General features: G+C 44.4%; 2 protein-coding genes across 2 annotated transcripts; one reads left to right on the forward strand and one right to left on the reverse strand.

Annotated features, from left to right (window-relative positions):
* Positions 1-25,168: 25,168 nt before the first annotated feature.
* On the reverse strand, positions 25,169-55,163 carry QRSL1 (glutaminyl-tRNA amidotransferase subunit QRSL1). Its single transcript, XM_002714875.5, has 11 exons — positions 54,988-55,163; positions 47,767-47,926; positions 47,341-47,439; positions 45,510-45,606; positions 43,536-43,709; positions 37,803-37,978; positions 37,606-37,718; positions 36,244-36,436; positions 35,073-35,190; positions 30,113-30,318; positions 25,169-25,449 (listed from the first exon to the last, which is right to left on the reverse strand). Exons 1-11 carry the CDS (start codon positions 55,009-55,011, stop codon positions 25,226-25,228), a joined length of 1,584 nt encoding a protein of 527 aa, XP_002714921.2. The 5' UTR covers positions 55,012-55,163; the 3' UTR covers positions 25,169-25,225.
* Positions 55,164-55,189: 26 nt separating this feature from the next.
* On the forward strand, positions 55,190-120,957 carry RTN4IP1 (reticulon 4 interacting protein 1). Its single transcript, XM_002714873.5, has 9 exons — positions 55,190-55,929; positions 64,329-64,480; positions 65,889-65,957; positions 67,158-67,282; positions 86,818-86,866; positions 95,203-95,339; positions 97,516-97,699; positions 109,424-109,516; positions 120,830-120,957. The coding sequence occupies exons 1-9, from the start codon at positions 55,656-55,658 to the stop codon at positions 120,935-120,937; spliced, it is 1,191 nt and encodes a 396-aa protein (XP_002714919.2). The 5' UTR covers positions 55,190-55,655; the 3' UTR covers positions 120,938-120,957.
* Positions 120,958-121,896: the final 939 nt, after the last annotated feature.

Genomic DNA, 121,896 nt, shown 5'->3' on the forward strand with positions numbered 1-121,896 from the left:
CTAACATGCCCCGTGGGAGTGGATATTGGCACATGGAACTCACAGGATGACAGGTTCATCCTTGTGGGGGGCATGGAGCCCTGGAGCACAGTCATCTCCATTTGGTATTTTGTAGTCTTAATTATTTGGAAACCTCTTTATGGATGGCTTAGTGGGCTTCTGTGTTAAGATCCAAAGTCCATGCAGGCAGTGCTGTGTGATCTGTCTGTGGTTCAAGCAAATGCCAGCATGTACGACAGCTGATGAGTGCTAACACCTCTGTGAAGAGTGAATTTAACCTCTAACCTGTGCAGGAGTGGGAGAATGGGCCAATGCCCATCACAGACATTTTGGTCAGCTCCTACAAAGACTCAAACATATTTCTGCATTTCAACGGATAAGGTGTACTTATTGTCATCCGTAGCTTTTGTTTGTGTGTTCTTAAAAAAGGAGCTCACCTTTTAATTCAGTTTTCACTGAACTTTGTGAAATAATTATTTGAGGCAGGGGAGGGAGAGGGAGAGGGAAGAAAAGAAAGAGAAGAGGGAGAGGGTAGGAGAGGAGAGAAGATCTTCCATTTGCTACCTTCACTCTCTACAATGCATGAAATAGCAAGGCTGGGCCAGGCCAAACCAAGGAGCCTCCAACTCCATCTGGGAATCCCACATAGGTGGCAGGGACCCAAGTACCTAGGCCAGTACTAGCGGCCTTCCGGGATGCTCATTAGCAGAAAGATGGATTGGAAGTGGAGGAGTCAAGACTGACACCAGGCTCTCGGATATATGTGGGGACCCCAAGTAGCAACTTCATTGCTGCACCAAATGCCCACCCCTGCATTTTTTAAATTAAAAAAAAAGTGACCCCCCTCGGAACAGCCGTACAAAGTCTAATGTGAGACACAAAGTCCGTTTCTAGCTGATTCCACATGCATTCTGCTTCACTCTTTGGTTTACACATTCTTCCTAACATTAAACATTCATCTACGCCAATGTTTGAGGCAGGAATTGAAATATTTTCAACAAATATAAATTCAAATGCCACCATATGAGTTCTGGTTAAATGTGCCAATTAAATAATTGCATTTGCTCCCTCTGGAAATAACTCTTAAATGACAGTAAGGGTTTTAAAAGGTGTAAAATCGCAAAAACAGAATGGAAGAAAAATAATGAGGCAGCACCGAAAAACTGGAAGCTGGAAGTATTTGCGCTAAATGCTCTCGGGTGAGATTTGTCAACCTTAGCACTGCTGATGGTTTTGACCTTGTAATATTTTTTTGCCACAGTGGCTGTTCTGTGTGTCATTCCCAACCTCTACTCATCAGATGCCAGGAGCGCCCTGTTCCCTGCTGTGACAACCGAACATGTCTCCAGCTATTGTCAAATGTTCCGTGACCCTAAAACCCCAAAGTCAAATCTGTCAGTCAATGATCACTCTCTCTTCTCTACCCACATCTTTTTAAAATTTTTAAAATTTTTATTTATTTATTTATAAGAGGCAGAATTACAGAGAGAGGGAGAGACAGAGAGAGAGGTCTTCCATCCACTGGTTCACTTCCCAAATTGCCACAAAGGCCGGAGATGGGCTGATCCGAAGGCAAGAGCCAGGAGCCAGGAGCTTCTTCTAGGTCTACCACGTGGGTGCAGGGGCCCAAGGACTTGGGCCATCTTCTACTGCTTTCCCAGGCCACAGCAGAGAGCTGGATCGAAAGAGGAGCAGCCGGGACTAGAACCGGTGCCCATATGGGATGCCAGTGCTGCAGGTAGAGGCTCAGTCTCCAACACCACCCAGCTACCCACATCTTCCCATCAGAGGCTTGCAGGGCCTCACATGCTGCCAGCCAGCCATGGGGGCCACGCATCTGAAGAAAGCTTCTCATGCAAAAGAGAAAAGAAAGAAACAAGGAATTTAGGAAAACAGAAATATTATTGGAAGCAGTTGAAAACTTCAAAAAAGTTTTAAGGGAAGCTTCCCTTCCCCGCCCCATTTCCCAGTGGGCTGAGGGCAGAGAAACATCCTTTGGACATGGGCATGGCAAAGACCAAAAGAACTGGCATGAATGGCTGTCCCTGGCCAAACTGAGCATAAAAATAAACAACAAGAAAACAGGGTTGAAACCCTTGGTTAAAATAGAGATCCAGGCCGGCGCCGCGGCTCACTAGGCTAATCCTCCGCCTAGCGGCGCCGGCACACCGGGTTCTAGTCCCGGTCGGGGCGCCGGATTCTGTCCTGGTTGCCCCTCTTCCAGGCCAGCCCTCTGCTGTGGCCAGGGAGTGCAGTGGAGGATGGCCCAGGTGCTTGGGCCCTGCACCCCATGGGAGACCAGGAAAAGCACCTGGCTCCTGGCTCCTGCCATCGGATCAGCACGGTGTGCCGGCCGCAGCGCGGCGGCCATTGGAGGGTGAACCAACGGCAAAGGAAGACCTTTCTCTCTGTCTCTCTCTCTCACTGTCCACTCTGCCTGTCAAAAAAAAAAAAAAAAAAATAGAGATCCATGAATCCATAGTGGCATAAGCAAAACAAAAGGAAAGCCCTTCTTTCTAGTAGGATGTCAGCTAATAATTGTAGAAGGGATAATGGACAACGATAATCACCATCTGGCCATCTCCTCCCCAGCAGCTGCTGCAGGCAGGGTGATGGATGGATGCGAAGGCTGGTGAGTGGAGGTTTGGTGAGGAGCAAGTACTGGCACTTTCCGGTAGTGTTTCTGTACAAAATGCCAGTCAAATGAAAAAGTAGAATTGGTGGCTTTAGGGACCAGTGCTGTGGCATAGTAGGCTGAGCCTCTGCCTGTGGTGCAGGCATCCCATGTGGACCTTGGATCAAGTCCCAGTTGCTCCACTTCTGATCCAGCTCCCTACTAATAACCTGGGAAAGTGGTGAAAGATGGCCAAGTGCTTGGGCCCCTGCACCTGCGTGGGAGACCCGGAAGAAACTCCTGACTTCTGGCTTCGGGTCGGCCCAGCTCCGGCCATTGCGGCCATCTGGGGAGTGAACCAGTAGATGGAAGACCTTTCTCTCTCTCTTTCCCTGTCTCTCCTCTTTCTCTGTAACTCTGCCTCTCCAACAAATAAATACATCTGAAAAAAAGTTACAGGGGAGAAAAGTGCAGAAACCAACTGACAAGTGATCGGCGCTGGAAGCACCAGTGGTGGGAAGGGTTTGTGTTGTACACCTGATGTGACGCACCAGGAAAGAGCATGGCATTATGGAAGTATTACTTGGCACAGCCTATGGCTCTTGTCTGGTGATGGGGTAGGGAGACACTGGACACACCCGGATGGATGATCATTTACCAAATGAAAGGCCTGTACTCTTCTGATGTAAGAGATAGGAAGTACAAGAGAATTGTTCTAGATGGACCCATAAATGCAAGGTGTGTTTCCACATGGAATTCCTAGACCTTCAATTAAAAAGCGACATTGTTTGGGCAGTTGGTGCAATTTAAATGAGGTTTAGCAAAGCTCCCACTTCTTGCAAAACAGCTGTAAACAGGGTTTCTTCTTGATTAATTAACATTTCCATTCTCAAACATTAAGAAGGGTTAGCATTAACACTTAGTAATTGTACATATTTATGGGGTTCAGTGTGTATTGCAGTAAGTGTACACATTGTATACTGATCAAATCAAGTGATTAATGTTTCTAGCTCCTTATCATTACTTTATGTTTGGCGATCTCAAGCTCCTGTCTTCGACATGTTCATAAGCTTTATAATAGACTATTGTGAACTACGGTCACCCCACTGTGCTGTGGAACCCTAGAGAAACTTATTCCTTCTGTCTAACTGTGTTTTGGTACTGGCTTTCCAGTTACCCTCCATCTCCTCTACCTTTCCCAGCCTCTAATAACCTCTATTTCATGCTCAGAGCAACTGTTTTAATGTCGTAACTTCCACATTTGAAAAGAACGTGCAATGTTTGTCTTTCTGTGTCTGACTTACTTCACTTAACATAATGTCCTCCAGTTCTATGTATTTTGCTGCCAATGATAGGGTATCATTCTATTTATGGCTGGGCATTTTCCCATTATGTATATAACTGCATTTTCTTTATCCATTCATCCATTGGTGGACATTTAGGTTGATGCCATATCTCAGCTACCATGAATAATCTTACAGCAATAAATGTGGGACTGCTGAGTTCGCTTTGAGATGTTGATGTCATTCCCTTCCGACGTATATTCAGAAGTGGGAGAGCTGGATCATATCAAAGACCTATTTATATTTATTTGAGGAAATTCCATATTGTTCTTCATAATGGCTGTACCCACTTACTTCCCACCGACAAAGTGTAAGAATTCCTGTTTTTCTATATCCTACCAGCATTTGTTATTTTTTGTCTTTTTTGTGCAGCCATTCTAACTGGGGTAAGATGATATTGTGGTTTTGGTTTGCATATCCCTGCCAGCAATGTTGCTCACTGTGTTTTCATAAATTTATTGGCATTTGAATTTCTACTTTTGAGACATATCTGTTCATATAATTTACCTTTTTAAAAATATTTATTTATTTTAAAGGCAAATTTACAGGGAGAGACACAGAGAGAAAGAGAGGTCTCCCATCCATTAGTTCATTTGGCTGGAGCTGGGCCAGTCTGAAACCAGGAGCCAGGAACTTCTTCTGGATCTCCCACGTGGGTGCAGATCCCAAGCACTTGGACCATCCTCCACTGCTTTCCCAGGCACATTAGCAGAGAGCTGGATCAGAAGTGGAGCAGCTGGGACATGAACTGGAGCCCATATGGGATGCCGGCACTGCAGGCAGTGGCTTTACCCACTACACCACACCATCGGCCACTCATTTGCCATTTTTAAATGAGATTTTGTTGTTATTGAGTTTGATTTCTTATAAACATATATTCTGGATATTACGTATTGTGAATAGTTTGCAATCCTTTTCTCCCATTCTGTTGGTTGTTTCTTCATTCGGTTGGTTTCTTTTGCTATATAGAAACTTCTTAGTTTGACACAATCCCAGTTGTCTTGGTTTTGGTATATCATTCTAAAAACTTGCTGCCTGTAGTGATGTCCTCAAGTGTTTTCCCTGTGTTTTCTTCTAATATCTACAGATGTTATGTTTGGGTCTTTGACCCATTTTGAGTTCATTTCGTACATGGTGAGAGATGGAGGGAGGGTGGGAAATAGGATCTATTCTTCAGCATATGGGTTATCAATTTCCCCAGCACCATTGACTGAGAATGCTGTACTTTCTCTGAAGTGTGCTCTTGGCACCTTTGTCCAAGATCAGTTGACTCGAGATAGGTGGGTTTACTTCTCTATTCTGTTCCATTGGTTTATGTTCCTTGGAAACACTAAATTTGATCCAACCAAAAAATGATGCTGTCATTAGGAGAAATGTGTTTATGTGTATATGTAGACGAGGCTGAGGAGTATAAAAATGAAAACCCTCTTTTTACATGATAGGAAGCCAAGAGAGTAAATCCAAACTTTTGTTTCAAAATTAAAAAAAAAAATCTATGACATGGGGCCAGCATTGCAGTCTAGCAGATAAAGCTGCCACCTGTGATGCCAGCATCCCATAAGGGTGCCAGTTTGAGTCCCGGCTGTTCCACTTCCAATCCAGCTCCCTGCTAGTGTTCCTAGGAAAGCAGTGGGAGATGATCCAAGTTCTTGGGCCTCTGCACCCACGTGGGAGACCCAGAGGAAGCTCTTGGCTTCTGACTGGCCTACCCCTGGCTATTGCCACAACCTGGGGAGTTAACCAGTGGATGGAAGATGTCTCTCTGTCCGCCTCTCTCTGTAACTCTACCTTTCAAATAAATAAATAAATCTTAAAAAAAAATCTACAAGATAGACTGCATCTATGGTGTAATTTACTCAGCTACCCAGTCTTCTCCTTATTAAAGGGTACCACCACTCTCTCTATGCACCAGGAGATGTTATATATTTATAATTTTTTCCAACATTTTTTAATCATAAAGGCATCTTACGTCTAATTTTTACATTTCCATTTTCCTAGACAGGAAGTTAAGCTACTGATTTAGTGCTGCAAACTTGGCAACTTTAAAGTTAGAGGAAACAAAGATTTAAACAAATCTGATAGATTTAGAAAGAACCGATTATCTCTTTCCTTAAGTTAAGGAATGGGAATGGTCAACTTGAGATTGTATGAAATCTTTCATATTGTTTTGTTTTTTAAGAAAATATTTATTTATTTGAAAGAGATACAGAGAGAGAAGGAGATAGAGCGAGGTCTTCCATCCGCTGGTTCACTCCCCAAATGGCCGGAGCTGGGCCAATCCGAAGCCAGGAACCAGCAGCTTCATCCGGGTTTCCCGCGTGGGTGCAGGGGCCCAAGCACTTGGGCCATCTTCTGCGGCTTTCCCAGGCACATTACCAGGGAGCTGGATCGGAAGTGGGGCAGCTGGGACTCAAACTGGCAACCTCATGGAACGCTGGCTCTGCAGGCAGAGGCTTAGCCCACTACACCACAGCATCGGCCCTTCCATTTTGTTTTCACACAGTAATTCTTCAGGGTCAGGAGAGCAGATGTTATTATCCCCATTTGATGGATGAGGAAACTGAGTCTCACAGGGGCTGTGTTTTACCAGTGAAATCTAAATGTAAATAGTGAACAGTACATTTAATTATCAATAGATTTCCTTTATTTTCCATTGAGTTGTCTGGAATTTTAAAGCAGCTGCTGATATAAAGAAATTGTTAAACATGGCAGATAGCATTTCTGGGGTAGTCTTTGCCTGTTAATGAGCTTGTTCCAGAATAATTTCTGCAGGTTTCAAGAACATCCTGTCAAGACCCAGAAAAACTCACTGTACCTTTAAAAGATCTAAATGGTGTGACCCATCAAACAGTGAATTGTGGAATGAGACGTATTCCCTGCCTGTTGGCAAGTGGGATATACCGTATGATGGAGATTGCTGGGTGTATATTTAGAAACTTGAAAGTATGACAGAGAATGTGGGTAGTGGAGGAGGCCGTCGAGGCTTAGCAGAATCTTCACAGTGGTAGCTGCATATAATGCCATATACACTTGTCTCTCCATATCCGTGCGGGATTGGTTCAGGACTCTGCTGATACCAGAACCCGCGTATGGGGCCAGCTTTGTGGCACAGTGGGTTAAGCCACTGCTTGGGATGCCCACATCCCATATGGGAGCTCCAGTTTGAGTCCTGATTGCTCCGCTTCTGATCCAGCTTTCTGCTAAGGCACCTGGGAAAGCAGATGGCCCATGTGCTTAGGTCCCTGCCACCCATGTGGGAGGCCCTGGTAGAATTACTAGCTCCTGGCTTTGGTCTGGCCCAGCCCTGGCTTTATAGGCATTTGGGAAGTGAACCAGCAGATGGAAGATCTCTCTCTGCCCCTCTGCCTTTCAAATAAATAAATCCTTTTTTTAAAGTATAGTCTTGAGCCGGCGCCGCTGCTCACTAGGCTAATCCTCCGCCTCGCGGCGCCGGCACACCAGGTTCTAGTCCCGGTCGGGGCGCCGGATTCTGTCCCGGTTGCCCCTCTTCCAGGCCAGCTCTCTGCTGTGGCCAGGGAGTGCAGTGGAGGATGGCCCAAGTGCTTGGGTCCTGCACCCGCATGGGAGACCAGGAGAAGCACCTGGCTCCTGCCATCGGATCAGTGCGGTGCGCCGGCCGCAGCATGCCGGCCATGGCGGCCATTGGAGGGTGAACCAATGGCAAAAGGAAGACCTTTCTTTCTGTCTCTCTCTCTCACTGTCCACTCTGCCTGTCAAAAAAAAAAAAAAAAAAAAAAGTATAGTCTTAAAAATCTCAAATGCTCGACTCCCTTATGTAAAATATCATATTTGTGTAAAACTTACACATATTCTCTAGTATATTTTAAATCATCTCTAGATTATGTATGATATCTAAGACAGTGTAAATGCTGTGCACACACACACACACACACACCAATATATATATGTAATTATAGTGTATTGTTTAGGGAATAAGGACAAGAAACAGAGCCTGTCCGTGTTCAATACAGAAGCAAGTTTTACTTTAATATTGCCAGTCTGGACTGGTTGAATCCACAGATGTGGAAACCATGAACACCGATGGCCAGCTGTTTACCAGAGCACCGGGGAGGGTACTGGCAATTTCAGTTCCACTAGGTGAAGCACTCTTCTAGTGAGAATTCTCCAGACTCATTCAGCATTTTATCATTTAGCCCATCTGGATGTGTACAGGCAATGTCTACGGACCACTTTGGTCCTTCGATTTTGCTATAAAACAAGCCACTTACTTTTGGTGGCTTTTTTTTTTTTTGACAGGCAGAGTGGACAGTTAGAGAGAGAGAGACAGAGAGAAAGGTCTTCCTTTTGCCATTGGTTTACCCTCCAATGGCTGCCGCAGCCGGTGTGCTGCAGCCGGCACACCGCACTGATCCGATGGCAGGAGCCAGGTACTTCTCCTGGTCTCCCATGGGGTGCAGGGCCCAAGGACTTGGGCCATTCTCCACTGCACTCCCTGGCCACAGCAGAGAGCTGGCTTGGAAGAGGGGCAACCGGGACAGAATCTGGCGCCCCAACTGGGACTAGAACCCTGTGTGCCGGCACCGCAAGGCAGAGGTTTAGCCTAGTGAGCTGCGGCGCCAGCTGTGGCTTGCTTTTTAAACTTGTCTTTACCTAATATAAAGTTACACCTGAGATATACTGAGTACATTAATGTCAGGTCTCCATTACATGCTAAATACTTATCTAGTAGATGGCCAAATTCAAACCTGCTCTACTGAAGTCTGAAATAGCTACCTGTAGACTTTCTGCAGCTCTTGTATAAGAAGTTACAATAAACTTGGAGCACAGTATACTGTTAGCTAGGGGGGAGATGCAATATTTATATAAACTTTAGGCTTTAATTTTTATAATTAATTAACTTATTTTTAAAAATAACAAATTCAGACATTGTACAAATTCAATAGTACAGAAATGCCTAGTTTTCCTCTTCAGAGGAAGCTAATTTCTTGTGTTGCCTGTCTATACTCTGTATGCACACAAAACCATAGCACATTGAATCAACACCAATGGTAGATTACAATATACTCTTCTACCTCCCCATATCAGGGCATAGTAACAGTGCGAATTTTCTTTCAATGGTTGCATCCTGTTAAATGGAATGGATATATCATAATATATTTAATCTTTTCTGTTGTTTCCAGTCTTTGATTATTACAAGTAATGCTGTAATAAAACTTTCTCTTATGTTTACATTTTGTTGATACATTGGAATTTATTTTGGAGGAAGGAATGAAGTAGGGAAACAAAGCTGTTTCTTCCTAGATGACTACTCAGGCATCCTAACATGATTTATGGGATAATTCATCCAATACTGACTTTATAAGAAAAAAATCTTACAGATGTTGAAATACATTTTTGTCATTTTGTTTATGTGTGTGTGCAAACATCTTATTATCTAGTCAGATAATGTGTTTTAATATCCGGATATTTCCCATTGCTATTTTTATTCTTTTCCAGAATTTTCTTAGCTTTTACTGCATTTTTTTTCATATAGTCTATAGAAAATGTTTCTAGATTATCTTTCTTCCCCAAGTTTTAAAAATTTCTTTTTATTTCTTTGAAGGGGGAGCAGGTGGGGGGGAAGGGGAGAGAGAGAGAGAGAGAGAGAGCGAGAGATTGATCCCACTGAAATAGGAAATGACCCCTAAAATCTATATGAAAATGTGGCCCCTTAAAGTTCCCCAGAAGTGCTATCTGGGATGCCACATATGCTACCAGAATTTGGGGTGCCATACGATTTCACCATATGCTTATTAATAAATCCCCAATATTAATAAGCCCAAGAGGGTTCTTGCCTAATATTTAGAGAAGAATTCTAAATAACGGCACAGATAAATGAAGCAGCATGGTACATTTTAAGCCCTTATTTAGTGAGAAAGATGCATAGAAAAGTGAGAGCTTTATTAAGAGAGAGGGGTAAATCTGGGTTCATACCAAGTACCAGGAACCAGGCACGTGGAGGAGCATCTAGGCCAGGAAGCCTAGGACAGGTAACCTGAAGGCCTCGTACCCTGGAGGCACAGGGGTACAGCAAGCCCCCTCTTGGCAAGAAGCCATGGAAAAGAGAAGGGCGGATACACTGTGTCCCAGGCTTTTAACCCACTTCCAAAGGGGAGTGGTTAATTAACCTGATTGGCTGTTGGGCACCCAGGTATGGCCAGGTAGGGGCATGAGGTCACACAGGGGCGTGGTGAAGGCGTGGTCTTCCAGCCCACAGACCTAATTGATTTTAACCTATATGCCTGCCTACTTCACCACCTGGTGGTTCACTCCCTGAATGCCTACAATGGCTGGGACTGGGCCAGGTTGAAGACAGCAGCTGGAAATGCAATCCACGTCTTCCATGTGGGTGGCAGGGACCCAAATGCTTGAGCTCTTACCTGCTGCCTCCCAGGGTGCACAGCAGCAGAGTGTTGGAATCCAGAGAAGAACCTGGACTTGAATCCAAACACTCCAGTGTGGGCTTTCCCCACCCCCAGTGGTGGCGTCACAACTGCTGCACCAAATGCCCACTCTTCTGAATGTAAACAACCCCTGGGGACATAGAAAACATGGCTGATGTCACTAATGAGCCAAGCTGTAGACTTTAGTCCATTTTAACTAATATAAAAAAAAAAAAAAAATTGCCACTTGAGATACCCACATCTCAGAGTGGAGTAGCTGGTTTCAGCCCCATTTCTGCCTTCTAGTCCAGCTTGCTGCTAATACACACCCTGGGAGATAGTAGATGATGGCTCAAGTTCTTGAGTCCCTGCCACCTGAAGGGAGACCCAGAAGAGGCTCCTGGCTCCTGGCTTTGGACTGACCCATCCCCAGTCCAGGGGCCATCTTGGTGGCCCCTGCCACCCATACTGGGGCCCTAGAGTGAACCAGCAAATGGAAGATAGCTCGCTCGCTTACTCTCTCTCTCTCTCTCTTGTTCTCTCTCTCTGTAACTGCCTTTCAAATAAATAAAAAGTAAATCTTTAAAGAAACTTAATAAGCTTCAAAAATGCATGATCCTTTCCTAGTGAAAGTACTCTCACACCAGGAGGTTTTATATTCCAGACAGTGCCAAAGGAATAAACTTAAATTTCCTTTAAAATGGTTTGCTAAATTGTTTCTTGTAGAAATGTTGAAATTCTAATTAATCATCATGTAGAAAAAAACCGGCGTGCATGCAAGCTCTTTGATGATGCTAACGCTGTGTCTTCCTTTAAGACCATCTGGGTCATGATTGCAAAGCTTCAGTGTTACAGAAAAGCTCTAGCTCAAGACAGCAACTTGCCAGATGATGAATTTGTCAAATTATGTATACACCTACTTAAAAATATTATTACTATAACATTTATAGCAATTTGCTGAGGTCATAAATCTGCTGAGGCCTCAAAGTTCAGTTATTTGGGAAATGGAAAGAACATGAATGCAAGAATGTCGAGAGTTTTTTTTTTTTTTTTTTTTAATGTCTGCTAAATGCAGGCAAAAAAGACCATGGAAAAGATTGAAAATGGTATCTATCAAATTTGGTGAATTCACCTTGTATCTCTTTATAGCGATCCTTGTGGGCTGTGTTGAAGGCTTTGTCTCCTACTGAAAGTCGTTTCTTATTCAATGTAATTGTTACCTAGCCAATGTAACTAAATCAGTGTTTCTTTTACTTATGAAGGAAATGTCCGTTTTCCAGGCATTTCACTGTTGAGAGAGAGGCTGGAGCATATCTGGTACGCTCAGCTTCTATTTACAAGTGGTAGGCTTCCCTTAAAATGTAGCTAAACTTGTTATGGGTATGGAGAGAGTGAGGATGCTGAGCCAAACTTACTTCCTGACCCAGTTTTTTCAAGCCCTACCTGAACTCCTTCCCTTATTCCCCATTCAGGAAAGCAGGACATGGGGATAGGGGGTTGTCATCATTTGAGACACCCAGTTCCGTTATCAGAGTGCACTGTTCAAGTCCTGGCTACTCATCTTCCACTTCAGCTTCCTGCTAATGCACACCCTGGGATGCAGCAGGTGTTGGCTCAAGTGCTTCAGTCCTGACCACCCATATGGGAGACCCAGATTGAGTTCCTGACCCTTAGCTTTGACCTGGCTCATCCCCAGCTATCACAGGCACTTGGGGAGTAAACCTGTAGATGGAAGATCTTTCTCTGCCTGTCTCTCTCTCTGCCTTTCAAAAAATGATGCAAATAAATTAAAAACTTAAAAAGCAGACTAGTGAACTAAAAGCAGTAGAAAGGACAGACATTATTATATAGGTCATGTGTTCCACTACCACTCCTCCCCAAATTTCAGTCACTTAGGACAACAAAAATGAAAAAGTTTTATTTCCTGTTCATGCAGTTCACCCACTGGGTTAACTAAGGAGCTCTGTGAACCTTTGTCACGCAGAGCTGTGGGCTGATAGAGCAGCCACTACTAAAGGGAAAAAGGAAACTCCAGAGGGTGAAACCCTAACAAAGTGACCCAGGGCCATGAGACCTTCCCTCACAATGCCTCCACTAGACTCAGGCACGGGATCCCACTGGACCACAAGAGGGTCTGACAGTGGAGAGAACTAGAAATATTTGACAAACAAAACTCATGATTACCACGGTTGTATTGATAGCGTGTTGAAAGAGAAATTTTGGCAACAGCAGAGATGACCTCAGCAGAAATGGGAACAATGTGAACAAGGCTGGATCCCAGAGTTGGCTATTTCATGATTGTTCACATTTTTCCTCACTGAAGCTGCCAATCCTGTCCGATCCAACCCAATGCAATCAACGTGTACCAAATGCTTTAGAGAGCAAGCTATCTGGTTATACAAAGGTGGGACTAAAGCAAAATTAGGTATCACTGTTTCTTTTGAATGTGTTCCTCAGCTGCTTTGAGGATCTCCATCACAAAAATCAACAAAGCTTCAACAATGGTCTCAAATGAGCCATAAGTATATACAAGAAAGAGTATAGACAGCTATGGGTTAATTTTTTAAGTTAGATTCCTTCCTATCTCGCATCATTTACTAACATATGTTATAGATAGGTTTGACATATGGTACCAAAGGCAAAGACTACAAAAGCAAAAATGGATAAATTAGACCTCATCAAAAACACTATTACTTCTAAAAAAAAAAATTTGTGAAAGTGAAAAGACCACCCACAGAATGGGAGAAGATAATCACAAACAATACTCATAACCTGATGAGTTCATGCCCTAATAATGTAGTGAGGACTTTGTTTAAAATACACATACCTATTTCAAAACCCACTAAACTCAACAATAGAAAGAAATCATCCAATTTTTTAAAAAAGCAGAAGCAGTAGGGATTTAACATAGTGGTTAAAATGCCTCTTAAGACACCCACATTTCACAGTGGAACACTTGGCCTTGATTCCTGGCTCTGGTTCTCGACTCCAGCTTCCTGCTAAATGCGGACCCTGGCTGCAGTGATGATTCAAGGAGTGGGTCCTTGCCACCCATTTGGGAGATCTGGATTGAGTTCCCAGCCCCTGGTTTCAGCTCTGGCCCCTCCTCAGCTTTTGCAGGGCGTTTGGAAAGTGAACTGTCAGATGGAAGCTCTATTTGTCTCTTTGTCTTTCTACCTTACAAATAAAGCTTTTTAAAAGAAAAGAATTTGAGGGCCAGCGCTGTGGCATAGTGGGTAAAGCCACTGCTGGCATCCCATACAGGCAGTGGTTCAAGTCCCAGCTGTTCCACTTCTGATCCAGCTCTCTGCTATGGCCTGGGAAAGCAGTAGAAGATGGCCCAAGTGCTTGGGCCCCTGTACCCATGTGGGAGACCCAGAAAAAACTCCTGGCTCCTGGCTTCAGATTGACACAGCTCTAACCATTGCAGCCAACTGGGGAGTGAACCAGTGGATAGAAGACCTTTCTCTCTCTCTCTCTCTCTGCCCCTCCTTCTCTGTCTCTGTAACTCTTTTTTTTTTTTTTTTTTTTTTTTTTTTTTGACAGGCAGAGTGGATAGTGAGAGAGAGAGACAGAGAGAAAGGTTTTCCTTTTGCCATTGGTTCACCCTCCAATGGCCGCCACAGCTGGCGTGCTGCAGCCGGCGCACTGCACTGATCCTAAGGCAGGAGCCAGGTGCTTCTCCTGGTCTCCCATGGGGTGCAGGACCCAAGCACTTGAGCCATCCTCCACTGCCTTCCCAGGCCACAGCAGAGAGCTGGCCTGGAAGAGGGGCAACCAGGACAGAATCCAGCGCCCTGACTGGGACTAGAACCCGGTGTGCCGGCTCCGCAAGGTGGAGGATTAGCCTATTGAGCCGCGGCGCTGGCCCTCTGTAACTCTTTCAAATAAATAAATAAATAAATAAATATTTTAAGATAAATAAATAAAAATAAAAGCAAAGGATTTGAATAGATATTTCCCTAAAGAAAATACAAGGAGTCTTCAAGTTCATGGACAATTCACATTATGAGAAAACATGGATTTCAAACAAATTTTCACCAAAATAAACTCATACAAACTTGTTGTGACACATCTGAATGGGATCCCATTTGAGGCAGTAAGAAGGATAAGATAGTAAATTGAAAAGAGCTCTGTCAGAACGTGAATCCTGATAAAATTGGAGCAAGAAAAGACATTAAACTGATAGGGAAGCTTAGGTGGAAGAATGGTGATATTACTGGTATTTACAAAAGTTTTATGGGGACAGTGTCCTAAAGAAATAAGCTTACAAATGGGTAGCTTGCTTCAACAAGGGGCAGGAGAATATTAACATCCACTTGTGAGGAAAAAATCCTGTTCATGCCCCAATAACAGAGGGCCAATGAGTCAGAGAAAATAGCCAAAAATCACAAACATCTCAAGTGCTGTCTGAAAAGAGCAGACATCCCACGTGAAGGGTGCCAAAACTCTTGCAGCCAGCTCAGCTGCAGACAAAATCAGAGTTTTCAGTGGAAATTTTAAACAAGTGGAGTCCAGTTCCTGAAAGATTTCTTCCAAGAATTCTAACAGGAGATAAAACATAACTTTACCAGGGTGATCCTGAAGACAAAACACAATCGAAACAGTGGCTACCAAGAGGTGGAAGTGGTCCAGTGACAGCAAAACAGAGTGGTCAAGAGCAACAGTAATGGCGAAAGTTCTGGGGATGCTCACGGCATTTTGCTTAGCAACTTTCTGGAAGGCTGACGAATGAGAACATCTGCTCATGAGGAGAGTGTTTGGAGAAACTGAGTCAAAGCTTAGCCAAAAACTCCCCAGGAAAGCTTCACCTGAGAGTTCTTCTCTAGTGTGACAATGCTACTTCTCATTTCCCTCATCAAACCAGTGCAATTCTGATAACAGTTTCCATGGGAAAACAGGAAATATCCACCTTCTGATGCTAATTTGGCATCTGACATCTTTGTTTCCTACACTTAAAAAATCTTTAAAAGACACTCGCTTTCTTCCAGTTGACCATGACAAAAGACCCTATTGGTTAAACTCCCAGGACCCCCAGTTCTTTAAGGGATAGACTAGTTGGCATTATCACTTAGAAAAGTACTTTGACCTTGATGGAACTCGAGTTGACAAACACATTTTATGCTTTTTTTTTATCTTTTAATTCTGCTTTCCAACACATGTTTTGAAGTCTCCTCACATATAAATGGCTAGTGAGCACATGAAAAGGTGCTCAACATCATTAGTCATTACAGGAATGCAAATCAAAACCAGAAAGAGATACTACTTCACACCCACTGAATGACTCTAACAAAGACAACAAAAAGTCTTGGGAAGAATTTGAAGAAACTACAACCCTCAGATGTTATTAGGAATGTAAAAATGGTACAGCCACTTTGGAAAACAATTTGACAGTTTCTCCAAAAGTTAAATACAAAGCTACCATATGAAACAGTGATCCATACCTATATACATTGAAGCAAAATGAAAATATGCTCACAGATAACTTGTATACCAGTGTTCAAATGGCATTATTCATAAAAGGAAATAAGTGGAAACAAATACAAATGTCTATCAATTAATGATGAATAAACAAATACATGATGGATATTACTCAGATATGGAAAACAATGAGATATTGTTATATGCCACAACATAGATGGACTAGACAATGTTAAATGAAAGAAGCCAGAAGACATAAAGGGTCACATAATGTATGATTCCATTTGTATTTAGTGTCCAGAATAGGCTCTATAAAGACAGAAAGTAAATTAGTGGTTGCCAGGTGATTAGAGGGAGTGGGATGTAGAGTTTCTTTGCAGGCTAATGAAAAAGTTCTGGAATTTTCACAACTTTGTCAAATGTCATACCAATTTTATTAATAAATTACATATGTATATACATATTGTTAAGGCAAAATAAGTAGGAGGCCATTAACATGGCATTGTTTCTGTGCCCAGCATCATCAGGTAAAGCACATAAGAACTCAGTTTAGAAACATTTCTTGTAACTGATTTGACCAAAAGAATAAAAAGAGTTTCAGCCAACCACAAAGAGCCAATCAGCAATTGGTTATACAACCACAGGAGCCCGTCAATGTCAATCAGGCCATACCCAAATAAGGCCCTCCTCATCACACCACAGCTAGCTGTAGCCAACTGAGTGATTTCTCTGCTTTGCTTCCACATTCCTGCTACATCTCATGTTCCTGGTGTTACGTTCTCTGAACCTCTTTCTGGTTCCAAGTGCTGCTGACTCATGAATCATTCATTGCTCAAATGGGCTGTCCAATTTAGTATGTCTTGAGTTTTAATATACTGGATGATGAGATAACAAGTGATTTTTTATTTTGTTATGTTTTTTTCTTCTTACTTTTCTTACCTCTGTATTGAGAAAAACAAAACTTGTTAAAATCATTGCAGTTGAAGTTCAAAAGTTGAGGTTATGCATTTCACTCATAATCTTTTAAGTGATTCAGTGCAGATCACATTCATAAGAAACTCTAGAATAAGCAAAACGAAGTTGAGCTGGGGAAGAAAACCTAAGTGGTAGGAGAGGCCAGCGATAGACTAGGAAAGGGCATAAGGAAATTTTCTGGGATGACAGAAATGATGGTAGTGTTATGGGAAAATGGTGGCAGAGAAATTATTATTACCTTTACCTCAGTTCTTTGTCTCACATGGAAGAAGAATTTCCAAGGGGACAAGCAGAGAGATTTAAAAAGATTTATTAGAATCAAAGACCTCCAGCCAGAGTAGCATGATGCAGGGCTTCCAAGAGAGAAAAAGCTCAAAGGGGCTGGTGGCAGCAGAGTTTTAAAGTACAGTTTTGAAGAAAAAAACTTGACAATGAGATTGGCATTCAGTTACCAGGCGGGGATAAAAACCGTCAAAAGACCTGATTTACAGTTCTCCATCCTGTCTGGCCTGCTCCTGATAAAACAAAAGACCATCCAGAAGGGTGGGATAGGTAACTTGTTTTCACAATAAGCTGTGAGCTCAGGAAGAGCTCCCTTTCTATTCTTGTGGTAAATCTGGAGATTCTGAAGGAAGGAGGGCGGCCTTTTTGTTCTTGCTAAAGACAATGTTTTAGGGGAGGAAGAAAATATTTTACGCCCCAAATTCTAATGGGACCATCCTGACTACCTATTAATCCATCTGACTCCTCACATCAGCAGTCCATGTGTTGATGGTGGTTTGGCTGCATAGATGAAAGCATTTGTCAAAATCAGAACATTTCACTTAAGATTTGTGCATTTCATTATATGCAAAGTTTACCCAAAAAATCATAAATATTTAATTCAATAACTGCCATAATGTACTCATTAGGGGAAGTGAACTTCAATACACAAATTTTAACATAAGGTTGACTAATGCATGGCTAGAGGTGAAGGATGGGGCATGACATGATAAACAAATGGATGACGCAGCAATGACAGGATATAGGTGCTAGGTATGTGGGGGTTCCCTGCTTAATGTTTGCTTTTTTCACAATAGAATGACAGAAAAAAAGGAGCCTAATCTACAAACATGTCTATCCTCCGACTCCCCACACCCATCTTACTTAACTGTCTCTCTTCCCACTGACTGTGCATTTCCTTCTGTTTGTAGAATTCATCTTCAGTCCCTACAAATTATTGTTGCCTTCCATTTATTTATTTATTTTTAAAATATTTTATTTATTTGAGAGGCAGAATTACAGAGAGAGGGAGAGACAGAAAGAGTGGTCTTGCATCTGCTGATTCACTCCTCAGATGACTGCAATGGCCTGAGGTGTGCCCATCAGAGTCAAGAGCCAGGAGTTTCTTCCCCATTTCTCCCATGAGTGCAGGGGCCCAAGCACTTGGAAGAGGAGCAGCTAGGACTCTAACTGGCGCCCATATGGGATGCCGGCACCGCGGGTGGAGGCTTAGGCCACTATGCCACAGCACCGGCCCCACTTTCCCTTTTTATTAATAACACCATCCTTTCCGGTTGTGAACATTTCTCAGGACAAAAATAAGTTTTCTTTCCTTGCTTTCTCCCCTACTCTCTAATCCAATTAAACTCTAAATTCTTCTAGTTTCTACTTTATAATGTCTCATTTCTTTTACCATTAGTACCATCTTGACTCTGCTCCAATTACCTGCATCCTGAGGGCCATTTCCATGGAAATAAAGTGGTACCCTAAGAAAATAATTTGCATGTACTTAAAAAGATATAGATCTTTTCCCATGCTTGTCTTTCTGAGTGGTTCTGAGCCAGTACTGTATTAGAATATCTTGGTTATTGTAAGTCTTCAAACTCTGAATTCCAGCCCCACTTCCTATTAGTCTGTAGATTAATGACTCAAAATGAGTTTTGACTAATTGAGGTGCAAATGTCCCTGTCACAGAAACAGAAAGATAAGTATTCTATACTGTGATGGCCTCTATAAAGAACCTTTCCTGCTAAGTGAATTATGCTAAAATTATCACTTATCATTTTGGCAGTTATCTGCCATGAATCCTGTCATATCATTCATGCATCTGCAGGTCCATTTTGCAACTAACTCACCTTGGAAGACTCACCATGGAGTGAAATTTCTGCCCCCCCCCCCCACCTCTCTCAACCACAAGAAACTTTTATGCTTAGTGAATGTTCTGGGGACACTCAGAGTAAGAAGAGTGACTTAAGACTTGGGGTTCCTGACACTGGTGGGTGACCCCAGCAATTTTATTATTGTCCCTGACACTCGGGCTCCTCATCTGTAAGGTGGGGCTGGTAATTGCACACATTTCATTATGGAGGTTAAATACATTAATGCAATGGTCTGGAGAAGTCTTGACCCTCAAGCCATAGGACAGGGCCAAGGAACCAAAGACTTCTTTTTCTTCTCCTCTCTGAGGAACTCCAAGTGACCAGGGGACTGCTTCCTGGGGCTCGGGCCCCCAACGTGACCTTGGTTCTAGATGCTCCTTGGCCAGGGTGCTATGACTCTTTTTCCCTCCTTTCCCTTCCCCTCCCCCTGCTCCTCCTCCAAGGACAGCAGCCACGAAATGAGTGTCATTGTTTAGAACTGAATATTGAGTTAACTTCTTTTCCTTGATGGATATATTAGCTAGCAAGCTGTTGGTAACATATACCTTAAACTTTCCCCGTGTTGAGATGGGTACTGTGGCTTAGCAGGTAAAGCAGCCAATTCCAGCATCCCATAGCAGTACTGGTTTGAGTCCCAGCTGCTCCACTTCTGATCCAGCCCCCTTATAATGTGCCTGAGAAATCAGCAGAAGATAGCCCAATGTGTTTGGGCCCCTGCACACATGTGGGAGACCCACAAAGCCTCCTGGCTCCTGGCTTCGGCCTGGCCCACTGCTGGTACTTGTGGCCATCTGGGGAATGAACCAGTAGATGGAAGCTTGCTCTCTGCCTCTTCCCACCTCTCTCTGTAACTCTTTCAAATAAATAAGACTTAAAAGAAATCTCACATTACAGTAATGGCAGTAAGAGACAGTATTTGGGGGCCTTAAATATCTATCTGTGTATATGTTGAAATGAAACTGATTTTTATGAAGAAGGATTTGGCTCTGTGGAGAATGTTTTCTCCACAGCTATGTGGGGTTACCATTTTGGGGGTGCCTTCATTTGGCTGGCCATGAATAAGGGCCTTTGAAGACCCCCAAGTTTTTGAACCATGTGGTAGCCAATTCTGCATCAAAGCTTAACAAAACTGCTTTAAAAATATGCAGCCCAGGGCATGGTGGTGTAGATGAAGCTGCCACCTGCAACACCAACATCTCATAGAGTGATGGCTGGCATCCCAGATATTCTGCTTCTGAGACAGTTCCCCGCCATTGTGTCTGCAAAGGCAGTGGAACTGCCACCCACAGGAGAGACCTGCATGGAGCTCTTGGCTCCTGGGTTGGCCTGGCCCAGCCCTGCTGTGGTGGCCGCTTTGGGGAGTGAACCAGCAGATGGAGGATCTCTTCTCCATCTCTCCCTCTGACATTCTTCCCAATAAATAAATAAATCTTAAAAATAAATTCTTGGGGTCCTCCCCTGCCCTAGGGAATCAGAAACTCTTAGAGTAGGGGAGGTCCCAAAATCTGTTTCAAAAATAGAGAGCCCACCATTCTTCCTGATATTCTCACCTTTATTTCAGAGGAAGCCAGATCATCAAGGAGGTATATAAGTGGTCCTTAGTGCAATCATTCAATTAAATTGGCTAAATGCCGTTAGTCTGCCATGAGGTCTGTGTAAGAAAAATCACTCCACAATTGTGAGCATCTACTTATGTCTCCAAGCTACCGCGTTCTTGTACGTCAGGCCTCATGCGAGGCGCTCTCAGTGCACCACTGAAATTCAATCCCGCCCCATGAGGGACAGTGTTCCTACTTCATAGATCAGGATACTGAAGCCTAGGCAAGTTTCACAGCTTGTAAATGACAGTAATAGATTCAAACCCAGGTCTGTGTGATTTTTAAAGCTGGTGGCCTTACCCCACTGGGAAGGCAACTGGGGATTTCCCACTGTGCACACGCTGTCTAGCCTTAGCATCTGCTTTTAATCTGAGTCTGGTTTAGCCTTATTCCCCTCTTTCATTTTCACTTGACCGATTTCCACAGGCATTTACTTTTATGCCATTGTAATAATATATTTTTAATAAACTGCCTAAAATCCTTTTTGGATTTATATTCCATTGTGGTATAAAGGGAAATAAAAAAGCTCTTTGAAATCCTGTAGTGGTTACTTAATGTTGGCTGGGTTTTCCCTCGTGTTATTTGCCTCTGTTGAATTTTCAGGTTTACGTTCTAGTGTACATACTGCTTGAGTTATGAACTAGCCAGGGAAGCTCTTCTGTTCTCAACTGTGTCTGCAGTGTCTAATTAAACACAACAGGTAAGTTATTCGGGACCTGGTGTCACACGGCCATCCAGAGGGTACAGTGCACCTCCCTGCTTTCAGGTGACACTCATGGTATTGCTTAGTGTGGGCCAACAGGACGTGGTTTCCCCGCGTCCTCCTTTGGGTCTGTGTGGTGTCAGGGTGCCAAGTTTTGTGATCTCATCACTTTTTTCCCCTACTCCAGCAAGCTTTTGTTGTTGTTTCTAACTTTTGCTTACTGTCTTGCTGGGTTATAGTAGAAGATGGCCCAAGTGCACGTGTGTGGGAGACCCAGAGGAAGCTCCTGGCTCCTGGCTTCGGATGGGCGCAGCTTGGCCCGTTGCGGCCAACTGGGGAGTGAACCATCGCATGGAAGACCTCTCTCTCTCTCTCTCCACCTCTCCTCTATCTGTAGCTCTGAATTTCAAATAAATAAATAAATCTTTTTTTTTTTTAAAAAAAGCTCATCAACACCTGTGGCCCTTCAGAAGCCCCTGTTGCTAACACTTTCAGAGGTTTAATTAGCTGAGACACAGAAATGGTCACATTCCCAGGCAGACCTGGCAAAAGGTGATCTCTTAGAGTGACGAGAAAGATGGAGGAGAAAGAAAAACAAATTAAGTATCATTTCATGTGAGTTGGGTGTTACTATGTAAGAATGATACATCTTTCACTTCTCTATTTGTAGATTCCAACAGTTAGTGCAGCTCAAGTAGGTATAAGCACAAGTTAACAAATATTCTTTGAAAATTCTTCCTTTCAAATTATACATAGATAAAAAGACCAGGGCAAAGATTTATTTGTTGGCTTTGTACATCATATTAGTGCCTTCACTGAAGATGGTATCCTTTTAGTATAAGTAATGCAATTCTCTTGAGGATTTCTTCTCTTCAGAGTTCAGTCAAAATTGATACAAACATCAGTGAGTCTGGCACATAACAAAACTTTTTAAAGATTTATTTATTTGTAAGGCAGAGCTAGAGAGAGACACAGAGAAAGACTGAGATGGAGACATATATATCAATTACAGGGAGGGCCAGTCCAGGCCAAAGCCAGGAACTGGGAACTCCATCTGGGTCTCCCAAGGTAGGTGGCAGGGGTCCAAGTATGTGGGCCATCTTCTGCTTTCCCAGGTGCATTAGCTGGGAGCTGGATCAGACGTGGAGCAACTGGGACTCAAACCGATGCTCATATGGGATGCTGGGGGTCACGGGAAGTGGCTTAACACACTGCACCAAATGCCAGCCCTCACATAAAGCTTTTAAAGTTGATCAGATTATTTGGGAATGGGCACAACCCAGGGCAGAGAAAAAAATTTGAATTCAAAGTAACAGGTAACAGGTTTTAATTCCTCCAGTGGCACATGCCAGCCTGCTGATTTTTTTATGTACCTCATATTTAGAAAATAATTTTTACTTACTAACCAATGTGAACTTATTAAAGCTGGCTTTCTACTTTCATTTATCAACAATTTTTTTTTTTTTTTTTTTTTTTTTTTGACAGGCAGAGTGGACAGTGAGAGAGAGAGACAGAGAGAGAAAGGTCTTCCTTTTGCCGTTGGTTCACCCTCCAATGGCCGCCGCTGCAGCCGGCGCACCGCGCTGATCCGATGGCAGGAGCCAGGATCCAGGTGCTTTTCCTGGTCTCCCATGGGGTGCAGGGCCCAAGCACCTGGGCCATCCTCCACTGCACTCCCTGGCCATAGCAGAGAGCTGGCCTGGAAGAGGGGCAACCGGGACAGAATCCGGCGCCCCGACCGGGACTAGAACCCGGTGTGCCGGCGCCGCAAGGTGGAGGATTAGCCTATTGAGCCACGGCGCCGGCTTCATTTATCAACAATTTTTAAGTGCCTGTTGCAACACCTGGTCAGAATGACAAAGTGTTTCTAGCAATGACAAAGAAACCCAATGATGGATCCTCACAGTGAGGAAGTGTATGACTTTCAGTATATTTTGTCAAATATTAAGCACAGACTCCCTTCAATATCTCTTCGGTCTTATGGGGCCCAAATAGGGGCCAGCATTGTGGAATAGCATGTTAAGCCTCCGCCTGCAACACCCACAATCCCATATGGGAGGCGATAGGAGACCCAGCTGCTTCACTTTTTTTTTTTTTTAAATATTTATTTATTTATTTATTTCAGAGCGTGAGAGAGAAAGAGAGAAAAGTCTTTCATCTGCTGGTTCATTCTCCAATGGCCGCAACAGCCAGAGCTGCGCCAATCTGAAACCAGGAGCCAGCAGCTTCCTCTGGGTCTCCCATGCAGCTGCTGGGGCCCAAGGACTTGGGCCATCTTCTACTGCTTTCCCAGGCCACAGCAGAGAGCTGGATTGGAAGTGGAGCAGCCGGGACATGAACTGGTGCCCATATGGGATGCGGATGGTGGCTTCACCCGCTATGCCACAGTGCCGGCCCCGCTCCACTTCTGATTCAGCTCCCTGCTAATGCGTCTGGGAACGCAGCGGAGGATGGGCCAAGTGCGTGGATCCCTGGCACCCATGTGGTAGGAGACCCAAAAGAAGCTCCAGGATCCTGGCCTAGGCCTGACCCTGCCCTAACTGTTGCGGTCACTTGGGGAGTGAACTAGCAGATGGAAGATCTCTCTTTCCTCCTCTCTGTAACTCTGGCTTTCAAATAAAAAAGGGGATGGGGGGGCCAAATAGAGGACACTTCTAAGAATCAGGAGAGTAAGGAAAGCTTAAGGAACAGAGAATCTGGGGTCAGAGGATCCTGCATGGGCTACCTCTCTTTGGCAGCTTCACCAAATTATCTGCAAGTTTTTCATACCGTATACTACTTGTATATTTTTAACCATTCTCACCAAAATCACCCTCCACTGTCTACCAAGTTTCAGTCTAGTATGGTCTGCTAGGTTACAACAAATGTTTGTGAGACCTCAGTGAGCTCATTTGTGATTGGTAATGGGAGAATGAATGGAGTGGGAGAACTGTTCTGGCTTCTGGGCAGGAACAGAAGTAAAAACTTTAACCCTGAGGAGGAAAGGAAACAAGTGTTCAGTCACTTCAGCTCTGGGTTTTTGTTTGTTTGTTTGTTTTTGTTTTTGTTTTGTTTTGTTTTTTTTTTTTTTTTTTTTTTTTTGACAGGCAGAGTGGACAGTGAGAGAGAGAGACAGAGAGAAAGGTCTTCCTTTGCCGTTGGTTCACCCTCCAATGGCCGCCGCGGCCGGCGCGCTGCGGCCGGCGCACCGCGCTGATCCGATGGCAGGAGCCAGGGGCCAGGTACTTCTCCTGGTCTCCCATGGGGTGCAGGGCCCAAGCACTTGGGCCATCCTCCACTGCACTCCCTGGCCACAGCAGAGAGCTGGCCTGGAAGAGGGGCAACCGGGACAGAATCCGGCGCCCCGACCGGGACTAGAACCCGGCACGAACCCGGTGTGCCGGCGCCGCAAGGCAGAGGATTAGCCTAGTGAGCCGCGGCGCCGGCCTTCAGCTCTGTTTTTAGATAAACAACAGCAGGGCCTGCAGCCGGGGACCCCCCAACCCGCATGACTCAGGTGCCGGCAGGTGGCGTTGCCACCGGCACACACAACCCCTCTGCCGCCCGCTCTGCTCAGCCCTCGGAAGCCAGGACTACTCCTGCCTGATTGTTTAGTGTGCCTCTTTAACATCCCCTGAGGCAGCTTCACCACACAATGAGCTGCTGCCTGGGCTCTCCAGTTACCTCTGGAGATACAATTACTGCTTCTATTGGTGCTTGAGTTACCAGGATGCGCAACTTCTGAGAAGTTTATCCCTAACTTTGCTGTAAGCATTCTTTACAATCAACATTTTGCAGGACGCACTGTTTGTTATGAACATGCTATCTTGTGTTATAATAGAAATCCTGCATTTTACGCTTAGTGGATGTTTAATAAGTGCTGACAGATTATTTATAATTAATTAACTACATCACAGGAATTCTAAAAAGTGATTCTAGGGAATGACTGTGTTGATAATGAACCTAATTACAAGAACCCAGCCAAGATCATTTGACTCTCCAGGGTAGAGAATCTCTGAAAGTCATTTTAATTTCATTACGTATTCATCACTGCTGTTTTAGAGACACAGAAGCTAACTTTTCATTGGCAAGGACTGAAGAACAATCATCCATGAGTTCTTCAAGTTGAATAACAGGAAACTGTACTTGTTGTTCAAACCATTTGGCAACTGTAAGAAGCTGCTGATCGCAGAATGCAGGTCCAATAAACTGTAATCCTATTGGCAGCCCTTGGCGTGAGAGGGCCACTGGGATATTCACTGCCGGCAGTCCTGAGGGAAAGAAAGAAACCGTGAGTGGATGAGCTCGCCGTTACAAGCAGAGACCTCTTCTACCTTTCAGTACCAGCAGGGCCCAGACCATGTAAGCTTTAAAAAGGCAACAAAAAATTTTATCCTGTGGATATGCTTTTGTCTCATGCTTTATTCACTTAACAGTGGAGCTTGAAAATCACTCTTGTATCAGTTCAGAGACTTTTATTCTTTTTTTATAGCTGTACAATACTCCATGACAAAGTTTTACAATAATTTATTCAATTAGTTCTCTATGGCTCGGTATTTAGGTTGTTTGTAATATCTGACCATGTCATGCAGTGTCACAAGGAATTACCTTATGTACATGTTTTTTAGTATCCTTCAAAGTTTGTCAGATAAAGAGAGATTGCTGCATCAAAGGATCAACACATCTATAATTAGATATTGCCAAATTCCCCTGTAATAGTTATATTATTTTGAATTCTCACCAGCAAAATGAGTGCTTTTCTTTTGTTTTTAAGATATTATTTATTTCTTTGAGAGGTAGAGTTACAGAGAGGACAGACAGAAAGGTCTTCCATCTGCTGGTTCCCTCCCCAAATGCATGCAACAGCTGGAGCTGGGCTGATCCAAAGCCAGGAGCTTCATCCGGGTCTCCCACGTGGATGTAGGGGCCTAAGCACCTGGGTCATCCTCCACTGCTTCCCCAGGCTATAACAGAGAGCTGGATTTTTTTTTTTTTAAAGATTTATTGATTTATCTGAAAGAGTTACACACAGAGAGAAGGAGGAGCAGAGAGAGAGGTCTTCCATCTGTTGGTTCACTCCCCAGTTGGTTGCAAAGGCCGAAGCTTCGTCGATCCAAAGGCAGGAGCCAGGAGCAGCCAGGACTTGAACTGGTGCCCATATAGGATGCTGGCGCCACAGGCGGAGGCTTTACCCACTGTGCCACAGCGCTTGCCCAGAGTGCTGCTTTTCTGACAGGTTTGTCAACACAGCATGTTGCTGGGCTTTTGAATTTTTGCTAATCTATTAAATGGGAAGTTAGCGCACAGTAGTTTAATTCCAGGTTTTAGATCGATTAACGCAGGGTAGTTTTAATTCCAGCACCAGGACAGAGAAAGTACAAGATCCTGAGATTTCTTGTTATGCCATAGAACAAGGAAGTTTTCCGAGGCTGGCGCTGTGGTGCAGCGGGTTAATGCCCTGGCCTGAAGCACCGGCATCCCATATGGGTGCCGGTTCTAGTCCCGGCTGCTCCTCTTCCAATCCAGCTCTCTGCTATGGCCTGGGAAAGCAATAGAAGATGGCCCAAGTCCTTGGGCCTCTGCACCCGCATGGGAGACCTGGAAGAAGCTCCTGGCTCCTGGCTTTAGATCGGCGCAGCTCCGGCCATTGTGGCCATCTGGGGAGTGAACCAGCAGATAGAAGACCTCCCTCCCCCTCTCCCTCTCCCTTTTCCTCTCCCTCTCCTCTCTCTCTGACTTTCAAATAAATAAATATTTTTTTTAAAGAACAAGGAAGTTTTCCAAAATTAATGAGGATAGGTCTAGAGGATGCATACAACTTGATGCAATTTGGCTCCAACTGGCCAAATTGAGCATGATTTAACTATCAAAAATAATGATTACAGTAATTCCTTTTAATACATCGTATAGAAACAAAGAGAAAAGCTCCTCTTTGGAGAAGTCTTCTAACTAATACCAATAGGAATGACAGAATTAGAGATGTCGGCATTTGGTAATTCTTTAGACAGTGATTTAATTCAGGTCAGAATGATCAGTGGCTGCTAGAACTGGATTCAAAATTACTGAGCAGTGGCTTATTCACCGGGTATCCACGTATCACTTATAAATTCCTTTTAAATGACAAAAGCAATGATGTATCTTGATAAAGAAAACATATAGCAGCTACCTCCTTAACAAAGTGATCAACTTAGTGTCCCAAAGTGGGACAAGCTGCTATAACTGTTTCCTGATGGGAAGAGTACATAGGATTTCTGCCAAAAAGGTTTAGCTAAATCCAATCAGAAGTTACCAATATGATAAATCCAGATCATGAGTGGACCTCGTAAAGCACAAATGGATTAGACTCTTCAAAAAGAGTCAGTGTCATTTAAAAGAAAACATTTAAAAGGTGGAGGATTTCTGATCAGAGACTGCAGGACAGAAGAAAGTGGCACAGGTTTTTTTTTTTTTTTTTTTTTTTTTTTTTTTTTTTTTTTTAATAGAGTTAGACAGTGAGAGAGAGAGACAGAGAAAAAGGTCCTCCTTCCACTGGCTCACCCCCAAAATGGCTGCTCCGGCCAGCACTGAGCCAATCCGAAGCCAGGAGCCAGGTGCTTCCCCCGGTCTCCCATGCGGTGCAGGGACCCAAGCATCTGGGCCATCCTCCACTGCTTTCCCGGGCCACAGCAGAGAGCTGGACCAGAAGAGGAGCAACTGGGACTAGAACCCGGCACCCATATGGGATGCCAGCGCCACAGGTGGAGGACCTGCCAAATGAGCCACGGTGCCGGCCCTGGCACAGTAGTTTTAAAGTGCTTAAGGCAGGAACTATTGAACCAGATCTTACCTCCAGCAAAAAACGAAAACAAAAAACACCTTTAAAAATAAAGCAGAAATCAAGACATTTCTGAAGGAAGGTTAAGAGAATTTGTCACCAGCAGGCCTATCCTAAAAGAGTGGCTAAAAAAATTCCTCTAAATAGAAAGGAAGGGATTAAAAAGAACACAATAAGTAAAAGCATGGGTAAATACAGTAGACTTTTCTTTTCCTCTTGAGTTTCCTACATTATAATTGATGATTGAAACAAAGTCAGAGGCCAGTGCTGTGGCATAATGGGTAAAGCTGCCGCCTGTAGTACCAGCATCCCATGTGGGCGCCGGTTTGAATCCCTGCTGCTCTGCTTTCCATCCAACTCTCCACTGATGGCCTAGGAAAGCAGTAGAAGATGGCCCAACTGCTTTGGGCCCCTGTACCTGCATGGGAGACCTGGAAGAAATTCCTGGCTTCTGATAGGCCCAGCTTCAGCTGTAGTGACCATTTGGGGAGTGAACCAGTGGATGGGAGATCTCTCTCTCTCTCTCTCTGTATGTAACTCAACTTTCAAATAAATAAATAAATCTTTAAAAAAAAACAAAAAAACAAAATCAGCCAGATATATTTCTAAAAAAAGCAAGAGAGATGGGAGATTGTTCTAGATTTTAAAAAGATATCATGGCCAGGCTCACTAGGCTAATCCTCCACCTGTCGTGCTGGTACTCCGGGTTCTAGTCCCGGTTGGGCCGCCGGATTCTGTCCCGGTTGCTCCTCTTCCAGTCCAGCTCTCTGCTGTGGCCCGGGAGTGCAGTGGAGAATGGCCCAAGTGCTTGGGCCCTGCACCCACATGGGAAACCAGGAGGAAGCACCTGGCTCCTGGCTTCGGATCGGCGCAGCGCCAGCACTAGCGGCCATTTGGGGGGTGAACCAACGGAAGGAAGACCTTTCTCTGTCTCTCTCTCTCACTGTCTAACTCTGTTAAATAATAATAATAAAAACAAGACATCATAAACAAATGTAATATAAAGGGCAAAACCTTTTTTTTTTAATTTGAAAGAGTTAGAGATCTTTTATTTGCTGGTTCACTCCCCAGATGGCCACAACAGCCATGGCTGGGACAGGCTGAAGCCAGAAGCCAGGAATCCCATCTGGACCTCCCATATGGGCGCAGGGGCCCAAGCACTTGCCATCTTATGCTGCTTTCCTAGGCCATTGGCAAGGGGCTGGATCAGAAGTGGAGCAGCCAGGACATGAACTGGTGTCCATATGGGATGCCAGCATGTATAGCTTTACCTGTTACACCATAGCACCAACCCGAGCAAAAACTTTAAGATATTTTTGGGACAACTGATAAAATCTGAATATGCATTATATTCAGATTCTTACTGAATTATTGTTTTCTTAGGTGTGATAACAGGATTGTAATTATGCAGAAGAATGTCTTTATTCTTAGAAGGGTCATGCATTTGGGGTAAAGTGTCATGGTATCTGAAACGTTCTTTCAAACGACTGGGCAAGAAACACTGAGTGTGTGTGTGCATTGAGACAGACAGAGAAAAAGAAAGTAAATGAGGCAGTCAGTTTACAAAGAAGAATTCAAGAGGAGAGCGTGTGGGTATTCATTATACTACTTTTTCAACTTTCCTATAGTTTTGAAAGGTTTCAAAACATATACCTTTTGAGAGTAGGCATTTGGCATAGCATTTAAGATGCCACTCCGGACACCCACACCCCATATTGCAGTACCTGGGTTCCAGCCCAGGCTTCCTGCCAGTGAACACCTGTGAGCAGCAGGTGATGGCTCAGGTCCTTGAGTACCTGCCACCCATGTGAAACACGCAGATTGAGTTCCAGACTCCTGGCTTTGCTCTGGCTCAGCCCCAGCTGTTGCAAGCATTTTGGATGGGAGATCTATGTCTGTCTCTCTCTCTGCTTTTCAAATAAAATGAAAATAAATAAAAATGGAAAACATACACATGTGAGTGTGTGTGGCAAGTGTGTACACACATGCACACACACTCCAAAAATCATGGAATACCGGTTACTTCTTTTAGCGGACGATCTGTCTAGAACGTAAGCTGAAGACGAGGCTATCTGTTTAAGAACTGGAAGAAAGCCAGAAGGTTCTTGAGGGATCCTCACCTGCCATATTTACAGCCTGTGTAAAAATATCGTCCTGAGCACTTCGCGTTCTGTTGTCTTCTTGGATGAACTCCAAATACGGCACTGCCTCTCTCAAGGTGGTGGGAGTTAACAAGACATCCACTCCGGAGTTGAAAACATTCACAAAGTCATTAGCAATGAGGCGTCTCACTTTCTGTGCTTTGATGAAATAATCCTCATAGTTTCTGCAGGAAAAAAAAAAAAAAAAAAGAGGCTCTGGTAAGGGCTTTTTATATTTTTCCTTGAATCAGTTCTCTCTCACGAGGCTTGTTAACGAACCACTGGACTCTTGGCTTTTATGAGCAGGCATCACTAAGATTCCTAAGAACACACACAGATGACTTTTGTCCTACTGTAACGTTATTCTAGAAGATTGACTATCTAGAAATTGATCAGAATTCACTATTAAATATAATTCCACACATATAGGGGACTTCAAAAAGGTCATGGAAAAATTTCATTAAAAGATAAGTTTGCTTTGGTGCGAATTTGAAATCCCTGTATAGTTTTTCTCATGATACACATGAACTTTGGAAGATCCCTCAACATGCACAGATTTCAAATATTTTTTGCACCAAAATACACTTACCTTTTAACTCCATTTTCCATGAACTCTTTGAAGTCCCCTCGTGTAATCACAAAATATTAACACTTCCAGAAACATCACTAAACCAGAACATTCATTTGCAGGTGAGGAAAATCAAGTTCATAGCAATTATGTGACCTCTGAGAGTTCCGGAGATAGGGAGTGGAACAGGAGACTAGACCGCAGATCTCCAGAGGCTCACCCCAATCTCCTTTCTACTATAATACTTTATTTCATCTATAGAATGATGATAGCTAATTATTTTGAAGACTCAGAGGTTTTGCCAAATTCTTTTTTTTTTTTTTTTTTTTTTTTTTTTGATAGGCAGAGTGGACAGTGAGAGAGAGAGACAGAGAGAGAAAGGTCTTCCTTTGCCGTTGGTTCACCCTCCAATGGCCGCCGCTGCAGCCGGCGCACCGCGCTGATCCGATGGCAGGAGCCAGGAGCCAGGTGCTTTTCCTGGTCTCCCATGGGGTGCAGGGCCCAAGCACCTGGGCCATCCTCCACTGCACTCCCTGGCCATAGCAGAGAGCTGGCCTGGAAGAGGGGCAACCGGGACAGAATCCGGCGCCCCGACCGGGACTAGAACCCGGTGTGCCGGCGCCACAAGGTGGAGGATTAGCCTATTGAGCCACGGCGCCGGCTGGTTTTGCCAAATTCTAACATGCCATCTGGATCAGATACTAGGAAACACTCCCAGGAGTAGTTCCTGGTAGAATCTGGAAAAGACACTGAAGAAAGCATGCAGTGTTTGCAGTTTTGTATTTTAGGCATAGCCTAGGAATGAAAAAGTTGGGATTCAAGAAAAGATCCTCACTTGACTGAAAAGGGAAAGAGGAAAAAGCCAAACATAGGAGTAACCATGGCTAAAGATGCAAACCAAGGAAAAAGAAAACTTTTATTTTTATTTTACTTTTACAGTTATTTATTTGAAAGGAAGAGAAATGGAGACAGACAGATCTTCCACCCACTGGTTCACTCCCCAAATGCCTGTAACAGCCAGGGCTTGCCCAGGTGAAGACAGGAGCCTGAAACTGCATCTGGGTTTCCCACGTGGGTGGCAAGGACCCAAGCACATAAGTAATCATCTGCTGCTTCCCAGGGTGCGCATGAGCAGGAAGCTAGACCTAGAAGCAGAGCCAGGACGCAAACCCAGGCGTTCTAACAGGCGATGCAGAAGTCACAGCAGCATCTTAACTTGATGGGTCAAATGTCCCCAGGCAAACTTTCTTAGATCCTTATGAGGTTGTTAAAGAAGGCTGGCAAAAGAACTAACTGTTGTAAATCTCAGTTAAACTGCAGAAGTGGAGGTAACAATTCCAGCCCTACTGAGCACTACCTAAAACGGAATGAAAGTGTGAAATGCTTCTTACCCAGAAGAGTTGCTCTAGAAATTTCTCAAACTATCATTTGATTACACAATGTATAGAGATGAATGCAGGCATCTCATAAAATTCACACAACAGTAATGGCAGTTGGTCATTTGAATACTGTATGAATAGCAATTTAAAAACCTGGATTTTATAAAACTAATGTTTTCTATTAAATTTCTTCCTACTTAAAATATGCTTCAAAATTAGAATTTCCAGTTCCATACGTGATAGAGTGATAGGGATGGGAGTTATCTTGACTTCTTAAAACAACCAGAAGGGCTGGCACCGTGGCTCACTTGGTTAATCCTCCACCTGTGGCGCCGGCATCCCATATGGGCGCTGGGTTCTAGTCCCGGTTGCTCCTCTTCCAGTCCAGCTCTCTGCTATGGCCCGAAAGAGCAGTGGAGGATGGCCCAAGTCCTTGGGCCCTGCACCCGCATGGGAGACCAGGAGAAGCACCTGGCTCCTGCCTTTGGATTGGCACAGCGCTGGCCGGAGCGGCCATTTTGGGGGTGAGCCAGCGGAAGGAAGACCTTTTTCTCTGTCTCTCTTTCTCATTGTCTACTTCTGTCAAAAAAAAGAAAAAACAACAGAAAACCGGATAAAATACATGAAAACTGTTTTCAGACAACAGACCAAAACGGTGCTTAGGAGACAGAATTTGGAGAGCAAGAGAATAAATGAAATAGGGCCCTTGATTTCTCCAGCTTAATGCCTAGAGGCAGTTTTTGGGCTCAGTCCAGAGAGAAGGAACCTAAGCAGACCTAAGCAGAGTTTGGGAGACAAAGACAGGGAACTGAAGTTCAGGGAGAAAAAGATCGTGAGAAATTGTAAAGTAGCGAGTAAGAGGGAGTAGCACACAGAGAGCGCTCAGCATGCAGAGATCCCTGTGCCTGGGTGAGAAGAAAGCTCTGAAGCTCGAGAAAGGGTCACCAAAAGGCAGCAGCCAAGCAATTCCTAGAGCTCATAGGGGCTGGAAGTAGCAGCTGAAGTGGGGAGAGCTGGTACTGCATGTGGCATATAGTAGAATCTCAAGGGTTTCGCCGTAAAATGGAGTGACAGAGTCCTGGCTATACTGCTTCTAATCCAGCTCTCTGTTAACATGCCTTGAGAAGGCAGCAGATGATGGCCCAAGGACTTGGGTCTCTGCTACCCACGTGGGAGACCCAAATGGAGTCCCAGGTCCCCTGGCTTTGTCTTGGCTTAGCCTCACCTGTTGTGGCCATCTGGGGGAACGAACCAGAGGATGGAAGGTCTCTGTCTCTCCCTCTCTCTGCCTTTCGAATAAATAAATAAATAAATAAGTAAGTACATTTTTGGAAACAAAACATTCTTTGAACTTATCCTAACAAAGCACAAAAGGAAGACTTGAAAAGGATCTGACAGAATCCAAGTAACTACATCCTACAACAAAGTTCAACACTGCGGGAATATAGGAAAAGCTCAGCACGTGACAATGGAAAATCTGCAATGTCTAGGTAAGTTAAGAATCAGAAAATATGACCCAGAACAAGGGGGAAAAATCAATCATATATAAACAGATCCAGAAATGACAGAAATGTTGGAATGAGCAGATACGAACATTCAAATGGCTACTGTAAAATAGATCCTAAACTTCAAGAAGGGAAAAGAAAACATAAAATGATGCACCAAAGAATACAACGCTTTCTGCCCTTGAAGGCATGGAGGAAAAAACCCTAGGAAGCACTACAAGCAGCAGTGCAAGCAGCACTTTTGCTTTCCCACACTTCTCATGTCCCCTTGCACAAAGACTTGGTGGTAGTGAAGATGTATCCTCTTCATAACATATTGAATGAACACACCTTGATGACAATCTAAGCAAGGACCACAGTAATCTCGACTTCTTTCTTGATGCAACAGATACAGTGCAGGGGAAAACTAAGTTGACTCACATTAAGTTTTTTTTTTTTTTTTTTTTTTTTTTTTTTTTTTTTTTTTTTGACAGGCAGAGTGGACAGTGAGAGAGAGACAGAGAGAGAAAGGTCTTCCTTTGCCGTTGGTTCACCCTCCAATGGCCGCCGCTGCAGCCGGCGCACCGCGCTGATCCTGGCAGGAGCCAGGAGCCAGGTGCTTTTCCTGGTCTCCCATGGGGTGCAGGGCCCAAGCACCTAGGCCATCCTCCACTGCACTCCCTGGCCATAGCAGAGAGCTGGCCTGGAAGAGGGGCAACCGGGACAGAATCCGGCGCCCCGACCGGGACTAGAACCCGGTGTGCCGGCGCCGCAAGGCGGAGGATTAGCCTATTGAGCCACGGCGCCGGCTCTCACATTAAGTTTTTAAGAGACAATGGTACAAGCCGGCGCCGTGGCTCAATAGGCTAATCCTCCACCTTGCGGCGCCGGCACACCGGGTTCTAGTCCCGGTTGGGGCGCCGGATTCTGTCCCGGTTGCCCCTCTTCCAGGCCAGCTCTCTGCTATGGCCAGGGAGTGCAGTGGAGGATGGCCCAGGTGCTTGGGCCCTGCACCCCATGGGAGACCAGGAAAAGCACCTGGCTCCTGGCTCCTGCCAGGATCAGCGCGGTGCGCCGGCTGCAGCGGCGGCCATTGGAGGGTGAACCAGCGGCAAAAGGAAGACCTTTCTCTCTCTGTCTCTCTCTCTCACTGTCCACTCTGCCTGTCAAAAAAAAAAAAAAAAAAAAGAGACAATGGTACAACTCCCTGCTTCAGTCTCTTAACAGCAGTGAGCTAAGGCGGCAATCATAGGCACAGGACATTTTAATGAGTCTAAAATCTTTCAGGCCTTACTACTTAGACTGTACTAATTATTTTCCTTCAATGCCAATGTTTTTTATTTTTTGCTTTTGAATAACCAGGAACCGAAAGTGCCACACAGAAATCCTTTTCTAATTCAGGTCATAAAGATTTTGTTTCATTAGTAAAAATTTTGACTGGTAAGACCTGATAGACATTTGACTACTTTACTCTGGGGGCTTCACAAATGGAGAACTGTTTGTCTTACTCTTTTAATAAGAAAAAGTTTCCCGAGAGAATTCGTCCTCTCACCACATCATTGAACCCTTCTCGTCTGGTTGTGGCATACATGGCTTCAGTAGATATATCAATGTCACATCTGTGACCTGGAGACAAAAGAGATAAACATTGCTAGAAAATGAAGTATGATTTTGCCTGAAAAGTAGGCCTAAATTCACATTTTCTGTGACCAATATTAAATGTTTTTTTGCCCAGAATCAAAACTTTATTGAAAAACTGATACAATAGGAGACTGCTGTTGTATTCCTTATAAAATCAAGTATAATTACCTTGTCTTGCTAGAATTACTGCACTGTGATAGGGCTTTCTGTGAGAAGTCACTAACCCAGGAAGTTGTGTGGGTCACTAGTGTTGCTTTCTTCTAAAACAACACCCTCCTGTGAGTGAGCCTGGCCTTCCCTCCCGTAGGCTGGCACACCAGCACAGAACAACCCACACAAAGAACCTCTGTCTGCACACCACGGCAATCCTGTAGCAACCTGGACACTTTACATCCATAATACCCATAAAGTACTACTTTGGACTTTGAACTAGCCATTTACTAATGCCTTTTCTTTTCCTCCTTCCTGGGCGGATGTAGTAAATCTGTAGCCAAAGGCATGTTGGCTGTGGTCTGGCTGCCTCCGGCAACACCCTCATGAGAGTGTATGAGCAGGTGCTTCACATTCTCAAGGTTAAAATTTGGGGAACTTGCCCTTAATGGTTCTTCTTTGTCTGCCTTGTGACTGACTAGTCACAAGGACTGCTCATAGAGAGAAAAGAAAACAACCAAGAAAGATACTTCATTTCTTCACACCCCCATCCATCCATCCATCCATCCACCCACCCACCCATTCATCCATCCAGTTGTTTGCTGAGCTCCTACCATGTGCCAGACACTTCATTAGAAGGGCTGAGCACATGAAAGTAAAACTATACCTTCAAAATATTCATAGTCCAGAGAAGTGAAATGAACATAAAAAAGATATTATAAACATTGAAAGTACAATGCTAAAAAGACAAAGGCAAGATGATTCATTGATTTGCTTTTCTGAATCACTAATAGTATCTCAGGCAATAGCTATTTTCATCACTAACAACTAAACCTTTCAAATATCCAAGGTCCAATAACTATTCAAGTCCCCACACAACCACCTTACCGTATTCCAGCCCATCAAATCTTGCCATATTTGATGCCACTTCTGATGTGCACAATACATGGTAGCAGACAATTGAGTAACAGGTGTGGGGCAGGGACACTTCTTTGACTTTGGCTCCCTCAGAATCAAAGAGATCAGCAGCTTTGGACCAAAGAGAGCGTACTTCAGGTGACAATTCTGGTACAAGATATTCCTTGCAGAAAAAAGTTAAGATACAGAAATTGGAACATCTATATATAGATGGTTTTATAAAAATGTGTACACCAGGACCTTTGGCAATATGTGAAAAAAATTATGAAAGTGCTGGTACCTAACTAGGAAAATCAAACTAACAGTGCTGATGGCGTGGCAGGCACAGTACTAGGGAGTGTAAGCTGGGCATAACAACTTCGTGACTGGGAGATCTGGTTAGGGAATTTATATTTATTAAATATCCACTATGTATGAGGACTGCTGCTAGATGCTTCTCAAAGGCTCACTTGCTTACTGCTTTTGAGAATCCCATTACTTGTGGCTGTTACCACCGTCATGTTATAAATGGGAAATTCTGAGACCAGAGAAGTGAAGTCACTTTCCTAATGTTACTTAGCAGTTAAGTACAGGCTCTGGGATTCCAAACGCGGACTGTTTCTGCAGCTGTACTCTCATTCCTTAAAGGCAGCACCGACATTACCTTAAAGGAAGACTTTAAAGAAGGCAGTGCTTCTCTGTGTCAGCGGTTTCACTTGGGGACAAGTGCTGTCTCCTTTCCCCAACCAGGGAACCTCTGGCAATGTCTGCAGACAGTTTTGGCCGTGGGCTGTGGTGGTGTCACTGGCACCTGGGGCAGAGGCCAGGGCTGCTGCTAAGCGTCTTTCAATGCACAGGGCAGTCTCCCACAATAAAAAGTAGCCAACCCAAAGCACCCACTGTGCCGGGGCTCAGCAACCTCATTATTCTGCAGAACAACATTCTCCTAAAAAGATTTCTGAAAGGCTTAGAACACTAACAAATTGCTGGGCTTAAAACTTAAACATTTTAAAGGTCAGTAATTTAATATTAATATATATTTTTATTTATTTGAAGGTAGTGAAAGAGAGAGAGAAAACAGAGATATCTTCCATTCACTGGTTCACTCCCCAAATGGCTGCCAATAGCCAAGTCTGAGCCAGGCCAAAACCAGGAGACAGGAACTCCAGCCTGGTCTTCCACATGGGTGGCAGGAGCCCAAGCACTCGGGCCATTATCTGCTACCTTCCCATTAGCACTAGCAGGAAACTGAATGGCAGAAGAGCAGCTGGGACTTGAACTAGAACCCCAATATGGAATGGGGGCATCCCAAGTGGGAGCCTAACTTTCTGAAAGGTATGAAAATGAAGTTACCTTTGGAATTCCTATACACAGTTTGCTCACATCTGTCAAACTGGGAAGCAAGAATGAATTTACAGGACCTTGTACCGTGGTAGAATCTTTGGGGTCATGTCCAGCTAATACACCTGTAAGGAAAAATACTGATGAGTAACAGACATAATTGTCTTAGGGTGAAACTGTTTCAAAACTATATAGAATCACATAAATACCCAACACAATTGCTGTATCATCCACACATCTGGTTAAGATTCCTGGCACGTCCATTGAATTCACCAGGGGAATGAGACCATGACGAGAAACTAAGCCGTAGCTTGGTTTGAAACCAATGAGCCCACAGTGGGCAGCTGGATTTCTGGTGGATCCTCCTGTATCTGATCCTAAAGCTCTGGAATGTAAATGGAATTCTCTTTAGAAAAATGACATATCTCTTATTGAACTTAGAATGTACCTTTAAAAAAAAGGTTAATTCTCATTTACTTAAAACACAGGATGATGGGGAATAGGGGGAGAGAGAGGGAGAGAGAGATCTGCCATCTGCTGGTTCACTCCCTGAATGCCTGCAGCAGCCAAAGCTGGGCTAGCCCAAAGCCAGGAGCCCAAAACTCCATCCAGGTCTCCCACGTGGGTAGCAGGGGCCCAAGCACTTGAGCCATTATCTGCTGCCTTCCAGGCACATCAGGAGGAAGTTGGATTGGAAGCAGAGGTGTAGCAGCTTAACAATACTCACAACCAAGGCCGCCGCCGCGGCTCACTAGGCTAATCCTCCGCCTTGTGGCGCCGGCACACCAGGTTCTAGTCCCGGTCGGGGCGCCAGATTCTGTCCCGGTTGCCCCTCTTCCAGGCCAGCTCTCTGCTGTGGCCCGGGAGTGCAGTGGAGGATGGCCCAAGTCCTTGGGCCCTGCACCCCATGGGAGACCAGGATAAGTACCTGGCTCCTGCCTTTGGATCAGCGCTCCGGCTGCTGATTGGAGGGTGAACCAACGGCAAAAGGAAGACCTTTCTCTCTCTCTCTCTCACTGTCCACTCTGCCTGTAAAAAAACAAAAAACAAACAAACAAAAAAAAACAATACTCACAACCAGAATCTACTTTTTAAAATGTTATTTTTTTTAGTTTATTTTTATTCTAGAGGTAGAGTTATAGACAGAGAGAGGGAGAGACAGAGAGAAAGGTCTTCCATCCACTGGCTCACTGCCCAAATGATGGCAATAGCCAGAGCTGTGCTATCTGAAGCCAGGAGCTTCTTCCAGGTCTCCCATGCAGGTACAGGGGCCCAAGGACTTGGGCCATCCTCCACTGCTTTCCCAGGCCATAGCAGAGAGCTGGATTGAGGAGTAGCAGCTGGGACTAGAACCAGCGTCCATATGGGATGCTGACACTGCAGGTGGAGGCTTAGCCCACTATGCCACAGCGCCGGCCCCTAAAATGTTATGTTTTTAAAGCATATTTAGGGGCCAGTGCCGCGGCTCACTGGGCTAATCCTCTGCCTTGCGGCGCTGGCACACTGGGTTCTAGTCCCGGTCGGCACACCGGGTTCTAGTCCCGGTCGGGGTGCCGGATTCTGTCTCGGTTGCCCCTCTTCCAGGCCAGCTCTCTGCTGTGGCCTGGGAGTGCAGTGGAGGATGGCCCAAGTACTTGGGCCCTGCACCCCATGGGAGACCAGGATAATCACCTGGCTCCTGCCATCAGATCAGCACGGTGCGCCGGCCGTACTGCGCCGGTCGCGGCGGCCATTGGAGGGTGAACCAATGGCAAAGGAAGACCTTTCTCTCTGTCTCTCTCTCTCACTGTCCACTCTGCCTGTCAAAACATACATAAATAAATAAATAAATAAATAAATAAAAATAAAGCATATTTAGGCCAGATTATACAAAAGTAGTGTAACACATGCTCATCTCAGAGAACTCACAAAATACAGAAAAGTGTAAAGGTATAACTAAATATTCTACTACCCGGAGGCAAACACTAATATTTTAGCATATTAACTTCAAGTGTTTTTGAAAAGCACTTTTTATTATAATTGAGATCATTCTACAATTTCCATTCTTTAATGCTTATCACGAACCTTCACTGTGTTGTTAAAACTACAGAAGATTTAAAGTATAACAATCTATCATAAGCCATTTCTATCAATAACATACAAATCTTATGCTTCCTTTGATTTTACTTGCTAGTTAAAATAAATTAATGACAAACTACAAACCAAACAGAAACAGATACAGCCTTTCTGCTGCTTGACTTAAAATTGGATAGAGGTACTACAATTTACTTAAACACTACATTGTTCCCAATTACAATAAGAACCATGCAATTAATATCTTTGTAAGAAACACCTTTACAAATCAATCTCTGCTGATTATATTTTAGGCTAACTTCCTTGCGAAGGAACAGAATTAACATATATATTGTTGGGGCCAGCGTTGCAGTCTAATGGGTTAAGCCACTGCCTGCAATGTTGGCATCCCATATAGGAACTGGTTTAAGTCCCAGCTGCTCCACTTCCAATCCAGCTCCCTGCTAATGTGGCTGGGAAAGCAGTAGATGGCCAAGTACTTGGGCCCCTGTACTTACATGGGAGACCTGGAAGAAACCCCTGGTTCCTGGCTTCAGCCTGGACCAGCCTGGGCTGTTGCAGCCATTTGGGGAATGAACCAGAAGATGAAAGATCTCTCTCTCTCTCTCCCCCTTTCCCCATAACTCTGACTTTGAAAATAAATAAATCTTAAAAAAAAGATATGTTGTCAAATTACTTGTCACAAATATTATGCCAATTTATATTCCCAATTGTAGTGAATCAGATTGTTTTTAAAAACATATTTGAGAGGCAAAGAAAAAGAGAGACAGAGATCTCCCATCAGGTAGCTATTTCCCAAACACCAGCAATGGCCAGGGCTGGGCTGAGGCCCAGGCCAGTAGCCAGGAACTCATTCGAGGTCTCCCATGTAGGTAGGCTGGAAGAACCTAATTATTTGGGCCATTACCACTGAGTCCTCCCAAAGTCTCACTGGCACAAAGCTGGAGTCAATGGCCAGAGCTGGATATCAAACCCTGATGTGGGATGCAGGTGTCTTAACCACTGGGCTAAATACCAGCTCCTTCAGATTTTGCTTTAATGTTTCAGTACTATCACTGAGTACACACAGTTGAAAATCTTTTTAAAATTTTATAATAAATCTTTGTTAAAATGCATTTTAATAACTTCTCATATTTGTATGTATTTGCATTACCCAACTATGAAGAATATGTTCATTTCTTTACACAGTTACCTACAGAGAATGGCTTTTCTTATTTGAACAGACAAGAAAACTAAACTTGAGGACATTATGCTAAGTAAGCTAATCACAAAAGAGATACTGTATCATTCCACTTAGTGACCTCCATAGAGTGATGGAATTCAGAGACAGAGTAGAAGGGGGCCTACCAGAGGCTGAGAGGAGGAGAAAATGGAGAGTTACTGTTGAATGGTATAGAGTTTCAGTTCTGCAAGATGGAAAAAGTTCGGGAGATCGGTTGTACAACAATGTACTTAACATTACTGAACTGTACACTTAAGAATGGTGAACACGGACACTTTTATGTTATGTGCATTATAAATTACTAATTGAAAATAAAATTTATGGTCCATGTTCAGTCTAACAGTTAAGATGCTGGTTAAGATGCCCACATCGGTGCCGGTGCTGTGGTGCAGCGAGTTAAAGCCCTGGCCAGAAGCGCCAGCATCCCAAATGGGCGCTGGTTTTAGTCCCGGCTACTCTTCCGATCCAGCTCTCTATGGCCTGGGAAAGCAGTAGAAGATGGCCCAGGTCCTTGGGCCCCTACACCCACACAGGGGACCAGGAGGAAGCTCCTGGCTCCTGGCTTTGGGTCAGTGCAGCTCCAGCATTGTGGCCATCTGGGGAGTGAACCAGCAGATGGAAGACCTCTCTCTCTAACTCTTTCAAAAAAAAAAAAAGCCCACCTCCGTCACTGGAGGCACCCTGGGTCTAATACTGGGCTGTGCTCCCACTTCTAGCTTCCTGCTAATGCAGACCCTGAGGGGCAGAGGTGATGGCTTACATAACTGAGTTCCTGCTGCCCAGATGGGATACCTGATAGAGTTTCCAGCTCCTGGCTCTGCAACCTGCCCTGCCTCTACCCCCAACACTGCAGGTATTTGGGGAGTAAACTAGTGGACTGGAGCTCGCTCGCTCTCAAATAGTAAAATTTTTTAATTAAAAGCTATTTCAGAGGAAACAAAAAGGTTTTCCTGATTAGAAAAGTAGTACATGCCTACTGCAAAAATTAAAGTATATAACTACATGATGTATATGCATAACACAATGTTTCTCTTAACAGCCTTCACATATACTCCTATTATTAATTTTGATATATATTCACCCAGACACTTGCATACAATGACATATATATGTAATTACTATTGTTAACAGAAATGGGTCATACTATATAGTGTTCTGCAACTGTTATCACTTCACAATGTACCTTGGACAATCTATCCACGTTACTACATAGTGCTCTATCTCATTCTTTTTAGTGGCTGCATAGTATTTCAAATATCTTCTTGTTTTAAAAACTATTATAAAAGAAACAAGTCAAAAGTGAGGAAACAGAAGCAGGATGGTTTACAGTTTGGGATGCATCCAATCTGAAGTTATGTTCAATCTGTGCTTCTGTTGATTGTATTTAAAGTGGAGCTCCTAACGATCACATGGCATTTGGGCTCCACAGAAAATGCTAATTCTCTTTCCTTTCTTACCAAGTGCATTTAAGCTGCAGAATCAGACTGCTGCTTTCACAATTTTAAAAGATACATCTACTTATTAGCATTCACTGACGGCTGTGTAGAAGTGAAACCTGCATTTCCATAGGAATTATGTGTCAAAATGCCATCTTCTTAGAGCACATTCAGAAAGATGAACACTAAGTGGGATGAGTTAGAAAAAAACAGCACCTAGTCCTGCAGTCCTAGCTTGTCAGAACCTCATTAATATTAATGCAGTGCTATAAAATTCCACAGAGATAAAATGAAATGGTTTTACTTGTTAACAAGATTTCAGGAAAACTAAAAAAAAAAAAAAAATCTGAAGAACCTAAATCTCCATAGCTTGAAAAACTATAAATAATTCATTAGTTGCAACGCTTGTGAAAGAGCTTGCTTTTAGTGGATAATTAAGGAGATAAAATACATAGAGCATTACTGAAGAAACACATCCAATTTGGTTAAATTGAGACTGATAAATATAACATCCATATTTACTTATTCTTCTTTAGGTGTTCAAGAAATGCTTTATAAATGGGACTTCAAGTATGATAAGTGAATTCCTACCAAATACAAAGAATAACAACCAGTCAATCCCTAACAAGCTTAAAAACAGCATTGTTTACTGATAAACATTTTTAATTGCAGATTTATGGAAACACTATTTTAAACATTCATTAGGAACATTTTTCCCTTTTCTTCTCTACTCCACCCCCAGACTTTGTTTTCTTGGCAAAGTCAGATTTAGCTGAAGAATAGACTATTACTAACAGTTTAGCTTTGAAGCATTCAACGATAGCCATGCAATGTTGGTCCCAATACAGGTATGTGTATAATCAGCAGAAGTGAATAAATTATTTAAAAACGAAATTCAGGGAAGTCCTTTTCTACTCAATGCTTCATTCTTCAAGAGGCATAAAAACCATCTTTTTAAGAGAATGGGATAATATAAAGAAAAGTTTAAATATTTTAAATTCAAGTTCAATGTACAAATTACACATAATGTGCTGTACAGTTGAGTGCATTTATAAGACACAGTCTTGATATATCTTTGAGGACAAATAGCTCATGAAATAGAAAAACACCAAGGTTTGCACTAGTCTATTGTTGGATTTTCCATACAGTTCATGACTATTTGTTGTTGGATGAGTTTTAAAGTACAAATAGAAAAAAAAAAAACCTCTTACGCAAAGCATGTGAATGCTGATACGGCAGCCGCGCTGCCCCCAGAGCTTCCTCCAGTTATGAGCCAATCAGAATCATTCTCATCGCGGGGCTTCTGCTTCCTCTTTTCTCTATATTGTTTTGAATAACTCCAGGGGTTTTTAACCGGCCCAAACACTCCATCTGTGCTTCCAGATCTGAGATGAAGAAGAGAAGTGAGATACCCGGGGAAACCGCTTACGTTATGTGAAATTCTTCTCAGTGTGCTCATGTTATTTTCTTCTGACACTTGTTGAGCTTTAATGCTCTAAACTGCAGCTGGACCTGGAACATGCACGAAACCTGCTCCGATGTAGTTTTATGTAATGAAGACAGCTGGGGAGGTAGGAGATGGGAAAAACATCTGTGATAGCCAATAGAGAAAACTAGGCTGGGAAGAAAAGATTGTATCCCACCTGAATCTCCAGTTCAACTGGCCAAAGATAATTTCTACTCTAAGTTTAGCCTGTTAGGATGGCTTTGGAAGGATTCTCTCCCTTAATTGGAACTTTTAAGAAAAGCATTCTAAGTGGAAAGCTAATAACTTATTTTTAATTACTTGGAAATAATTTTATTCTTAGACTGCAAATTCAAAAACTATGTAAAACACTTTATACCCTTTACCTAGCTGCACCTGTTGTTAAAATTGTATCCCATTTGCTTTATTGTTTGCATGTTCTATGTGTATGCGCGTGGGTGTGTTGATATACACATATATACACTTTTTTTTTCCTAAACCACTAAAGGGTAAATTATATATGTCATGGCAATTTGCCTCTAAATAATTTGGTATATATTTCCCAAGAATAAGGCTATTCTGTTAGCAGTCATAATACGGTTATCAAGCTCAAGAAAACTAACACCAATCTACCTTATCTAATCTAGTACATCTACTCCCAGTTTTGTTGGTTGATACAGTAATGTACATTATAGCATTTTTTCCCCTTCCAGGATCAAATCGAGTTAGGCATTATGTTTAGTACTCATTATTTCTTCAGCTGATTTTTGAAAATCCTTTACCAGTCAGTAGACACTGAGTTATTCCCAGTGTAGGGCACTGTATAGACCCACTGAATAGATCCACTGTAGACCCTGTGCTGAAAAGTCCTAGCCAGTGTTTTGTGGAGACAGAAACCTTTATCTCTTGGGAAAAGCCTAGGATTGAGACTGTCGGGTCATATGGTGTTAACAAATTACTGAATTATTTTCCATTCTGCATTCCCTACTAGCAATTTATGAAAAATCCAATTGCTCCACAACCTAGTTAGTACTTGATACTGTCATTTTTGTTAAGCCATTCTAATAGGCATATCTATCTCACTGTGGTTTTAATTTGCATTTCCCTAATGATTATGCTATTAATCATTTTTTCATGTACTTGCAATTCTGTCATCTTTTTCATATATACACACACACATATATATGTAAAGATTTATTTATTTATTTGAAAGGCAGAATTAGAGAGAGAGAGAGAAAGAGAAAAATCTTCCATCCACTGTTTCACTCCCCAAATGCCCTCAATGGCCAGGGCTGGGCCAGGCTGAAGCCGGGAGCCTGTCACTCCATCTGGGTCTCCCATTTCTGGCTTTAGATCGGCCCAGCTCTGGCCGTGGCGGCCATCTAGGGAGTAAATCTGCAGATGAGAGACCTTTCTCTCTTCCTCTGTCTCTCTCTATAACTCTGCCTCTCAAATAAAGAAAATCTTTTAAAAAAATAAGGCAAAAGATTTGAACACTTCATGAAAAAGATAAATGAATGGCAAAATAAACACATGAAAAGTGCTTAACACCACTGGTCCCGGGGAAACAAGGACTAAAATGAAAATGAGATCAGAAGGATTAAGAAGCTGACATCCGCATCATCAGAGATCACCTCATTGCTTTTAGGTCCCTCCATTCAGTGAAATTAAAGGCGCAGATAGAAAAAAGAAAGGGGAAGAAAATTCCCATGTTACTTACCCCATAGCAAACTCATCTAAATTTGTTTTTCCCATCAGTAGAGCTCCCTGATCCAACAACTTCTGGACCACTGTGGCATTATAAGGTGGTACATAACCTAAAAAAAAAAATTGCTATTCTTATTATAGCAGAGAAAACAGTGACTATGTAAGTCATATGCAAGAAACAAGATTTTAAAATGCCACCAAGCATTTCATATTGATGTGTTAATTATTCCTAATTTGAACAGGTTGTACTTCTTTTCAGAAGTTGATTTTTCTACTGCTGTTTTTGTTTTCCAAAAAATAGTCTGCACATTCACTGTCTTATAATTTAAACACTGACTTTACCAGTACTACAAAATATTACCTGATGGTCAGAAATATATCCAGTTAATTTGAAACTAATTCAAAACCCTCATTTTGTTCACTGCACTTGACGTATTCTTCTCAGATTTTCTTTATATATTCTAAAAAATATCCTCTACCCATTGATGAGCTGTAGTGGATTTTCCAAAGCAACTAACAATGGTTCAGCTACTAGAGGAACCCAGGACATATTCATCATGGAGTACCACTGTGTGTAGTAATCTGAATAATTTGTTTTCCATCCGTTTTTCCTCCTATCAGATATCTTGATAACCATGCTTCCTTTTGATCGACTGTCTGTAAAGCATCACTACACAGTGCTATGAAAGATGGAAGTGTTGGGAAATAAAAAGTAACTGGGGAACAGGTGCTAATGAAGCCTCACATCACCCACAAGAGTGGGTGATCAGCTTTTGGAGCTTATCTGAAAGCAGGAGCCAGGAGCTTCTTCCGGGTCTCCCACATGGGTACAGGGGCCCAAGGACTTGGGCCATCTACTGCATTCCCAGGCCATAGCAGAGAGCTAGATCGGAAGAGGAGCAGCTGGGTCTTGAACTGGTACCCATATGGGATGCTGGCACTGCAGGCTTGGGCTTTATTCTGCTGCACCACAGTGCCAGCCCCCATAAACCTGATTTTTTAAAAAAGATTTATTTGTTTATTTGAAAGGCTGAGTTACAGGCAGAAAGAGTGAGGTACAGAAGGAGAGAGAGAGATCTTCAGTCCAGTGGTTCATTCTCCAAATGGCTGCAACAGCGAGGGCTGGATCAATCAGAGCCAGGAGCCTGGAATTCCATCCGGGTTTCCCACATGGTGGCATGGGCCCGAGCACTTGGGCCGTCTTCTGCTGCCTTTTCAGGCACATTAGCAGGGAGCTGGATCAGAAGTGGAGCAGTGGGCACTCGAGTCGGTGCTCATGTGGGATGCCAACGTTGCGGCAGTGGTTTAATCCACTGCACCACAATGCTGGCTCTGATAATGCTGATTTTGAAAGAGCAAACAGTAAAAAGGTGATATTCCATCCTAAATATTTCCTTCAAAGATAAAACTAGTCTGAGATGATCTTCATGCTTTGGTATTTTTAACTTAAACTGAAAAATGCCTATTTTTAGAAAGCTATTCATGGGGCCAGTGCCATGGCACAGTGGGTTAAAGCCCTGGCCTGAAGTGCCAGCATCCCATATGGGCACCAGTTCTAGTCCCGCTGCTCCTCTTCTGATCCAGCTCTCTGCTGTGGCCTGGGAAAGCAGTGGAGGATGGCCCAAGTGCTTGGGCCCCTGCACCCATGTGGGAGACCCAGAAGAAGCTCTTGGCTCCTGACTTCGGATTGGTGCAGCTCCAGCGTTGTGGCCATTTGGGGAGTAAACCATCGGATGGAAGACCTCTCTCTCTGTCTCTACATCTCTCTGTAACTCTGTCTTTCAAATAAATAAAATAAATCTTTAAAAAAAAAAAAACAACTATTCATGCTCTGAGCTGATCACCTTTCAGCATGTTTGATGCACACGTTGTCTCAATGCCAGTCGTACTAAAGTTGTCTTTCACTGCAACAGGAATTCCATCTAAGTCTCCCAGTGACTGGCCTGCATTAAAAAGCCAAAAGAGAGACATAGGAGATAATGGTTCAAAATAGACAGACATATTATTACCAGTTATTACAACAGCTTCTAGTTTTTGGCAAAGATACTTCTTCAGAAATCGAATTTATGCTAGAACATATTAGAGTTGGATATTCTCAAGCATCACATATCCATTAGCCTCACTTGTATTATACTTCATGGCAAGTTCTTTAAATAAGGGTATGTTTTATGTGTTAAGCTTCACTTGCCAAATGGAGACTGCTACATCCAATTAAATTCTTTCTCTGGAGAAACAAGCGTAACTGTGGAGTATAATGAAAAGCAACGTACCTTTCTTATATCTTTTCTCCGATGCTTCTGCTTGCTTTAAGGCCGCCTCTTCCGATACAGTAATGTAAGCATTTAGAAACTTGGTCTTCTTGATAAGGGCGAGGCATTTCTGACAGAGCTCTGTGGGTGTAACCTGGCCTCTTTTCAGTGCCACAGAAACCTATAGCAGATCCAATTCAAAACCTTTTACTGAGGCTGTACAAATTTCCCATATTATGCCCAAGGCAGGCAATACTGTGGTCAAATAAAAAATTCTGAAGCGAGGCTTGGGTTCAAATTAAGAGAACCTATTAGCCCTACTCTTAGATAGCAGACTGAATGAAGGGGAAGGCTTGAGGACAGGTTGGAGAACAGAATGTTTTTCTCCCAAGCTAACTTTCTGTTTCTCAGGAAGGCTTGAACAAACAATAGCAACAGTTTAGGTAAAGTAGCCTCTCCAGTGGGAGCTGAGGCCCAGCCTAGGTGAAGAGTGGGTTAGGGCAGTTTATGTACAGAGGATAGCTTAGATAAAACACAGACAGTCCAGGGTGAAAAAGAGAAATGGATTGGGAAAAGCACTGTAAAATTTTATGCTCTCAGGTCTTTAATACCTATCATGGAATGAACTGAGAGATACTTATAAGATATAGGTTCAAAAGCAACTCAAACTTCTGAAATTCTGCCTTTGATACATTAGGAAGGTTAAATAAAGGGTTGAAAATCAACTGCATGATAAGTGACCAGAACCTTCATATTGATAAGAAGGTCTAAGATAAAAATGATGACTGTTTATTATTTCCTGTAGGAAGTAATATTACATACTTACTAATCAGATAAAAGGAATGAATAACAAGAAATCAAAGATGACACCAAAACTCTAGAGATCATACAAGGGTAATTCAAAAAGTTCATGAAAAACAGAATTAAAAGATGTTTATTTTGGTGTAAAATAATTTTTGAAATTCTTGCATATTTCTCAAAATATGCATTTTCCATGAACTTAAAAAAACTTTGGGTTTGGGGGCTGGCATTGTGGCATAGTGGGTAAAGCCACTACCTGCGATGCTGGGTTTTAATTCTATTTTTCATAAACTTTTCGAATTACTTTTTGTTTTTAATTTTGTTTGAAAGGCAGAGAGACAGAAAGAGAAACAGAGACAGATAGTGATCTTCCACCCACTGGTTCAATTCCTAAATGCCTACAATGGCTGGGACTGGACAAAGCTGAAGCTAAGAGCCAGGAACTCAATCCTGGTCTCCCAGGAAGGTGGTAGGGACCCAAGAACTTGACCCACCACCTGCTGTCTCCCAGGGTGCACATCAGAAGGAAGCTGGGATCAGAAGAAGAGCTGGGACTTAAACCAGCACTCCACTATGGGATGCAGGCTTCCCAAGAGGCATCTTCACCACACCAAATGCCCACCCCCATTTTCCATAAACTTTATGAAGGGAACTCAGAGACAAAGTGAGTAGGAGAGGGAACAATATTTATTATTTACCAAGAACCAGGTATTGTAGCTTTACATGGATCACTATTTCATTTAACCCTTAAAGCAACCACTAAACTTTAGGTACTATAACCTCATTGGACAGATAAAGAAAGTGAAGTTCAGAGAGGGTGAGTTTTCCAAAACCACACAAGTGGTAAAGGGTGACTTCATAACACAGGCCCCTCACCATTTCTGGCTCCACTCTACGGGACACTTAGTTTGTCCTCTAGTTTAGGTTAACATGTCCCATATGCATCAAACAACAGGAGTTTGCACTTGCAGGGAATATCTGCATGTGATCTGCTCTTGACTACTAAATAAATCATCAAAGCCATGGTGTTCTCAGCGCTGAGGGCTTCCAAAGAGAAAAGCAGTGGGAAGAGGCCATTAAGAGGACCCCTAACGTTCACAAACGAGGAGGAACAGCATGTCCATGGGGGAGGCTGAGGGAGTGGCTCAGTGGTGGGATGGGGCAGTGAGGCTTGCCTTCAAGGAGGTGACTTAAAAGCAAGAAGAGCACTTTCTGCTGAATGGTTTGCATGAAATACAAACTTTTCAGAAGAAAGGCACTAGACAGAAATAAAAGAATAACAGTATATTCTAATATTGTCAATACTGAGTGGGAAGAATGTAGAAGACACCTGGAACTAGCAAAAACCCAATGCTAGAGGGCACTTGAAAATGCTCATGGAAAAATGGAAATAAAAGGTAAGTTTCTTTGGGTGCAAAAATTTTTTGAAATCTATGCATATGAGGGGTCTTTAAAAAGGTCATGGCAAGTGTGTATTATGGGAAAACTATGCATATACTTTAAAAATGTTCACCTAAAGTTTATCTTTTTTTCTTTTTTTTTTTTTGACAGGCAGAGTGGACAGTAAGAGAGAGAGACAAAGGTCTTCCTTTTGCCGTTGGTTCACCCTCCAATGGCCGCTGTGGCCAGCGCGCTGCAGCCGGCGCACCGTGCTGATCCGAAGCCAGGAGCCAGGTGCTTCTCCTGGTCTCCCATGGGGTGCAGGGCCCAAGGACTTGGGCCATCCTCCACTGCACTCCCGGGCCACAACAAAGAGCTGGCCTGGAAGAGGGGCAACCGGGACAGAATCCGGCGTCCCGACCAGGACTAGAACCCGGTGTGCCGGTGCCGCTAGGCGGAGGATTAGCCTAGTGAGCCGCGGCGCCGGCATAAGTTTATCTTTTAATCCAATTATTCCATGAATCTTTTGAAGTACCCCCAAAGATAGGCATATGTATCCCATGGCAAAGTTGAAATAACGGGGGCCGGCGCTGTGGCTCACTTGGTTAATCCTCTGCCTGTGGTGCTGGCATCCCATATGGGCGCCGGATTCTAGTCCCGGCCGCTCCTCTTCCAGTCCAGTTCTCTGCTGTGGCCCAGGAGGGCAGTGGAGGATGGCCCAAGTGCTTGGGCCCCTACACCCGCATGGGAGACCAGGAGAAGCACCTGGCTCCTGGCTTCGGAGCAGCACAACAACGGGCATAGTGGCCATTTGGGGAGTGAACCAACGGAAGGAAGACCTTTCTCTCTGTCTCTCTCACTGTCTATAACTCTACCTGTCAAATAAAATAAGTTGCAATAGTGAGGAAAATTGTGTCTGCCACTTTTTTTTCTTGTTTTTGACCCCTCAAGTCCTGTAATGCCTACAATCCCCTGGGTGCTCTCTGACTTGCCAATTGGTGTGGCACGTGGCTAGAGCTAAGGAGTGACAAGTGTGGTGGAGAAGGGTAGGAGCCCTCAGTTTTTACGGTGCTGATCTTCAGGAGGACCATTTTCAGGAAGTCGAGATTTGAGAAAGTCAATAAGGGAATTGGAAAACAGAAGTGAAAACAAACATGCTAATTAGCTGGGATATCCTGAGCAGAAGGAACATAAAATGTAAATTGTACAGCTCCCCGGGGGACAAAACTGCAGGTGTCATATCTAAAATCCAAAATAAAATTAAACTTTATAAGTTATTGTTTAAAAAAAAAAAAAACAAACCAAACAAAAACTCTGCTCCTGGCACTTCTGTTCTGAGATAGCAACCAGGCTTTCCTGGGGAGCCATGCCTCTCCTGTGTTAGCTCCCTGCTACCATGTATCACAGAGGCCAGTGGGAGAGGAAGTGTGTGCCATCAGGTGTCAGTGCCTTTCTCTTCTCTCAAAAATCACAACTCACCAGAAGCCTGTGCTCCAGAGAGGATTAGCAAATTCTCCCTGGTGTTCCCTTTCATCCCTTGAAGATTTCAGCACCTAGCTTACATCTTCATTAGTACTGCTCCTGTTGTCATTCTCATTCACTTCAGTCTCCAAGGCCAAGTACACTGAACACTGCATCTGATTTCCCTTTACTTCATGCAAGTTACCAACTCACCTGGTCGTAGTAAAGACTTCATCGTTACCAATGTCCACAAAATCTCCCAAGTCTCAATTCCAGCCATCCCCCATCTCTTGCTCCCGGGCTCATTGACATAACTACCCACTCGCCCTGCAAGAGAACAGGGACCTGTGTTCCTCAACCAATGGAAACATTCTGCCAACAATCAATGAGAGTGACAGAGGATAGATACAAGATCTAGAGGAAACACAGTCCTGTGGCTAACTCACACCCACGTATCTACCCTCTTTCTTCAGCTCTAATCTGCTTAAATGACACCTTCACTTGGGTATCTAGGAGGCATCTGAATATTATGTCCAGGGGTTGGCACTGTGGCATAGCATGTTAGGCCACTGCTTGGGATACTTGCATCCCATATCAGCGTGCCCAGTTCATGTCACATCTACTGTGCATCTGGTGCAGCTTCCTGCTTATATGTCTGCAAGGCAGCTGATGGAAAGGACTTGATTCCTTCTCACCCAAGTGGAAGACACAGCTGGAGTCCCCTGCTCCTACCTTCAGCCTGGTCTAAACTGGCTGTTGCAAGCATTTGGGAAGTGAACTGGCAGATGGAAGATCTCTTTTTCATTCCTGCCCTCCCTCTCTGTTACTCTGCCTTTCAAATAAATACATACATACATCTTTTTTAAAAACTTTACATGTCCAAAACAGAACTCGTGATAACCGCCTCCTTCCAAACATGCTTCCATTAGTCTTTTCCATTTGACAAATGTTATCACTTCCCCAATTACCCAGGCTCCAGATCTAAACATCTTCTTTGCTTCTTCTCTTTCCTGACACGTCCACATCCGGCCCATCAGCAAGCCACGATGTAAAACACAGTTCTCACTTGCAGCTCCTCTATGCTACCACCTGATCCACTGCCATCACCTCTTGCCCTCGAAACAGCCTTCTAACACATCTTCCTGCTTCCTCACTTGCTTTCCCATAGACTACAGCCATTAAGAATAACCTAAAGAAGCTTTTAAAATATTAAATCAGACCATGTCCACAACACAAAACTTTCTAGAGGCTCCCATTATACTTAGGATAAAATCTACATTCTTTCCTATGGCCTATTAGGTACCCTGTGATCTGACTCCTGCCCATCTCTAACTTTGTGTTCCAAGACTCTCCTCGTTGACTTCTCTTTAGGCCGTGCCAGCCTTCTTACTACTCCTTGATGTCAGGATTACTCTTCCTTCTGTTTGGAACACTCTCCCCGGAGGGGTCACTACCCATATCCTTCCTGTCTCTATTAAATATCACCCAATCAATTCAGAAAAACCTTCCCTGACCACACTAAAACACCCAGCTCCTCCCCAACTAGTTCTCATGGCTGAATTTTTCATTATAAAACTACCTGAAGTTGTATTATTTTACTTTTTAAAAGTTACTTAATGCCTATTTTCCCAAAAAACAAAAACCTGTAGGTTTCATGAGGGCAGGTGCTTCTGTCTTCAGTGCTAATCCCCAGTGCCTGGAACACGGAGGAACTCAATAAACGCCAGGTGAGTGAAGAACTGAATTGTCTAAAATTTGGAATCTATTTTCCTATAGAACAAATCAGCTTAGACTCCCAAGAAGTCAACTGAATATATCATTGGTTGAACTTTAGGATTTACACTATTAGTCTGGTGTCTGCCTCCTATGAACACTGGGATCATGCCACAGCAGAGAAAGGTGTGGGATGCCTCCTCTTCCCTGAAAATACCTGGATAAAATGTACAAACAGGGGTTTTATTTCATTTGGCATTTATCTCCTTTCAGTCTTCTCTGGGCTTTCTGTTGTCCTAAGCCTCCACTGATGTCCCCCAAATTGCCTTACATGTCCAGAGTCTCCAATCCCTCCCCTTAAGCTCTTCCCCAGCAAATTTTCCATTTCTTCAAATGAATATCTCAGCTAGGGTGTTATGGAGAGAAATTTGTCATTCACAACAGTGGGAGAACAAGTCATTCAACCCTCCCAGGCATCTGTATGTATCTAAAAGAGAATGTGTACTGAATTAACCTCCAACTGACAGAATCTAAGGCACCAGTATTGGGATGTGAAATAAAAGAGAGTAGATTTGAGCAGGGAAAACAATCAACAAATAATACTTTCCGCCCAGTAGGCATGAATCAATCTTTGTTAAAGGAGTGATTAAGTGAAAGCAGTCATGTCAAGGCAACTCCTTGGTCTTCCCTTGGGTCAGGTCTCCTAAATGTTTCCCTCCATGAGGCAAAAGTGGTTTCTCACAATGGCTCACTCAACATAGAAAAGGGTAACACAAATATGATTGTGCTTAGGGAGGAAAAGGCAGAAAAGGGAAACAATATGTCACATTTTTATTGGTTGTATTCAAATCAAATTCTGGGTATTTAAAAAAAAACATTGATTTTTCACTAAAAGTATGTATAGGATGCAATTTAAGATGGTAAAACAATAATGTATTTTGGGAGGAACTATGTTATTTAAGGCCTGTGGATTTAAAGTTTGCATTATAACGTATAAGGCTGGTAGCTGGAGATGCGGGAGACCTCCCAGGTGTAGATGCAAAAGGAAGATGGAAAGCAGGGCAGGTTGTAAATCGCTGTTAATCTCCAGAAATCACCTGGAGCACCAGTGTCTGATTAAGTCTAGAGTGGGATGTGGTTGAAATTAACAAAGATCCCAGGTGATTCCTATAACAGTGGGCCCGCAGACGTGCTAAAGGTTGAGTGAACTCGATTAGAAAGCAAGCAGACCTAAAATAAAACGGTAAGAGCAGGAATGAAGTGAGACGAGTCCAGCCATATCTAAAACAGAATTAATAGGACGTAGTGATTTAATACATAAGAAAAGATGAAGAATCTAAGGACAAATGGGATAATAACTTTGCCATTAAGATGAGTAGTAGTCCTGTTATAATGATTACAACTTGGTTAAAGTGAGTTTGAGGGACTTAGAGGGCATCTGAAAGGGACAAATGCAGCCTCAGGTTCAAAAATGATGTCTAGGAAACCGACACGGGTTGGGAAAAAGTAGCATCTTAGAGAATGAATTTTCTTCAAAAAGCTAAAAATTACTTTTTTGGATTTTGTAAGCTATTGCCAAGCCCGACTGCAAGAACTCATCAGCTGAGACAGAAGAGATGGAAATGAGCAAGCCAAACCCTGACGTGGCAAAGCCCCCCTTCCAATGCCCTATCACAGCCAGAGCTAAAGTCTAATCGCCGATTAGTGGGAATGGATGGACCTTCCACCCTACAGCTCCGCGAAGCTCGGACTCCCGACTGGCCGGAGGGAAGAATGTAACGAGGTGGACCAAAGTGGGAGGGTCAGGGACGGGGGGGCACTCCTTGTGCACGGCGCCCGCGAATCTTTCCTCCCTCCCGGGGCCCTCAGCAGGCCAATTCCACTCACTTCTCGGAGAGTCCGGCCCAGCATGGTCCTCGTGCTCAGCTTACCACCCCAGGGGCCAGGTGACAGGGAGGAAAATCAAAGGTCAGCGGCCGCCGCCTGGATTACACGGGCGCAGCCATCTTGGCTCATCACGGACCCTTCAACACCGAGCCCTTGGATTGGTCAAATCGCAGCCCACAGGGAATGATCTCTGCACGCGATTGGCTGGCTCCGCAAAACCCCCGGTGGAAAAGAAGAGCGGGCAGGCAAGGAGACTCCGGGCTAGGGTAGCATTTGGAGTTTCTTAGGCGTGCGAGTTTCAGGGGCGTCGGGGTCGCGAGCTTTGTGCTAGTTCTGCCAAGAGCTCCCCGGACAGGGCCGGGGGCCGGGGTGTTTTCACACACCTGCTTGTGTGTTTGTGTTTTTTGAAGGGGAGTGGTGTGTAGGGAAGGGAGGGGGAATGGACAGAATCCTGACTGGAAGGTTAATTGGAGCGGTTCGGAAACCTAGAGAATAGTAACTTCCACGTTCTTCCTTTGGTTGCTGCGTCGGGTTAACCGCACTTTCGAACGCTCAATTTGGAAGTCGTTTTTAGTGTGTGTGAAGAAATTTGATCGAATTCAGGGGTGAGAGTGTGATCCAATCCGAGTGCACGTTGATTGGGGCACGCAATCTGGTCACTGTTTACGATGGAATTTCTGAAGACTTGTGTGCTTAGAAGAAATGCATGTACTGCGGCTTACTTGTGGAGGAGCAAAATTGCACAAAGGCCTTCAGTTAGAAAGATCAGCACTACCTCGCCAAAGAGCACTGTCATGCCCGCTTGGGTGATAGATAAATATGGGAAGAATGAAGTGTTGCGATTCACTCAGAACATGATGATACCCATCATACACTATCCAAATGAAGTCATTATCAAAGTCCATGCCGCGAGTGTAAACCCTATAGATGTTAATATGAGAAGTAAGTTTTAAAGACATTCTTCATTACCTCTTTTATTAATCGTAATGCATGCAGTTTGTAAAAATCGATTGGTATTTGCTTAACCTTCTTTGGTTGGTACACAGATTTTTGACTGTACCACTGCAAATATTTCCAAAAAGTTTTAAGTTGCAGTGGTTGAGGTGTCTTTTACAAAATAGAGGTTGTATTTACATGCAGCTTTCATATGTAAATTGGAGCTTTAGAGCTGTGTCTGTCCCTAACTTTCTGGTGTGCTTTCTTGGAAACTTTGTGATCCTCTGAGAACCATCATTCTGAGGTACAAGCTTTGAACGTATGATTGTTTGTGTGTCAGTTAAGAACTTGCATTTTCATAACAATCCCTGCCCTTTTTTGCACTCTTCTTACTGATAGGATCCTTTATTGGTCTAGTAGACAAAGCAGCAGAACAAGACTCTAGGATATGTTCATGATATGAGTGTACTTAATGTTTCTGGAAAAATGACATTAAATGATGCTTATTTTGGGGTAAAAATTGTTTGAAATACATAATTCTCTTAATACACGTGTTCCATGAAATTTTGAAGACTCCTTGTACTTTCCTCTTCTGTGCTATTGTATTCTGCCCTCAGCAGTTGACATACGTAGATTGGGACTTAAAAGTTTTGTCTACTGCTGCCTTTCTGGTGTACCCTGATTCTGAGGGGCAAGTTTTAGAGGTATGATTATGTTTGCACATCAGTTATACTCCATCCTAAATGGGAATAATATTCTTTCTCTTGGAGAATATTGGCAAAGGTTAGAAGCACTACACACACACACACACACACACACACACACACACACATATATGGTGATAAACTGATTAGTATTTGTGAGTAACTTTGGGAAAAATTGACAAAAACAGTATCAGTCTTGCTTGTGGTAGCTCATCCATGTCTCTTGAAGAAATTGAAAAGCATATTTTGGGATGATTAACCTCCATGTTAGTCACAGGTCAGGTAACCTGTGTTGTAAGTAAACTGCCGTAGAATTTTAACTTAATTATGGGTCAGCGTTGTGAAGAAGGGCTTATATGTGGGCCTACAGTTAAAGTCAACTGATAACCTCAGTAGCAATTCTCATTTATGACTTGTGTGTGATGAATTTAATTTCTTTGCTTATATATGTATATCCACTTACAAAATTAAGTAATGACAGAATGAACCATTTTTGTGCAATTTGTAAGTATGAAAATGTTGAGACTTTGACTTTTTTCCTTCTCATTCTTTTTGCATATGTGGTATGATATATTAGGATAGTAATTCTCAATTTTTTTGGTTTCAAGACCTCTTTGCTCTCCTAAGTTACTGGACTTTTATATGAACTGTAGCTGTTGATATTTACCTTTTCAAAGTTAGAACAAAATTTAAAATGTTATTTAAAAATATAGTAAACCTCCTTTGTATAACATTACAAATCACAAAAGGAAAAAAATAGAAAATGAAATAAATATGATGACTGAGAGACACAAATATGTGAAATACTTAAATAGTAACTGATAGAGCAAGGGATTTACCTTCAAAGAACTTACAATGAAAATAACTATTTTCTAAAGTAAGGAAAAAGAAATTTAGCATCATTTTACGCTTCTACACGTCCTTTTGCTATCGAAGGCAACTGGATTTTGAAGGTTATTGAGAGACGGAGACAGATACAGAGAGCTCCCATGTGCTGATTCACTCCTTAAATGCCAGAATTGATAGGATTGGGCCCTCCCCAAAGCCAGCCCAGAATTCGACCCACATACCCAGTGTGGTGGCAGGGCCCCATCTACCTGCTGCTGCTGCCCAGAATCTACCTTGGCAGGAACCTGGAATCAGGAGCTGGAGCTAGAACACTAACCCAGGTTCTTCAGTATGGGATGTGGGTTTCTTAACTTGTGTCCTTTTTTTTGTTCTTTTTAAGATATATCTTATTCAAAAATCAGAGTTAGAGAAAGAGAGAGGTCTTCCATCTGCTGGTTTATTCCCCAGATGGCCGCAACAGCCAGGACTGGGCCAGGCCGAAGCCAGGAGCTTCATGCTGATCTCCCTCGTGGATGCAGCGTTCCAAGCACTGGGCCCCCCTCTGCTGCTTTCCCAGGCACATTAACAGGGAGCTGGATCAGAAGTGGATTAGGGGCCAGTGTTGTGGCGTAGTAGGCTAAGCCTCTTCCTGCAGTGCTGGCATCATGTATGGGTGCCAGTTCGTGTTCTGAATGCTCCTCTTCCCATCCAGCTCTCTGGCATGGCCTGCGAAAGCAGTGGAAGATGGCCCAGGTGCTTGGGGCCCTGCATCCATGTGGGAGACCTGGGAGAAGCTCCTGGTTGCTAGCTTCAGACCAGCCCAGCTCCAGTCATGCCAGCCATTTGGGGAGTGAACCAGCAGATGAAAGATTCACTCTCTCTCTCTGTCTCTCTCCTCTCCCTCTCTCCCTCTCTCTCTCTCTGTAAATCTACCTCTCAAATAAATAAAATCTTAAAAAAAATAAGTGGAGCAACCAACACTTGAGCTGGTGCCCATATGGGAGCCAGCACTGTAGGTGGTGGCTTTACCTGCTAAGCCATGATGCCAGGCCCCTTTAACTCATGTCTTAGCTGCTAGGCTGAACGCTCAGCCCTTGGTTTGCATATGTTCTGTTTTCAGTCTGTTGCAGTGTGTTGTTTGAATTAATGAAAAGCCAGCCCCACATCGATAGATTGTTGGAAAAGAAAGGAACTCTTAAATTATTTGCAAAGATTTTGAGGTTGTACCAAACTGGGAGACTTCTGCATTGGCTCCATGGACTCCAATTTTGAGTGCTGCTGTTTTTAAGCTAGTGTATCTAGACCTATGCTGTTCAGTGTAGTAGCCACTAGCCACATGTGGGTGTTATGCTGTTGCAGTTTGGCTAGCCTGATTGAGATGTGCAGTTAGTATAAAATACAGAATCAATTTCAAAGAAAAAAGAATGTGAAGTGTCTTTTTAAAAATTTCATGTTGTAGGCCGGCGCCGTGGCTCAATAGGCTAATCCTCCACCTTGCGGCGCCGGCACACCGGGTTCTAGTCCCGGTCGGGGCGCCGGATTCTGTCCCGGTTGCCCCTCTTCCAGGCCAGCTCTCTGCTATGGCCAGGGAGTGCAGTGGAGGATGGCCCAGGTGCTTGGGCCCTGCACCCCATGGGAGACCAGGAAAAGCACCTGGATCCTGGCTCCTACCATCGGATCAGCACGGTGCGCCGGCTGCAGCGGCGGCCATTGGAGGGTGAACCAACGGCAAAAGGAAGACCTTTCTCTCTCTGTCTCTCTCTCTCACTGTCCACTCTGCCTGTCAAAAAAAAAAAAAAAAAAAAAAAAAATTAAAAAAAAAAATTTCATGTTGTGCTTGTTGACAGGATAATATTTTGGATATAGCAAGTAAATTAATTTCACTTGTTTCTGTTAATCTTTTTAATGGCTACTAGGACATTTTTAATGGCATGTGAGGCTTGAATTTTATTTCTACTGGACAGCACCTGCCTGGTCAATATAGTGGAGTGGCTATTACACATTTCTTTAGGGAAAGAGGTTTGGGGAAAGACTCGGGAGTCTTAAGGTATTTGTGACTATAAGGTTCTATTAAGAATGATTTGAAATGACTTTACTATGATTGTCTCATGAAATCCACATGTGTTCTTTTGAAGTTGAGGGTGTTGTTTTAGTTTATTTTTTGAGAATTTATTTTATTTATTTGAAAGGCCCAGAGACAGATAGAGATCTCCTATCTGCTGGTCCAGTCCCCAAATGCCTGCAACAGCCAAGGCTGGGACAGACTGAAACAGGAGCCAGGAACTTAATCCAGGTCTCCCGCTTGGGTGTCAGGGATCCACTTATTGAAGCCATCACCTGCTGCCTCTCAGTGTACATTAACGTGGAGCAGGGAGTCAAACTCGGGCGCTCCAACATGGAATGTGGGCTACACAGATGCCTGGCATCCTTTATTCTTTTTACATTGGCTTCAAGATAATTTAGTCTTTATATAATATGTCTTCAAGTGGTAGGTTGTACTCAGTGGTTGGTGTTTTTCCTCTCTGTTGATCGTAAGCTCTTTGAAGAGTGATTCCACGATTTGTCAGCCTCTTTCAGTGCTGCACATATTTGGTTGTCAGTCATTTGTATGCCATTTTGTATTTTCATTCTGACTTCTGATTACAAATTTAAATGAGAAGAATGCATATCTTATCTATGAGTAATTTTTACGTTTTGTCTTCTAGTAGATCTGTCAACTTTTTTTTTTGACAGGCAGAGTAGACAGACAGAGAGAAAGGTCTTTCTTTGCTGTTGGTTCACCCTCCAATGGCCGCCGTGGCCGGCGTGGTGCGGCCGGCGCACCGCACTGATCCGATGGCAGGAGCCAGGTACTTCTCCTGGTCTCCCATGGGGTGCAGGGCCCAAGCACTTGAGCCATCCTCCACTGCACTCCCGGGCCACAACAGAGAGCTGGCCTGGAAGAGGGGCAACTGGGACAGAATCCGGCGCCCCGACCAGGACTAGAACCTGGTGTGCCGGCGCTGCAAGGCGGAGGATTAGCCTAGTGAGCCGCAGCACCGGCCCGATCTGTCAACTTTTAATTTTTTTGAATATACTCTACAGTTTGTGTTGTGTACCTTTTTTTCTTTCATTTTTTATTTGACAGCAGAGTGACAGAGATCTTCCATCTACTGGTTGACTCCCCAGATGATCACAGCAGCAGGGGCTGGACTGGACGAAAGCCAGGGGCCAGAGATTCCACTCATGTGGGTGGCAGGAACTCACTCACTTGGGCCATCATCCGCTGCTCCCCTGGCACGTTAGCAGGGAGCTGGATTGGAAGCAGAGCAGCCAGGACCAGAACAGAGCTCTGATACAGGATGTGGGCCTCCCAAGCAGCAACTTAACACACTGGGCTACAACACCCACCTGCTCCTGTATATATATATTTATTTTGGGAGAATGGCTGCGTCTGGTCTACTGTTTATTAATATAATAACATGTTTTGCTTTTATGTGGTGTTCTTGAGACATCTTAGGTTTTTCTTTTTTTTAATGATGTGGGTAAGATTTGTAAGTCATCCTCTTTCCCCCCCTGCCCATGGATTCTCTTTGAGAATGTATGTTGTTGTTGCAGAAGATTTCTGCAATGATAGCTTGGGGAAATAAAATAATGAGTAAAAGATTGTAAATTTTCAGAAGCTGTTATTTCCCTTGGCAAGAAAATAAGAGACATGTCTGCTTTGTTTTGAAAGATGAAGGCTGGCTGTTTTTCTGATGGCTATTACCATTTGACGCAAAATAACAAATCATGGAAGTGGCCGAAGCAATGAATAATTTTAAAAGTAGGAAGAAAAATACAGCCAACAGCATTATACCAAGAAAGCTTGGTGTTCTTAGATGGGATGAGAGTCTTTGAAATTGATGACAGATTTAGGATTTCCCTAATCAGCTCAACTCTCTGAACAAATCAAAGTGGCAGCCTCCATCCTTGGGATGGAAACTCCACAGGGCCCATTCCTTAGTGTCGCTAAGCAGATTCTCAGTGACTAGCTAGCAGCCAGCTGCATTCTGGATTTGGAGCTAGTTTAGATGGTATCTGTGATGTGTTAGTGTTTCATGGTGCTCAAGAAAGCTGCTCTAAAACAACCTTGAGCAAGTGTGTTCTGCACTTCAAATGGGACTGAAACCTTTTTGCCACCCGGAAACAGTAGCTAAAATTTGACATGGCTACCTACCTGCTTCTGTTGCCCAAACCTCCTAGGGGTGTCAGTGAATGATGGCATGTTTTAGCTGTAGAGAAGGAATGGAAGGCAGGGGAGGGGACACATCCAACTTTGGTGAGTGTTACGTGTGAAGTTGTTTTCTTCCCTGAAAGAGTGCCGTCCTCACGAGCCAGATAGTAAACGGGTGATGTTGGCATCATGGCCATTGGCCTGAATTCTATGGGACCATCTCAACTTTGACTTTCTCTGAGTCTTGATTTTTTTCTTTTTTAATGAGAAAAAGGGCTTCTGCAAGCTCCCCTCCTGTCTGCATCTGTCCGTGTGTGCTCTGCCTCGCCTGCTGCTCTGTGGAGCGGTGTTGTTGCTCTCCTCTGAGGCCCACCCTCCACTCCACTCGTGTTCTTGACTCCATCCCCTCCCACCACTCTGGCCTGTCATTGCTGCACTTCTCTCCTGCATCGTCGGTATTTTTCTTCTTAAAGGATTATTTCCCTTAACAGACATTTGCTGTTATCTCTACCCTCTTAAAACAAAGCCACTGAAAACTGATTTCTCAGGCTCTGTTGTCCTGTCCAGCTGCTACTCCGTTTCTGTTTCCCTTCTTTGAAAGACTTGACTCTTCTCATGGTCACCAATTCCTTGTTTCCTATTCCCTCTGTAGCACACCATGCCACAGGAACTGCCACTGTCAGGGTCTCGAAAGGTGTTGCTTTTGTCGGATCCAGTTTTTTGTTCTTTTTTTTTTTTTAGTCTCTCAGCAGCTTTTAATTGAAAAAACCTGTCTTCCCTGTTAGCAGCGTTTGACATTCTTTCCTTCAAGATGTATTTATTTGAAAGACAGTCTCTGTCTTTCACACACACACACACACAATTTTTTTTTTTTTTGAGAGGTAGAGTTACAGACAGTGTGAAGGAGAGACCGAGAAAGAGGTCTTGCATCTGCTGTTTCACTCCCCAAATGGCTGCCAACCGCTAGAGCTGCACCGATCCAAAGCCAGGAGCCAGGAGCTTCTTCTAGGTTTCCCACGCAGGTGCAGGGGCCCCAGGACTTAGGCCATCTTCTACTGCTTTCCCAGGCCATAGCATAGAGCTGGATTGGAAAAGGAGCGGCTGCGACTAGAACCTGGCGCCCATATATGATGCTGGCACCGCATTCCCCACCCCCCCTTTTTTAAAAATTTATTTAGAGATCTTCATCTACTGGTTCCTTCCCCAAATGTCTGCAACAGCCAGGTCTGGGCTGGGCAACAACCAGGAGCCAAGAACTCTGTCCTGGCCCCCAACATGGGCCATCTCTGTCTCCTTCGATGTATTAGCAAGGAGATGGGTCAGAAATAGAGCAGCAAGGCTGCGAACTGGCACTGTGTCGCAAGCACTACAACTCTGCACTACAACTCTGGCCCTTTAAATAAAAAAGATTTGTGCAGGCAGGCTCCGCGGCTCAGTAGGCTAACCCTCCGCCTGTGGCGCTGGCACCCCAGGTTCTAGTCCCGGTCGGGGCGCCGGATTCTGTCCTGGTCGCTCCTCTTCCAGGCCAGCTCTCTGCTGTGGCCTGGGAAGGCAGTGAGGATGGCTCAAGTGCTTGGGCCCTGCACCCCATGGGAGACCAGGAGAAGCAGCTGGCTCCTGGCTTTGGATCAGCGTGGTGCACTGGCTGCAGTGGCCATTGGGGGGTGAACCAACGGCAAAGGAAGACCTTTCTCTCTGTCTCTCTCACTGTCCACTCTGCCTGTCCAAAAAAAAAAAAAAAATGTGCAGTAAAGCAATTCACCTCATGTAACATCAGATCAGTTATAGTCAAGTGGATCTTTTCCACTCAGGAATCTATGTAGCAAAATTGCTTTTTAGAAACTTCATTTTTAAATTAGGTGGGGACTGTTAACACATAGACCAGTGTCAATATCGAGTACTTTATATCCATCCCTTGTTGATTTATTCATTAACTTCCAACAGCTTTAACATTTATCTTGTTTTCCAGACTTGACACCAGATATCTTTGCTTATAAAGTTCATGTGTGAATAAATTAATAAAGAAGCATCTTCTAAGAACAAATAAAACTACATAAAAGACAATGCTAAAAGTCCTGAAGACAGTTTCAAAATCTGAATTTCAAAAACATTTTGAGCACAGTGATGGCTTTAGGTAGATAAGAAGAGGTTGAGACTTTCCAAGTAATTTTCTTTGAAAAGACAACACTCAAAGTTTTCATGCTTTACCCCGTGATGGGAAGAGATCATAAGATTGGTTGTTTTGGGACCAGCACTGTGGCATAGCAGGTAGAGTTGCCACCTGCAGTGCCGGCGTCCCATATGGGTGCTGGTTCAAGTCCCAGTTGCTCCATTTCTGATCCAGCTCTCTGCTATGTCCTGGAAAAGCAGTGAAAGATGGCCCAAGTCCTTGGGCTCCTGCACCCATGTGGGAGACCCAGAAGAAGCTCCTGGCTTCAGATTGGCACAGCTCTAGCTGTTGCAGCCACTTGGGGAGTGAACCAGTGGATGGAAGACCTCTCTCTCTCTGCCTCTCCTTCTCTCCCTGTGTAACTCTGACTTTTAAATAAATAAATCTTTTTTTTTTTTTTAAAGGTTGTTTGTTTATAATCTGCTTCTTGAACCTGGCCTATGATTCTATAGGGATTTTAAAGTCATTCTGTTCTTTCCTGGAGGAAACTGATCATGGTGTTTCTTAGGTGGTTATGGAGCTACGGCGTTAAACATGAAGCGGGATCCTTTACACATTAAAACCAAAGGGGAAGAGTTTCCGCTGACCCTGGGGCGGGATGTCTCCGGAGTGGTGATGGAGTGTGGGCTGGATGTGAAGTACTTCAAGCCTGGAGATGAGGTGAGTTGGGAGATATGCTGTTCCTTCTCAAGACGTGGAACCCTCATTCCACGGTATTTGGAAGTTTGTTCTGTGCCAGTGGCCTTTATGCCTTTCAGCATGTGTACTGAGCTTTGGCTGGAACCCTCTCATGGTCTTGGTTCTGTTCCTTTTTTTCACCAACGATTCCAAACCAACTTGATAGTACTGGAGTTTTCTGAATTTAGTGGTTCAGAACTGTAAGACATCAAGATATGTAGAATTGAGACTTTTATTTTTCTTGAACCTTTAAATGACAATGGCTACATTAAGGGTTACGTGGTTTTAAAATAGCTGATTGTTATAATCACCTGTCACTTGCTATGTTAAACTTTTGTGCCAAGAGATTATAGTGAGCTCATAAAAATTTCTAACACTGTTCGGATTGCTTTTCATAAAAAACTCACTCAATCCCTACGGAGTAGGTGCAGCCAGAACAGTTTACAGATGAGAAAGCCAAACTGTAAAGAAGTCCCCCAGCTAGCCAGCGCTGTAGCCAGAAGTGGAACCCAGAGACTGCTGTTTCTGGTACTGCAAGTGCCCCAGGATATAATGGCATCAGCTTCTGCCTTGTTTGACCTGATAAGTCCAGAATCACACTAAACAATACATTTATATCATTTGAAATAACTTTTTAAAAAGAAAAGATTTAGGGGCTGGCCCTGTGCCGTGGCAGGTAAAGCTACCACCTTGGTGCCAGCATCCCATATGGGCACCTGTTCAGATCCAGGCTGTTCTACTTCCAATCCACCTCTGCTATGGCCTGGGAAAGCTGTGGAAGATGGCCCAAGACCTTGGGTCCCTGCACCTGCGTGGGAAACCTGGGTGAAGCTCTGGGCTCCTGGCTTTGGCATGGCCTAGCCCAGATTGTTGTGGCCAACTGGGGAGTAAACTAGTGGATGGAAGACTCACTTACTCTCTCTGTCTCTCTGTAACTCTGCCTTTCAAATAAATAATAAATCTTTAAAAACAAACAAACAAAAAGCAACAGAGAGAGAGGAAGAACAACACCTTCCATCTCCTGTTTCACTCCCCAAATGCCTGCAGTAGCCAGGGCTGGGCCAGACTGAAGCCAGAAGCCAGGAACTCCATCCCGGTCTCCCATATGAGAGGTATGGGCCCAAGTACTTGGAATATTCTCTGCTGCCTTCCCATGAAGCTGGGTTGGAACTGGAATTCCCACCGTGGCTTCAATATGGGATGCCAGCATTGCCAGCAGTGGCTTTACCTGCTTCACCGTAAACCAGCCTCTTGGAATAACTTTTCTTGCGGTTTTGCTGATTTGTGCTGTTTTCATTGGGTTGGGTGTGTGTTAGGGAACAGCTTCATGTTCTGCTTTGGACAGGAAAGATCTATGTCTTTAATATAAGTGCCTGCATGTGTGTTTCAGGTCTGGGCCGCAGTCCCTCCTTGGAAACAAGGCACTTTCTCAGAGTTTGTCGTCGTCAGTGGGAATGAGGTAACTCACCAACTCTGCTGAAATGCTATTAGAAAGCATAAACAAAGACTGACAGATATCGCTGGTGATTTTTCAGACTGGGTTCTTGTTTTATGGGCAGTTTTGAAAGAACTAGGAGAACAGGAAATTTTTGGAAGATTAAAAGGGTATTTGGTGTCCTTTAATAACACTGCCTGTCAGCCGGCGCCACTGCTCACTAAGCTAATCCTCTGCCTGCGGCGCCAGCACACCGGGTTCTAGTCCCAGTCGGGGCACCGGATTCTGTCCCGGTTGCCCCTCTTCCAGTCCAGCTCTCTGCTGTGGCCTGGGAGTGCAGTGGAGGATGGCCCAAGTCCTTGGGCCCTGCACCCGCATGGGAGACCAGGAGAAGCACCAGGCTCCTGGCTTTGGATCAGCGCGGTGCACCAGCCACAGCAGCCATTGGGGGGTGAACCAACGGAAAAGGAAGACCTTTCTCTCTCTCTCTCTCTCTCTCTCTGTCCACTCTGCCTGTCAATAAATAACACTGCCTGTCAAGGAAGTCATCTTTGTGTAATGGAGCAGGGGTTTGGAATGAAATCTAGAACCCTTGGTTTTACCAAGCGTGGGCTTGAAATCAAATATACCCAGTGGAGAGGATGAATCCGTCACGAGCAGGGGCATGGGCGCGCTGAGCTGTTGGGAGTAACTGTGAAAACAGGAACCCATCACATTTGTCAGACCCGACTCTGAAGAGAGAGAAAGATTCACGTGGAGGAAACCGGCCAGGGAAGGGGGAGCAAGAAGAGAAAAGAGGTGTGTCACTGAGACGCAAAAGGCTAGAAATTTTACCTTCCAGAAAAGGGGGGTAAAGGAGGCAACTGAACTCAAAAACAAATTAGATTGTGTTTATGAGGATTCAAGGTTTATTTAGAATTACTTCTGGTGTAGTCAGGACTACATGGGATTAGTGTGTATGGTGTTTTTAAAAATAATGAAGTAGCCATATCTGATAATGTAGCTTGCTAAACATTGCTGGACCTCTTTGAGGCAGGTAGAAAGCTATTTAGAGAATATTGCTTAGGGATAAACTTGCAGTAGGCTGTGCAAATAAACACTGAACCCGGAAGAATTTTATAAGTTTGCCTGTGAAAACAGTTGGATTCCTTTGAAGGTAAATGTGCTTACTTGTGTTCATCGGTTTGCAAGTTACTTATTGTCAATTGTTGTCTTCAAATCTAGGTGTCTCACAAGCCCAAGTCACTCACTCATACTCAAGCTGCCTCTTTGCCGTATGTGGCACTCACAGCCTGGTCTGCCATAAACAAGGTTGGCGGGCTGAATGACAAGAATTGCACAGGAAAACGGTAAGTGTGTTAACAATGGGAGCCCCTAAACCTCCCTTCACTTGTAAGTTTTTTTTGGTTTGTTTTAAATATTTATTTATTTGGTGTGGCAGGTGTTATGCTGTAGCAGGTTAACCCACAACCTACAACTCTAGCATCCCATACAGGTGCAGGTTACAGTCCCAGCTGCTCCTTTTCCAATCCAGCTCCCTGTTAATATGCCTAGAAAAGCAGTGGAAGATGGCCCAAGTCCTTGGGCCCCTGCACCTGTGTGGGAGATCCGGAAGAAGCTCCTGGCTCCTAACTTCCCCTGGCTGTTGTGGCCATCTCGGGTGTGAACCAGTGGATGGAAGATGGTGCCCTCTCTCTCTCTCTCTTACTTTGACTTTCAATTAAGTAAAATAAATCTAAAAAGAAAAAAAAATGTATTTATTTGAAAGTCAGTGTTAGAGAGAGAGAGAGGGAGAGAGAGAGAGAGCGATCGATCGATCTTCCATCCATTGGTTCACTCCCCAAGTGGCCACAGTGGCTGAGCCTGGCTGAAGCCAGGAGCTAAGAGCTCCACCCAGGTCTCCCACATTGATGGCACTGGTCCAAGAACTTGGTTCCTCTTCTGCTGCTTTCCCAGGCCATTAGCAGGGAGCTGGATCACAAGAGGAGTGAGCGGGACACCAGCTGACGCCAATGTGGGGTGCCAGCATTGCAGGCAGTGGCTTTACCTGCTACACCACAGTTCTAGCTCCCCTTCTGTAAGTTCTCTATGTGAGCAGGGCTTTGCTAACATTTGAAACAATTTCCAATGAAATTTACTTGTGTCAGTTTGTACTTTTAAAACCTCATTCTGTTAATTTCCAGCCAAATCAATGGGACTTTTTACTTATTTGCAATTTTTAAAAAGTATTTATTTTAATTTCATTTATATATTTATAGATTTGTTTTATTTATTTGAAAGGCAGAGTTATAAAGAAAGGGAGATTCAGAGAGAAAGAGATATTCCATTCACTGATTCATTCCTCAAATGGCCACAATGGCCTGGACTGGGCCAGGCTGAAGCCAGGAGCTTCATCCAGGTCTCCCATGTGGGTGCAGGGGCTCAAGCACTTGCGCCATCTTCTGCTACTTTCCCAGGCACATTAGCAGGGAGCTGGATCAGAAGTGGAGCAGCTGGGACTTGAGCTGGCACCCATATGGGATGCCGGCATTGCAGGCAGCAGCTTAACCTGTAACAGCACAGTACCGGCCCTCTTTGTTTCATTATAAAGGCAGAGAGAGATTAGCTGAGAGAGACGTTCCATCCACTTGTTACCTCCCCAGATGGCCAGAACAGCCAGAACTGGGCCTGGCTAAAACAAGGAGCCTAGAACTCAGTCCTGGTCTCCCAATCCGAACGTCAAGGACCCAACTACTTAAGCCATTATCTGCTGCTTCTCAGGGTGTACTTTAGCAGGAAGCTGGATCAGAAGCAGAGCAGCCAGACTTGAACCAGGCGCTTTAACATGGGATGTGGGTATCCCAAATGGTGAGTCAACTGATGCACCAATCGCCCACCCCTCAAATGGGAATTTTTTTTTTTTAAGATTTATTTATTTGAGAAGTAGAGTTAAAGAGAGAGGAGAAACAGAGAGGTCTTCCATCTGCTGGTTCAACTCCCCAAATGGCTGCCATGACTGGAGCTGGGCTGGTCCAAAGCCAAATGCCAAGAACTTCTTCCGGGTCTCCCACATGGTGCAGGAGCCCAAGCACTTGGGCCATCCTGCAGTGCTCTCCAGACTATTAGCAGGGAGCTGGATCAGAAGTGGAGCAGCCACGACTGGAACTGGTGCTCATAAGGGATTCTGGTGCTGCCAGCAGTAGGCCCAACCTGCTACAGCACTGGCTCCAAATGAGAATTTTTGAACTGAGATACACTGATGGTTTATAAGAGTCTGCACCTTCTCAAATAATGTAGAATTTTGGTCTGAATCTCTAGGAAGAAGGCCCATACCTTTTCTCAGATCCTAAGAAGGTGAAGATACCACCTGTGGTTTCTGGAGAGTGCTATGCAGGGAAAGATATTTTTTTCTTACCCCTACCAGGAGTTTCTCTCACCCTTCATGTAATCAGGGCTGTAAGACACTGTTTACTATTCCTGAGTTTTCTTCCACCCATTGCTTGAGCACCTCTGGTTCACCGATGACTTGAATGTCTGCCACTTAGTATTAGGGACAAGACAGCGACTAGAAACTGTCTCAGTTGCACTTGTGTTCATTGTCAAATTACTGCCACTTTGTAGCTGGGTGACCCACTCAGCCTCTTGTTTTCTATAAGGATAAAATGAGATAACATACAAAGCTGGTGACACAGGTTGTAGCGAATAGGTTACCAAAAGAATATAATGTTCATAATTTAGGATATTGACATAGAACTGGTGATTATTTTTTTCTGGTGAGAAAACTACATTTAAGAAGCATTTAATTATTGTGAGGAAGAAGAGGGCTGCAGGTGAAATTATAATAATATAGCTTTTTTATTACTAAGGATTATACAGGTAAATTAACTAAAGTCTGTATCATTCTGTATTCTTGTGAAAGATTAGACTTTCCATTTAAAGTTTTGGGTGATAAGCATTGAACTTACTGAGTTGAATTGCTGTATTTCTGAAAGCACCTCGTGAGTGTGCTACCCTTTATCTTAGAATAAACATCTGCCTTGAATTCTAAAGGTCAGCCCTGTTTATTTTTTAAGCTCTTGTAGCTTTTCTTTCTTGACATTGCCATTTTGGTCAAATACTTTCTTTAAATTAACTTGACCACATGGGTTTTTTCTGTCTGTCTTAGTTAATAACCTTACAAAAAAGATTATATAAGGTTTTTAGATTTTTAGTGTTGTAGGTTCTGTGATGACTGATGTTTTATTGTTTGGGTTTTCTTTTTCCCCTTAAAAATGTTAGACAGTCTATGCCTGCATGATTATACGAGGGTACTTCAAAACATTTATGGAAAACATAATTAAAAGGTGACTTTGTTTTGCTGCAAAAAAAAAAAAAAAAATTGAAATCCACACATAGTTTTTTCATGATGCTCATTTTCCAGGTTAGCATTTTGGAGACCCTTGTGTGTGCACTGTGGCTCCTTCTGCTGGTTTCGGGGCTCTCGGGCCACACTTTATGTAAACTGAGAAACAGTGTGGAGACAAAGATCTAGCTGTCTCTTCTCAGATGTGTAGGCCTGAGCCCCAAGTTTATTGTTGGCTTTTGGGCTAATTCTTTGCTACTCTGTTAGCTTGTGCTTAAGCAAAGATAGCCTGAAACTGGAAAATTGGATTCCTGCATCTCTGCACTCTGCCGTTAACTAACCATTGACCACAGGCTGTTGATGGTCTCTCAGCAGTTACTGAGTGGAGGATAGTGTTGGTTGTGAGAACTTTGAAAAGTAGAAAAGTTTTTTATCTTATGATATGTACTTATTGAGGTAGACTTGTTCATTTGTTTTTTTTTTTTTCATTTTTATTTTAGTTAATTTTTAACAGATTCAAAATGATTTGAAGATACAAGTCTAAGAACATAATGATATTGCCCTCCCCCTCCCAGCGTTCTTTGTTTTACCTTTATTTCTTTTTTTTTTTCAAAATTTTGAGATAGCATATTTTCAATGTACATTGTAGTGAAAAGATTGATATTTCACCAAATAAGTTTAATAAGAGCAAAAAGACCCTAGTTTAGTGGAAATACAGACAATGGCTATAAACAATAATTGAATATATACATGACCATTTCATCCATATTCAGTATTTTTGGTTAGTCATTCATAATTTCTTTCAGTGAAATACAACCAATGACAGTGTAATGTTTACATATGTTCTGTGTGGTTGTAAGATAATTAAGTTCATTCAGACTGTAAACCATTTCCTAGGAACAGGTATATACAAGAATAGTTTTATGCAGATTTAAATGCAAATAATTATGTTAATTTTTTTGTACTCTATGAGTTACCACAGATCAGGGAAAACATGATATTTGTCTTTTGGGGGTTGACTTATTTCACTAAGTATAATGGTTTTCATTTGCATCCATTACGTTGCAAAAGGCAGGATTTCATTCTTCTGCAGCTGAGTAATATTCCATAGTGTATATGTGCCACATTTTCTTAATGCAGTCATCGATTGATGGGCATCTGGGTTGATTCCATAAAATTAGCTCTTGAGCTGCAATAAACATAGGGGTACAGATAACTCTTTCATATGCTGATTCTGTTTTCTTTGGGTAAATTCCCAGGAGTAGGATTGCTGGGTCATATGGTAGATCTATTTTCAGCTTTCTGAGGAATTTCCATACTGTCTTCCACAATGGCTGCCCTAGTTTACATTCCCACCAACAGTGGATTAGGTTACTTTTTCTCCCACATCCTCACCAGCTTTTGTTGTTTGTTGATTTCAGTATGAGAGCCATTCCAACCGGGGTGAGATGAAACTCATTGTGGTTTTGATTGGCATTTTCCTGATGGCTAGTGATCCTGAGTATTTGTTTTCATGTGTCTGTTGGCCATTTGAATTTTTTCTTTTGAAAAATGCATGTTCAAGTCTTTTGCCCATTTTTAGATTGGATTATTTGTTTTTTTGTTAAGTTTCTTGAGCTCTTTATAGATTCTGTTTATTAATACTTAATCAGTTGCATAGTTTGCAAATATGTTCTCCCATTCTGTCTGTTGCCTCTTGAATTTGTTGTGTTTCCTTTGCAGTACAGAAGCTTGTTAGCTTGATGTAATCCCAACTATTTTGGCTTTGATTTCCTGTGCTTCTGGGGTCTTTTCTAAGAGTCTTTGCCTATACGAATGTCTTGCAGAGTTTCCCCAATATTCTCCTCTAGTAAATTGGTGGTATTAGGTAATAGATTTAGATCCTTGAAATACTTTGAGTTGATTTTTGTATATGGTATAAGGTAAGGGTCTTGTTTCATGCTTCTGCACATGGAGATCCAATTTTCCCAGCAGCATTTGTTGAAGAGACTGTCCTTTCTCCAGGGATTGATTTTTACCTCCTTTGTCAAAGATCTGTTGTTGTAGATGCATGGATTGATTTCTGGGGGTTCTATTCTGTACTATTGGTCTGCATATCTATTTCTGTGCCAGTACCAGGCTGTTTTGATTATAACTGCCTCATAGTATGTTTTGAAATCTGGTATTGTGATGCCTCTGGCCTTGTTTTTGTTGTATAAGATTACTTCAGCTATTCAGGATCTCTTGGGTTTTCATATGAATTTTAGCGTTGTTTATTCTAGATTTGAGAAGAATGTCATTGATATTTTGATATTGCATTGAATCTGTAAATTGTTTTTGGTAATATGGACATTTTGATGATATTGATTCTTCTAATCCATGAACGTGTAAGATTTTCCATTTTTTTGTGTCTTCCTCTATTTGTTTCTTTAATGTTTTATAATTTTCATTGTAGAGATCTTTGAAATCCTTGGTTAAATTTTTTCAGGTTATTTAAATTTTTTTGTATTGTGAATGGGACTGATCAGAGAAGTTCTTTCTCAGCCATGGCATTGTCTGTGTAAATAAAGGCTATTGATTTTTGTGTGTTAATTTTATATTCTGCCACTTTACCAAACCCTCTTATGAAGTAGTCTCTTAGTGAAGTCTCTTGGTTCCCCTATTTTTAGAATCATGTCATCTGTAAAAAGGGATAATTTGACTTTTCTCTTTCCAGTTTGTCTCCATTTGATTTCTTTTTCTTGCCTAATGGCTCTGGCCAAAATTTCGAGGACTCCATTGAATAGCGATGATAAAAGTGAGCATCCTTACCTGGTTCCAGATTTTAGTGGGAATGCTTCCAATTTTTCCCCATTCACTATGATGCTGGCTGTGGGATTGTATTGGGGAATGTTCCTTCTATACCTAATTTGCTTAAGGTTTTTTTTTTTTTTTTTTTTAAATCAGAAAGGATGTTGTGTTTTGTCAAATGCTTTCTTATCCTTTAGTTTGTTAATGCAATATGTCACATTTATTGATTTGTATATGTTGAACCATTCCTGCATAATAGTGGGAAATTCCACTTGGTCTGGGTGAATGATGTTTCTGACATGTTGGATTTGACTAGTATTTTATTGAGGACTTTTATGTCTCTGTTCATCAGGGATATGGTCTATACTTCTTTTTCTTCTATCTTATTCTGGTTTTAGAATTAAGGTGATACCTCATAGAAGGTGTTTGGAAGGATTCCCTACCTTTAAATTATTTTGAATGGTTTGAGAAGAATCGGAATTAGTTCTGTAAAAGTCTGATAGAATTCAGCACTAAGGCCATCCAGTCCTGGTCTTTTCTTTGTTGGAACGGTCTTTATTACTGATTTAATCTCCATCTTGGTCATTGGTTTATTTAGATTTTCAATGTCTTCATGCCTCCATTTTGCTAAATCGTATGCATCCCGGAATCTATTCACTTATTCTAAACTTTCCAATTTTTTGGCATATTGTAGTAATTCCTGATTATTCTTTTTTATTTCTGTGATATCCATTGTTGTATCTCCTTTTTCATCCATCTTTTTTTGTTTTTTGTTTTTTTTTTTTTGGTTGGGCCAATGGCATATCAATTTTGTTTGTTTTGTTTTTTCAAAGAAACAGCTCTTCATTTCATTCATCTTTTGTATTTTTTTGTTTCAATTTTCTTTAATCTCTAATTTTAATGATTTCTTTCCTCCTTCTTTTTTTTTTTTTTTTTTTTTTTGACAGGCAGAGTGGACAGAGAGAGAGAGACAGAGAGAAAGGTCTTCCTTTGCCGTTGGTTCACCCTCCAATGGCCACCGCAGCCAGCGCGCTACAGCCAGCGCACCGCGCTGATCCGATGGCAGGAGCCAGGAGCCAGGTGCTTTTCCTGGTCTCCCATGGGGTGCAGGGCCCAAGCACCTGGGCCATCCTCCACTGCACTCCCTGGCCACAGCAGAGAGCTGGCCTGGAAGAGGGGCAACCGGGACAGAATCCGGCGCCCCGACCGGGACTAGAACCTGGTGTGCCGGCGCCGCAAGGCGGAGGATTAGCCTAGTGAGCCGCGGCGCCGGCCCATCTTTCCTCCTTCTAATTTTGGGTTGGTTTGTTGTTTTTCTATGTCCTTGAGATGCATTGATAGTTCATTTATTTGATGCTTTTCCAATTTCTTTATGTATGCATTAATTGCTATAAACTTCCCTCTAAACACTGCTTTTGCTATATCCCATAAGTTTGGATATATTGTATTGCCATTTTTATTCATTTTCAGGAATTTTTTTATTTCCCTTTTGATTTTTTTTTTTTGAGATCTATTTATTTATTATTGAAAGAGTTACAGAGAGAGAGAGGGAAAGACAGAGAAAGAAAGATCTTCCATCTAGTGGCTCACTCCCCAAATGGCTACAACAACCAGGGGTAGGCCAGGCCAAGCCCAGGAGCCTAGAGCTGCTTCTTGGTCTCCCACATGGGTGCAGGGGCCCAAGCACTTGGACCATCATCCACTGCCTTCCCAGGCACAGTAACAGGGAGCTGAATCGGAAGTGGAGCAACCAAGACTCAAACTGATGCCCATATGGAATGCTGCCACTGCAGACAGAGACTTAACCTGTTGTACTACATTGCCAGTATTTTCTTCAAGCTGGCGTATGGGAGTAGAGCTGATTATGGTTATTCTTAGGGTGCTGTCTGTCCTGTGGTGTGCAGAGGAGACCTGGGGAGATTATCTTGTGTGGTTCGGAGTGCTGTTCACATCCTCCAACAGAACAGTCTGGAAGCCCTGCCTTAGAACCATCTGGAGCCGGATGGCTTTTGTTAGAGACAAAACAAATGAGTCCTTAAAGATACATTTATAAAGAGAACTGGTAAAGTAGGAGAGACAACACCCAGGATTTCCACAACCCACAGTTGGGCCAGAAATTCCAACCCTGTACCTCCTCATCTTGGAGTTGGCTGGCCTCATTCAGAAAGTGGAGAATATAGTTTTGTGTAAGGAAAGGCCACCACAAAACACAGCAAACACCAAAGTAAGGGGAAAAGGTTTATTGTCAGGTGGTGGAAACCTGACAGGCTACCTCCCCCTGCACAGGACACAGCAGCCTGTACTGGGAGAACAGGGCTTATATAGCTTTGCAGAGGGAAGGAAGAGGGAGTGGCAAATCCTGTTAGGGTGGGGGTGGAGCTGACGCTTGTGATTGGGCTATTGGGTCACCTGACTTCTGGTAAGCCAGGCTGGGCTTAGGAACACGGCACCGTTTTTTGCTAACATTTTGTACCTGTCTAGTTTGATTGACTCAAAAAAACACACACCTTCAGGCAGCAGTTGGCATGTGTAACTTCCTGCAGCCCTGGTGTGGGGTCCTAGGCAGCCTTTCCTTGGGTGAAAGCTGTGTTTAGTTTCAATTCCCAAAGAAGGGACACTGTCCTGGCATGCTCTTAAAAGCTGGATACAGGGGTTTTTATGGATTTTGATATGGCCCTCTTCCCCACCTCCCTCTCTGAAATATGGCTGGGTAGAGAGCTTCCTGGGTGTGAAATTCTGAAACTCCTCCCAGAACTTCATAGTAGAACTAATAGCTTCCTTGTTCTAGGGCAGGGAAGTCTGTGAAGCTGCCCCCAGGGGAGTGCTGGGACCCACCCAACAGGGTTATCAAACTATGCCAAGACTTTAGATGTGCAAATGCTGGTCTGTTTCCAAAGCCTGATCTCACATTTCTTCCCTTATTCCACCACATGAAAATCCCCTTTTTTCTTTGGCCCCTTTACACACATAGGCTAATGTCTACCTAGCTGCCTTAACAGTTTCTTAATTTATAAAGTAGGAACACATAAATAACTTAGAGCTCTCAAGGGGGGCAGAGGGGCAGCACTTTGTTGCAGCAGGTTAAGCCACTGTCCGCTGCTCCACTTCTGATCCAGCTCCCTGCTGATGAGACCAGGAAAGCAGCTGAAGATGGCCCAAGTCCTTGGGCCCCTGCCACCCACATGGGAGACCCTGAAGAAGCTCCTGGTTTCTGCCTGGCCCAACCCTGCTGTTGTGGCCATTTGGGGAGTGAACCAGTATCTCTCCTCTCTCTCTAACTCTGCCTTTCAACTGAAAAATAAATCTTTATTAATAAACAAATGAATAGATGAATAGAAAGCTTTTTAAAAATGCTGTTACACCAGATAATTTTTGAATATGGTATGACCTGATGGTTTTGTTTATTGATAGTGTCAAGGGGGACACTTGAATATTTAGTGCTCTGCCTGAAATTCATTTTATTGGGAAACTTTATACTTCACTCTGTTTGACAGAAGTATTAGAAATTGGGGCCAGCACTGTGGTGCAGCGGGTTAATGCCCCGTCCTGAAATGCTGGCATCCCATATGGGTGCCGGTTCGAGACCTGGCTGCTCCACTTCTGATTCAGCTCTCTGCTGTGGCCTGGGATAGCAGTAGAAGATGGACCAAGTCCTTGAGCCCCTGCACCCCTGTGGGAGACCCTGAAGAAGCTCCTGGCTCCTGACTTAGGATCGGCGCAGTTCTGGCTGCTGCAGCCATCTGAGGAGTGAACCATCGGATGGAAGACTCCCCCCCCCCCCCCGCCTCTCCTCACTCTGTATAACTGACTTGCAAATAAATAAATACAACTTAAAAAAAAAAAAGTATTAGAAATTGAAACTGTTAGAGGTTGAAATATTCCTTCTCCATAAAGTAAATTTCACTTTGAAACTGTGTACCCTTGAAACAATGCAGTGAATTGAGGAATGCTTTTTACTGTTTTTTTTAATTCCTAAGGTTTATTTACTTATTTGAAAGGCAGAGTGACAGACAACTTCTGTCTGGTTCACTCTCCAATGCTGGCAGGAACTTTGGGCCAGGCTGAAGCTGGGGGCCAGGAACTCTATCGGGGTCTCCTACATAGGGGGCAGGAACTCCAGTGCTTGGGCTGTCATCAACTTCCTAGGCACATCAACAAGAAACAGGGTCAGAAGCAGATTAGCCCGGACTCCAGCTGGTACTCTGATACGGGATGTGGGCATCCTGTGGCACCTGACCTGCTGGGCCACAGTGCTCACCACCACTGTTTCTTTTCTGAGAGTAGGCTTTGACAGTAAAATTATGTCCTGTGAGTGTAAATTAGGCACTTGATTAATTCTGTTTATAGAATTGGACTCAAACTTTAAAATATTGTATTTTCCCCCTACCAATATGCCTGTATTGAAATTAGAATACCTGCCTAGTAATTTTAACAGCTTTCTTCTTTTAAATTTGTTTTTCTGCCTATTCTTCACCCTCACACTCATCTGTTTCTCATTCTCCTCAGTGCCACCCATGTGGGCTTTAGGTTTTTAAAATGTAAATATATATGTATATGTGTGTATAAATTTATTTCTTTATTTGAAATGCAAAGAGAAAGAGATATCTTCTATCTGCTGGTTTACTTCTTAAGCGGCCACGGCCACAATGGCCAGGGTTAGGCCGGGCTGAAGCCAGGAGCCTGGATGGGTTCAGGGGCCCAACTGCTTTCCCAAGTGCGTTAGCTGGGAGCTGGGTAGGAAGTGGAGCCACAGAGATTGGAACTGGTGTTCACGTGGGATGCAGGTGTGGCTGGCAGGCAGCCGCCCAATCTGCTGCACGACAGCACTGGCCCAGACTGGATTATCTGGTTAAAGGGGTAGGGGGAAGAAGAACCCCTGCTGTTTAGTTGCTGGAAGAAATGGTGGTGTTGGGGAGAGGAGAGGAAAGGTAGAACCTGTGGCTGAGTCAGTGTGATGTGAATGAACCAGCCTACACTCTGGGGGTCTCAGGAGGGCTCCATGAAAGGCACAGTGGAAGCTTCACTCTTGGCAATTGGTGTTTACAGATTAGCTTTCTGAGTGACTAGGGTAAACTGAGGTTTTGAAGTCATGTGCTCTCCAGTGTGCTGTATACCTGATCATAGCCTGGCCATTCAAGTACATCTGCATAGCTAAAATGCCAGGAATCCCAGTGTTACTTTTCAGTTCTTTAATTCGACCTTCTGAAGTACCTGGCACTATTGACCACTCCCTTAGTACTCATCTCCCCTCTGTGGTTTCCGGAACACTGCTCTTTGGTTGTTCTCTCCTTTGTGATCATTTCTTCTTATTTTTTAAAAGACCCACTTCATCCTCCGTTCTCACCACCGCCCCCCACCCCTTTTATTTTTTTTTTAAGATTTATTTGTTTTATTTGAAAAACAAGTTAGGGGAGAGATAGATAGAAATCTTCTATCCACTAATTCACTCCCCCAATGACTGCAGTGGCTGGAAGTGGGCTGGTCTGAATGCAGGAGCTAGGAGCTTCTTCCGGGTCTCCCACACGGGTGCAGGGCCCAAACACTTGGGCCATCCTCCACTGCTTTCCCAGGCACATAAGCAGGGAGCTGGATTGGAAGTGGAGCAACTGGGACTCAAACTGGTGCACATATGAGATACTGGCGTCGCAAGTGACAGCTTAACCTGTTGTGCCACAATGTCGGCCGCTAACATCTTTTAATTTGAAGAATTTCCTACAGACTAGCGTGTGCCTGTGTATGTCTCAAGCCTTGTCTAACCTTGTTTTCCTTCATTGCTCACATAATCAAGTTCTAGGTACCCAGGTACTCAGTCTTAACTTACTAAAATGTCGTGATGCCTAGTTGAGTTGACGTAGTGAGAGATAGGAGTAGTCTTAGAAGACATTTTTACACTAGGACAGCTAGTAGTAATTTCACTCTATGTCAGGTGTGGGAACATGCAGTACAAGAGCCGTATAAGGCCTGAAGTCATTTGGTCTGGCTCTGCCAAGGCAACAACAGGGGCCCTCGAAATTCAATAAATATATAGAGGAGGCTAATTTTTTATTTACCATGGATGATGGTGGTGTTTTCGGTAAATATTTATTGATTTATTTCTTTGAAAGGCAGAGTTAGAGAAGGGGAGACAGACAGATATTCCATCTACTGGTTTACTTTCCCGATGGCTGCAACAGCCAGGGCTGAGCCAGGCCAGAGCCAGGAGCCTGGCATTCCAACTGGGTCTCCCACGTGGGTGCAGGGGTCCAAGCACTTGAGCCATCTTCTGCTGCTTTCTCAGGCACGTTAGCAAGAAGCTGGATCCGAAGTGGAACAGCTCTGAGTCGAACCGGTGACCATGTAGGATGCCGGCATTGTAAGAAGCGACTTAACCCGATGCGTCACGTCACCACCCCCTGCAAATGTTATAAATACCCCATAGCCCTTGACAGAAACAAGTCCTCCCGTTCTGTGCATTCTTCACCATGAACCATATTGATGTTGTCTTCCAAATCCACTCTCCTGTAGCCAAATGTAGCATGACCTGGTAAGAAGAGAAATAGGTTTGAAGGGAGTGTAGAGGTGGAAAGAGGCAGCAATCTTAACTTTGTGATTAGCTTAAATTTTGCAAATTTTCCCAAAGCCTATGTTCATATAAGTACATTGCTAGGGTTTTTCTCAGGGCTGTGTGAGAGGAAGGGCCCAAAGCTTCTGCCTCATTGGCTTTTTGGTAAATCCTTCTCTGACTGCGCCACTTACTTCTCTCATCCACCTGTTGTCCTCTGTCATCACCTGTTGTCACCTGTCTTACGCATTGTTCTGTGCAGCATAGGAGGGACCAGTGATAAAGGATGATTCCCACTGCCTGCCCCATTTGGGAGATACAGTCCTGGTACCCCTGGTTAAAGTTCTGAGTGCTTTTCTGGTGGTAGAACCATTGTTCTACTGTCTGTGAAGTTCTTGGCCCAATATGAGTTAACTAAACCTTTATAAAAAGCTACCCTGGGCATCTTGCCAAAATGTATGAATAGCTTTGTTTTCATGGGAAATGTGTTTCAATTTCCAAACGTCTAATTCACACATGAACTCTTGTAAATACTGGGTAATGTCAACACGAATTACAGAGGCTTAGGGGAAGAAGACGTGCAAATCCAGCCTGCCTTGTCACTTGTGCATGATCTGTCTCCTAGCTCTGTTGTTCTACTTACTCAAATTAAGTTTCTCACTCATTCAAAGGAATAAACTTTGCTATGTTATGCTAAGATACTTTCTGTCTTATTCCTGTTTTTCTTTCCGGATTTAAAAGTGGTGTCTGGAGCTGAAAAATGTGATGCATTTGTAGCATTATCCTTATTTCTCAATGGCCATGTGTGTGTCTGCTGATGGCAGATTTAGTCAGATTTAAACCGTCTTTGTTGCCAGGCTGTTAGGGCTCCATTGATGGCATTCTAATCTTGTTCTGGGGTTCCCCCTAGAAGAGCATCATGAAACTCACACCTGAGGGGCCTTCAGAAATTCATAGAAAGAGCTAAGCATGGATTTCAAAGTTTTTTTTTTATACCAAAATACAAGGTTTTAATTCTATTTTGCCATGAACTTTTTGAAGCCCGCACCACTCCCTCACAAGACGGACAGTAATACTGAAAATTGTAATTGTAGAAGACTTAGGTATGCAAAGACTTAAAAAAAAAAAAAGTGACTCAATCCTGGGAAAGAAACCAACATTACTTGAATACCTTCATGTGTGTTTAGGCAGAATTCAGAGATGGGACAGAATTGACAGAGTGGGCTGATTTGAGGGTTTAAGAATGCAAGTCAGCGCCAGTTCTTCATGTTTTCCCTCTGTCTTCTCTGTCTGCCCCTCATGGATTTAAAAGGAGCTCTGCATGTGGATGTGGGGAGTGGGGGAGACCTGGGATTAACAATGGGCAATGTTGAATGACGGTACTCTTTCTAAGGAGACTAGTGTTCTGGGCACTTTCTCTGTGTAAACCAGCAAACAATGTAGCACATCTTTCATCATTTTTTTTTAAGATTTATTTATTTATTTGAAAGGCAGAATTATAGAGAATAGAGGCAGAGAGAGGGAGAGAGAGAGAGAAAGGCCTTCCATCCAATAGTTCACTCCCCAAATGACCGCAATGGCTGGAGCTGCACCTGTCTAAAGCCAGGAACTTCTTCCGGGTCTCCCATGCAGGTGCAGGGGCCCAAGGACGTGGGCCATCTTCCACTGCTTTCTCAGGCCATAGCAGAGAGCTGGATCGGAAGTAGAGCAGCCAGGGTTTGAACCAGCACCCATATGGGATGCTGGCACTACAGGCAGCAGCGTTACCTGCTATGCCACAGCACCTCCCCCTTTCGTCACTGTTAACAAGTCATTTTCTCTTTCAGTGAGGTTGGAATATATAGTGTGACCATTACAGCAAGTTCGGTGAAAAGTATGGCTCTGTAGAGAACTTAAGGGCTGTTGTGAGGTCAGCAACAGTAGTATGTCGCCTTTTCATTGAAAGTGCTTTGAAGAGTACAAGAATAGTTAGGTTAGCCACAGGACTTCAAACCTTAGAGGACCAACCAACTTATTGCTGGCTTGAAAAGTCATTCTGCCTGCTGTCTCTTTGGGGGCTTTGTTTGAAGAAGGGAACCTGCTCTCATTGAACCTGCACAAAACGTGGAGTCTATAGGATCAGAGGCTGCTGCGTCCCCAGGGCTGCTTCCCAGCTGACAGTGCCAGTGGACCTGCTCCTGGCCTCTTTTGTACTTTTGGGGCGCCATCAGGTGGCAGCGTCAAAAAATGAGGCTGCCACTGCAGAGCCTCTCCCTCTTATGCCACCCTGCTGCGAAATCCCTTCTGCTACTTTTACTTTGAGGAGCCAAGGCTGTTGGGGTCAAGGGTTATGCAAGAAAGGTGGGAGATGTGCCTGGCAGTTGGAGCTAAGCAGCCATTGAATTTGCTGTCCTCTTAATCCAGTGTTCCCAGGGAGAGAATTAGAAACTAATTTCAAGCTTTTGTGTACTGGGAGAAAACCGTAATGGGGTCTTCCAGGTCAGCAGGTGACACGCTCACTTGAAGTGGCAGCCGTCATTGCCTTGACTGTAGGATACGATGCTGGTCGGAAACCTGGCCGGATTTGCTGCATTCAGGGTGGAACGGCCAGTGCAGGGCGTATTCTGTGGTCTGCATCCTGGAGTGCTTGCCGAAAAGCTTGGGAAGCAGAGCATGTGTAAAAGTTAACAGCGTGGCCAGTGCCCAACGTGCGGCAGAGATGCGAGGATGCAGCGGAAGAAAACAGTGTTGGCCTTGAAGGGAGGGGAGACCCTGGCAGGTGGTGAAGACAGTCTCCCAGCTAGAGGGATGTGCCAGCGTGCATGGGGCGTGGGCAAAGAGAAGAGGGCCCAGGGGGTTAAGCTGCCTCTTGCGACGCTGACATCCCATTTTGGAGTGTCAGTTTGAAGTGCACCTGCCCTTTGCCAATGTGGGACATCCAGATGGAGTCCCTGGCTCCTGATTTTAACCTGCATGTTGTGGTCATTTGAGTAATGAACCAGTGGATCGAAGATCTCTCTCCCCATCTGTCCCCCCTCTGTCCCCCCTCTGTCCCCCCTCTACCCCCTCTCTCCCCCTCTGTCACCCCTCCCCCTCTCCCCCTCTCTCCTTCCCTTTCAAAATAAATATTTTTTTAAAAAAAGAAAGAATGAGGAAAAGGGTAAAGGGAGTGGGAGAGGACCAGGGTCTCTGAGCAGGAGAGCTGTGTTCAGGAGATGGTGGGGGATGGTTGAGATGATTGGATTGTGCAGAACTTGAGGAACAGTGAACTAGCTGGGCAGAAATAAGAGGGTCAGATACTTCATAGGTGAATTCTTTTTGGATGTATCTATGAGACAGTTTTAATGCTTTTTATCCCCATTTAGGAATCACTAAATCTATAAAATCTGTAAATTGAAAGGATTTGGAAGAGTGGATCTTTGTTTTAAAGATTTATTTACTATTTATTTGAAAGTCAGAATTATAGATACAGCTGAATAATGTTTTCAGCATGTAACTGGGTAACTGACAGATAATCCCCAAAGCAGATAAAATTATTCAGCTTCCCAAAATTAGAGTTTTATTTTAGGTTCACCAAGAAGCTGTGAGTGCTAGAAGTAAGATATGCTCTGAGCACTTTTTTTGGTTTGAAAGATTTATTTATTTTCTGGAAGGTAGAGTTACAGAGAGAGATGAGAAGTGGAGGAAGGGAGAGGAGACAGATACATAGAAATCTTCCATCTGCTGGTTCACTCTCCAAATGGCCGCAGTAGCCAGAACTGGGCCAGGCTGAAGCCAGAAGCCTGGAACTCCATCCTGCTCTCCCACACGGTTGGCAGGGGCCCAAGCACTTGGGAGTTTTTCTGCAGCCTTCCTAGGCACATTAGTAGGGAGCTGTTTTGGAAGCAGAGTAGTTAGCCAGGACTCAAACCAGCACTGGCATACAGGGCGCGACAGTTGAAGCAGTAGCTTAATCTGCTTTGTCCTGATGCTGGCCTCTGCAGGAACTTTTTTTTTAAAAGATTTATTTATTATTTATTTGAAAGTCAGAGTTACACAGAAGGAGAGGCAGAGAGAGAGAGAGAGAGAGAGAGAGAGAGAGAGAGAGAGGAATGAGAGAGAGAAAGAGAGTAAGAGAAAGAAAGAGAAGTCTTCCATCCTCTGGTTTCTCCCCAGTTGGCCACAACTGCCAGAGCTGCACTGATCCGAAGCCAGGAGCTGCTTCCGGGTCTCCCACATGGGTGCAGGGGCCCAAGGTCCGGTGCTTTCCCAGGCCATAGCAGAGAACTGAATCAGAAGTGGAGCAGCCAGGACTCGAACCGGCACCCATATGGGAGGCCGGCACCACAGGTGGCGGCTTTACCTGTTACGCCATAGCGCTGGCCCCCTGCATGAACTCTTTACCATTTTGTTTTAGGTAGCTCAGATTACAGTTTATAACACCTGCCTTACAACTTTTGTAGGCTAAAATTACCATATCTTCTTTTATCAGAATGAGAGAAGAGATTTTGGGGCTTTTTTTTTTTATGTTAAACTTACCCAACCATGAAAAACAAAAAAATCACATTCCTGACCACATTCCTGCCAAAGTGGAATGATCTTCGTTTATTCATACCTGTTCTGTCAAGCTCCTCAACTGTCATAAATGGAAACCAAGCTCATCCTAAAAACAGAAACTGAGAGAAAGGGGGAGAGTGAGAGGGAGGAGAGAGAAGGAAAGAGAGAGAGAGCTTCCCTGCGCTGTTTCAGTCCCCGAATGTCCACAACAGCTAGGGTTTGGTCGGAGTGACGCCAGGAGCCAGCACTCAATCCAGGCCTCCCTCACACGTGGCAGACACTCAGTTACTTAAGCTGACTCTGCTGCCTCCTGAGATCTGCATTAAAGGAACAGGAGTCCGGAGCAGCCGCTCTGATGTGGGTGTGGGCATACTAGCTGGGAGGCTGAAGGCCCACTCCCCCGGTCTCAGCCTTGATTTGATTTCCTGTAAAGCCCCATCAGTGTGTCCTGTCCACCAATCATCCTTACTCCCCAGATTCTTACTCTGCTTACTCAATGCACCCCTCTTGCCGCTCGAGACCAGGGTGCTTATTTGGGAGTTTATGGATGGGGGCAGACATGAGAGGGAGAGTAAAGGATTATGAACCCTCTGAAACTGTGAACTTCCTAAAGTAACATGCAAAACTTGGAGTGATTATTGTATTATGTATGTGTACCATGTATGCTGGCAAGGAGAGGGACTCGAGACTAATCACTGCCTTATATACTCTTATATTTTATTTTCAAATTAAATTACAGCCTACATTGACTGCCTAGTTTCAGATCCCCAGAAAGCTGTTTGCACAGAAATGCACTTTGGTGTTTGTGCTACTGATCAGCCTGGGGGACATTATGAAAAGTGACTGACACTTGATGCCACATTAGGTAAGGAGATACTGTTGAGGGAATTCTTCCCAAGGGTTCACTTTACAAGTGCCCATCTAAGAACATTTCTCTGAAGACTAAGTGTAGGGGTGCCCGCGTTATCTGCCTGTCACCACGACTTACATTACCTGCTAGCTGTGGACCCCTGGGCTGCTGCAAGTGCACAGACTTTCGGCACCTCCTGTAAAGTGTACTGTGTCTGGGAGCATACGTTCTGTCCACAGTCTTAACCTTAATTCCCTCCCGTTTTTTCTTACCCAAATTACAGAAGCTGGCTGTTACCCTTTATGCTTTAAAAATTACTACGGGGCTGGGGGTGGGGGTTGGGGTGGGCATTCAGCCTAGCAATTAAAACATAAATTAAATGCCTGTGTCCCTCATTGGAGTGCTTGGGTTTAACTCCCAACCCCTGATGTAGACCTTGGGAAGCAGTAGGGATGGATAAGTATTTGATTTCCTGCTACTCAGGTAAGAGACCTGGATTGTGATCCTGGCTCCTGGCTCTGGCTCTGCCCTACACCTCCACCCCCACCCCCACCCCTATCCCCAGCTGTTACAGGCATCTGGAGAATGAACTGGCAAGTGAAAATGCTCTCTGTGTCTCTCGCTCGCTCGCTCTCTGTCTCTCAAATAAGTACAAATATTTTTTAAACTTTCTTTAAGATTTATTTATTTATTAAAGAGAGAGACAGAGAGAGATCCATCCACTGGTTCACTCCCCAAATGGCCCCAATGGCTGGACCTGGGCCAATCCAAAGCCAGGAGCCTGGAGCTTTTACCAGGTCTCCCACTTGGGTGCAGGGGCCCAAGCATTGGGGTCATCTTTTACTGCTTTCCCAGGCCCTAGCAGAGAGCTGGATCAGAAGTAGAGCAGCCAGGACTTAAACCGGCTCCCATATGGGATGCCGATGCCACAGGTGGAGGCTTAGCCTACTATGCCACAACACTGGCCCTCAATATTGTTTAAAATTACTAAGATTTCTGAGCCAGCTATTTCCTTTAAACACTTTTAAGTGTAATTAAACCAAGTCTCCTTGTAAAGTGTTTCTTCTAGAAGTTACTGATTTTAAACTTTTTATTTCAGAATAGTTTTAAATTTACAGGACGAAAATTCTGTAGAAAGAGTTCTCATATATCCCACACCCAGTTTCCCTATTATTAATGTCTCATGTTAGTATGATACATTTGTCACATTTAATGAACCCACACCCAGCTTTTAATTTCACAGACTTCTAAATAGTGAGGAATAGGAAAATCTTTCAAGATCCACTCTTATGGGGCCAGTGGTGGACAGCAGATTAAGCCACCGTCTGCAGTGCCAGCATCCCATGTAGGCACCAGTTCTAGTCCTGGCTACTTCACTTCTGATCCAACTCCCTACTGTTGTGCCTGGGAAAGCAGCAGAGGATGGCCCAAGTGCTTGGGTCCCTGCACCCACGTGGACGACCCAGAAGAATCTCCTGGCTCCTGGCTTTGGCCTGGCCCAGCCCTGGCAATTGTGGCCATTTGGGGAGTAAACCAGCAGGTGGAAGATTGGTTTCTCTCTGTCTCTCCTTTCCTCTTCTCCATTTCTCCTCTCTCCCTCCCTGTAGCTCTGCCTTTCAAATAAGTAACTATTTCAACAACAAAAAAAATCACTCATAGCATATCTCTTAGCACTTCTGGCTTCTTGGTAAACCTAAAATAAAATTCCTTGTATAAAATAAAATTCTAATTTTGGGAGCTGAATCATTTTATTTGCTTTGGGGATTATTTGTCAGCCAGTTGTGTTTGAAAACATTGTCCAGTTATATCTGCTTAACGGTATCACTAATTGTGTATTTTTATTTTTGGATTTTTCCTTTTTTTTTTTTTTTTTTTTTTTGCATTGCAGTGTCTTAATCTTGGGTGCTTCAGGTGGAGTTGGTACTTTTGCTATACAGGTAAAACAATTTTTAATCTTGTAAATAGGAAGATTTTGTTTTTATGGGTTTATAAATTCACATGTTATAAATTATTTTTCCTTAAAAAGCTGAGAGATAATTAGGTCTGGTAAATACATTATTAATTTGAACTTACTCTTCTAAGAAGAAAATGTTCTAATATAGACAGAGGTGCTCCCCTTTCCAGTGGTTTGAGATGCGGGCTAGGTGGATGTCTGTCTAGCAGCTGCAGGAAAGCTGCCAGGGAAGAAGACCAGGGGCAGTGCAGAGAGACGGAAGTTTGCACTGTGGTAGGAAGCAACCAGTGCCAGTTGCCAATCAAAATGTCTGCAGACTCTTTTTGTAGAAATTGATAAGCTGAGTCTAAGATGTATACAGAAATGCAATAGAAAAAACTCTGTTTAGATGGTAATACTTCCCTACAGTGATCTACAAATTCAATGTAATCCCTACCAACATGCCAACTGCTTTTTTTTTTTTTTTTGCATAAATGCACAAGCTTATTCTTTTTTTTTTTTTTATTTAAGATTTATTTATGGCCGGCACCGCGGCTCAGTAGGCTAATCCTCCGCCTTGCAGCGCCGGCACACTGGGTTCTAGTCCCGGTTGGGGCACCGGATTCTGTCCTGGTTGCCCCTCTTCCAGGCCCGCTCTCTGCTGTGGCCCGGGAGTGCAGTGGAGGATGGCCCAAGTGCTTGGGTCCTGCACCCGCATGGGAGACCAGGAGAAGCATCTGGCTCCTGGCTTCAGATTAGTGTGGTGCGCTGGCCGCAGCATGCCAGCCATGGCAGCCATTGGAGGGTGAACCAACGGCAAAGGAAGACCTTTCTCTCTCTCTCTCACTGTCCACTCTGCCTGTCAAAAAAAAAAAAAAAAAGATTTATTTATATTATTTGAAAGGCAGAATTACAGAGAGGCAGAGGCAAAGAGAGGTCTTCCATCCACTGGTTCACTCCCCAGATGGCCACAGTGGCTGGAGCTTTGCCGATTTGAAGTCAGGAGCTTCCTCCAGGTCTCCCATGAGTGTGTAGGGGCCCAAGGATTTGGGCCATCTTCTACTGCTTTCCCAAGCCATAGCAGAGAGCTAGATGGGAAGTAGAGCAGCCGGGTCTTGAACCGGTGCCCATATGGGATGCTGGCACTGCAGGCTGAATCTTAACCTTCTATGCTACAGTGCTGGCTCCCCAACACATGAATATTTGTGTAGGAACACAAACCACATTCAAACATTCAAACCATAGCAACCTGAACAAAACAAAACAAAACAAAAAGTACCCAAGCCTCCAGAAACAGGCCTAGGACCCAGTGGCTGCCCTGTTGTGGTCAGCTGTTTCACTGATTGGCTCCTGGGGGAGGGGGCCTAGTTAAGCCTCCCTCAGTGTGGGGCAACAAGGCCTTCCCCCAGTCCAGGAGCTAGTGAGCACCGTGATAAGGGAGGGCTTGGGTGCTGTGTACTCCCCAGGCCTTTTGCGGACCCACATAGTGCTGGGGGCTTCCCATCCATCCCTCTGCTGACTGGATTGAGAGGAGCAGGGAGGACTCTTGGGGGATGTACACCTTGACTGTGTTTGTATTCACTATTAGTTACCCGGGACCCAGTCTTGACATTCTGTCAACAAATGGTGACTGACTGTATCAACGGAAGGAGGGAAAAGAGGGAGGAAGAAAAACAGCACATCGCATGCCGCTGGTTAGAGCATAAATTGCTTCATTCCCTTAGGAAGACCATTTGGCAATGTCTGCTAAATCTGTATATAAATATAACTATGGTAGCCCAGCAATCCCAGTCTTAGGAATATAGCCTAAGATATATGGGTAGAGACACAAGCATGTTTATCAAAATAGGTGTTCCAGAACTCTAGGACAGTACTCTTCCTGTTAACATTTTATAACTAGACACAGGAAATATAAGTAGTATAAAGAAATAAAATAAAGAAGTAAACTGTAGTCTGTTCTCCCAATGGAATATTATACAGTCATGAAAGCTAATTTCACACAATAAAGTAGATGACTCTCACAAGCAGAATGATGAGTAAAGGCAGCTCCCAAAGAGTGCATCCTCTACTTAATGGCATTCAAGAGCAGGTGCAACTAAACCATAACATTTAATTTAGTAAAACTATTGAAACAAAAAGCAGAAAGGGTTCCTATAAAATTTCTGTGAGTGGTTATTCTAAGGGAGTAAGGGGATTTTGTTGGGAAGTACAGGGACATGGGTTGCATTCTAGCTCTGATCTTGAGTGACTGTTACAATGAAATTTGCTTTCAAATAATTTGAACTGTACTTTATTTTCTATGTATAATATTTCACAACAAGTTTTTTTTAAAAAAAAGATTTATTATTTGAAAGGCAGGCTGATGGAGAGAGAGAGAGAGAGAGAGAGAGAGATCAATCGATCTTCCATCTGCTGGTTCATTTGCACATGGTTGCAACAGCCAGGGCTCGCATGCCAAAGCCAGGAGCCTTGAACTCCATCCGGGTCACTCATGTGAGTTGCAGGGGCCCAAGTATTTGGGCCATCCTCCACTGCTTTCCCAGGTGCATTAGCAGGGAACTGTATTGGAAGAGGAGCACTGGATGCTGGGGTTCAAACTCATGCTCTGATATGAGATGCCAGCATTACAGGCAGTGGCTTACCTCACTGTGCCACAACACCAGCTCAAAAATATTTTGAAATTAGAAAAATGAATAATGAGTGTCAAGGTTGAATCCTATACAAAACAGCATAGGAAAAATGTGAATGAAGAATAGGATAACCTATCTACAGACAGTGAAAGAATGTCACAACATGCCCATCAAACAGGTTAAAAGATACTTAATGCATAATAAGGACATGGAAAAACAAAAAGAAATCAGAATTGGAAGAAGCAAAAGACATAAGCATGAAGGAAAATAATTTAGTAATGGAAACTAAACTAGAATGCATTAGCAAATAAACACAGCACATAATGCTGTTCTAATAGATTGTAGGGAAAATTTTAAGTTACAAAAGAAACGAAAAGATAAAAATAGATTCAAGAGAAAATGTCAGATATTGAAAGCAAGAGAAGAAGATTGATAAATGGGATAATAGGAGTCCCTGAAGAAGAAAAGCACAATAAGGAACAAGAACAGATAACAAAACCTACCACGTTTCCTACTTTCCTTAAATTAAAATGAGCTGACACTGCAAACTGAATAATCATGTCACTTCTCGTAGAGCACTGCCCCAGAATAAGCAACACCAAGGAAGATTACTAGTAAAAGTGCTGAGGAAAATGCTGACAAAATTACTAAAGAATAAAGGGGAAAAATCTTTGAGACATTCAGAAAAAAAGAGCACATGACTTATAAGAGAAATAAAATTATTATCAGATTTTTTTTTTTTTGGATGGTAGCACTTCAATGCCAGAAAAAGAAAAGAAAAGAAAGAAAAAGCTCACAGAGTAACATGTTTGAGATATTCAAGGGAAGAGTGCCAAGTGTTTTTAATACAGCGAAACTGGCCTTGCAGTATAAAGGACACATCTGGACTGTGGTCGGCACACAGGAACTTGGGGAACACTATTCATCTGGCCCTTTTCCGAGCAGTCTGCTACAGAATGAGCTGCTGACAGCTAAAATGCTGAAGGAGATGGTTGATGGACTGGTGTTAATTGTAAAGTTACCTGTGGAACAAAATCAAATGAGGGCTTCAGAGGAAGCCATGTGTTCTGACTATGCCACTAGTTTTTTCAAAGTGCCGGAAAGCAAGGAGAGCACACATTATCTTAGTGTTGTTGTTAATCATGTTAGTAGTACATTAGGATTATATACAGACCATTATGTAGATAAGATATAATAGAGCAAAGGAATGTTCATGACATTTTAATTGTGTCATTCCTGTGTCAGAGCAGAGACTCTAGGTGTGGAACAAAGGAGATAGCGATGTAAAAACAAACAAGGTGTTAGGTAAAAACTCAGTAGTTATCTATTGAAATATCATTTCTCACCAAAAGAATTCAGAGCTTATTGGAGAGGTGATAGATTTCGGGTTTAGGACACAAAATGTATAGGAGTAAACCTGGAATGTGTTCAGTTGAATATATGCAGTATCAAAGACTAATCAGGTTATGTCGGAAGGCTCAGGAGAGGAGAGTGTTTGACAGTAGTGGTTAGCCTAGCTTCCTGCTAATGCGTACTCTGGGAGACAGCAGATGATGGCTCAAGTTCTGGGCCCCTGACATCCTTGTGGGAGACCCACATTGAGTTCCTGGCTTTTGGCTTTGGCTTGACCCAGCCCCTGATATTGTGGGCATTTGAGCAGTGAACCAGTGAAAAGATCTCTGTGTCTCTTTGCTTCTTTGTTTTTCTGCTTTATAATATGAAAATGAAAATAAAGAAAAAAAAATTTTTTTGACAGGCAGAGTGGACAGTGAAAGAGAGAGAGAAAGGTCTTCCTTTTTCCATTGGTTCACCCCCAATGGCTGCTGTGGCTGGCGCACCACGCTGATCTGAAGCCAGGAGCCAGGTGCTTCTGGTCTCCCATGGGGAGCAGGGCCCAAGCACTTGGGCCATCCTCCATTGCACTCCCGGGCCACAGCAGAGAGCTGGACAGGAAGAGGAGCGACCGGGACAGAATCCGGCGCCCCGACCAGGACTAGAACCTGGTGTGCCGGTGCCGCAGGCAGAGGATTAGCCTATTGAGCCGTGGCTCTGGCCCAAAAATGTTTTTAAAATTACTTGGAAGCTAATTTGAAGTCTCAAAGATGTCACGATTTGAGCTTCCATGATACTGATAATTACAATGGATTGAAAAGCTTTATGTTTATTTAAATCTATGAGTTCATGATGGTTTCTTTTTAAAATGGTCAATTTGGAATATGATAGGGAACTGATTTTTTATCTTACAAACTGATAAAGGGAAACAAGCATTTATTTTGCCTTTCCTCTATAAACTGTATAGCTGAGTTAACCAACTACTATGTGAGGGGAGATGTTCCTTTATAAAAGTATCCCAACTACCAAGTAAAAAGAGATAGAATTAGGATATTACTATTTTACAAACACCAGTTGACAGATATCAGTATTAAGCATTTGCATTTGCCAAGATCATAAAAAGAGCAACAACCAGACATGGTGCGCCTCCTCCAGTTTTGCCAGACACTCCCCACAGTTCTGCTAAAGGAATTGAAGCTGAATCTAATCCAGTCCCTAGATCCATCTGCCAGCTTGCAGAAAATGCAGGACAGAGCAGCATGTGGGACTGCCCTCTGAGCCTGCAATCAGAAGTTCCAGGTGGTGGGAAACTGCCATTGCATGGCCTGCATTCTCCAGGTGGATTCTAGGAAAGCAACGCAATAGAAGAGCCGCCTATACGCCTATAATTTAAGACACTTAAAATACACCATATTTTTTAAATGCACAAAACTCAACTGTAATGTCTAGTGAATGTGTATTTGGGTGCTAAAACTTTTAAAGCAGGATACTAATGACTGAATGGGGAGGGTGGGTAGAGGAGGGGTCAGGTTGGATAGGCACATTAAAGAGCTTTGGAATGGCTGCCTGCTTTTTGTTCGTTTGTTTGTTTGTTTTCTGGGTAGTGATTGCCTTACAAGGGTTTTCCATACTTTTTTTATTTTATATAAAAAAACTTTATATTATTTTTTAAGTTGTCTTTTTTTAAAGGTTTATTTTTTATTTATATTCATCTACTTAAAAGGCAGAGTTACAGAGAGAGAGAAACAGAGACAGAGAACAAGCACCAGCACACTTGCACACTGATTTACTCCCGAAATGCCCACAAATGTAGGGATTGGCCAGGTTGAAGCCAGGAGCCCAGGGCTATGTTTGGGTCTCCTAAGCAGGTGCAAGGCCCCAAGCACTTGAGCCGTCACATGCTGCCTTCCACAATGCAGTAGCAGGAAGCTGGATTGGAAGCAGAATATCTCAGATGCAAGTAGTCACTCTAATATGGGATATGGGCATTGCAAGTGAAAGCTTAACCAGATGTGCCCCAGTGCCCATTCCTAAAACTGTTCTTAAAACTTTTTAGTGGAGTCACCAGGCATCCCATATGAGCACTGGTTCAAGTCCCCATTGCTGTACTTTTTTTTTTTTTTTTTTTTTTGACAGGCAGAGTTAGACAGAGTTATAGACAGTGAGAGAGAGACAGAGAAAGGTCTTCCCTCCGTTGTTTCACTCCCCTAACGGCCACTACGGCCAATGCTGCACCGATCCGAAGCCAGGAGCCGGGTGCTTCCTCCTGGTCTCCCATGCGGGTTTAGGGACCCAAGTACTTGGGCCATCCTCCACTGCACTCCCGGGCCACAGCAGAGAACTGGACTGGAAGAGGAGCAACCGGGACTAGAACTCGGGGTGCCGGCACTGCAGGTGGAGGATTAGCCAAGTAAGCCATGATGCCAGCCTGCTGTACTTCTTACCAACTCCCTGCAATGTTCCTAGGAAAGCAGCAGAAGGCGGCCCAAGTGCTTAGGCTTCCATCACCCATGTAGGAGACCCAGATGAAGTTCCTGGCTCCTTGCTTAGGCTTGGCACAGCAACAGCTGTTGTGGCCATTGAGGGAATGAACTAACAGATGGAAAATCTTTCTCTTCCTCTCTCTATGTCACTCTTCCTTTCAAATAAATAAAATAAATCTTAACAAAACCAAAAAACTTGGGACCAGCATTGTGTTGTGGTGGGTTAAGCTGCTGCCTTTGATGTTAACATCCCAAATGGGCACTGGGTCAAGATTATGAATGAGCTTAAAGCTCTTTATTTCTGGGGCCAGTGCTGTGGCAGCACCAGCATCCCATATGGGCGCTGATGCAAGTCCCAGCTGCTCCATTTCCAATCCAACTCCATGCTGATGGCCTAGGAAATCCATAGAAGATGATCCAAGGACTTAGGCCCCTGTACCCACAAGGAAGACCTGGATGAAGCTCCTGGCTCCTGGCTTCTGCCTGGCTTAGTCCTGGCTGTTGTGGCCATTTGGGGAGTGAACCAGCGGATGGAATATTTCTCAGTTTCTGATTCACCATCTCTGTAACTCTGACTTTCAAATTAATAAGTAAATCTTAAAGAAAAGCTCTAATATATTTTACAGGTATTTATGTAGCATGTTGGTGTGACATAGAGTGGGGATTTGATAGTGAACAAAACAAGCACACAGCCTTTATATTCTGATGAACTTTGCCACTTATATTAGGGAAGAAGTTGGTGCTCAGAACAGGGTTAAGGGAAAAGCTAGTTTGTTGCAGCCTATAGCTGTCAGTGCAGAAATTTCTTTGTGAACTTCAAGTAGCTGCTCTCAAATTAGGCTGAAATAGCTAATTCCATGACATTAATCCCATGACATTTACATTATAGAAAATAATTATAGTAGTTTTGGAGTAGGATACATCCTGATACTTAATCCTGAATAACATTAGAATTCAGCTCATCTTTTTGTTTAAATCTAGTAATTCTTTAAAATATAAGGCATCTGCTTTTTAAAGTTGGTGACAATTTATTTAGCTCTTCCCTCTACAGGGGAGAGGACTTTATCTGTGTTTTTTAATGTCCATCACTTTTAAAATGTATTTGGCTCACTCCCGAAATGCCCAAATAACTGGTGCTGTGTCAGGCTTAAGCGCAGTACCTACCTTCTAATCCACGATTTAAAAATAAAATACAGTGGGTTAAGCTGAACACACCCCACATTGGAGTATCTGGATTCGAGTTCCATCTCAGCTTCTCTTTTGGCTTCTTGCTAACACACTGCACCCTAACGGCTCAAGTTCTCGGGTCCCTGCTGCCCACATTCGAGACCCAAATGTAGCTTCTGGATCCTGGCTGTTGCAGGCAGTTGGGGAGAGAACCAAAAGATGGACGATTGGTCTTTCTGCCACCCGTCCTCCCTCCCTATCTCTCTGCTTCTCAAATAGAATACATCAAAATAAAATGCCCATAGTTTCTTCTACCTCTCTCTAAAATCACCTTTCATATTTTGGACATTTTCTGAGTACATGGGATATTTTATCTTATTTTTTTATGGCATTTACCTTTGTCATCACTGAAAGTGCTGAATTTGAGGCCGTTTAGTCCTGTCTTTGCTGATACCAGTAAGGCACTGACACCTTCTGAGTGAACTGATTTAAACTATGTGAGCAGGCGACTGGCTGTCTCGTTCAGGGTAAATAAGGTCTATTTCTTGGGAATTCCCTTCGCGAACATGAGTCTACTTGTTTTCACTGGTTGCTGACAGATGGCTTCCTATAGTTCTTGTAAAGATGAGAGAGTTCTCTAGAGATCAGTCTGATGGATACACAGAGGGTGCCAACTTTTTTTTCTTTTGATGAAGTCAACTTTTCTACTTTCCTTTTTTTTTTGGCAGGTAATGAAAGCGTGGGGTGCTCATGTGACGGCAGTTTGCTCTCAAGATGCCAGTGAACTTGTAAGGAAGCTTGGGGCAGATGATGTAATTGATTACAAATCTGGAAGTGTGGAAGAACACTTGAGATCCTTAAAACCGTATGTATTAGGACAGTGTTCACATGGGGAAGGTGGGGACAAGGACCGTTGATAATATGGAAGTGTGATTTGGCTTGGTGGCCTTACAGTCTTGCTCGAATCGTAAGGAATACTCGATGAAAACATTCCATGTCTTCAGAAGTCATTTGGGCAGGCTTCTGTTGTTAATTCCAGATGTTAACACACTTAATGTGATCAATACTGGGAAGTTATTTAGCTTACATGGTCTTTTGCTGAATTTTAAATTAATTTTTATTTTTAAATTAACCTTAACTTACTGTAAAAGATGTGAAGACAGAATTGGAAGTGTGTTCCCTGTGGTGGCATTTGTCGTCACTGCAGGAAGAATATGGAATAGCATGTGAAAATAACATGGTTAACACTAAACACAATTTAAAAAAAAAAAAATCTTTATTTGAGGGGGGCCTGCGCTATGCTGTAGCAGGTTAAGCTGATGCCTGTGATGATGGCATCCCATGTCAGCACTGGTTCGAGTCCCAGCTGCTCCATTATGACCCAGCTCCCTGCTAATGCACCTGGGAAAGCAGTGGCAGATGGCCCAAGTACTTGGACCCCTGCCACCCACTTGGGAAACCTGGATGAAGCTCCTGGCTCTTGGCTCTGGATCAGCCCAGCTTCAGCCATTTGGGGAGCAAACCAACAGATGAAAGATCTTTTTCTGTACTTCTCTCTCTCTGACACTATAACTCTGCCTTTGAAATAAATAAATCTTTTAAAAAATTATTTGTTTGAAAGGCAGAGACAAAGAGATATCTCCTCTCTACTCATTAGTTCTTCAAATGCCCACAGCAGTTGGGGTTGGGCCAGACTGAAGCTGGGAGTTGCAAACTCAATCCAGATCTCCCATCTAAGTGACGGGTCTCCCACATGGGGGCAGGACCCCAAGCACTTGGGCCATCTTCTACTGCTTTCCCGGGCCATAAGCAGAGAGCTGAATCAGAAATGGAGCAGCCAGGACCCAAACCGGCCTCCATATGATATGCCGGAGCCATAGGCGGAGGCGTAACCTGCTACACCACAGCGCCATTCCCTCTGAGTATCTTCATATTTGTTTACTCAAAAATTTGGGAGTGGAGCAGGCTTCTCTACTGAGAAGAATGGTCTGTGACTAGTGTCCTCCTGCATTTCTTATTCTTCAAACTCTGCTTGCCCTTCTTCACTTCAGTCTCATGAAAAACTCAAGATCCACAAAGTTGGCCAAAGCTGATTTTAGAGGCTTTCATGTTTGTCTTCATCCAAATGAATTCGGAAGGGAAAAGACTTACCAGAAAGGAATTAATCATTGATTTGCTTAATTTGTATGCATGTATTCTTTAAATAGATCTTTGTTTTCAAAAGCACTTAAAAGCATCATTGGATTTTCACCTCTTTTAAGTAGAGCATAGTGATTATAGCAGCTTTAGGTTAGATTAAGGAGCTGAATATTTTTGTGGATTCCATAATGACTAGATTTTGGGAGCAGGTCAGAGCAGAATTGAAGATTGAGGAAGCTGTTGATTATTCCTGGGCATTGTCCTGATGTCCTGATGTTGTACATCAGGATAAACTAAAAGGGAGAAATTTCCAGAAGGCCAAGAGGTGCTTCTACAAACATTTCTGACTGGAGGGAGTACAAACAAATCATTCTTGTGGTGAAAACTGTGTACACTTTGAAGTAGCGTATGCATTAGTTCATACTCTGACTTGTGCTCAATGGATAGGTTTGCAGTTTTCTATAAAGATTAAGTAAGAACTTCTCAACCTTGACAACCTTAGGCTCTCGACATTTGACCTTGTAGGCTGGATAATTTTTGTTGTGGAGGGCGTGGGGGAGAATCTTCTGTGCATTGTAGGGAGCCCAAATCACCATTGGTTCAGAACTACTTGTGGAAGTCATTCTGAAAGTATTAGAAACTGATAGAGCTTTTATGAACAAAACTATTAGTCTCATTTGATTTTCCTTAGAGAAGAGCGGAGATCCAGTGAGCAGCTGTGTCCTTTCTTTTGTGTCACAGCGACCACCACTCTGCCGTGTGGTGCAGGGTAGCGTGGTTTGTGTGGTTTGTGAGCAGTCACTGAAATAAACCCTCCAGCCAACTGGTGGCGGGGGCAAAGGGGCATCTGGGCCTTGTGCAAAGACTAACAAGGATGTTTTGATGTGGTTCTTTCTCTCCAGGTTTGATTTTATCCTTGATAATGTGGGTGGATCCACTGAAACATGGGTTCTAAATTTTCTCAAGAAATGGTCAGGAGCCACCTATGTGACTTTGGTGACTCCCTTCCTCCTGAACATGGACCGGTTGGGCATAGCAGATGGCATGTTGCAGACAGGAGTCACCGTGGGTTCTAAGGCATTGAAGGTAAGAAGGAGGGTATGGTTGATGAGAGGAAGCAGGCGCCTCCCGCTGCTAGAAACTGGTTTGCCTCGTGGCTGTTTTCTCTCCTGGAGACAGCATAGCACAGTGGCCGCAAGTGTGGACTCTCGAGTTATAGCACCTGGGTTCAAATTCTGACCTGCACTTAGTAGCTGTGTGACCTCTGCTAGTCACTTAACATCTTGCAGTTCCCAATGTCATCCCTGTAAAATGGGGATAATCATGTATCTGCCTTACTGGGTCATTGTAAGGATACAGTGAGATCATCTGTGTGAGGATTTTGGCACCATGCCTATTGCATGAAACGCTCTTAGCAAACGTCAGCTTTTCTTAGTAGCTGCTCTTTCTCTCTCAATGCCTTCTGATATGATATGAAACTTGATGACTCCCTCTCTGTCTCACCAGTCTTGACACATAGTCTCCTGTATTGAAAGGTAGAGTTCTATTAAGATAACAAACAGCTGGTCTTTGTGTGGTGGCAGCATTGGGATATGACAGTGTATGACAGTGGTGCCCAGACTTGGGCTTTCAGACTTTTAGAGGTGTGTGGGCTTTTTTTTTTTTTTTTGGAATTCGAAACCTAATGGAAGTTGCATTCTTGCATCAGTGAGGCTACAGAGGCTCGTAGAAGCATCATGCCTTTGCTGGGTTGTATCATCTTAGCCCAACACTGCATAGCCCATGTGAGTTTGAAACTCTGGCTGCCAATGGTATCAGGAGAGTCTCTGGGACATGATTAATCAGCCTGACTCCGTTAGCAAGGCCGTATGGAGCCATAGTATGCAGCCATAGTATGCAAAAAAGATTGAGGGTGGTGGAGACTAGCCCAGGCAGCCTTAGTTCAGGGACTTAGTGGAGGTTTGAGAGTCGGCTCTCCACTATACATGGTAGCCTCTTGTCATTGCACTGGGGACAGGAGCTTATATAATTTCTTGTTATAAATTGTTGATCATTATAGACACTGACTTAAAATATGAATCAATATTGGAATATGTGACAGAAAATATAAAGGTAAGCTCAATATTTTTTATTTATTTACAGAAAGACAGTAGGGAGTTTTTCAGTGGTAAAAAGATTGTGAGTCACTGGTCCATCCAGCCAACACTCAGCCATGTTTGTGAGATGACAGGCTTGGTAATTATCCTTAGTTGATTCTTTATTCTAGAAATTAAATTAATTTGGGATCTTTCAGGGCGTGACTTTGAGCACTTCGGTCTCTTAAATTCTGTGTTCTAAAAAATACTTAGAGTTGGTGAGGTAGAGCTCCAGGAGAGGAGACCATGACTCAGTACTTAGGCAACACTGGCAGGTCTGGGCAGTAGAGATGAACAACTCCAGCTGCAGTTCTGTGTGTGTGCTTGTTGTCGTTGGTTAAAGAATTTATTTATTTGAGAGGCGGAGTCACAGAGAGAGGAAGAGACAGAGAAGTCTTCCATCTGCTGGTTCACTTCCCAGATGGCTGCAACAGCTGGAGCTGGGCCAGTCTGAAGCTAAGAGCTTCTTCCCGGTCTCCCACGCAAGTACAGGGGCCCAAGCACTTGGGCCATCTTCTGCTGCTTCCCAGGCCATCAGCAGGGAGCTGGATCAGAACAGGAGCAGCTAAGACACAAACCGGTGCCCTAAGGGGATGCTGGTGCTGCAGGTGGAGACGTAGCCTACTGTGCCACAGCACTGGCCTCCACGTGTTCTGTATTTTTGATTGATTCTGAGCGCAGTGAGAAACAGTGTTCACAGGGTACTGTGTAGCAGAGACAACAGTCTTAGCTGTCGTCGTATCTTTCTTTCTCTTTTTACAAAGCCCACTTTCCAGTGCTTTAAAATTTAACTTTTCTAGTTTCAATTTGTTCTTTAGTGAGACCCCTTACAAGGCACTCTTCAGAGTTGTCCTCTGAGAGTAAAACAGACACAGCTTTCTTCATTTTCTCCTTCCCCCCACTTGAAAGGCGATCGTGGTAATCTCATGTGAAAACCTTTTAAGCAGTTTCCGATGTCTTTCTAGAATGTGCACAAGTAAAAGCCTCATTGTCATGCCTCCCACGCTCCTGCCAGCTGTGGTTTATTTTCTCTCCTATAATAGCCTGGGAAAAAACACATGGACACACACACACACACACACACACACACACACACCCGCTCCAGCAGAATATACAAACCCTGCTCTTGCAGACCAATGGTTTCACTTTATGAGCAACTTGTTACAAAGAATTATCCATGATGGAGCAGTTGTGACCATTTCCGTTCCTTCCTTAACACCCTAAACAATGATCAGTGTCTTCACTGCAGTCTGTGAGGGCAGACCTAAGGGAGAAGTACTTACACACATCTCCTACGATTATCATTAACTGGGCCCACCGTGAGCTTGGGACATGCTCAGCGCTTCTGGAATCTAGCTAGGTAAGCCTCAAACAATGCTTTGTTTCATTTTCCTTGGAAGGTAGTTGCCTAGGCCACTGCCTCCCAGCCCTTCTCAGGCCATGGCACACACAGAAGAGGCTGATCATTGAATGGCTTACTGCGGCTGCTCAGGTACAAGAGCAGTTCCTCTGGAGACCTCTGCCAGCCAGGCACTGCCCTGCTGCCCAGGGACGGAGAGGAGCCTGTAGCTCATTGGAATGTCGACAGTGATTCCAGAGGAAGCCTGGCTCTGATCTGCCTTTACTGTCCTGCGGATTAATGGTGACGCCTTTAGCTCTCACAGTTTTTCTGGATCAGATGAGAATCCATATGGGCATTCAAGTGATCAGGCACTCCAGTATGGGGCTTTACCTAGGCAAAATCTTGCGTTCTTCCCCCACCCCCAGCAACCTTTTACTTAAGGAGTACAAACTTCTTGCTTTTCATAAATACAACTTTAAGAATATAGTGATTCTTTCTACCATACCTTCCTGCCCATACTCTTATCCCACTTCCTCCTATTCCCATTCTTATTTTTTTACTAAGATCTATTTTCAGTTAGCTTTATACACATACGATCAACTCTATACTAAGTAAAGAGTTCAAAAAATTGTTCCTCAACAGTCAAGGCAAGGGCTATTCACAATCATTGCATCTGGAAGTGTTAATTCCACTTCTATAGATTACCTTTTGGGTGTTCTATTAGTCATCACAAATCAGGGAGAACCTATGATATTTGTCCTTTTGGGACTGGCTTATTGCACTAAATATAATGTTTTCCAGTTTCATCTATTTTGTTGCAAATGACAGAATTTCTTTTTTTTTTAACCTCTGTTTAGTATTCTGTGGTATATATATCCCATAATTTCTTTATCCAATCTTCAGTTGGTGGGCATTTGGGTTGATTCCATATCTTGGCTATTATGAATTGAGCTACGATAAACATGGGGGTACAGATAACTCTTTCATTAGCTGATTTCATTTCCTGTGGGTAAATTCCCTGGAGTGGAATGGCTGGGTCATATTGTAGGCCTGTATTCAGACTTCTGAGGTATTTCCATACTGTCTTCCACAGTGGCTGTACCAGTTTACATTCCCACCAGCAATGGCTTAGGGTACCTTTGCCCCCACATCCTTGCCAGCATTTGTTGTTTGTTGATTTCTGTATGAAAACCATTCTAATGGTGGTGAGGTGAGACCTCATTGTGGTTTTTGTTTGCATTTCCCTGATGGCTACTGATCCTGAGCATTTTTTTATGTGTCTGTTGGCCATTTGGGTTTCCTCTTATGAAAAATGTGTGTTTAAGTCCTTTGCTGCCTCCCTCCCTCCCTCCCTCCCCCACCTTCCTTCTTTCCTTCCTTTCTTCCTTCTGCAGAGCTACAGAGAGGCAGCAGCAGCAGAGAGAAAGAAGTCTTCCATCTGCTGGTATACTCCCCAAATAGTTGGAGCTCAGCCAATCTGAAGCCAAGGCCAAGAGCTTCATCCTAGTCTCCCACATGGGTGCAGGGGCCCAAGAACTTAGGCCATCTTCTACTACTTTCCCAGGTCACAGCAGAGAGCTGGATCGGAAGAGGAGCAGCTGGGCCTCTAACCTGGTGCTCATTTGGAATGCCAGCACTGTAGGCAGCAGCTTCACCCATTATGCCACAGCACCAGCCCCTTGCCCATTTCTTAACTTGGTTGTTTGTTTTGTTGTTAAGTTTCTTGAGCTCTTTATAGATTGTGGAAATCAATCCTTTCTCAGTTGTATAGTTTGCAAATATTTTTTCTCATTTGTTGGTTGCCTCTTCACTTTGCTGGGTGTTTTCTTTTGTAGTACAGAAACTTCTCAGTTTGATGTAGTCCCATTTGTCATTTTTGGCTTTGATTGCCTGTGCCTCTGGATCTTTTCAAAGAACTCTTTGCCTATGCCATTGTCTCACAGTCTTCCCCAGCGCGTTCTAATAATCTGATGGTATCAGGTTGTAGATTTAGGTCTTTAATCTATTTTGAGTGGATTTTTGTGTAATGTGTAAGGTAGAGGTCTTGCTTCATACTTTTGCATGTAAAGATCCAGTTTTCCGAGCACCACTTGTTGAAGAGACTGTCCTTGTGCCAGGGATTGATTTTTATCTCCTTTGTCAAAGATAAGTTGGTTGTAGATATGTGGGTTGATTTTTGCCATTTCTATTCTGTTCCATTGGTCCGTCCATCTGTTTTTGTACCAGTACCAGGCTGTTTTGATTCTAACTGTCCTGTGGTATGTCTTGACATCTGGTATTGTGATGCCTCTGGCTTTGTTTTTGTTGTGTAAGATTGCTTTAACTATTTGGGGTCTCCTGTGTTTCCATATGAATTTCAGAATCATTTTTTCTGTATAGGAGAAGAATGTCCTTGATATTTTGATTGGTATTGCATTGAATCTGTAAATTGCTTTTGCTAGTATGGACATTTTGATGATATTGATTCTTGCAATCCATGAGCATGGAAGATTTTTCTATTTTTTGGTGTCTTCTAATCTTTCTTTAATATTTTGTAATTCTCATTATAGAGATCTTTCACCTTCTTATTAAATTTATTCCAAGGTATTTGATTTTTTTGGTAGCTATTGTAAATGGGATTGATCTTAGAAGTTCTTTCTCAGCCATGGCATTCTCTGTGTATACAAAGGCTATTGACTTTTGTGTGTTGATTTTATATCCTGCAACTTTTCCAAACTCTTCTTTTCGCTCAAATAGTCTCTTGGTGGAGGTTTTTGGATCCCCTCTATATAGAATCATGTCATCTGCAAATAGGGATAGTTTGACTTCCTCTTTCCCAATTTGTATCCCTTTGATTTCTTTTCTTGACTAATGGCTTTGGCTAAGACTTCCAGGACTGTGTTGAAGAGCAATGATGAGAATGGACATCCTTGTCTGGTTCCAGATCTCAGTGGGAATGCTTCCAACTTTTCCCCATTCGATAGGATGCTGGCCGTGGATTTTCCATAAATTGCCTTGATTGTGTTGAGGACTGTTCCTTCCATACCCAATTTGCTTACAGTTTTCATCATGAAAGGGTATAATATTTTATCAAATGCCTCCTCTACATCCAGTGAGATAATGATATGGTTTTTGTTCTTCAATGTGTTAATGTGATGTATCACATTGATTGATTTGTGAATGTTGAACCATCCTGGCATACCAGGAATAAATCCAAACTTGGTCTGGGTGAATGATCTTTCTGACCTGTTGTTGCGTTCAACTGGCTAGTATTTTGTTGAGGATTTTCATGTCCATGTTCATCAGGGAAACTGGTCTATAGTTCTCTTTCTCTGCTATATCTTTTCCAGGCTTAGGAATTAAGTTGATGCTGGCTTCATAGCAGGAGTTTGGGAAGATTCCCTCCCTTTCAGTTGTTTTGAATAGCTTGAGAAGAATCAGAGTTAGTTCTTCATTAAATGTCTGGTAGAATTCAGCAGTGAAGCCATCTGGTCCTGGGCTTTTCTTTGCTGAGAGGATCTTTATTACTGATTCAATTTCCATCTTGATTATTGGTCTGCTTAGGTTTTCTTGTCTTTGTAGCTCAATTTAGGTAGGTTGTATCTGTCCAGGAATCTGTTCATTTTTTCCAGGTTTCCCAATTTGTTGGCATACAGCTCTTTGTAGTAATTTCTGATAATTCTTTTTATTTCTGTGGTGTCTGTTGTTACATTTCCTTTTTCATCTCTAATGTTATTGATTTGGGTCTTTTTCCTTTTTTTGGTTAGTTGGGCCAATGTTGTGTCAATTTTATTTTTTCAAAAAAACAGCTTTTCGTTTCACTGATCTTCTGTATTTTTTTTGTTTCAAGTTGGTTTATTCTCTGATTTTTTCTTTTCTGTTACTATTTTTGGGTTTGGGTTGCTGTTGTTTTTCTAAGTCCTTGAGATATATTGATACCTCATTTATTTGATGCTTTTCCAATATCTTGATGTAAGCCCAGATTGCTGTAAGCATTCCTCTTCACACTACTTTTGCTGTTATATTATCATCTTCATTCATTTCCAGAAATGTTTTGATTTCTCTTTTGATTTCTTCAGTGACCCACTGTTCATTCAGGAACATGTTGTTCAGTCTACATGTGTTTACATATGTTTTAGTGATTTCTGATTTGTTGATTTCTAGCTTAGTTCCATTGTGGTCAGAGAGTTGCCTGGTATGATTTTGATTTTTTAATTTGCTGAGACTTGCTTTATGGCCTAGCCATGTGGTCTATCTTAGAGAAAGTTCCATGCACTGCTGAGAAGAATGTGTATTCTGCATCTGTAGGATGAAAAGTTCTGTAGGTATCTTCTAGGTCTGTTTGATCTATAGTGTTGATTAATTTTGTTTTCTTGCTTATTGTCTTGTTGATCTGTCTGTTGCTGAAAGTGGAGTATTAAAGTCCCCCATTACTATTGTATTTGAGTCTATATCTCTCTTTAGATCCATTAACATTTCTTTTAAATAGCTCAGTGCCCTGCAATTAGGTGCATATATGTTTATAATAGTTACATCTTCCTGTTGAATTGATCCCTTAATCATTACATAGTGCCCTTCTTTGTCTCTTTTAACAGTTTTTGTATTAAAGTTTATCTTGTCTGATATTAATATGGCTACACCAGCTCTTTTTTGGTTTTTGTTAACATGGATTATCTTTTTCTATCCTTTCGCTTTCAGTCAGCATGCATCTTTATTGGTGAGTTGTGTTTCTTGTAGGCAGAAAATAGATGGGTTTTGTTTTTCAATCCATTCAGCCAGTCTGTATCTTTTAACTGGGGAGTTGAGGCCATTTACATTCAAGGTGACTGTTGATAAGTAATGACTTGGCCCTGCCATTTTTCCATACATATTCCTAATGTTTACTTTGGATTTCCTTTGTACTTTTACTGGGATATGTTCTGCCTTCACCTTCTTTCATAGTGATGAGCATGTTTCTGTGCTTTCGTGTGTAGCACATCCTTGAGTATTTTTTCTAAGGCTGGATGAGTGGTGACAAAGTCTTTCAATTTCTGTTTGTTATGGAAGGTATTTATTTCACCTTCATAAATGAGAGCTTTGCAGAGTACAATATTCTGGGTTGACAGTTTTTTTTCAATAAGACTTAGAATATATCTCACTGTTCTCTCCTAGCCTATAGGGCTTCTGATGAGAAGTCAGCTGTGAATCTAATTGGAAACCTCTGAAAGTAATTTGGTGTTTCTCTCATACACATTTTAGAGCTTTGCAGAGTACAGTATTCTGGGTTGACAGTTTTTTTCTCCTAAGACTTAGAATATATCTCACTGTTCTTTCCTAGCCTATAGAGCTTCTGATGAGAAGTCAGCTGTGAATCTAATTGGAAACCTCTGAAAGTAATTTGGTGTTTCTCTCATACACATTTTAGAATCTTTTCTTCATGTTTTACTGTGGAGAATTTGTCTACAGTGTGTCATGGTGAAGATCTTTTCTGGTCATGTCTATTAGGAGTTGTATGTGCTTCCTATACTTGAACATTTCTTTTTCCAAATTAGGGAAGTTTTCTGTAATTATTTCACTAAAGAGGCTTCTAATTCTTTCTTTCCACACCTTCAGGAACTCCTAAGACTCATATGTTGGGTCATTTGATAGCATCCCATAAATATCTGATGCTGTTTTTTAGTTTTCTTATCTCTTTATTCCTCCCTCCCTCCCTCCCCTCCCCCCTCCCCTCCCCCTCTCCCCTCCTCTCCCTCCCCTCCCCTCCTCTTCTTCTTCTCTCTCTCTCTCTCTCTCTCTCTCTCTTTCTTTCTTTCTTTCTTGGGGGGATCTGACTGTAAAATTTCCAACCATTTGCCTTCTAACTTGGATGTTCTTTCTTCTGCCTCACTGAGTTTGTTATTAAAGCTTTCCACCACATTTTTTATTTGTGCTATTGAATTCCTTTTTTTTTTTTTTTTTTTTTTTTGACAGGCTGAGTTAGAGAGAGACAGAGAGAAAGGTCTTCCTTTTTCCGTTGGTTCACCCCCCAAATGGCCGCTACGGCTGGCACGCTGTTCCAATCTGAAGCCAGGAACCAGGTGCTTCCTCCTGGTCTTCCATGCGGGTGCAGGACCCAAGCACTTGGGCCATCCTCCACTGCACTCCCGGGCCACAGCAGAGAGCTGGACTGGAAGAGGAGCAACTGGAACAGAACTGGCACCCCAACCGGGACTAGAACCTGGGGTGCCGGTGCCGCAGGCGGAGGGTTAGCCAAGTGAGCCGTGGCGCTGGCCAATTGAATTCTTCATTTCCAATATTTTGTTTTGATTTCTCTTTAAAAGCTTAATTTCATGGGAAAAATTTTCATTCATGCCATCTACAGATTTCTTTAATTCATGAATTTCCTTCTGATTACTTCTAAGTAATCTTGCAATCAGTTTTTTGAGTCCCATTTCTGGCACTATGTCAATCTCTTCATCTTCACATTCTAGTATTGAAGTGTTGTATTCTTTTGGGGGTGTCATATTATCTTCCTTATTCTTGTTTCTTGAATTGCTGCATTTATTATTGGGCCGTTTGTTGTGATGCTTTTTTTTTTTTTTCCTTTCCCTGTGATGGCTTTTTTCTCTGGACTATGCCTCTGTGCCTTAGTGGAGTGTTTACTCTTTGAGTGAATAACCTGAGGCATGTACTGGCTGTAGCAGAGAGCTCTGTTCAGTGCTCCAGGGTGAGGGGAGTATCTAAGTGACACCCAAGTTGGGCATTGTAAATCTTTTTTTTTTTTTTTAATCAGAGGGCAAGTTTGTTCAGCTCTGTTTGGTGTATTCTCATGCTCACCTTCTCTCCTCAAAGGAGACCAATGCCTGGGCACTAGCCCCAGTGGGTACAGTTTTTATCTACGCTGCCACAGGATGCACAAAAAGGATCCTTGCAGTCCTCAGTGTGAACATGGATCCTGCAACAATGACCCTCACCAGGGTGGCACTGCCCACAGTGACTGCCCAAAGTACTAGCCACACCCTGTACCCTCCCACACTCCCACAGTGTTTTCACAGTCCCGGCATACAAGGCTCTCACAATCAGGAGCTCCCAGACACCTGTCAGTGCTCCCAGCTAGCCAGACTCAAATGTCTCCTCTCTGCTGGTTGCTGGGCACAGACACAAGCTGGTGCAGCTGGTGCATATGTCCAAAATGGCACCTGCCCTCTCTCAGCTAATTACAGAATGCTGATGCCAGGTGGTAGGGGAGAGAGAAACGTGAACTATCTGCCACAGGGCTCCAAGCCAGACTCCCTCTAGGCTCTTCCTGCAGCTTTATTGCCAGTGGCTTGGGCTGCTGCAGTCTGGTCTCAGCTCCCTCCAAAGCTGGCACTGATGCTGTTGGCTCCTGGGATCCTGAGTTGTGCGCGTCCACACCCTCCACATGGGTCCACGGTATCCCTGTAATTTTCATGGATTTTTCCCCGTAACTCTTCCCAGAGACTGTGTCTCTCCGCTTTTTTTTTTTTTAAACAGGCAGAGTTAGACAGTGAGAGAGAGAGAGAGAAAGGTCTTCCTTCCATTGGTTCACCCCCCAAATGGCTGCCACAGCTGGCACGCTGCACTGATCCGAAGCCCAGAGCCAGGTGCTTCCCCTGGTCTCCCATGCAGGTGCAGGGCCCAAGCACTTGGGCCATCCTTCACTGCACTCCTGGGCTACAGCAGAGAGCTGGCCTGGAAGAGGAGCAACCGGGACAGAATCCGGCGCCCCGATCGGGACTAGAACCCAGGGTGCCAGTGCCACAGGTGGAGGGTTAGCCTAGTGAGCCGCAGCACCGGCCTCTCTGCTATTTTTTAACTATCTTCCCCTAGACTAGAGCAGTCAGCTCCCCCACAACACACACACAACCCATTCCACTATCTTGACTGTCCCATCCAGGAGATAGTAACTTGGATCTTTCTTTCTTTTTACATTCTTAAACCCTGATTTGCTATTGTCCTATTCTTAGCTCAGTAAGCTTTACTTTCAGCCCTAGACAAATACTTAATTAAAAAAATTTTTTTAAGATTTATTTATTTATTTGAAAATCAGAGTTAGAGAGATAAATCTTTCATCTGCTGGTTCATTCCCCGACGGCCACAACAGCCAGGCCTGGGCCAGGCCAAAGCCAGGAGCCAGTGCCACTATCCAGGCCTCCTGTGTGGGTGGCAGAGGCCCAAACACTTGGGTCATTTTCTGCTGCCTTCCCAGGCACATTAACAGGAAGCTGGATAAGAAGCAGAGCAGCTGGGACTGGAACCAGCACTGTGACATGGATACTAATGTCACAGGCAGCAGCCTAACTTGGTATGCTGTAGCACCAACCGTAAGAACAAAACACTTATTTTGAATCAGGCATTTATATACTTTTCATTTAAACCTTTCAACAACCCTGTGAGCTAGGAGGTGGTACCACTCACAGGAAATGGGCTGAAAGACATAGCCTGACCAATATAATGCAACTCCCAAGTGCCTGAGCTAGAGCAGTGGGCAGTGCCATTGTACTTGCTAGCTGCAGGCTGTGCTAATGGCTGATATCAACGGTGAGGTTGTGAGGCTGGGGTGAGCTCTGGAAGACAAGGCTGAGCTCACTAGCGGTTGTGGGTCAGCAGGGAGGGCATCAGTGGGGTACTGGCTAACCGTGTTTTACCTTTGATACTCCCATCTAGTGGTTGGGGAGTTCATTGACCTGTCCTGGGAAGCCTGAGTCCACTTTTGTCATAATGGCCCACCTTATCTCCAGTAGGAAGACTGACAGGTTTGGTAGAGCGGCCACAAACCCTCCAGGTGTCAGATTTTGTTCATCTTTATCGGGAGAGGTTTAATCCCATCGTAGATTGGATGGCTTGGTAATTTCCATAAATGTGGGGGAAACCAAGTCATGGTGGTTAAGGACCCTTATGCTTTATTTTGGCTTTAAAGCTGCTTTATTTCTTTCAGAGCCGGAAAAAAATAAATCACATTTGGGTTTCTTGCCTAAAGATATATTTTGGTGCCTTGATGCCCCTAAACATTTTCAGATTTGGTAAACATGTCTTTTCTGTTGCCTCCAGGCTTCAGGGTCAGTAGGAAAGCCTAGAGGTTTTAGTGCCTGAGTCCTTCCAGGGAAGAAACCCAGGTGCTGAGCTGTTTGGGAGAGCTTCCTGTGCGTACCTGATGGTCAGTCACCTGGAGGAGCAGCCAGAGGTGCACGGATGTATCTTTGTTCACACGTTTATTAGACATTTGTGGAGCGTCCACCGTGAGGCACTGTGTCGACAGGAAGTGGGAAGTCAGTTTGTCCGTCTGAATCATCCAGAAAATGCTTTTCCCTAACTTTGCATTTAGTCAGATAGTATCCTTTTCTATATTTGACATGTTTTGTTTTCCCTTTTTAGCATTTCTGGCAAGGAGTGCATTATCGCTGGGCCTTTTTCATGGCCAGTGGTCCATGTCTGGATGAAATTGCGGAACTGGTGGATGCGGGAAAGGTATGTACGTGTGGAAACCCATGTAGGAAACCTTTTGTTTGAAAAGCTTACTGCTAGAGCACCTCTTGTGGACATGCCCATTGAGCCTCATCAGAGGAAACTCTACAGAGGTAGGCTTTGCCAGTGCATGTGCTGCCTTGCACGTGGCCAAGTTTAAGTGCATTGTTTTGGTTCTAGTTCCATGGGAATCACAGACATAGACTGTTACATCTGACGAAGATGTAGCATCTCCCTGCGTCTGGTCGAGTCCTCTTGGTTTACAGATGAGGAGGCAAGGCCCAGGGAGGGTATATGATTTCTCAGAGACTCTTGTTTAGATGGTAGGAGGGCTGGGATCAACTCTCGGATGCTAATGTTTTGGTAATGGTCCTGAAAAGATGGCACTGGGAGAGTGATCTCACACACAGGTGAGAACACACTGGGGAGTTTACATTAGCTGATTCTGGAGCTTCTTTCCTCGGAGATGAAGCAAGTTTCCAGATGAGTCAGGGTAGCAAACACTGCGAACTCTGAAATCGCCACATGGCTAGGTGAGAAATCTGGCCCCGACATCTCCTAATTCCCATGCTACCGTGATAACATCAAGGGTGAGTAAATGATGTCTGGGAAGGTCAAAGACTGATGGTGTGGCTAAGGGTTGGTGAGGATTTGGATAGAGACAGCTGATTGGTATTATCTGTCTGGCCTGTAGTGGACCTTGTAGAAAGGGGATTGTGTGAGTCTGGTGCTGTGGTGCAGAGGGTTAAGACACCACCTGCGATGCCAGCATACCATATGGTTGCCGGTTCAACTCCAGGCTGCTCCACTTCTGATCCAGCTTCCTGCTAATGGGCCTGGGAAAACAGTGGAAGATGGCCCGAGTGCTTGGGCCCCTTCCACACTTGTGAGAGATCAGGGTGGGGTTCCAGGCTCCTTCAGCCTGGCCCAGCACTGGCCATTGTGGCCATTTAGGGAGGTGTAGTCAATCAGTAGATGGAAGAGTTTTGTGTCTCTCTTTCTCTCTGTCTCTGTAACTCTGCCTTTCAAATAAAATAAATCTCTAAAAAATTAGAAAAAAAGGGATTGTTGCAGACAGTCTGGTCATCCTTTTTGTGGGGTTTAAAGGGCTTCCGGGTCTCCTAGGTGCTGAAGGGCCCCACAGCCCCCACTTTCTTACTTGGATTCTTCTGTGGTGTTGACTTCCCAGACCAAATAGCCTGGAAGATAGCTCATGTTCAGGTGCCGATATTTGTGATTTTATTGAGAGACAATAAGGAATTTGAGGATGGAAACCTTGTATATTTTAGAGGATTGCATATGATGATAGACAAGTGATTCTCATCTCACAGATATTTCAGCTACTTTCTTAGAACTTGAGGCTGACTTGGGACTTAGCCTACATTGTCTCATCCTTGTCATTTTGTAGTGGGCAGGAGAAGGGGTTGGAGCAGGCCAGTGTTACTGTCACATGACCCACGCTCAGACATGGATATGGGCTGCCCCTGAGGTGGGCTTGCTCCTGCCGGCACCTGCCCCTTGCTGGCCGCAGCATCTTTTTGTGTTGATTTTGGAAAGGATGGTTTTACGAAATATTGATTGTGTTTCGTGCTTGTAGGATTGTAAAATCTGTTGCAGCCGAGGAACTATGTGATGGCTTGTTGTTTCCCAGGTCTTCCGGTTTCAAGTTTGTGTGCCTTTTCATGGACTTGCTCGTGTGAGCTGGGTAGTGTTACTGTGACTGCGTGTCTCTGAGTGGTTCCCCCACATCCCGCAGGGAGGCTCATTTTACATGTAGGAAGAAGGAAGTGAGCTATCATGGGATAAGTGTGTGCTGCGCTGGGGTGGAGCCCTGTCATTAAAGAGGACTCTGACCTTCAGAAGTACACAGCATGCTCGTGCTTGTCCTTATGCCTCCAGGCCATCCGCGTGCCTGCCGCGCTCTGTTGTAATCAAAATATTGTGCTTCTCTCTCTGCCTGGAAATTGCTGTTTACCCAACAGGGATGAGAGGTGACTCGTGTATGTCTCTACCTATTCAATTGGCAGATAACCCATAGGATGGCTGAAAGAGGGCCTGGTACAAAGTGGATATCCTTACAGTGTTTGTGATGGAGGGTGACGGGGAAGTGTTCCTGTTGCCCGTGATCCTCCTCTCCTCCACCCAGCTGCGGGGGTTGGGAAGGGCCCTGGGACGGTGCTGCTGGATTTGGGACACCGGCTGCCATCATGAGATGGGCTGTCTTGTCCTCTCCCTGCTTCTCCGTGGTCATGAGAAATTGCTGCCTATTTAAAGAGGCAAGTTGGAAAGACAAACACAGTAATCTACATATGTATTATGTGGTTATTAGAGATTCATTAAACTGGACAGAGGCATTAAATTCTTCCAAGCTTCACCCCGATGTTTAATGACCTAGTTAGCAGGTATCTGAGAGTTGTTGTTTGAGAATTGTTTTTTGAGAGTAGCTTCAAAATCCAAGAAGTAGGAAAAGTTTTCTTGCAAGAAATCTTCCTTTGAGGCAGGCATTTGACCAAGCAACTTGAGTGCCTGGGTTTGAGTCCTGGCTTGGCTCCGGTCCCAGCTTCCTGCTAATGTACACCCTGCAAGACAGCAGTAAAGGCTCAATAGTTGGATCCCTGCCACCCATGTGGGAGACCTAGAGGGGAGTTCCTAGCTCCTGGTTTTCACCTGGCCCAGGCCTGGCTGTTGCAGGCACGTGAGGAGTGAATCAGAGAATAGTAGTGCATACATTCTATCTCTTTCCTCTCAAATTTTTAAAAAGTAAATAAAGACTTAAGAAAAAAAATTTCCTGTGACACTAAAATTCTGTTTGTCCGATACACCCAATGTTGTATATTTCTTAGGTTTCTTGGGATGTCCTATCTATCAAAACAGGAAAACACACATATATATATATATATATGTTTTCAAAAAGTTCATGGAAAATGCATATTATGAAAAAATCTGTGAATGGATTTCAAATTTTTTGTACCAATATTATCCTTTGATTACATTTTCCAATGAACTCTTTGAAGTATCCCCATATTTTTTTCTCTCCCTTCCTGAAAGGAATTATACCATTGTACACCTTGATTCTTTTAAAAATAGCATACACTTAGCTTCATTTCATATCAGGTTATGAAATGCTGCCTCATTTGTTTTTGCAATAGCTGCATTAGTATCCCATTGAATAGATATAATTTATTCCAATCTTTTGCAAATAATGCTTCAGTCGATAGCTCACGATTTTAGTGCCTAATTGTGAGTATATGCATTTCCATGTATGGAACTGGAATTGCTGACTCAAAAGGTACATGCAGTGATGGTTTTTATAGATAGTGAAACAGCCAGCTTTAAAAATCTGCTTTGCCCGTTGAGCGCCGGCAGTCTGTCTCTCTTGCAGCCCACCTTCTCTCTGTCTCCGTTGAGCGCCGCCGGTCTGTCACCCCTGCGGCCCACCTTCTCTCTCTCTCTCTGTTGAGCACCGGCGGTCTGTCTCCCTTGCGGCCCACCTTCTGTCTCCGTTAAGCGCCGCCGGTCTGTCTCCCTTGCGGCCCACCTTCTCTCTGTCTCCGTTGAGCGCTGCCGGTCTGTCTCCCCTGCGGCCCACCTTCTCTCTCTGTCTCCGTTGAGCGCTGCCGGTCTGTCTCCCCTGCAGCCCACCTTCTCTCTGTCTCCGTTAAGCGCCGCCGGTCTGTCTCCCTTGCGGCCCACCTTCTCTCTGTCTCCGTTGAGCGCCGCCGGTCTGTCTCCCTTGCAGCCCACCTTCTCTCTCTGTCTTGCCTTCTACTTCATTAGAGACTTGCTTTTAGGAATGTGAAGATCTGTCATGGTCACTTATGGCTCAAACTGTCCAGATAAAAATGGCATCTGGATTGGTGTGTGTTATTGGTGGACGCTGTCACCCCTCTGTGCGCTGGTGAAATGGAGACGCCACAGAGTTCCCAGCGGCAGGATGCGCCCTCGCACGCAGTCTGTGAGTGGTGTCAGACTTGGCTTCCGTCGTGAACGTCCACCCTGCCTCGCTGTCTCATCGTGTGGCGCTCCGAGAATACTTCTAGGAGGAGGGTCTCCTACGCTTAGTGTGCCCATCAGCAGCAGGCCCAAAAGCGATGAGGAGCTGAAACTGCGCACACACGTGGGGTCCGCAGATCCATTCCAGACTGGGACGTTGTTTCCATCTGACTGTCACCGTGTGTCACTGTTGCAGACAGTAGGATTTCACATTCCCACGAGCTGGCCACAACTCCAGTCTGATTTTTAAGAAGTATATCGTGTTTCATTATATCCTGGGCCAAGGGTTGCCACACTGCCGTGAGTGGGCCACAGCCAGTCTGCAGCCCTTTTTTGTGTATCCCCTGAGCTAACAGGCAGAGGAGGAGCTGCCGTGTGTGTGAAGCAGTGATGGGGAAATTCCCGGCCTCCCCTGCGAACATCGCCCCCTCTCTCCCAGCGGCTGCTACTGCAGCCTAGGAACCCTGGGCCCTCACACACTGCTTTGAAATCCACTGTTCTGGTTTTCAGAAAAGAATATAATTCATACTGTGCGTATAGTGGGTTGCTACTGAAATTGTGCCTTGTGCGTATAAACAGTTTATTGGCATTTCTTCCTAAGCACAACAAGCATTCCCTATGTGTATGCTATTTAACAGGCTCTTAGGTAGGAGGCAGGAGGCCCCTAGGAAGTCCCGGTAGGGGCGCCGGATTCTGTCCCGGTTGCCCCTCTTCCAGGCCAGCTCTCTGTTGTGGCCAGGGAGTGCAGTGGAGGATGGCCCAAGTGCTTGGGCCCTGCACCCCATGGGAGACCAGGAGAAGCACCTGGCTCCTGCCATTGGATCAGCGCGGTGCGCCGGCCTCAGCGTGCCGGCCACGGCGGCCATTGGAGGGTGAACCAACGGCAAAAGGAAGACCTTTCTCTCTGACTCTCTCACTATACACTCTGCCTGTAAAAAAAAAAAAAAAAAAAAAAAAAAAAAAAAAAAAAACTATATTCAGACCCAGTGTGTGACACTGATTAGCATAGTTTAGAAACAGAAAAGCCGAGTATGTCTCTCTTTTTTTTTATTTTAAAGATTTTTTTATTTGTTTGAAAGTTACAGAGGGGCAAAGAGAGAGAGAATGAATGGTCTTCCATCATCTGGTTCACTACCCAGCTGGCCACAATGGCCAGAGCTGTGCCAATCCATAGCCAGGAGCTTCTTCCGGGTCTCCCACGCAGGTGCAGGGGCCCAAGCACTTGGGTCACTTCTACTGCTTTCCCAGGCCATAGCAGAGAGCTGGATGGGAAGTGGAGCAGCTGGGACTCAAACCAGCACCCATATGGGGTGCTGGCACTGTAGGCAGCAGCTTCACCCACTATGCCACAGCACTGGCCCCAAGAGTACCTCTCTATTTACTGTCCTCACTCCCACCCTCCCACCAGCCATTGTCATATTTGAAGAGACAGAGGCCCTCAGAAATTAAATAGTGAGCAGAACCAGGTTTCTGAACCCTGAAGGAGAGTTGCTTCCAGGGCACTTGGCTCTGCCTTTAAGAATGAAGCAGGAGGGGCAGGTGTAGGGACCCAGCAGGCAAAGCTGCCGCTGCGTGCTAGCATCCCACGTTAGGGCACTGGCCTGAGTTCCTGCTGCTCTGCTTCCAGCCCAGCTCCTGGCTTCAGCCTGGTCCAATCCCTACCCTTGTGGCCATCTGGGTAGCGAACCAGCGGATGGAAGGTCTCTTCCTCTGTCGCCTCCTCTCCCTGTCACTCTACCTTTCAAATAAATGAAATATAAAAAAAAAAAAAAAGAAGAAGCAGTACTGGTTAAGTAGCAGGTCCCTCATCCTCATTTTCTGCTTGTCTAAGTCATCTTGCAGACGCTACCCAGGTGGAGTGGGAGTTCTTGGTGCATCCTCATGTTGCTTCGTGGTTGTCAGGACTGAGAGCAGGGCGGCTGGTGAGGCAGAGTCCTGACCGTTGTCAGCTGCTGCTAAGGGTGACTGTCTTGAGGGAAAATACTTACACATACCTGCTTACATATGTAGGAAATTACCACAAAACGCGGCAGCTTAAAGCAACGCAAATTTAGTGTCTTATGTTCCGAAGGGCAGAAGCCTAAAATGATGAGCAGCGCCACGTTCCTCCCAGAGGCCTCGGGGAGAGCCATCTCCTGGGCTTTCACCGGCTTCCAGAGGCCACCTGCATCCCTTGGCTCACGGCCCCGCGTCATTCTGACCTCTGCCCTGTCACCACATCTCCCCTCCGAAGGACCTGTGATTACACTGGGCTCCTTTGGTCAGCCAGCGTGACCTCCTCGTCTCCAGACTCTGCATCGCCCGTACAGAGTCCCTCTGCTGTGCAGGAGCACACGCACAGGTTCGGGGAATTAGCACGTGAATTAGCACGTGAGTGTGAGGGTCATTATTCTGCCAACCGTGGTGCACGAGCCATCTCAAAAGGATACGAAGGGAACTGGAAATACTGCTGCCCCTGAGAAAGAAGGTTTTTTATTCCTTTGTCTTTTTGAGTATGTCTGTCTGCACACATACATTCTTCACAGAATTACTGAAGCCCTCTGATGGCATGTTGACAGGTCTGATAAAAACATATAGTGACCAGCCAAGCTTCCTGGGTGAGCAACGAAATGCAGATTTCTCCATTTCTTTCTTTAACTCATTTCAGAACAGCGCCTATAATAACTTATTTAGTTCAGAACATCTGCTGAGGGCCCATTAGCCCACTTCTTCACCGCACAGGGTATAGGGAGATGTGTTGCCTGCTAGAAGCTTCCATGGTGATGGAAGTGTGCTGCCTGCATGGGCACTGTGGCAGCCACCAGCCCCCTGAGCAGTGGAGTGTGACTGGTGCAGTGAGAGACTGACTCGTCTGGTTTATTTGCTCACTTTTGATGAAATAGCCACGTGTGACTAGAGCCCACCATACTGAGCACCACAGCTTTGGAGGACAGCATAATGAGTTCCGAGACAGGCAACTTCCCAGACTCCTCTTGGACAGCTTAGCTGTGAATTGCCTTCTACACCTGACGTCCCTCAGGGCAGCCAGATTTTGCTGCATAGAAGGAGCTTGATGGTCCAGGCTTGAATCCCCAGGGCCACGAGAAGACTCAGAGCTCCCAGACCCTGAGGCTTCTGGTTATTCTGATGCTGCTGCAGTTACGTCTGTGAGGAAACGCGTGCCGAGTGTCTCCGCCTTCCTTCTGGCTGCAGGAGTGCGTGCCTCTGTTGTAAGGGACGCGACCCAGGGACGAGTCCTGGATGCATTCCAGAATGGGTGTAACTTCCTCCCGTGGGGCGTCCCCCATCCGTCATGCCCTCCCGTCTCACCCCTCTCCCTGCTTGGAGGTCTCTGTTGGCTTCTCCTCTGTCTTCCTCTTCCCCTCTGCCCTGACCCTGGAATCTTTGAACCTAGCACAGAGGTCGGGGGCATAACCCGTGCAGGAGGTGGTGCTGGAGCTAGAGTCCTGGTGCCCGCCCACAGGTGTGTGGATTCGCACTCATCCCAGGAGCCCTTCCGTCTTCCTTGGTGTCTGTCATCCGCCAGTCTCCTCACACGCATTTCTGTGCGTGCAGGCAGGTGAGGCCCAGGGGCCGAGGTGGGGCAGCGGAACAGACCCAGGCGCCCCAGCCTGCATCGGTCCTGTACAGTAGTGCAGTCGGGAGGCCTAGATCCGAGTTCTGGCACTTCTCCTGACAGCTCTGACCTTGCACCCATCCCGCGACCACTCGCGCTGCAGTGTCCTCCTCTGTCCACACAGGCTCGCTCGGGTGTGTGGATTCCTTTCGCTCCACTATTTAGGGCATTGTGCTGGGTAGATGGGGATCAGGAGCACCCTCCGCTTCCATGCCGCTGAGAACCAGGGCAAAGCCTGGACTCTTCGCAGTGCCCACAGGTTTCCCCTTCCTCTTCCTTCCCTTCAAGGGGCAGAGGGGGGAAGACTTGCCCATGGCTGGGAAGCAGCGATTTCTAGGCTGCACCAGAGGGGGCCAAGGTCTCCATTGTCCTTGTGTCCTCCGGGGATGTCAGGCAGCAGGCGCCAAGTCATGGGGCCTGGTGTGGCACAGCCTTTTTTTTTTTTTTTTTTTTTTTTTTTAAAGATTTACTTACTTATTTGAAAGTCAGATCTACACACAGAGAGAAGGAGAGTTAGAAAGAGAGAGAGGTCTTCCATCTGCTGGTTCACTCCCCAATTGGCCGCAACGGCCAGAGATGTGCCGATCTGAAGTCAGGAGCCAGGAGCTTCTTCCAAGTCTCCCATGTGGGTGCAGGGGCCCAAACACTTAGGCCATCTTCTACTGCTTTCCCAGGCCACAGCAGAGAGCTGGATCGGAAGAGGAGCAGCCGGGACTAGAACCAGTGCCCATATGGGATGCCAGCCCTGCAGGCGGCGGCCCTAAGGCACAGCCTTTGTTTAGGGAAGGGAAGGGAGCAGGCAGGAGAGCCCACCCATGTGTGCAAGACTGAGGGAGGGCTGCAGCCGTGGGCATCTCCTGGTTGGCGGTGAGCGCTGTGTCCGCGTGGCAGGCAGAGTGGCGTTGAGCCCGCCCGCTTTATAACGGGGCTCCCGGGGCCTGGTGGACTCTAGCAGTGTCATCACATAAATGCGGGGACTTCTCTGAGAGTAACCTTTCTTTCCCCTCTCTGGATTTCAACTCTGATCCCCGTGTCCTTAACAAACAAACACTCTCGGTCTGATGTGCGGCTGTGCTCAGACAGTGTCTCATTATCCAGCTAATCTCCATTGGCTGTCACACATTCAGCCAACGGTGGCATTTGCCCGCCTGTAATTTGAAAGCCTCTTTTTTCATTGTCACTTACGGGAACTGCCGAATGACTCATTATGCCGCGGTCAGCCCTCTCGGGTCAGCTGCCACAATAGGCCTAAGCAGCCAGATTAAAGCGGGCAGCAGCCACAGGCCGCCTGTGTCATCAGTTCAGGCTCCGCGTCTCCGGACGGAGCACAGCGACCTGAGCGAGCCGTGCACTCTGCAGTCCGGCCTGTGTGGACCTGCCTGTGTTAGTGCCTGGCGCTCAGAAGGCAGATGCCTCGTCTTTGTGGAATGGATGGCTAGGTGCGGATCCATGTTAGGGACCCTAAGAAGAAGGCAGAAGCCTGCGTCACGCCCATGGCCCTATGCATACAGGTCACCTAGGATGCTTTTTTTTTTTTTTTTTTTTTGGACAGGTAGAGTTAGAGAGAAAGGTCTTTCTTCTTTGGTTCACCCCCTAAATGGCTTCTACGGCTGGCGCACCGCGCTGATCCAAAGCCAGGAGCCAGGTGCTTATCCTGGTCTCCCATGGGGTGCAGGGCCCAAGCACTTGGGCCATCCTCCACTGCCCTCCCTGGCCACAGCAGAGAGCTGGACTGGAAGAGGAGCAACCAGGACAGAATCCAGCGCCCCGACCGGGACTAGAACCCGGTGTGCTGGCGCCCCAAGTGGAGGATTAGCCTAGTGAGCTGCAGCGCCGGCCTAGGATGCTGACTTAACACGCGTGGTCTCCACCCCAGCTCCAGAGATTGCGATGGCGCCGTCCCAACCGGGGCCTGGGCCTGCTTTGGTGATCTCCTTTTCCAGGTCCCAGAGGCTTGAGGGAGAGCAGTGGGTTCAGAAGGCTTCCTGGGGTGGCTTTAGGAAGCAACTTGAGCGCATTGCATCCTGTTCCTGGGGAGGGCGAGGGGGTTTCCCGCCCCGAGCCAGCTCGGCTCAGCGCAGCGCACAGCAGCTGCGGTGTTGCACGAGAGCCAAAGTCATGCTCGTCCTGCTGGGGATCATCCATTAGTGATGGCCTCTGAGGACAGGGGCAGTGCTGGCCCACGAACCACACATCTGTCAGCCAGGTCGCCTGGACACAGGGCCTGGAGACCCGAGCCTCAGCTGGCACGGGAAGGTGGACCCAGCTGCAGGCTGTGACCAATCAGTACTTTTCCTCTCAGACTTTGGGGTAGCTGTGGGAGGAGCAGCATGCAGCAGCGAGAGATGGAATCCTGCATTGCCATTGCCTGCCGTGTGACGCTGGGTAACTTGTGTAACCCTGTGCCTTCATTTCTTCATCTGTAAAATGGGAATAATAGTGGTTCCTACCTGAGACGGGGGTTATGAGGATTCAGTGGGGTAACATACAGAGGGCCCTCGGAACACTGCTTGGCACTTAGTGAGGGCAGCAGGTGCCAGCTGTTACTGTTAGGGTGTGCTTGTTGTGGATGCAGAATTCGCAGCTCTTGGGGGAAGGGAGCTTTTGGAGTCCCCGATGCCCCTCTGCTGACCGGGCTGTGCAAGTCGCACGAGGGTTTCATCGGCTGACCCGGGCCCGCGTCTTCCTCTCAGGAAAGGACAGGGCTGCAAGACGTGTGGGTCGGCTCGCGCCTCTGACAGCCGCTCCCTGCCACTGCGGCGGGGGAGGCACCCGGAGGTCAACAGCTGGGTTTTGCTTGAGGTTTTGAAAAGGAACAGTTCGAGTGGATGTTTTTGCGTGGGGAGGAGGGGACGTCACCAGGGACCTGGTTTGGGAAGGCACCTGCTGCTGCTGCTGGCAGGGCCTCCAGCGCAGCCCAGGAGCTCACGCGACCTTGCTTCCCTTTTACCATGCTGGCCTTCACCGAGGCGACAGTAAGTTCCTGCTGTATGCCTGGCACACTGGGTGCTGTGGGGGCACAGGGAGGCTGGGCTGTACCACAGGCATTTTATGTTGTAGTTGGGTAGACGTGCCATTTAACAGTTTTTAAAAACACTTTGTTCTTTTTCTGTGTATGGTCTGTGAAGGGGACAAGAGGAACTCAGCCCTGCCTTTGGGATTTGCCATGTGTGCCAGGTGGCTGAGACATACACTCGGCTACAGTAAGCGCAGTGTCTCAGTGAAAGGCACGCAGGCTGTACACTGGGGACCGGGGAGGTCGGGTGGGACCCGGGCTGGAAGGGCGCTGGGCGCTGCGCGCTGCAGAGAGGGATGTCTGGGCCAGCTGACCTGTACGCGCAGAGGCGTCAGCGACCCACGCTCAAAGGCGTCAGGGAAAGCACAGGCGGAGTCTGCAGGCAGGCGGGGTGGGGGTGGGGGTGTCTGCATCCCTGCCTTGGGAGCTGTGGCATGGTTCTGAGTAGGAGGGACAGACACACACACACACGGCAGAGTGTAGAAGAAAGATGGGGCCATGGAGAAGCTGGGCTGCTTCTGAGAGAAGCAGTGCGATGAGGTGACCGTCACGGCCGGGTGTGACGTGGGGACACCAGCTGGAGCCTGGGAGACTGGCCTTGGAGGACACACCGAGGAAACGACCTAGGCGGCGGCGGCCCCGGGAGATCCAGGCGCCTCTCCACCAGTCAACCTCTTCTTGTGTCTTCCAGATCCGGCCCGTTATTGAACAAACCTTCCCTTTCTCTAAAGTTCCAGAAGCCTTCCTGAAGGTGGAGAAAGGACACGCACGAGGAAAGACCGTAATTAATGTTGTCTAAATAAACTCCAGTGTTGTGAATGTTGGGTTTCTTCTTGGTGAGCGCCTGTGGTTCCATCCCTTTCAGTCTCCCAGGTTAGATTATAAGTTCCATGACATAAGGTTATAAACAAAAATTTTTTTAAAGCAGTAATTTGCCAGTGACTGCTGGAAAAATACCAGCACCTGGACGTGTCTGTGTTCACTGAGACATCTTGTCTTCTCGTAGCACAGGCACGAAGGAGGGTCTTACAAAAAGTTCATGGAAGATGTGCGTTCTGGAAAAGCTATGCATAGATGTAAAGCATTTTGGCACCAAAATGAATTCATCTTTTAATGCCATTTCTCCATGAATTTCTTTGAAGTACTCTCCTATGTTAATGTTTGTCAGACACTAAAACTTCTGGTGCATGGATGGACGTTAGTGTACTTAGCTTGTCTAAGCCAGTGCCGCTGCCTTTTTCTTTTTTAAATATTTACTTGAGAGGCAGGGGCAGAGAGAGAAGTCTTCCATCTACTGGTTCACTCCCCAGATGGCCACAAAGGCTGGAGCTGGGCCAATCTGGAGCCAGGAGCTTCTTTCAGGTCTCCCACGTGGGTGCAGGGGCCCAAGGACTTGGGCCATCTTCTTTTGCTTTCCCAGGCCATAGCAGAGAGCTAGATGGGAAGTGGAGGAGCCGGGACTAGAAGCGGCGCCCAAATGGGATGCCAGCACTGCAGGCAGCGGCTTTACCTGCTATGCCACAGCGCCGGCCCTGCCGGTGCCTTCTTGAACTGCTCACTGAGCACTTTTCCTAACTGGCCAAGGTTTCCTTTTGCTTCTCGCACTCTGACGTGGCATCTCGGCCTACACAGTTCTGACCCTCTCAGGGTCTTATGTAACGATCTCACCAGTGATGTGCCGGTTTACTCTCAGTATTGAAAGTTAGGCTACAGGAACTAACTTTTAGAAACCCTTCCCTTTTGCGTAAGGGCCTTTCA

The sequence above is a fragment of the Oryctolagus cuniculus genome, chromosome 5, assembly GCF_964237555.1.
Source record: "Oryctolagus cuniculus chromosome 5, mOryCun1.1, whole genome shotgun sequence".
Classification (NCBI taxonomy): Eukaryota; Metazoa; Chordata; class Mammalia; order Lagomorpha; family Leporidae; genus Oryctolagus; species Oryctolagus cuniculus.

Bases quoted from the DNA above. Each gene is read 5' to 3' on its own strand.
- QRSL1 (XM_002714875.5), bottom strand. From the start codon at position 55,011: ATGCTGGGCCGGACTCTCCGAGAA. The intron at 47,440-47,766 runs GTACGTTGCTTT...TTTTTAATGCAG, and splicing joins GGAGAAAAGATATAAGAAAG to GCCAGTCACTGGGAGACTTA. The intron at 37,719-37,802 runs GTATTTATGTGA...TTTTCCTTACAG, and splicing joins TGATACAGCAATTGTGTTGG to GTGTATTAGCTGGACATGAC.
- RTN4IP1 (XM_002714873.5), top strand. From the start codon at position 55,656: ATGGAATTTCTGAAGACTTGTGTGCTTAGAAGAAATGCATGTACTGCG. The intron at 64,481-65,888 runs GTGAGTTGGGAG...TGTGTGTTTCAG, and splicing joins ACTTCAAGCCTGGAGATGAG to GTCTGGGCCGCAGTCCCTCC. The intron at 67,283-86,817 runs GTAAGTGTGTTA...TTTGCATTGCAG, and splicing joins AAGAATTGCACAGGAAAACG to TGTCTTAATCTTGGGTGCTT.